The sequence below is a fragment of the Macaca fascicularis genome, chromosome 3 (genome assembly GCF_037993035.2).
Source record: "Macaca fascicularis isolate 582-1 chromosome 3, T2T-MFA8v1.1".
NCBI lineage: Eukaryota > Metazoa > Chordata > Mammalia > Primates > Cercopithecidae > Macaca > Macaca fascicularis.
Window position 1 is genome coordinate 5,728,295 of NC_088377.1, and position 144,179 is coordinate 5,872,473.

At 45.9% G+C, this 144,179-nt stretch overlaps 1 protein-coding gene and 2 long non-coding RNA genes across 12 annotated transcripts; 2 read left to right on the forward strand and 1 right to left on the reverse strand.

The window, feature by feature from the left end:
• Positions 1-331: 331 nt before the first annotated feature.
• On the reverse strand, positions 332-115,738 carry BACE2 (beta-secretase 2). Of its 3 annotated transcripts, none has more exons than XM_005548654.5 (9): positions 115,283-115,738; positions 55,695-55,783; positions 44,275-44,491; positions 40,527-40,655; positions 38,954-39,088; positions 36,407-36,508; positions 31,663-31,812; positions 24,845-25,013; positions 332-7,527 (listed from the first exon to the last, which is right to left on the reverse strand). In XM_005548654.5, the coding sequence occupies exons 1-9, from the start codon at positions 115,592-115,594 to the stop codon at positions 7,274-7,276; spliced, it is 1,557 nt and encodes a 518-aa protein (XP_005548711.1). In that variant the 5' UTR covers positions 115,595-115,738; the 3' UTR covers positions 332-7,273. The 3 variants fall into 3 exon arrangements, with proteins under 3 accessions (XP_005548711.1, XP_073890085.1, XP_005548712.1); XM_074033984.1 differs by lacking the exon at positions 115,283-115,738 and adding an exon at positions 78,327-78,484; XM_005548655.5 differs by lacking the exon at positions 31,663-31,812.
• On the forward strand, positions 95,542-101,942 carry LOC123572421 (uncharacterized). 7 transcript variants are annotated; one of them, XR_010585362.1, is made up of 4 exons: positions 95,542-95,813; positions 95,985-96,233; positions 100,079-100,174; positions 101,747-101,942. It is a non-coding gene; the product is annotated as an uncharacterized lncRNA (long non-coding RNA). The 7 variants fall into 7 exon arrangements; XR_010585359.1 differs by having other exon boundaries at positions 95,542-95,879; positions 101,747-101,941; XR_010585361.1 differs by having other exon boundaries at positions 95,542-95,855; positions 95,965-96,233; positions 101,747-101,941.
• An 11,415-nt stretch (positions 115,739-127,153) lies between the features above and the next one.
• On the forward strand, positions 127,154-132,137 carry LOC135969804 (uncharacterized). 2 transcript variants are annotated; one of them, XR_010585209.2, is made up of 3 exons: positions 127,154-127,872; positions 128,570-128,780; positions 131,874-132,137. It is a non-coding gene; the product is annotated as an uncharacterized lncRNA (long non-coding RNA). The 2 variants fall into 2 exon arrangements; XR_012431980.1 differs by having other exon boundaries at positions 128,570-132,137.
• Positions 132,138-144,179: the final 12,042 nt, after the last annotated feature.

Sequence of the window (144,179 nt, forward strand, 5' to 3'; positions counted from 1 at the left end):
AACCTGGTCACCCTCAGTCCCCAGGACCGAGCTGAACCATCTGTCCCATCCTTAAGACCGCTGAAATGTGCTTACTGGGTTTCTTCTCTACAGGTATTTTCTCTCCACCTGTAGGGTTTCCAGATTCTAAAGCACTTTACCTTCCCCACCTTCAGCATGTTTTGCATCTTAATGATTGAGCCTGAACACTCCCTTCCATTCCATCTTATCCTTGACATTTCCCAGGAACCCACAATGAAAAAGTGGAGGTAATGGACCACCAGATATGACACCTATGGTGATTTCAGAAGTGTGATCCAAGAGAAGTATTTACAAAAAATTCCAAAAGCAATAGGTTGGGAGTATTATTTATTCAAATAAACAAAAATGTTTTATTTCCCTTTCAATGGCATATATCTTAAATTGGGATATACAAGTACAAAAATAAGATTATTTTAGAAAACTCCAGTTTTGAAGGGCACAACAATAGTTCAGACATTTGTCAGTAGCTATGAAGCCACTTTTAACATGGAATGAATATCCCTTTACTCCAACTCTTGGTCTTCTTACATCTTTAAATCACATCAGCGTGCTGGAAATAGAGCAAAATTCCCAAAGGGAAATATAAAATAATTTTAAGCATTTTCAGAAATACAAGTTACACTTAAGAAACATGTATTAAAGGATGTTAATCTGAGATAAACACAAAACAAACATTTTGCAAAGCACTACTTTTTGCATCTGTTTGAGGATACACAGTTTGCAGCTCTTCTGCCAGAAGCAAAATACTACCTCTAGCAGAGCAGAAAAGTCATCAACTTTAAGAAAAAATGAGTGGTCGCTTTCAGTGACTGAACATAACATGTCAAACTTTAAGAACTTTTAACAATGCAAATTAACAGCAATAGTAGAAAATACATCATTTTAGATTATAAAAATTCAGCTTTTATTAGCACATGACAAATCTCATTCATTCGCTGCCCTCTCATATGTGCTGAGTAACTGCTACACAGAATTTCAATCCTCACTGATATAAATGTGAGAGATTACATCTACAATTAGAAAAATGAGGGAAAAAAATCTCGTTTTATACCACTAGCAACAAAGAACACAAAATTGTACTAAATTTGTTAAGAAATGTTATTTTGTTATTTTGTGCAATTTTCATTATAGATTAATTAGCTTTTTTCACTCTTTTCCTCCATCTTAAAAAGATATAACCTTTTAATGTTTTCTTAACATTTCATTCAGGAACACTAACCTTAGAAATGCGAGGCTTGTGTAAAATTTTACTTCAATAGGTACAATGTAGCAAGCGAAACCATACTTCTATCAGGGAATTTGCAATGACCTCCACATAGAGCACTCAACAGAAAAACATTAAGTCCTGACTTTTGGAGACACTTCCCTCCTTATGATGTTCTTATCTGTCCATGCCTTGTGAATAAAAATGCATTTTTATTCCAACCCAAATGAAGAAAATCCTATGTAAAAACATCAATGTCAAAGGCTAGGTTGCCAAGGACGCTCGAGTTTTCCAGTCTTTTATTAATACCACTGAAGTGACAGCCGTGCCCAGCTCACTGAAATCTATATTACAAATCTATCATTTATAATTATAAATCTATATTGGCAAAATACTTCACTCAGATGGCTATGTGTGAGGCACACGTGTGTTCTATACAGTCTGGACTTTGTCTGGTTGGTCTTACACAAATAATTATCCATCTGTAAAGGGAACTGCCCACTTCTTGGGGCTGCCCTGATTCCCAGAGGAGAGACAGGTATTTTACCATCACATCCTTTCCCAAGATGCTGGCAGAGACACCAGGATGGCTGCTCTCACAATGGTGTCCAAGAAGTACCCGAGGCTCAACAGTGCACCCAAGCATCAGGGACCAGGTACCCGCATGTTGCTCTTGCTGTGGCTGGATTCGAATTTATCAGGAAGCTTTGTGATGTCTCTTGGCCCAGCCACCACCTACCGTGTGCTTTTTCAGCACACAAGTATGATATAAAAGTTACACAGTACAATTTAGAAGCACTGGAAGTCTGTGTGTAATAGCTGATGATAAGAAACCCAGAGGAAGCTCAGGGGCAGGGAAGAAAATACTGTATTTATTGGTGGGAGTTACATATCCTCAACACCTATGATAGATTTCAGCCACTGATGCAACTTGAGGTTTTGCTGGCAGCACTAAGCAGCGGGGCTTTGTTCTCATTTCCACATTCCACAGATGTGGCTAACAGCCTTCACCCACCCCTAGGGTGACACCAACAGCCCAGGGAGTCTGCTCACAACTGAGAGCCATAGTTTCTGCTCTCCAGCCTCACCTGGGGAGCTTACTGAAATGCAGATTCCCTGGTCCCTCCTGCACTGACCCTGAATGGGGCTGGGTGTGCTGCGGGACAACTTGGACCTTCCGGGGACGTGGAGCCCGGGGAGCAGGGCTCCCATGCTAACAGCAGTGAGACAGGAGGGAGCTCCTTTTCTGGAAGTCTCTGACAGAAGACATTCTGGAGAAAGAAGCTGTCAGACGTTCGGAATGCACGGGCTGAGCTGCCTCAGCAGAGCTGGCGGAAACGGTGAGGGCCCAGTTGCTGTGCCTCTCAATGACACAATCAGGGTAACTGCTGCCAGGAGCCTTCCAGATGCTCAGACCTCAAAGAGCACTTTACCAGCCCCCTTTGGCCTCAGTCGCTTGACCCTCCCCTATGAACTTCCTGGTGTATGACCTTGAACCTGCCTGTGTCCTGCTTGGGCCTTGAGGCATCTCTAGTTTTATTAGGACAGATGTGTTTTACGTATGGCTGCCAAGCAAGTTTCTCTTGGCCTAATTGTTCCTCTGACAAATAATCAATCCTGAGAAGTTCCTTTAGAAAATACCTAAAAAGCAGACTGTGCCAAAAACGGGGGTGAAATGAGGCGCCCAGGGCATCCTGGGAGGTTCTTGGCTGGTGCGGACCTCTGTGCCCCACTGCCCACTGAGGGGTGGGACCTCTCTTCTGGCTCCTTCTTGCCCCGCCCTCTTTTCAGATTCTGGAACTTCCCAGGTCCCAGCCATCCTGTACTCTCCAACTGTTGAATGAACCAGTCCTTGCTCCATGTGGGCAACACCCGGGTCACCCAGCCAGTCTCTCCCTCTGTCAAAGCTGTCACTGACACATGACTCCCGCTTGAATATTCCTGAGGTTTGGAATTGGTGGATCTGCAAAATAAATCACATCTCCAGTGAATTCAGCCACTTTAATGGGAAGGGAAATCTGAGGATGGCTGGAATGAAACTGCATTTTCTTTCTTTTGAGACGGAGTTGCGCTCTGTTGCCCAGGCTGAAGTGCAGTGGCACCATCTTGGCTCACTACAACCTCCGCCCCCCTGGTTCAAGCAATTCTCCTGCCTCAGCCTCCTGAGTAGCTGGGATTACAGACATGCACCACCACAGTTGGCTAATTTTTTGTATTTTTAGTAGACATAGGGTTTCACCATGTTGTCCAGGCTGGTCTCAAACTCCTGACCTCAGGTGATCCACCTGCCTAGGCCTCCCAAAGTGCTGGGATTACAGGCGTGAGCTACTGTGCTCGGCCTAAACTGCATTTTCTAAAAAAGTATGTTCTGCTTATTTTGTTAGCATACTTTTAATTATATTCTTATTCTTTCTACCCCTCTCAAAATGTATTTTTCCAGCTTGCTGTTTAATTGGTAAACTGCTGTAAAGTTCAAATGTGAAATTCTTAAAACTCCCTAGAGATATACACAATAACTTCTATGGCGTGGAGTTTTCTTGGCTTTCAGAAAATCTAATAGCTTTCTTGGCAAAAACCCCTAATTTTACACTTTATGGTGTTGGGTTGTTTTTCAAAACAACAACAACAACAAAAACTTAGTGGCAAGCTTTTCCTCCAAACAGTTTTCTAATCAAGTCTAATAAGTTTGTGCAAGAGAAAACACGTGGGGATTCCATTCAATTATTTGATTTCCACTAATCAGAATAAAGTCTGTAAAACTCAATTACTGTTGTTTGTGGAACAGACTGTTGGACAGCGATTTATTCCCAATGATATCGAGTGGCATTAGGCCAGAACTTAGAACTGAACCACACGTGGCAGCTCCACCAAGCAGGGACAGGGAAAGAGGAATTTAACAAGTTTGCACCCGGCATATTAAATAATTAAATCCCTCTTCACATCTTAAATAAAATGATGGAATCCCCAATTCACAATTGCTTTTCAAAATCTATTATCCAAAGCACTGTGGAGTCATTAATCGTGTCTTCCTGGGGACTACTTTCACAATTTTGAACAGTAACTGCCCCCAAATTTATCTCCAACCTAAACCTGTATTTCACCATGAATCGGGTAAGGTCCTTCCAAGTGTTCAGAAGTGGAACCTGTTGTAGAAAAACATTCCCCACGGTCACACACAGGGCATCCGTTTCCTGAGTGCTAGGTACTTGGTTTTGGTTCAGGAGAAATACAAAGTAGTGTACAGTATATGCTGGGAGAGCTGACACCAATCACTTGTGGCTCTTTTAAATTCCCAAGAATAAAAATAGAATTGGTTCCCATCTCGTTTCTTGCTATTTTTAATAAATGGTTTCAGTTACTGAAGGCAGGATTTCATTTCAGACTTCCAAAGAAGTTATCAAGAAAATAAAGCAGCATCTTAAAATAATATTGTCTATATAGAAGTATCCATTTCCCATCAGACTTGACAAGGTTTCTGATAACAACCTAATGCTAAGTTGCACCTTTTCAGGCAAGGACTGTCTTCCAGAATTTTCCACAGTGTATTACAAGGTAAAAATGACACCCTCAAAGGGTTGCTAATTCCTTTCCTGTTCCAAGCAAACCTCCTTGAAGGCTTGCCAAGCTAAGCATCAATTTGCATAACCGGAGGAGGTGGGTGTCACTAACAGGGTTTTGACTGGAAGTCCGATTCTCAGCAGCAAGGCATGCCAGAAAAATGTCCCACATTCAATTGTCTATCTCATTCTTGTTGCTAAAGTTATGCTTTTGTAATTTCAGTATTTTCATCAAAATGTCACATCCAATGACATGCGATATGAAAAGATAAAGAAATTTGACCTGAAATGCACAGCATGACGGCAAACTGCATTCACCTCCTCCACCTGGAAACCTGACTTGTTGCTTTCCTGTATTCTGAGAACTATGCCTGTTCATCTGCTGCAGTAGGAAGCTCCCCGCCTCTGAAACCTAACACAGTACAACAAAACAGAAGATGTCTGTATGAAGAAATAAGCAGGAAAACTAATCAGGGCATACCTGCGATTCCCTCCTTTTATTTCAAGGGTTTGAATTTTTCACAGCAAAGGGAAGGCACAATCTCGGGGTGTTGGCTTCACTCCTGTGCAAAGTGGCCCACAAAACAGCAACCACAGAAAAAGCCAATGGGATGAGAATTGGACTTCCAGACATCTCTCCCTGTGAAATGCATTCTGAGATTATGAGTTCTCAACAAGCTGAGAGCAGACGTGACAACGGGCCCTGGTACAAGAGCCCCCTCCTCCCATTCCATGCCGTCATATTCCTTCCAAGCTGCAACTCAAATCTTCTCTAGTGAGAACAGCACAGAAGTTTCTTCTGGCTGCTGGAGAGTCTTCCAGGACACCATGACAAGCCGACGTGGTCTCCACGTCTCTTTGGCAGAGTCATATATTTCTCAGTATGGTGGTGACCCGGGGACCCAGGGAGCAGAGCAGATGGCTGAAACATCCACACGTAGCCTACTGTGAATACAACCGACACTTCTGCAGAAGGGGATACTTAGCACTTTTGGTGGAATTCTGTAATACAGCCAACCCACCCCAAAAGAAATGCAAAGGGAACACTGAACTTGGCACACAATCAGGAGAGAGGGGATACTGTCTTTTAACTCTTCTCCTAATGACATCAGGTCATATAAGGCTAGGTCGAGGAAACAGCTTCCACTTTTCTTTGGCAAAGGCCTCAATAAGTGACGGAAAGTAGGGACTGCCCCCAAATAAGGTACCACTGCACACCTGTTACCAAAGATTCAACACCCCCAAAGGAAGAAGCACAGAGGTCAACTGCTAAATGATTTAAGCTGATTGGATGGGTATGCTTGAGCCTACCCAGTTCTGCAAAGGGAAACACACGGCTTCGAAGCACGGGGATAAGTAGACGTTCCCTCGTGTCTTCTGCACATCTTGCATCTTCCTTCCCCGACAGCTGGTCAGAAATATGGGCATCAGGCCATTTCCCTGTTTCCCAACAGGGTAATAGCCAACCTACTTCCAGAGAAGATTTGGAAAAAGAGACAACTAAGCTAGTGAAATAGAATAGTTTTTTCTCATCAAAACATGATTTATTAATTTTAAGCAAGAGTAAGCATATGTGATAGTGGCCAGCTTGGTGACAGAACTCTTCCTGATCGATGCACAGTTCAGCACCTGTCGGGTCTTGGCTGTTGGGATGATAATTCTTTTGGGTGAGGGAAACAGCCGTGGTCAAGGCTGCCTGCATCCCCACCCAGGCACAGGACCCTGGGCAAAGTCTCAAAAGAGGTAGTGTTTTCACTTTCGCACCAACAATACAACACAGGTATTGGGTACAAAAGAGGAGATTTCCTTCCCCTCTACCTCAATGGGCAAAAGGCCTTCCATCTTCAGAAGAGGCTGGTGAGGACCATTGGTTGATGACCTCCTAGTGAATTCTGGCTCCCATTCAGAGCACAAACCCAGAAGAGGGGCCTGTGGCTGTGTTTCCAGATCTGAAGGGTACAGCATGGTTATATCCCCAGGCCCCAGGCTGCTTCTCCTGCCATCATACTGCAAACCTTCTTGTACCACTTTGACCCAGGTTGAGGTCTGGCGCAAAATACCCTCAAAGGTGATTAATACAAAAAGCTTCCTGTAAGCTAAGAGGGGTTATCAACTATATGCACTTATTTTTCCAGAGATTGAAGAGAGAAGACAACTAGCCAAGGCTTGGTTTTGTGTTGGTGGCACATGTAGACAGTTTGGTATAACCAACCCCATAGAGCCTGCAGCCCAATCCACTCTGTTTTGGTTTAGAATGAAGTTTTTTTTTTTGTTTTTTTTTTTAATTATTTTTCTTGGATGTAGGGAAGATTTGAAAGCTTGAAAATCAAGAATCAAAAGACAGTGAATCTGAAAGGCATCTGGGAGCAGAACTGAGATTGAAGACGGGCGGGCACGGGAGGAAGTGCCGCTGTCGATCCAGACTGCTGCCCTTGAAATGTGATTTTCTTAATCGCTGAGTTCATGGTTGCTTGAGGTCAGGCCTGGCTCTTCATTTCCAGCGATGTCTGACCAGAGAGGACTCATCATTGACGACCTCAGGGTCACGGGGGCGACGCTGACACCGGAACGGCAGCAGCAGCAGGACAATTAAGACAAGGAGGATGGCTCCACAGACGCTCATGAGCGCATAGGACACGATCCACAAAATGGGTTCGCTCAAAGACTGAGCGGGGACACAGTTACTGGCTATGTCCTCTGTTGAGAAAGGCCCGGAAACTTCAGACACTGCAGCACCTGCAATTTCTGGGGAGACAGAAAGGGAAAATCCACAGCTGTGAAACGAGCAGTCCACCTCTCACACTGGACTCACACAGAACCCCCTGTTTGATTAAACCAGAGTCAAAATTGCACTGAGGTCCCAGAGGCTTAGACAGCTCAGGAAGCACTGAGGGGGTCACGGCTCAGCGCGCCTTCGGGGGTCCAGTCCTTGCACACTGGAACGACGGCATGTTTCCAGGTGTGTGGGTACTGAGCCTAGGTGTAGAGGGGAACTGCAGCAGGGCACATATGGGAGCACCCTGTGCTTCATGGAAGGCCGGTGAGGCTGCCGTGCTATGCAGGTGAGAGTGCAGGTCAGCGCCTGGTCGTGGCAGCAGCTTGGGTTGTGCTTCTGCTCAGTGCAGATGAAAAGAGAGGAGAAAGAGTAGGAGAGTCCACCGCAGAAAGCTCAGTTGGACCTGCCTGTGTCATGGGGAATTTTCCCTGGTGGAGTCAACCTGAGTTCACTCTCTACCATGGATTCTACAACAGATAGGGACTTCATATCAGCCTGACTCATAGCCTTAGTGGGCTGTGAGACTTCCCTGGGTCAGGCTGGCTCGAGAAACCCTCCCTGCCCCACTCTTATCCTGGGTCTCATCGCCAGCCAGGAGCAGCAAGAGAACGCAACACCTAATTCATGACATCAGTGGTGACAAAGAGAAACAGTTAAAATTCACCCAGTGACTTCTGCCAGAGACTCTTGAATAACTTCAAACCAAGAAGAAAGTTGAGATGATTTCTTAAAGTCGGTTTGTGGATTATCAGTAGACTTCCTTTCCCTACACTAGGCTTCTCTGCCCCTTTCAGGAATATGGGATCTTAAGCTTTACTTGCAATATGGAAAAGAAATACGCCTCTTTACCCATTTTACCTACATTTAATCACAGAAATGAATATTTTGGCACCAGAAAATAACACTGCTAAGCATTTAATTTTTCTATAACTAAAGCCTCAAGATCTTCAGAGCTGCCAAATAATACCCTTTTTGATTGAGGAAAGAAAAAGTCAAAATAACAATGGGATGATGACCTGAAAAGAATGGTTTTAAAATCAGAGAAAAAACAGGCTTGATTACTTTGCAAAGTGACGGCATTTTCTTGCTAATGTGGATTCTGTCATAATGTGGCTTTTCTAAGTGCACTGAAAAAGAAAAGCAATGAACAAGAGCCTGCCAACACCTGAGAACAGAGGGATGCACCCTGCAGTCAATCTACACTCCCATTTCCTGGTTTGTAGATAATGATCTTCTTGCTGTCTTTCCATGGTGGAAGAGACAAGGGAGCTCTCTTGGACTGTCTTTAATAAGGGGCAGTAATTCCATTTACAAAGCAAAGCTCTGCCTTCATGACCTAATCACCTTCCAAAGGCCCCAACGCCAAATATCATCACCTTGGAGATTAGGTTTCAACATAAGAATTTTGGCAGGACATAAACATTTATTCTAGAGCACTAATTATGCAAAGAAGCAGGAAAACACAGTTCATAATAGGGAGCAAAATCAATCAATTGGAACTTAGTAAGAAATGGCATAGATGATAGAATGAACAGGCAGGATATCAAGATATTTGTTATAACTGTATTCTACTCAGGATGCCAGAGAAAATGTTAAACATGTTAAATAGAGACAAAGAAGATATTAAAGATCTAAATCAAGTTTTTAGAGACAAAAATTGTAATATGTGAGATGAAAACTATACTGGATGGTTGTAAGAGCAGATTATACACTGCAGAAAAACAGACTAATGAATTAAATAAAAAACCATAACAATAGAAACCATCCAAAATGTAGCACAGAGGAAAAAAAACTTAAAAAAAAGAGAGAGCACATCAGTAAACTGTGGACAACATCAAGCTGCTAACTCATATAATCAGAGTACTCAAAAGGAAGAAGGGATTGTGAGGCAAAAAAATTTGAAAAAACAAACCAAAAATTTTTGAAATTTGATGAAACTATAAACCCACAGATCCAAGAAGCCCAAAGGACCCCAAACACAAGAAACATGACATAGATTATAATAGTGAACTGCTGAAAACCAGTGATAAAGAGAAAATTTCTTAAAAGCAAGGAGAGAGAAAAAAGAAATATGTACAAATGAATAAAAATAAGGATTATAGATGATTTCATGTTGGAAGCAATGCAAACTAGAAGACAACAGAGTAACATCTTTAAAATACTGGGGGTAGGAAAAGCCCTGCCAACCTAGAACTCCATACCCAGCAAAACTATCTGAAAAATGAAGAAGAAATAAAAATGTTTTCAGTCATATACAAGCTGAGAGAACTCATCACAGATTTTCACTGAAGAAAGTTCTTCAAGCAAAAGAAAAAGGACATCAGAAGGAAACTTGAATCTACACAAAAGAATGATGAACATCAGAAATGGGAACTATATAGTAGTTACAAAATCTTTACCTTTAATTTCAAATATTTAAAAAGATAATTAACTAATTAAAGCAAAAATTATAACAATGTGCTGGGTGGCTTATCATATAGGCATAGGTAAAATGTATGACAATAGCACAAAGGACCAAAGGGCAGAAATGGAAGTCTATTGTTGTAAGGCTCTTAGACTATATGAAGTGGTAGACTGTGGTCAGTTAAAAAATTTACACTACATATCCTAAAGCAACCACTAAAATTTCACAATATAGAGTTATAGCCAATAAACTAGCCAAGGAGATATAAAGAAATAGAAAATAATCCAAAAGAAGGCAGCATAAAAGGAAAAAAGAGAAAAAATGGAACAAATGAGACAAAAAGAAAAATAGTTTTCTTTCTTGTGTTACTGGTTAAACACAGACATATCAATCATACATTAAATATAAATAGTCTAAATCAGCATTTGGCAAACTTTTTCCATAAAGGGTCAGACAGTAAATATGTTAAGCTTTTTAGGTTAGCTTCTTTTTGATTTTTTTCAACCCTTTAAAAATTTAAAAACTATTCTTACCTCACAAGTCATACAGAAACAAGCTACATGCTGGATTCAGCCTATAGACAGTTGTTTGTTGATCTCTGGCTTAAACACCACAACTAAAAAACAGAGACTGCTAAATTAGATAAAAAGCAAGATTCAAGTATATTCTCCGTACAGGAAACTCGCTTTTAATGGAAAGATCCAAAATGTTAAAACTAAACAGATGGAAAAAAAACTATCATATTAATGCTTATCAAAAGAAATCCAGAGTGGCTATATTATTAGACAGAATAGATACAGATAAAAAAATTACCAGAGATAAATATAGTAGTTTCATAATGATAAACTGTTCCCTTCATAAATAGGACATACAAATCCTAATGTTTTTGTACCTAATAACAGTGTTTCAAAATACATAAAACAAGATTGATGAAAAGGAAGAGAGAAATAGACAAATCCACAAATACAGTCAGAGATTCCACAATCCCTTTCTCAATAATACAGCAAGTAGACAGAAAATAAGTAACGATATAGAATACCTAAACAACACTATCAACTAACTTGATCTAACTCTTACAAAATAATCCACCCATAATAGTAGAAGAATATACATTGTTTTCAAGAGCACAAGAAATATTTACTGTGACAGACTATATTCTGGATGATGAAACAAGTTTCAATAAATTTCAAAAGATTCAATTCATAAAAACTCGATTCCCTGCCCGCACTGAGGTTAAATTAGAAGTCAGTAACAGAAAGCTTCTGGAAAAATCCCTAATTATTTGGAACTAAATAACACTTTTGTGGCCCTGTGTGGTGGTGGCTCATGCCTGTAATCCCAGCACTTTAGGCGACTGTGGTAGGAGGATCACTTGAGGCCAGGAGATGGGGGCTGCAGTGAACTGTGCTCCCACTTCTGTACTCCAGTCTGGTGACAGAGCGAGACCCCATCTCTATTTATATATATATATATATATATATATATATATATTTAATAACATTTCTAAAAGTACAAAACTTCTAGAAAGAAACACAGGAGGAAATCTTTGTGTCCTGGGGTTAGGTGAAAAATTTCTTAGCTATAATACCTAAAAGCACAATTTGTAAAAGGAAAAAAATGGATTTTATCAAAATTAAGTAAGAACTTCTCTTTAATAGAAAATATTAACAGACTAAAAAGACTTGGCAAAATATTTGCAAGCCAAATTTCTGATAAAGGATTTGTATTTTTTTTTTTTGAGACGGAGTCTCGCTCTGTTGCCCAGGCTGGAGTGCAGTGGCGCGATCTCGGCTCACTGTAAGCTCTGCCTCCTGGGTTCACGCCATTGTCCTGCCTCAGCCTCCCAAGTAGCTGGGACTACAGGCGCCTGCCACCACACCTGGCTAATTTTTTGTATTTTTAGTAGAGATGGGGTTTCACTGTGGTCTTGATCTCGACCTTGTGATCCGCCTGCCTCAGCCTCCCAAAGTGCTGAGATTACAGGCGTGAACCACCGCATCTGGCCCAGACTTGTATTCTTAATATATAAATAACTCTGAGGACTCAATGAGAAAACAAACAACCCTATACAAAAATGGGCAAGAACATTTGAAAAGACACTTCATTTAAAAAGATGCATGAATGGCAAAAAAGATGTTCAGGATCATTAGTCATTAGGGAAATGCAAATTAAAACCACAATGAGACCACTAAGTATTAATACCTATTAAAATGAAAATACTGGCCATACCAAATGTTGGTGAGGATGTTTAACAACAGGAACTTTCATACGCTGCTGGCAGAGATGTGACATAATACAGCCAACTTTGAAAATGAGTTTGGCAGCTTTTTAAGAAGTGAAACACACGTGTTATATAACTCAACCATTCCATTCCTAGGTGTTTATCCAGGAGAAATAAGCAATATATATGTCCAAGGACTTGCATGCTACTGTTGATAGCAGCTTTATTTATGATTGCCAAAAAAAACCCAAAACTTGGCAACAATCCAAAAGTTTATCAACAGGTGTATGGGGATAAAGAAATTGTAATGCCTAATTGACCTGCAATAAAAATGAACTATTGAACATGAAACATTCTAGATGAACCTAAAAATAATTTTATTGTGTGAAAGCAGTCAGACAAAATGGAATACATACTGTATGATTTCATTTATATAAAATCTAACAAATGCGAACTAGTCTACAGTGACAGAAGGCAGGTCAGTGGTTTCTTGGGAATGGCACGGGGTCCGTAGGACCTGGGAGGCAGGGAAAACAGCTCAATGCATATGATCACTACCTTGTTTGTGGTGATGGTTTCAAAGGTAAGCACATATGTCACACTTATCAAACTATATCCTTTCAACATAAACTGTTTATTTTACACCAATTATATCCCAACAAAGCTGTTTTAAAAAGTCAAAAGAATAAGATAATCAAAGCATGTCAAAGAATAACATATCTGATATAATCTCATTGAGATTAGAAAAAAAAATACCAAGGCCGGGCACGGTGGCTCATGCCTGTAATCCCAGTACTTTGGGAGGCCGAGGCAGGTAGATCACCTGAGGTCAGGAGTTCAAGATCAGCCTATGGAGAAACCCCATCTCTACTAAAAATACAAAATTAGCCAGGCGTGGTGACACATGCCTGTAATCCTAGCTACTCAGGAGGCTGAGGCAGGAGAATCGCTTGAACCTGGGAGGCAGAGATTGCGGTAAACTGAGATTGCGCCATTGCAATTCAGCCTGAGCAACAAGAGCAAAGCTCCGTCTCAAAAAAAAAGGAGAAGAGAAGAGGAGAAAAACCAAACCAACCTCAGTCACGCTGACTACATGGACATTGATTACTTTAGTACTGTTCTTCCAGTCGAATGCCTGAGTTCATACCCATTTTTTCATATGTGCTGTGTGTGGTGTGTATAATAAAAATTCAAAAACCCCCAATAAAATTAATTTTCTTCAATGCACGTGTATTACTCTTTATTTTTTTGAGATAGGGCCTGGCTGTGTTGCCCAGGCTGGAATGCAGTGGCTATTTATAGGCATGATAGTAGCACACTGCAGCCTCAAACTCCTGAGCTCAAGCCATCCTCCCACCACCTCAGCCTCCCAAGTAGACATGTATCACTTTTATAATTAGAAGTCATGGATTTTGTTTTTAAGTTTTTGAAAAACAGCACCCGTTTAAGATGGTCAGACATAAGGCATTATCTGGGAACAACTGTATTCGCATATTTGCTAGCTAGCTGCTCAGAATTAAAGGAAAGCTGAATTAAAATTCCTTCTGGGGGCTTTTTCCAGGAATGCCATTCACTGCATGGTCTGTACATTGATTCCTTATATAATTCTATGGTTTTAAAGCAGATTCTAACATTTTACACTGGATTGATTTATGAGAGGCCATTGCATGCACTGGGTGAGAGCATGACCCTGCGGCCAGGCTCTGGGGTTCCAGTCCTAGCTCCCACATACAAGCTGTGTGATCTGGGACAAGTTATTCAACTTATTTGCCCCCGTTTTGTCATCTATAAAATGAAGGTAATAACAGCCCCTACAAGTCAGTCTTGTAAGAACAATCAAGTTAATAGATGTTAAGCACTTAGTACAGTCCTGGGCTAAGATCAGTGCTACATAAATGTCCGCTGTTACTAAAATTGTTATTTTTAATTTTTTCATCAATGTCTCGGGTTACAATTTTAATTGTGTATTTTCTCTCAAAGGTCAGGATCTGGTTGATAATGAGTGCCGGTGGAAGATCTATAATTTTACCAAGGATAAAAATTAAAATGGTCAGGTCTTTTTCCCTATAGCATATAAAATAATGAGAACTGTCCCGCCACACTGATTATCTGGTACTGAGATGCTTTCTGAGTGGCATGGTTTACTTAGAAGAACATTCTGGAGTTTCAGGACAGAGGTTCTGGACTCAGGGCCAGATTTTTTTTTTTTCCTGCAACCACGTGAAAGCTATATCTGGGGCCCTCAGTGTTCTCTTCTGTAAAATGAGGAAACACAGCTGCCTGATCTATACCTTTGAGGACCCCTGGCTTTGGTATCTGTTGATTGTAGTCTAAGTAGATGGCAGAGGAGTGTCTCTGAAACTCTGCTCTTAACAGCTAGCTTTCCTATTTTTAAACATGAGCATGTACCAGATGATCCACTTTCAACCTGCAGCAAGAAAAATTCACAGTGAAATGGCTGCCATAATCCATCATGTGCCTGAAGTTGTACAAGCTGAGATCTATACAGCTCTTGGGTGCTAAATGTCTCAATCTATAAAAAGAGATGGGTGGTATTTCATAAGCTTTGGATACATTAAAATAACAGAGAGTTGTCAATTTTAACACTCTATTATTTTCGTAGCCGTAGGACACTTGGCCCAGCAACACAGAGGCGGTTGAAAGTGCTCCAGTCCCTAGTATCTGTGTCAGATATGAGATGATGGCCAGAGCCATAACACACCCTGACCTCCAGCCAATCTGACTGCAGTAATGATTCTCAGCAGGGGTGGGAGTGGGCTGAGGAGAGGCAGGGGCAGCATAAGAGAAGCATCTGGGGAACTTTTTCCAAACTACCTATCACCTTCCCACCCACCACCAACCTGCTATGCCCTGGCTGGAAAAGGCCTGAGGATGTCGACCAGATGTATTTTGAAAAAGCTCCTCAAGAGATTCTAATCAAGCAGCTCCCACTCACTGCTCCCCCAATCCCAACCCTTAGGTTAAGTGTCATCTGACAACCACAAATGACCATGAAAACCAAGATTTAAAAAAAAAAAAAAAACACTGCGAGAGAAGGGCAGCTCCCAAAGATTTGGGGTCCTCAAACAGTGGCTGGTGTGAAGGTAGAACCTCTTCCGGTTGCAATACAGAGAAATGAGGATAAAATATAACTTTTTAACTCTATAGCTGAGCCCAAAAGTAAGAGACATTCCTCAACCATAAATGGGCCCTAGGGCTGGGGTTCCCATGAATAGGAGGGGCGAGAGACTTGACCCTGGGTACCAAGGAGGTGGGCACTGGGGTCAAGATGCCTGTGCAAGCCTTGCCCATTGGTAAAGGAGCTGGGAAATTCTACCAACAAGGAAACCTGGCTCAGCTCACGGGCTAAGAGGTTGGGGGAGGAGGGCAAGAAACTCTCCCATGAGAAATGGAGCCCCTAAACCTCCACCTCAAACATGGCTGGCATCTAAATTCGCAAACCTGGTATACAAATCCTAAGGTTCTCATGGTCTGAGGAAACTCAACAGAAACAAATGCAAAATTGCTTTACAGCAACACTTCACAGCCCAAGGCACACTGAACTCTCTTGGAAGAAAAAGTGTGTTCCCTCTAAATAGAAGCTTACAACAAAAAATTGCAAAGCAAATGAGAAAAAAGCCCCTATGAGAGAGCAGCCAGCAGACACAAAAACAAGATGAACTCCCCATCAGTGATGGAAAAATAGAACAATGTGCACAAGATTATACCATAGCTATGTTTAAAGTGACTAAAAACCCATTAAAATACATTTTTTTTTTTTTTTTTTTTTTTTTTTACTAAACAGGATGGTTCAAAAGTTCATAAAAGAAAAGAAAAATTAAGAAAGGAGAGTTGGAAAGTTCTGAAAAAGAATAATGAAAAGGAACTAATACTGTAAGATATATCAATGGAAGAGTACAGAAAATCCAGAAATAGATATACATCTCCCAAATATTTACTAGAATTTGGTATGCAGTAATTTTAGGATTTAAAGTAAAAAAAAAAAAAAGAGATAAATTATTTGATAAATGTTAGAACAATGGAGTAGTCATCCTAGAGGACAGAAGTTTAATCCACACATTCTATGCCAAGTTAAATCAAACATAAAAGCACTTGAATAAGTCACAGAGCACTTTTAGTGAAGAAAACCATTTAAAAGGGAACGGTAGTCCCAAGACCCTTAAAGCAAAATAGCAAACTATTTAAATATACAAAGTAAACATTTTTTACACTAAAACATGTCATAAGCAAAGTTTTAAAAATTTACAATTGAGACAGAAATTATAGGTTCTTTTTCCTCCAAGCATATCGTTAATTACTCCATTACATAAAGAGTTCCTACAAATTAATACAAAAAAAGAATCCAACAGAAAACAATAGGCAAAGATATGAGTGGGTAGTTCATAGAAAAGGACAAATAATGACCTTAGTCATTGAAAAGAAACTCAATCTCACTCATAGAAAGTGACACAAATTAAAACTACACTGAGATCATTTTTCATCTGTCAGATGACCAAAATTTCCAAGTTTGGTAACACCAGGTTGGTGGGCTGACTGGAGAAACAGGTCATCATCTACATTACAAGAGAAGGTATGGCCAGGTACCAACGAGTAGAAGCTCTACGGAAGGTAACAAAGTGATATTCATTAAAATTATAAATATTTATAGCCTTTAATTCTGCAATTCTAATTTAACCTAGATGTATACTTCCATATATGCGAATGATATGTATAAATGATGTTCACTGCAGTATTATTTGTAACAACAAAGGACTTAACCTAAATGCCTATCAATAATGAACTGGTTAAATAAATTAGGCACACCCATATAATAGACTATGAGGTATGATTACCTCTGAGGGAGAGGGACTATGTACTATATTGTACCTTCTGAATATTACCTAGCCTTTTAAATTAAATAAAAACTAAAACGAAGATAAAGGAAATCCAAGCCACAATAAAACTGTTACAAAACACTATAGAAAAGTTAACTGGCATATTTGTTTATTTGTTTATTTGTTTATTTAGAGTCAGCCTGTCTCCCAGGCTGGAGTGCAGTGGCGTGATCATGGCTCTCTGCAGCCTTGACCTCCTGAGCTCAAGTGATCTTCCTGCCTCAGCCTCTTGTGTAGCTGGAACCATAGGTATGCTCCACCATGCTTGGCTAACCTTTTCATTTTTTGTACACAGGGTCTTACTTTGTTGTTGATATGGTTTGGCTCTGTGTCCCCATCCAAATCTCATGTTGAATTGGGATCCCAGGTGTTGGAGGTAGGGCCTGGTGGGAGGTGACTGGATCATGGGGGTGGTTTCTAATGGTTTAACACCACCCCCCAGTATTGTCTCATGATAGAGTTCTCTCAAGATATGGTTGTGTACCATCCCCTTCTCTCTCTCTCTCTCTCTCTCTCCACCCCCTGCTCTGGCCATGTGAAGACTGTGCCTGCTTCCCTTTCTTCTTCTGCCACAATTGTAAGTTTCTTGAGGCCTCCCAAGAAGCAGAAGTCTGCACAGCCTGCAGAACCATGAGCTGGTTAAACCTCTTTTCTTAATCAATTACCCAGTCCCAGGTATGTCTTTATAGCAGCGTGGGAATGAACTAACACAGTTGCCCAGGCTGGTCTTGAACTTCCGGACTCAAGTGATCCTCCTGCCTCGGCCTCCTAAAGTTCTGGGATTACAGGTATGAGCGCTATGGTATATTTGGAAAAGTATGAGATGTAATTTCTAGAAATGAAAAATATAGTCATTGAAATGAAAAACTGAAAAGAAAAAAAAGACCCCCAAAACCAAAGACAATTAAAGAATCCAAAAATAATAAAAATAATAAAAAGTATTAAAAAATCTCACTGAATAGGTTAAATAGTAGATTGAACATAGCTGAACAGAGAATTAGGCCAATATAAAACGTATCTGAAGAAATTACACAGAATGCAGCAAAGATAGAAAGGAAAACATAAATGAAGGGTCAAGTGACCTGAAATAAATAATGAGAAATCTCATTACTTGATATGATAGATCCAGAAGAAGAGACTAGAAAGAATGTGCAGGAAGCAATAGTGGAAGAGGTAACAGCTGCGAATTCTCTAAGATTGATGACAAAAGACATGAGTTGTCAGATTCAGAGAAGGTAAAGGGTATAGCACGATGGGAAAACATGCTATACCTAGACACATCATGGTGAAACTTCAGAACACTATTCAGAACACTAGAAATTTAAAACAAAAGCAGTCTTACCAGTAACTAAGGAGAAGCAACAGATTACCCTTAAAGGTACAACAATTAAGACCAACTAGGGTCTTTTCTTCAGCAATCATCATGGCCAGAGGACAATGAAACTGAATCTTCAAAACACTAAGGGAACATGGGCAATCTAGAATTCCATGTGTAGCTAAATTGTGATGCAGAATTGAGGCAAAATAAAATTTACCTTTCATAGTTTTTAATAAAAGACGTCCAAAAGCACATTCTTCAGCAGAAAGAAAATTGCTGTGCGGTGTTCCACTGAATGGCAAGTCAACAATTGTTTACCTGTTTTCCTTTGGTTGACTTTTGGGATATTTCTATTTTGATAAAAGTGATGGTTTTATGTATTTATGTAACTACTAAAGTTTGCATTACTTTAGTTATTTTATGTGTAAAGCTGTTGTGAACTGTCTAGTTACGTCTCAGTACACTTACACATTCATTTCTCCTTTGCGTACACCTAAGAGTGACAACTGCTGGATTATAGAGTAGGCATATGCTTAATGTTGAACGTTGATTATACAGTAGGCATATGTTTAATGTGGAAATGGTCAAAAAGCTTTTCTATTCATACTGAATACTTTTCAGAAACTGGGAATCCCTAAATTTAGGATTGAGAAGGAAATTCCACAAACCTATCCTATGCATAATGCTCCATGGTACAAAATGAGAAATATTTCCTTTAAATTAAGAAAAAAGACAAAAATGTCCATTATCACCATTTGAATTCAATATTGTCTCAGAGGGCATCACAAAGAATATAAATAAAAGATATGAAGATTACAAGTGATTTAAAATATATTATTTGCAGATCATGTGGCTGTTTTAATAGAAAATCCTAATGACTCTAAAAACCATTTCTAAAAAGGAGAACTTAGCAATGTGGCTGGATATAAGATTAATACATAAAAACTGCATACCCATATTCCCAACAGCCCACAAGAAAATGCAATGTAAAATAATCTCACTTGTGGTAAGAACTAAGAGGTACATAGGAATAAGCCTATGTGTGAATCTTTCTGGACAAAATTACAAAACACTGCAGTAGGACATAAAAGAAGACCTAAACAAATGAAAAGATAGGGTACATTCATAGGGGAAACTTGATATGGTAAAGATTTGTTTCCTCTCAAGTTAATTCTATAAGTTCAATGCAGTTCTAATAGAAATCCCAACAGCGTTTTTCAGGGGTCTCGACAAGCTGAATAAAACGGCAAAAGTAGCCAAGAGAACTCCAAAGAAGAATAAGAAGGGTCAAGTCCCTGCCAGATATTGTCCTATAACTAAAAAAATAATAATAAAACTATATAGCTTAGCCCAGGGATAGACAACTTGACCAGTGGAATGGAACAGAATGCTCAGAAGTAGGCTCAGGCATAAATGGGGACTTGGTACATGATAAAGATGCTATTAAAATTCATTAGATACCTTGCAAAAAACATTTAACTGAAGTCTAATTAAGACTCTAGACTTAAGTTCAAGGAAATATGAAGTAAAATCAATGCAGTGTATCATTAGGAAACAGATAAAACTGAATATGATACATTCCATAAGAGAACTGGCCTTCCGAAACAAAATAAAAAGCAAAACAGCTAATGAAAACATTTTGGGGATGCCTGCGGAAATCTGCATGTGGCCAACACAGTCATGATATTTAGCAAATACTATTAATTTTTTAGGTGTGATTATGGTATTGTGGTTATATAGGAGGATGTCTTTATTTTTAAGATGCATAATGAAATATTTAGGGATGAAAGTCATGATATCTGCAACTTATTTGCAAATGGTTCAGCAAAAGCTACATACTCACCTATGCACACATCCTGATATATGGCAAAATGTTAAAAGTTACTAAATCTAGATGGTTGGTATGCAGAACAGCATGATATTGTTTTTAGTCTTTTCTGTATATAATTTTTTTCATAAAAAATTGGAAAAATCAGAGGGGAAAACATTATATATTCAATAAGGATGCTGAGAAAATGGAATGTCCTTATAAAAATTAATTTCCTAATTCACATTTTGGAAGAAAATAAGAAAAAAGTATGCAATATATTTAGAAGAAAAAAATCCCTATTTTGTTGGATTAAGGAAGTATTTCTTAAATAAGGCACATGGCATAATTCATGAGAGAAATACTGGTAAATTTGATTTCACTAAATTAAAGACACATATAAATAAAAGGCACCAAAACAAAGTAAAAAGAAAAGTCAGGGAGACTAGTTAGTATAACTCAGAAAAATTAATATCTCAGAAATATAAGGAACTCACGTCTATCAGTAAAAAATATGGGCAGAAAAATGTGTGCACTCTATTAGAAAAATTCACCCTCAAAGAAGCTCAAACATCCCAAAACATATCCAAAGTTGTGTGATCTTGAAAATAATCAACTAAAATGTGACACTATTGCACATACATGGATTAGCAAAACACAAAGACAAAACAAATACAGTAATGCTTTTAAGGAATGGAAATTCTCATATAATGCTGATGTTCCAGCTACTTTAAAGAAAAATTTGACCGCAGCCAATAACACTGAAGAATTACATATTAAATCATTTAGAAATTCCGTGTCTAGATGATCTCATTCACCTACACAAAGATGTTCACTGCAGTACTGTTTATAATTGCCAATACATAAATAATCCAAATGTTAATTAAGATAAAAATGGGTAATCTGGGTACATCCATAAACTGAGATACTATGCAGTCAAAACAAATAACCTAGAAGTCATATCAATATGGAAAATCTATAAAATATAATGTCAAACAAAAGTCAAGTTGACAAAGAATACACACTACCACAGCATTCCTATAAATTTAAAAAAAACCAAACCAAACAAACAAATCAACCAACCTAGGCTTTGTGATAAGTATATGGTAGGACGTTTCCAAGATGACTGCGAATGACCCCTGCCTCCTTGCATTTACCTGCGTCGTCCCCTCCCACATCATATCAGGGTCATTCTGTGTGACCAACAGAGTAGGGTAGAAGTGAGAACATGCTGCTTCCAAGATTAGGTGATGAAAACCTGGGGTTTCTATCCTGGGTGCTCTGTCATGCTCTCTTGGATCACTTGCTCAGGGTTGACCAGAGGACATCAGGCAGTCCTGGGGTGAGGTACAAATGGTGAGGGAAGCGTGGCTCCTGCCACCACGACAGCAAGCTTGGAAATAGCTCCTACAATGGACTTCAGACAGCTGCAGCCTCATAAGCAGTGGTGGGCCAGAGACACCTAGCTAAGCCCCTCATCAATTCCTGGCCCTCAGAAACTCCACAAGATGGCCAGGCATGGTGGCTGACGCCTGTAATCCCAGTACTTTGAGACGCCAAGGTGGGAGGATCGCTTGAGCCCAAGGGTTCAAGACCAGCCTGGGGAACATGCCGAAACCCCGTCTCTACAGAAAATACCAAAAATGTTCTGGGCATGGTGCCTGGACTACACATGCCTGTAGTCCCAGGTACTTGGGAGGCTGAGGTGGGAGGATTGCTTGAGCCTGGGAGAAGGCTGCACTGAGCCAAGATCATGCCACTGCACTCCAGCCTGGTAACAGAGTGAGACCCTGTCTTTTAAAAACAAAACAAAAAACAAAGCCAGGCTGGGTGTGGTGGCACATGCTTGTAAACCTAGCACTTTGGGAGGCCATGGCAGGGCAGTCGATCACTTGAGCCTGGGAGTTGGAGACCAGCCTGGTCAACATGGCAAAACCCCCTCTACAGAAAACACAAAAAATTATCTGGGGCAGTGGTGCACACCTGTAGTCCCAGCTACTCAGGAGGTTAAGGTCAGAGGATCACCTGAACCACGGAGGTTGAGGCTAAAGTGAGCCCTGATCATGCCATTGCACTATACTCTAGCCTGAGTGACAGAGCAAGACCCTGTCAAAAAAAAAAAAAAAAAAAAAAAAAAAAAAAAAAAAAAGAAAAGAAAAGAAAGAAACTGCAGAATGTGATAGAGAGTTGTGACATTGGGGCTAAGTTGTTACATAGCAACAGCTAATTAATACAAGGTGTTCATGCCCATCTAGTAAAATTATAAGTATATAGTAATTCAGATAAGAATATACACTAATCTCAGGATAATGAGTAATGCTGGGGAAGGGAGTGGGCTGAGACTTTAGCTATACTTGGTTTTTTATGTCTAAGACAAATTTTAAAGAAAATATGACAAAATATTAAATCTAGATATTCCATAAATGCACATAGTATATGATTTTCTGTAACTTAAGGTTTTTTTGTTACTTAGACATTCCATAATGAAAAATAAACACTTAAAAAAAGAAAGGCAGTATAGCTATTCCATTTATTAGGGTTCTGTCAAGCACGGTCCGGGGCCTTTAATTGCAGCCCTGAGGAAAGTAATTACTTTAATGGCTAAACAATCCACATGGAAGAGGAGACATATATAAGCGTATTTTCCCACGGCTGGTAGAATCTAACATTTAAGTACCAAAACGTCAAATACATTTTTTTAAAAGGAAGAAAAAGTGTATATGAGAGCATCTAGCAAATAACTCACAGTGAAATTCAGGGAAAAAAGTTGCCCTGCCTAGAGACTCCTAATATTACACCCTTTCCAACAGTAATTCACTTAGTAAACAAATGGTTATTAGACTCTGCAGTATTAAGTGGACACTCTAACAGCTGTTGCCATAGTAGCCTTTACTTTAATGATATTTAACGAGAGAACAGAAATTGTGGGCAAAATTGCTTAAGTTCTTAGATTCCCTTGGTTAAAAAGAAGTAGAATAGTCACAGTTAGGAAATTCAGTGATATTTCAGTCCCGCTTGCTGCCACAGAGAAAGGTCTCACTCAATGATAACTGAACAGGCTGAAAGAGTTACTGCACACGCAAAACGTAAACATTTACTCATAGCAAAGATAAAAAACATGACAATGGGAAGGGTTCCAAGTCTGCTCACAAATGCAAAGTGAGATACATCGGCGTGGATATTTATGAAGACATGTCACAATGTGTCATATACATACACTGGTTGGGATGATTTTATTTATACAGAATATGAATTGGCCTAATAGTCCATGTGCAATCTTTCCTTTTAATATTTCTATTATCTCAATTGTTACTTTACTTTTCTGAAACGCCACTCTGCTAAAGCCAGTTAATGAAGCATCCCTTATCTGCTTTATTTACCAGGAGTCCTGTTTTAAGACCATGTTTTAGGTATTAAAAAATAGTAACTGAAATCTCTCCTGACCAGAATAATTCAGCTGTGATCACTTGGCATTTGGCCTGTGCACCTCATCCCGGCAGCTCTACACCTGGATTGAGATCAGAGTGAAGGTCTGAGTTGAGGCTCCCAGGATGGCCCAGCACTCTCACCTGTCCTTCAACAGTATCTCATATCCATCAAATTCCTACAAAACCCCCTTTCCCTCAACCGCACGGTAATCTTGTATTTCTGTATCGATTCCCAAGTTTTCTTCTATTCTACCTCCTTGTCATTGATTCTTGTTTGACCTCACACTTAATTTTTCTCTCCTTTCACATATCACCAGCACAACTTTGGAATTCCATTCTGCTCCTGACTTCAAATCCAATGTACCAATTTATTTATTTATTTATTTATTTATTTCCAGTCCCTTGACATCTTATTTTGAAAGGCTGCAATTCTCCTGGCCACTTTTCTGATTCAGGCTCTTCCTCCACTTGTCTCCAGCAATTCAATCTCATGCCCACTTCTGTGATTTGCCTCTGCCTCGCAGGCTTGGACTGTCAGTCAGAAATACCTAATCCTCCCATTAAGCTGTGTGCGGTGTGAGCACTCCGTTTCAAGCAAACTGTGAAATCTGAAGACATTTTCAAGCTTATGGGGTTTATCTATCCTCTTGACTTTCTCGTGCTCTCCTGGTTTCTCTGAAGACCTGCCAACCCTCCAGCTAGACTGCAGAGTCATGCTGCGGGCCGCCCTCACACATCTTTCAAAGGAATCCCACGACAAACAGGGGCTCCTTGGTCTCATTATGTTAGGATTTCAAGAAATCGCAGTGATAGGTGTTCATTTCCTATTTCAAAATAAGGACAGCTTTAAGGACAAATTAATGTACACAGCTTATATGTGAAATTTCGTCCTTACTCATTTTGCTTTAACTGTCGAAAAATTGCAATTCAACTCCAAAGCTCCATGGCGTATTTTTACTCCTAGTGACTATCAGGACTCACACTCAGTAAGCATTTCCCATGTGCCAAGCACTGAAGTTTCACATGGATGATGTCACCTAATTCTCTCAGCAATCCCATGATCCATTTTATTGAGAAGATTTTGATCACTGGTGATAGGAATGAGTGAAACAATTCAATGGTAATTGATTTGCCATCAAGAACTGCTTCCAAGTCAGGACATTTACATAAAGGATCTTGTTGGGGATCCCTGTTCACTGCTAGAATCGCTCACCTGCACAGGGGCTCGCTGCGAAGCCCACCCTCTTCCGGGCTCTGTCGAAGATGACGTAGAAGCCCTCCATCACCGTGGCACCGATCACCAGCGCATTTGTGGAAGGGGAAATGCCGAATCGGTAACATTCATAATTCAGGCCGGCCCCCATCATGGGCTGAATGTAAAGCTGTTTGTCGGAGAGGAGAGAGCAAACAAGAAAAAGCACAAATCAGGCAACATCACAAAACTGCTGAGGTCACACTCATGCTCAGGACCCTCCCAGGTGCTGGGGGAAGTCACGGGGAAAGAAAGATGATCTCATTCCTGCCATCCAGGAGGAGAGAAGATCAAAAGCATGGTGATCAATATTATTGATCAGTGACAAAGCAGGTGACCCGTATGCATCCCCTGGAGTTCCACACAGGTGCACACGCCCAGAAGACGTCTGTCTGTCTGCTGACAAAAATCGTCAAACTCTGTAAAATATTTTGAAGGGATTTATTCTGAGCCAAGTGTGGATGACCATGGCCCCCCATGAGACAGCCTCAGCAGGTCCTGAAAACATGTGCCCAAGGTGGTTGGTTTTATACAATTTTGAGACACATGAGACATCAAACACTTTTAAGATGTACATTGGTTTGGTTCAGAAAGGCAGGACAAGTCAAAGTGGAGCTTCCAGGTTAGAGGTAAATTTAAAAATTTTCTGGTTGATAATTGGTTAAGTTTATCTAACCTAGGATCAATAGAAAGGAAATGTTTGGACTAAGAGAAAGGATGGTGGAGACCAAAGTTTTATTGTGCAGAGGAAGCTTTCAGCTAATAGGCTGTGAAGAGAAGAGGTTGTGCAATGTGTCTTACAGAATTTAAAAGGGTGCCTTCATATACCCCATGAAATACTATGCAGCCATAAAAAAGGATGAGTTCATGTCCTTTGCAGGGACATGGATGAAGCTGAAAACCATCGTTCTCAGCAAACTAACACAGGAACAGAAAACCAAACACCACATGTTCTCACTCACAAGTGGGAGTTGAACAATGAGAACACATGGACATATGGTGGGGAACATCACACACTGGGGCCTGTTAGGGGGTGGGGGACTAGGGGAGGGATAACATTAGGAGAAATACCTAATGTAGGTGGCGGGTTGATGGGTACAACAAACCACCATGCCACATGTATACCTATGTAACAAACGTGCACATTCTGCATATGTACCCCAGAACTTAAAGTATTTATGTATTAAAAAAAATAAAGGTTGCCTGACTCTTAGTTGATTATCTTCTGGATCTGGAAAGAATAAAAAAAGGGAAAAGGGGAGTCTCTGTAGAACGTAGATTTTTCTCACAAGAGACAACTCTGCAGGGCAATTTCAAAATATGAAATGGAAATCTATTTGGGGTTAAAATATTTTTATTTCTTTCCTTATTCTTTATGTGATGTCATGCCAGAGCCAGGCTAGAAAGCAGGCCATGTTATACAAGGTTAAATAAAACCCCTCTGGCAAGACTTTATGGTTTGTAGGGTGAACTCCCCAGGCCCCTTAGGTAGGAATTTGGGCAAGAGAATTTAAAAAAAAGTCAGAGTTTAGTCCTCATGTCCATCTGGCCATCTGGCTATCTGCCCAGAGGTTATCTGCTGAGGACTTCACATGGCTCAGATGCTGCCCTCTGCACCAGCACTATGGTGGTGAAGGACACACAGTCCCACCAGGCACTAACCACAGTGTCGGAAGTGCCGCCATAGACCCCTCTATGGGTACTGCTGACCGCTAATCACTTCCTCTGTGTGGAAACTTTCTTCACTTATACTCTAAGGGGCCACATTCTTCTTCTCCCTAACTCCCTGGCTGCTCCTTCTCAGGCACCTGTATTGGATTTCCCTCACCTTCCTCCCCTGCAAGCATCAGAGCACTCTCAGGTTCTGGCCTCCTCTCAATCTTCCCTCTTTGGGTGACCCATCTGGCCCTACCCCATGGCCCTAGGTCACCCCGTGATCTAGCCTGAGACTCCCAACTACTCCTCTCCAGCCCAGACCTGGGCCACCATTGCCACACGCTTGTGTCTGCCTGCCTGTCCACCTCTCAATCGGCATCTCCTGTGTAACCTGAACACTGGCTGTTCCCCCCAAATCAGACCTCTCCCACAGTTCTCTGTCTCAGTAAATTCATGATTCATCCAGTTACTCAGGCCCTAAAGTGCTGGGCCAGTCCTTTTCTCTCTTACCCTACCTGGAGACTGTAACTAGACTCCTGTGAGCCTTCCCGTGAAACTGAAGCGGAATCTAATCACTCCCTCGCCCGACTCAGGCCAAGTCCTCACTGTCCTCGTCCTTCGGGATCCACTGCAATCTCTCCTAGCTGGCCCAGAGCCCATCATGCACCCCTCGGGCAGAGAGTTTTAAAAGTAGGCAGGCTGACGGAGACAGGACGATTTCCTCAGTGAAAAGAGGAAGGAGTAATCAACACCAGAGAGAAGACAGCATCTGTGGGTCACAAGTTCTGCCGTTCAGGAGGGCCAGTTCCCACAGGTGCTGTGCAGTGTTAAATGTAGTCGAGTCGGCCACTGATATCCCTGGAGCCAAGAGTATACGGGGAAATGGGTCAAACCTTAACACAATCAGTGAGCAAATCAGTATCCTATCAGCAGTAACAATTTCTTGGCTTTTGAATAGCAAATAATTCAAATGCAGGCAATTAGAGAGTATAGCAGCTGAGTATGACAAAATGCCACTTGTTTGGAGAAAAGCAAGAGTGCAAAATGAGTAAGCAAATGAACCTTCCTGTGAGTAATGATTAGCCTTAAAGGGCAGAGGTAGGAAGAAAGACTTGGAGGAAAAAGGCAGACACACTAATACACAAGAGTCCTGGGCCTTCTGGCTGTAGAGGGTTTGAGGGACTGCGAGGGGTGATTTTGGAGGGAGCAGAAAAGACTGAGAAGAGACCAGCAGGGAGGGGCTGCCATGTGACCACTCTGAAGAGCAGGTCAAGTAGGGACAAAGCACAAGCTATGAAGAAACCTCAGAGCTCCCCTGTGGGCTGGCGGCTGCTGTTTTTTTTAACAGGCCACATAGGATTCAGCCCATGGGCTGTTGGAAAATAGTGTTGAGTATGGACAAAGTTTAAAGTAATTGCTTTGGACTTGACTCTTTTCTGCAGGGGCAATCGTTTGCCCACTTATCAGGGCTCGTGTTTGAGAGGTCCCAGGTAAGGCCCCATCCTAAACCTCTGAGGACAAGAACGCTGTCGGTTTCCCTTGGTGTTAGAAAGGCTGCTGGGCAGAGCCTTTCTGCTGGGAAACGTGGAGCGTGTGGGGTCTCACCAGGTGATCTTTCCCAGCTTCCTATGGGAGTCCCCTCCCAGAAAGCGAATGGAAAGCAAGTGGAACATGATGCTGAGTAAGAAAATCAGGAAAACAGCGGGCAAAGTGGATTTTTAAAAATAAAAAATGGGAACATGTCGAAGTCAACCAAAAAATATCTACCATTATAAGTGAAAGCAATAATGAATTCTTAGGCAGAGATGTGCAAATGAGATGAAATGCTCCCAAACCTCTCTCATTCTGCTCCTGAGCTTGCCCAGTGCTGGGTCCTAAAAGCTATTGAGGAAGTCAAGCAACCCTTCCCAGCTGTGACCCGCCTGGACTGAGAGGTTTCCCCCAAATGCCTGCCTTCTCCTCCTGCTTCTTATGAGTACTTGGTGCCTGATATTTATTTAGCAGCACACACCTGGGTCCTCAAGCTGGGTTTTGACATTATTACACACCACACTGATGAAATAATGTCCACATTTTGTCGCTGTACCAGCCAAAATGTAATCATCAAGATAACATGATTTTTTTTTTTTTTTTGAGATGGAGTCTCATGCTGTCATCCAGGCTGGAGTGCAGTGGCACGATCTCAGTTCACTGCAACCTCTGCCTCCCAGGTTCAAGCGATTCTCCTGCCTCAGCCTCCCAGGTAGCTGAGTCCACATCACCAAGCCCAATTAATTTTTTGTATTTTTAGTAGAGATGGGGTTTCACCGTGTTTCCCAGGCTAGTCTCAAACTCCTGACCTTGTGATTCACCCTCCTCGGCCTCCCAACGTGCTGGGATTACAGGCGTGAGCCATGGCGCCGGGCCAAGAGCACGTGATATTAAAGATGCTGAAAACATAGCATTGTAGCATCACTTAGTGCAGTGCCATTCACCCAAGGATACTGCATTCTTCTGAAAATGTCTTTGGTAGGTATTATTGTTTCTCCTTTATAGTTAAAGAGACACAGGCAGGGCTAAATGCTTTGCTCAAAGTTACGGCGTGAGGGAAGGGCAGTGCTGAGCGTGTAACTCAAACCTCTCCTGAGAGCGTGGTGTCTCCTGTTGGCCTGAATTTCTCCTGAACTTTCAATCCTTTCCCCAAGATCTCTCCTTTTCCGGAAAGCACATCCCTACAATGTAAAGATGAAAATGGGAAAAGGCAGTAGTATCATTTACTTTTTTTCTCCTGAAATTACGCCTCCTTCCTTGTCCCTGCAGTCCAACTCCCTTTATCTCAAAGTCATCAAATTGCAACAAAGACACATTGATGTGTCCATTCCACAAACAGTTCTGATGCACTTTCCCTCCACTGCCTGGTGGAGTTGGGGAAGGAAGGACGATCTTTTACACCCCACAGTTCTCATCTTCAAGGAATTTATAATTAATTGAAAACGAAATAGAAGTTAAGAAAAGAGAAGTCAAATGAAAAAGGCAACGGCATAAAACGTACCCTAAAGATAAGATTCCACGCCAGATGAGCAGACCAGAAAATATGCGTGCTGAGTGGGAGGTGCAACCTCACAAATGGGTTATTCTGCTCGGCATAGTTTCAACAAAAGCTGGGTTGTTTGAGTTGAGTCTTAAAGGATGGTAAGAATCTGGATATACGGGTGGAGTACGGAAAGGAGGGCATTTCAGGCAGGGGGGTTGGTGGAACAGAGCTTAGGAGAGAGGCCTTGAGGGTCAGTGGCCACCCGGCAGAGGGTCGGGGTACAGCAAAAACACTGGGGAACTAGGAGGGGTCTGGTGGGAGGCCATGGACAGCGATGCCAGGAGCGAGCCCTGAGCATTTAAATTGTGGGGACGCACTGCTTACTCATAGCAGGGGAGACTCGGGTGAAAGTGGTGGTCTAGGAAGATTAATCTGATGACAGTTTCAAAAAGAAGAGAGGGTCGGGGCTTGGGAGCACAGCAGTACTCTGTAGGTTACAGAGGTGCTGGTGAGAGCCACACGCGTGAGGGCTCAGTAACGGAGGGGAGGAGGAAGAGGTGAGAAATGGAACTGAGGAAGACAGACGTGGTCCATTTCATTAGACGTGTAGGATAAACAGGGAGTCAGTGGGTACTGGGAGTGTAGGAAAAAAATGACGTCTTCATCTTGGACATTCCAGGTTTTTTTTCTTTTTTTTTTGAGATGGAGTCTCGCTCTGTCGCCCAGGCTGGAGTGCAGTGGTGTGGTCTCAGCTCACTGCAAGCTCCGCCTCCTGGGTTTACGCCATTCTCCTGCCTCAGCCTCCTGAGTAGCTGGGACTACAGGCGCCCGCCACCTCGCCCTGCTAGTTTTTTGTACTTTTTAGTAGAGATGGGGTTTCACTGTGTTAGCCAGGATGGTCTCAATTTCCTGACCTCATGATCTGCCCGTCTCAGCCTCCCAAAGTGCTGGGATTACAGGCTTGAGCCACTGCGCCCGGCCCTTTTTTTTTTTTAATCATTATTATTTTGTCATCACTGTCACTCTTCCAGAAAGAATGAAAATATGAAATTGATGATCAAAAGAAAGAGCATAAAAGATTTAGAGCTCACATGTTTTTTAAACTAAAGGTTTGGGTATCAAATTACCATGATATTTGGATTCTCTTGGCTACACTGGAAACAGTTCTATAACAATTTTATTTTTAAATGTAAAGTTTTTGTTTGTTGTTGTTTTTAAGATGGAGTCTCACTCTGTCACCAGGCTGGAGTGCAGTGGTGTGATCTTGGCTCACTGAAACCTCCGCCTCCCAGGTTCAAGCGATTCTCCTGCCTCAGCCTCCCGAGTAGCTGGGATTACAGGCATGCACCATCATGCCCGGCTAATTTTTGTATTTTTAGTAGAGACGGAGTTTTGCCGTGTTGGCCAGGCTGGTCTCAAACTCCTGACCTCAGGTGATTTGCCTGCCTCGGCCTCCCAAAGTGCTGGGATTACAGGCATGAGCCACCATACCCAGCCTAGTTTTATTCTTTATACGTAAACAGGAAAAATATATAAGGGTGATGTGGTAGGTGTGATGAAAATGTCTCCAGGTCTTCCCTTTTCCTTGTAGCCACACCCTTGGCAATGTGGCTCCGTGGCTCCTCCCAGTGCGAGGGGCGTCTCTTCCCCCATCCTCGGAATCTGGGCTGGCCTTGGGCTTGTTTGGGTAGCACCATGGAAGAGACGATGGTCAGTCTTGGCTGATACTTCAGGAGCCCCTGTGTGGTTCTTTTCTGTCTCCCAGGTCCCTGTTACCACATGTGACTCAGGCGCTAGATGGAGAGAAACGCATGACTCCGTTCCTCCATCCACCTCACCACCAGATATGTGAGTGAGACCATCCTACACCAGCCTGGGCAGAGGCCAATCGGGGCCCAGCCAACCACCAGCTGAGCAGAGACACGTGAGTGAGCCCAGCCAAGGGACACCGCCCTGCCTGGACTCAGGGACAGTAATGTGTGGCTGTCTTTTGTAGCATCATTGTGGTGACAGAGATCTAATACAGGTGTGACATCTAATACACGTGTCATGCATGGAGTGCTTTCACTTTTGCGTAATAAAAGAGCGAAGCACAAATCCAAGTTTGTACCTGAGGCAGGATTGTGATACGGAATGACCTGCTGGAGTTCTCGTCTCTCAGGTAGATGGAGATTTTAGGGAAGTAAGACCAAGGTGTTTCCGAATTCGTCCAGCACGCCAGCTGGGACCCAGTCCAGAAGCCATCAGAGAATTCTGGAATCTAGACAAAACAAGATCACATGAGAAACCATGACTAGTCTGGCACGTCAACAGGAAACAGCTCCAGGCTCTCCTAGCCACCTCGCCAGATGCCCACAGGGATAAACAATGTTTAATTTGGACAGAACAGCAGGGACATTAGTCTCCTGGAAGAGTGACGGTGATGACAAAATAATAATGATTAAAATTGTCAAGACACACAAAGTACCTACTAGTGCTAGTATTAGGCACCCTTATAAGCCCTTTGCAGCAATAATTACTTCAATTCTCAACCAGTGTGATAGCATTATCCTCGAAACTTTACAGATGAGGCAACCAAAGCACTAGAGGTGAAGTAACTTGCCCAAGGTCACATAGCAGAGGGCAGAGGCCCTTTAGAAGACAGAAATCCTAATTGTGGCCCCCAAGGCCTTTCTGCTTATCACTTGCCCTCTGAATTCCATAAGCCCAGCAAGTTGCCTCCTGGTGCAGAGCCTAGTGTGGGCTCTCTGCTCTTTTGGGACATTTTTCTCCTCCTCCAGATCTCAGGTCAGATACCGCTTCATCCAGGAAGCCTTCCCTGGCTTCCTCTTGTAACACGAGAACACCACCATGCCCCTCTCCTTCCTGGCCTTTCTCCTTGTGGCAGTTAACAATTTACACTGATTGGCGTGATACACTTCGGTCTCCTGCACTAGAATCCAAGTCTTCTCAGGACAGAGATCTGCGGCCCGCCCCTGCTGCAGCCCTAACACCTTGCACACAGAAGAGACCTGGGAAATATTTGGGGGAAAAAAAATAAATGGCACCCAGGGACAAAAAGGTGGCTGGCAACACAGGACATCCACCTGCGCCTCTCACCAGGGAACTGGAAGGAAGGTAGCATCTGCCCATATCCACTAGTTGCTGAGTTGGCAAGTTAACGACACCTGCGTGACTTCACAGGCAGGATCCTGAGCAGTCCGCCCTGGGCCTGCCGGCTGCTGAGGAAAGACTGTGTCTGACGTGCCTATTGTAGCACATCCAGGGCAGGGTCCCGTGTGGGGCAGAGCAGGAGGAGGCCATGGCTGGAAGGAAGAAAGGCGAGAGCTGGACTGGAGGGCCAAGCAGGCGCTGGGAGGTGTGAGGTAGGGGTGCTGCAGAAGATGCTGCCGTGGAACCCACCTGCTGGACACGGCTGCTGCTGCAGACAGACAGGAATGGAAGGTGAGGAGGGGAGGGAACCAGGGGCGCCACTGTGAAGGAATACCATGACCGCATTTCATCTGCAGAGGGCTGAGCTCTGTGGCACATTGATGTGGTTCATGTGTCCAAGTGTACATGTGAGGCTCATGAGTCCTGAGTTCCCTGAGCTCCAGGGGATGGGCCTGGGCTAGACACACCTTCCAGAGGCACTGACAGGTGAGCAGGAGGTATTGATGAGGCTAAGGATGGGATCACATAGGAGGATGTACAGCAAGAACAGGGGTCTCAGGCCAGAAAAAGAGGTTCCACGAGGAGGGGCACAGGGACAGGGCGAGTCCAAGGAGGAGGGAGAAGGGTCTTCTAGAAGCCAAAGGGATAGTTAGAACAGAAGATGGGAAAATGGGACAGAACATCGCCAAGACCAGAACTGAAAAAACACACGGGTGCCCCTGGATGCATCTGCTGATGCCCACACACTGAATATCGGGGGTGGCACGTGCTACGTAACCATGCACACTGCAGACACCTGCCCTCCTCACCAGGGCATGCAGGTGGGGAGAAAGCTCTCTGTGGTTGGCTCCTCCATCCCACGTTCTCCACTCAGACCATTTGTGAATGATCTGTGTAATTTCTTTTTTTTTTTTTTTTTTTTTTGAGACGGAGTCTCACGCTGTTGCCCAGGCTGGAGTGCAGTGGCGCGATCTCGGCTCACTGCAAGCTCCGCCTCCTGGGTTCACGCCATTCTCCTGCCTCAGCCTCCTGAGTAGCTAGGACTACAGGCACCCGCCACCGCGCCCGGCTAATTTTTTGTATTTTTAGTAGAGACGGGGTTTCACTGTGGTCTCGATCTCCTGACCTTGTGATCCGCCCGCCTCGGCCTCCCAAAGTGGATCTGTGTAATTTCTAATGCTGGCATTAATGTATCTTTGCTTTGTAAAAAAGCGGAGTCTACTAAAGATGCACGTCACAGGGAGAGCCCCTTCTCAGACACGCTCATGAGAGGTGGGATGGTCATTTTGCTGGATTCGGCGAAGAGCTTCGGTGGCCAGGTCTGCAGCAGGGCATGGGGCACAGAGCTCAGATGACAGTGCCATGGCCAGCTCCAACAGCAGGTGGACAATGAGGCTCCAAGGGGCCCAGTAACTGGCCTGGGTAGCTCACCTCAGATTTGGATGTGGGACTTACTGTCCCCAGAGCCATTGTCCTTAACCAAAAGTCTGGCAGCCTCCCCGGGGGTGAAGCCACGTGTCCTTGGGGGCCAGTTTCGACCCTCAGATCACACAGTTTTAAAGTCAGAAGTCATCTTAAAGTGGGTATTATTTTGCGTCTGGATTTCCTCCTTGGAGAAGCACTGGGCCTGAGCCACGTGGGCACTGCAGCAGGGTCCGAACAAGCCCAGGTCTCCATGCCTCTGCATGGGCTGCACCTTGCACAATACTCCCCGCTCCAGGTTCATTTCTAAATACAGAACTCCAAACCCTTAATTTCTAGAATCCCATCTGAACAATCCATGCCAGGAGACAGAGCTCCACACTTCTATTGTCTTTCACTCTCTGAAGCCAGCCCTCCCCTTAACCAGAAGGAAACTCAAGCCAAGAGGGTTGGCTTACCCGGACCTGGCAGATAAGAAAAATAAACACAACTTTGGTCCAGAGACAGTAAGACAGACACACAATGCACCCTTGTTATGCTTTCCCTGCCCAAGACAAACAACCTTCCCATGTTTCTCCCTCCTGACGCAGGGACCGAATGAAATCAGAGGATAATTTTAGACAAGGCAAACAAATGTTGTCTCCTTCCTTCCACCTCGTGGTTTTCGGCTCAGCACATGCCACAATGAGCTTGGGAGTGTGAGCGCCCCGCAGCCCCGCCACCCCGCCTCTCACGGCATAGGCTTGCTGGATTTTCACACTGCGCTTCAAACACGTCCTTGGGATGGTGGTCAGACTTTTCCATTCAGGATATGAAGTTGGAAGGTACTCACGTTAATCCTGCTGAGGGCATTTTTACTATTTAAGAAATGAGGGTATCACTCCTTATTTTAAGTAGGGTCTGATTTTCAGCAAGCGTTCTAAAGTTAAGGCACTAAAAATGTTACCTGCCACTTTCGCTGATTCAGCAGATAGTGGGAAAGATGGAGACTCTGCCGTGGCTTCAGCTGCAGCTGTGCCAGGCGGCTGGTCGCCCTGAGACCTGCTGCTTCAAAAAGGGCCCATGTCCTTTCCTGCTTATTCCCCCTGTGTCGTTTCATCAGCGAGCCGCTCTTCCCGAAGCAGTCACAGGTGTTTGAAGTCTGGGTTCAGGACAACCCAAAGCCCCTCCTGCTTGTCATGTTTCTGCTATGAGCTGTAACAAGGCAACCACCATACGTGCTCCTATCGGCCACTCTTTGAACTCAGTCATCACAGCAGAGTAGCAGGACAATCAGCCCCACGCCAGGGCCGCAGTGTTTGTGCAGGAAACACTTTCTGACGATCTCACAAGGAAGGCCCTGAGTGGACAGATGCTATGAGAACACTCAGGAAGCCAAAAGTCACATTCATCTCTCATCTAAACAAATAGCAGCAGAGCTGTGGTTGCATGTTAAATGGAAGCTCCAAGTGTCTACTCAACACCAAGCATTTGACCCAAACCTCACAACCACCCCTCAGTCGAGAATACGGAGGCTCTCAGAGGGCACAAAACCCCTCCCCAGACATCCAGCTAGAAGTGGCAAAAACTAGACTAAATTTAATTCTATTTCATCCCCAAAGCTGTGCTGTATCCAATGTTTATTGCCCTGAACTGACTGGAAAGTTGGGGTCACACCAGGAATACCATCAGCCAGGTCCCAAAAAGGCATGTTGTCCACAATAGTAATTTTAATTGTATTTCAGAGCATGGCCATAAACTAATGATTAGATTGGCTGATTGATCTTTGTCTTCCATGAAAAAACGATATTCTTCTACACAAACAGAAGTTAAGATAACCAGTGCGGGGATGAAGGCCAAAAAGGAGTAAAATTTTTGGTTTATATGTTTTGTTTTAAAGGCTATAAATGTAACAGTTATATTACCAAGTATTGTTTTCACAGATTAAAAAAATACTATACCAACAGAACTATTATTTGAAATACTAGAGGGCACTGCACATTCAGATCCAAGTCCTCTGAGGTTCACGAAGGTATTATTTGCTAACATCAAAGAAGCGGATTGTGAAATTAACAAGTAATAGTTGAAACAAAACCCTTCAAAATATAAAGATTTTAAACACATATAAAATATATTTACATATTACACCTATATGATTACATATAAAATATGCAAATACACAATATGAAAATTTGAAACGCATGGTGCAATAGTTCAGAGACACTCAGAACACTCAGTGCTGCTCAGCAGGTGATTGTAACTCAGCGACTCGGGGACCCGTGAGTGTCCCGAGGACTCACCAGAGATGCGCGGGCCACAGCTTCCACCACTGCATCGAACACCTTCTGGGGCAGGCGCAGCAGCGTGGTACCACTGTCCACGATGGCCTTGTCCGCGTTATACTTGAACCAGGAGAGAAAGGGGAAGGTGCATGAGTGACGGTGGCGCTCCCCGCCCCGCGTGGCTCCAGCCACCATCACCGTCTGTCTGTTACACACAAATCCAGGCAGCCACGCCACTCGTCAAGGACTGTAGTTCATTCATATTCTCAGAACTGGGGAACCAGGTGTCTCCAGCCCAACATGCTCACTTCGGAGACAAGGAAATGGGCCCAGGAAAGGGAGGGGATGTGGTCCAAATTAGCAAATCAATAGCCCTCCTTGGGATGGCTTTTGGGGAGCTCTTTCCTTACTCAGAGCTGCCCAACTTCCTTCACTGAGGACCCCCACTCCTGCCCCAGGGCAGAGGGAAGACCTATTTGTCTTTTGAGGCTGAAATATATTAAAAGCCACTTGTATAAACAGTACACAAATCAACTCTCTATGACCTCACTAATGAAGAGAAGAAGGGGGGACAATTTTTCAACAGACATCCCATATTTGCATTGGTAACAACCAGAGCCCAGAGCCACACTGTATCATAGACTGAGACACACATAGGCACTGCCAGCCCTGTCCCCACCTGCAACATTCTTCATGTGGCAGAGGGAAGAGAATGGAGGCCAGTGGCCAACACCAGATGAGCCACCCCAACCTCTACAGGCACAGCTGCATGGGCAAGTCTACCCAGGGATGGAATGAGTCCTGGGCAACTTGATCCTCCTGCCTTAAGGCAAATCCATGAGTCACACAACCAATACACCACTCGGGTCAAAAGGAAATAAGGGAGGAGGGGTTCAGAATTTTAAGAAAATGAAATATAACAATGTATTAGTATTCTTCACAAATATTAAATTATTTTCAGTGTAAAAACAATTTAAAATATAGCTTAGCTTATTCATAACATTTTCATGTTTTTAATAGGTAAGTAAAGTGAATATTTAAAAGTCCTGTAGCAAACTGAAATGTTGCACTAAGATGTCCTGGGTTTTGTTGTTTGTTCTTTAGGGGGGTGGGTGCATATGGGGTGGGCAGGAAAGAACCTAGAATCTAAGAATCGCATCTCCAAATATAGGCTTTTCCTCTCTAATACACATACACACACACACACACACACACAGGTTTTGTCTTTTGTTTTACATTCGGACATTTGATTCTACCACTAGGTTCTTAGCTGACAAATAAGTGCCTCTTGTCAATAAACACAGATTTGCAATGGAAGGGACAATCATTTTTATAATCTTTAGTTTCTCAGAGGTGTCAGGCCTCTGAGCCCAAGCTACGCCATTGCCATCGTATCCCCTGTGACCTGCATGTATATGTCCAGATGGCCCGAAGCAAGTGAAGAATCACAAAAGAAGTAAAAATGGCAGTTCCTGCCTTAACTGATGACATTCCACCACAAAAGAAGTGAAAATGGCCTGTTCCTGCCTTAACTGATGACGTTACCTCGTGAAATTCCTTCTCCTGGCACATCCTGGCTCAACAGCTCCCCCACTGAGCACCTTGTGACCACCACCCAGGCCAGCCAGAGAAAAACCCCCTTTGATAGTAATTTTCCACTACCTACCCAAATCTTATAAAATGGCCCCACCCCTATCTCCCTTCACTGACTCTCTTTTCAGACTCAGCCCGCCTGCACCCTGGTGAAATAAAAGCCTTGTTGCTCACACAAAGCCTGTTTGGTGGTCTCTTCACACGGACGTGCGTGACAAGAGGTACCTGCATATATGAGAATCGATGTTGGCATGTGACGGGTAATATGAACAGAAGTGCTAACAGGTTAGAATGTAATGAAATGCCCATGGTTTTTATAAAGCATTCTAAAAGTGCTATAGAAGACTGAGGCTCTCGTAAGTCATAATCATAATGTCATAATGTGTTACGAACAAGCCAAAACGCAGTGAGAGGGCATGAACATGGATCCTAAGAGGTTTGGTGTCAGAGCTCTGCATGTGGCCACTTTAGCACTACCGAGCCACACACATCTTTACAGCATGACTGTTTTTTAGGGAGAATTGGGTACTCCGGGGGCCAGGCTAGCTGTGAATGGAGGATAAAAAGCTGATGATCATTTTTTGTTTCATTTTGCTTATTTTTCGTCCTTCCCTGTCCTACACTGACGAAAAATCTGCTTATTTCAACCTCTTAAACTGAGCTTAGGGACCATCAGTCCAAGATGAATGTATGGTGGAAGGTGTAGCTCAGATAGTCCTCTTCACTCACCATTTAATGCTAATTTTGTCCTATGAAGCTAAGTGATTGGGAGGATGCAATATTTGTGGTGGGGAGGGAGGACAATTAATTGATTTCAACTTACTGTACAGCAAGGCCCTGCATCTTTTCATGTAATTAGCCTTTATCTTACAAGGTAATGTACCTTCTATTGGCATCTACGGGTTCCAGCTGGCATATTTAAGTGACCCAGGCACACACAGAAAGACACAACAGAGACCATAGCATGAATACCTCTCTGCAGTCCAGATTAAGGCTTTGGCCTCCAATTTCCAGTTTCAGAATTTCTATCTGGTAGTACCACTCCTCCTTAATAGGGGTATACCAGATGTCTCCTTTATACAAACTTGGTTCAATTCCACCCAGGACCTGGGACAGAAAATATTTACAGGTATAAGAGAAAAAATACACAGACATATCAACAGGTTACACAGAGAAGCATGCACTTGTAAAGAGAAACTTGACTGCAATGAGGGCTTCTACTTTGTGATGATGTCATGAAACAAGTATCAATGCTTAAAAAATAAACAAGAAGCTGGACGCGGTGGCTCATGCCTGTAATCCCAGCACTTTGGGAGGCTGAGGCGGGCAGATCATGAAGTCAGGAGTTCGAGAACAGCCTGGCTGGCATGGTGAAACCCCGTCTCTACTAAAATTACAAAAATTAGCTGGGCGTGGTAGCGGGCACCTGTAGTCCCAGCTACTCAGGAGGCTGAGGCAGGAGAATCGCTTGAACCAGGAGGCGGAGCTTGCAGTGAGCTGAGATCGCGCCACTGCACTCCAGCCTAGGCACTACAGCAAGACTCCATCTCAAAAACAGTAATAATAATAAAATAAATAAATAAATAAAATAAAATAAACATGGAATGTTATGGGTCCATGTCTGCAAAAGTCAGATGGTATTAGGCCCTCGTCTAATCAAGATGCTTTGGGGGTTTCTTTTATCCAAAGAAAGTATACACAAGTTTAGCTTTACAATATTGAGATTTTTCCTTCAAAGAAATGCAATAAGACAGTTAACCACACTGACTGACAATTATTTAGTTTCTTGCAGGTCAGACAACAGAAGAACAAGCGCTTCCCTGATCAAAACTTCATTTTGCAAAATCATAAAACATTTCCTCATAAATCCTATGCTATCCTCTGCCTGGAAATGGTAGCAAATGAAAGTAGCTGAGGACCAGGGACGCAGAGCCTGCCCCTCATAGTCAGACAGCAATGGGACTGGCAGCACCCCCTTCTAGTGCATTCTTCCTGTCTCCTACTACTTTTGACGTCTGGGTGCAGGGCGCTGGAGGAAAGCTCAGGCTCCAGCACCTCCGTAGTGCTGACGGCCTTGGTTCTGTTTCAGTAGCAAACACTTGTGCTGTGGTACGCGTGTGCCTGTGTATGTGTTGAGAGAGAGAGAGAGAGAGAAAGGATCTACGAGGGTCCCTGTTTCCCTGCCAAATTTATGAACTCTCCTTTGCCCCCCTACCCAAAGTCAGGTCCACTCACCACACCCCCCACCGCTCCTCACTTGCCCCTCCCCCACCCACAGAAAGCAGTGCCCTTCCAAGGATGGTAAAGAAAAGTTTTAAAGGAATCTGGAGAAGCAATGAGAATCATCCTTCCAGATGGCAGGATGACATAAAGGATTGTCTAATTTTAGCCATTTTTAAAAAGATCGACAACAAGGATGATGAAAGTTTTACAGTACCGACGCACACCTACATGCCTAATATTTCTGCTCAGGTGTTTAATAAAACAGAAAAAAGAGCCCATCCATCTGTGATTTTTCGCCCCTTTAAGACTGAAAGATACCCACAAGACTACCTCCGTTGGTCCCAGATCCAGCAACGGGCAACCCGGCTCCACACATCTGCATGGAGAAAACGTTGGGGATGTTTGCTTGTGTCACCAGGGAGTCAAAGAAGGTCTCCAGGGAACTTGATGGCTGCGGGAGGGCGACAGAGAGGGACACCTGCTTAGGACTCACAGTGTAGACATGGGTCACCCAATGTAGATGCCACGCACCACAGACAACATTCCTGGTGTTTATTCCTGGTGTTTTTCATGGTTCAACAATACACCAGCTTGTGATCGGGTCTAGGAATTCAGAAAGCCCCAACAGAGCTTCCCACTGGTTGGTATTTTTCCTTTGGGTACGGCTCTGTTGTACAAATAAGATCGTATTTCTGGAAGCCATTCGACGCAGGCACATCTATCATCATGACTGCCTTGTGAGGGGGTGTGAGAAGCCGTGGAACTGGGTTACCGTGGCAGGTGGTGGATCCTAATCTTAGGCATTTGAGAGTAAGGAGAGAAGAGTTTCTCTAGGAGCTGCCATGGCTGCAGACATTTTTGTTCGCCTGTCAGCCGCAGCTGTCCACCATGCAAATGAGAGGTGGTTGACCAGGGAGCACAGTATCTCCCGGACCCCAGAGCCTGGGGAGAGGCTTAGCTCTGCCAGATGAACTCTGGCGGGAAAGAAGCAGGAAAGGCATAAATCTATACTCCAGAAGCATAAAAGGCTTCTTATTCCCTGAGGCCAGATTTCAGAAGCCCTCATGTGCTCTGTGTCTCCCTCACATCCAGCAAGACATACAGAGGATGCCCTCATTTCTCCAGAGAGACTCAAAGGGAAGTGGGGAGGTCTGCAAACAGCTGTGAGGTGTGGGTGTGCCAGGGCTGCTGGCGGTCATGGAGGAAGTCAGTGATAGACCCGAGTTTAGATTTTGGCTTTGACAACTGGGAGACACTGGAGTTGGTGACCCTGAGTTGTTAGTTTTTGATGAAAACGTAATTAACTATAGTAGCGCAGATGCTATAGGCATCCCCTGGGTGCCTATGGTCATTCACAGGAATGATTATTTACTATCTGTGAAAATTAAAACTGTGATTCCAGAGGGAGTGAGAGGGGGACTCCACCATGGAACAGACACAGATCTTCCCATTGGTTTAATCCATTTGTGTTTGACCTCCTACTTGTTTCATCTCAGCTTCTGCAGAATTCCGAGGCAGAATCCAGCACAATTTCCACATGCAATCTCTGTCAGAACACTTGTGGGTGTTTGAGTCAACCAGTGAGACAAAATCACCTCTTGGGATAACAGGGTGGGCCTGGGGGTGCCCCCAGCTGGTGTTCTACCTACCTTCTCGAGAGGCAGTAAAGCAAAGCAAACATGAAGGGGAGACCGGCTCTGCCACTTGCCAGCCAAGTGACTTGTTCCTTTGCTTCCTTCCCTGTGAAACGGGGATAAGGGCAGCTACCTGGAGCCGCTCTGGGGCTTAAATGGGCCAATACTTACAAAGCACTTAGAACTGCACCTGGCACACAGTGAAGGAGCTGCAATCATTGTGTCAAGTCCTTCACTAGGGCTGTGCCTTGGGATTCCCCTAGGAACTTAAAAGCATCCAGGTGCCCACAACTAACCCTGAGAGAACCTGATTCAGTGGGGCCCAGGAAGCTGCAGTTTTAGAAGCCCCGTAGGTGTTCCTGATACAGCCTTGACAGGAAGCCCCTGGAATGGACCAGGAGCCACCTCACAACCTGAGCACTGCAGAGTGCTCAGCGCACCTGCCTCAGAGACGCCTGGGGCAGTCCGCCCAGCGCACCCTGCAGGCCCTGTTCCCAGCCACACTCTGCTTCCTATGAGTCCTATTGTTTCTCCTCAAACCCTGGAAATGGGAAGCCAATTGTCAGTAATCTTGGAATTTCACAAATGAAAAGATAAAATGTCTCACAGTGAGTCGGGAGGTCTGAGCAAACCCCGAAGGGGTCTGTTCTCACTGAAGCTTTACATATTATTAATTCCAGGCAATTTAGGTTTCCTCTATCATCTTCGGAACAATTCACATAAAACCAGTCATACACATCTTTCATTTCCAAACAGTCACATACAGATAAAACATTTTGAAAATGTGTTTAGGAATGCAAGTTTCCATCCATCCACAATTCCCTATGATACAGAGGACAAAAGGGTTCATGAGCCAGCCCTGGCTCTGCAGACAGTGAGAAGCTCCATGTTCTGACTTCAAAGGGGCAACAGCTCACTGACCCTCAATCCCCACATCTTGAAAATGAGGAGAATAAGGCCAGGCGCGGTGGCTCATGCCATAATCCCAACACCTTGAGAGGCTGACGTGAATGGATCACTTGAGCCCAGGAGTTTGAGACCAGCCTGGCCAACATAGTGAAACCTCGTCTCTACCAAAAATACAAAAGGCGTTAGCCAGGCATGGTGGCGTGTGCCTGCGGTCCCAGCTACTTGGGAGGCTGAGGTGCAAGAATCACTTGAACCCGGGAGCCAGAGGTTGCAGTGAGCTGAGATTACACTGCTGCACTCCAGCCTGGGAAATAGAGTGAGACTCTCAAAAAAATAAAAAAAGTAAAAAGAAAAAGAAAAAAATAAAACGGGGAGAATATGACCTTACAAAGTATGCCTCACAGGGGAGTCATGAGCACTGAGTGACCCACATCTTATCTTGGATCTTCTCAGCCTAGGGCCTAATAGGCTCTCAGTAATTGTGATTCTGTCTCCTTGTGGGGGCCAAGGGTTATAAAATTCCTCTTGCTCTCCCCACCCCATCCCCATCTGCTCATAAACTTGAGCTGGAACTATGGGAAGATTATCCTCCCGGGACAGTGGGGGCGTGTTGCTCTAGCAGTCACTTCTGTTTCCTTCCACATGTAGCTCTGGTTCCAAGCCTAATGCTAAGCAAGGTGAGGCCAGGCCGTGGTGCCCAGTTACGGGGCCAGGAGAGCTGGTCTCCTTCTGCGGTTCTCGATGCATGCAAACCCGTGTGGACTCCGGGAGCCCAGCACACACCCCCGGTGTCTACTCCCGCCTGCCTTCGGCAATGCCTCCAGGTGGAAATTCCCCGGCCTGCCTCCCTCCTCCTGCATACAGACATTATTTCCTTTGGGTAGGCCCCAAGTACAAATATTTGGGGAACATCCAATTCTGTCTTTCCCCATTTGGGGAGGCTCTGGTGATGGCGAGAGCAGGGCTCCACAATTCCTCCGGGGCTCCCCACCACTGGGAAGGGCTGGCTATCCCCAGGGCATGCCTTCAGGCTGCCCATATTCCCTGCTGGGTGTTGGGAGTCTCCTTGGAGGTGTCCCCTGCAGAGCCAGGAAAACAGGCCACATCCCAGTCTGGCTGAGGGCACCATCCCCTGCCTGCGTTCCAGGGCTGCCCGCAGGCTCCTGCTTCACGCAAACGTATGAATTTAATAAATGTGTTTTCTTTTAATCCTACCTTAGTAAAACCTCCTAAACACACATCACGATCTACATGATTCAAATTCTGTTAACATTTTAAACTATAAAACGAAAATAAAACAAAAAGTTAATGCTATTAGTCTGTCTTACAGGAAGGTTCCAAGAATCATGCTGTTTACCTTCAATTTAAAAAATGCTTGGAAATATAATGGTGTGAATACTGGTCTGTTTCCACCACATGGTTCTCACTGTCTCCAAGGATAGCTCAAGACTCGTGTGTCAGCCCTTTAATGATTTTCAGAATCTCATCCTATTATTTGATTTCCTTAAATCCATGGATTAGCCTTACCTTGGCAAGTGTGGCATAAGCTAGGCCAAGTATTCCATTCCATTTAATCCCAGGCAAAAAGAAATTCTCTGATTCAAAAATAGTGGCAATGTTGACAAGAAAAGAACTATTGAAGCCTTTGGGGATGGTGACGAGGTCTTCCCCAACGAAGCCCGTCCAGCTTCCTTGTGTGTACTTCACAGTGACGTCAAAGCCCTTGGAGCGGTATGTGCTAGACCTGGAGAAAGAAAAGAAAAGCCTATTGTATTCATTTTATTTTATTATTATTTTATTTATTTATTTATTTATTTATTTATTTATTTATTTATGAGATGGAGTCTTGCTGTGTCCTCCAGGCTGAAGTGCAGTGGTGCGATCTCTGCTCACTGCAACCTCCGCCTCCCGGGTTCAAGCGATTCTCCTGCCTCAGCCTCCTGAGTAGCTGGGAATACAGGCACATATCACCATGCCCAGCTAATTTTTGTAATTTTAGTAGAGACGGGGTTTCACCCTGTTGGCCAGGATGGTCTCGATCTCTTGACCTTGTGATCTGCCTGCCTTGGCCTCCCAAAGTGCTAGATTACAGGTGGGGGCCACTACGCCTGGCTAAGCCCATTGTATTCTCTTACGTATCCATGTTCCCGAGCCACAAAGATAAGGTTGCCATGTCCAAGACAGCTATCCTAAACACAGAAAGTCTACTGTAAGCCTGTAAGCCATTCTTCATCATGAACAGCATCAATGTTCACAAAGCGACAGCTTCCCCCAAAAACATAATCGCTAATATTTGGTAGCAGTGTTGTCCATGTTATGTGGAAGGGTCGCACTGGTGTAAACATGTGGCTTTTGAGTTTAATTTTTCCCTATACCCAAGTTAAACCCTATAAGTCAGGTGCTTTGCTTGGCCACTGTAGCCTTTGAAGGACACAACCCAATCTGGGCACCTGCCTGGCCCTCCGGCTTTGCAGGGCTGCTGCACTGCTGCTCTGTGACATGGGTAGGTGCTGGCACCCTGGAGGGAGGCTCCACCAGCCTGCGCCAGCAGCGGCTGGGTTTCATGTTCACATATACAACTCATGTGACAAATAATGACCAAGTCCTACCTGCTGAAACCCACATCTTTCATGTCACAGGTCCTTCTCAAGGTTCTCCCCCAATGTCCCAAAGCTGATTATACTCACACCAAAATATGGGCAGTGACGCTAATGGCATGCCAGAACATGAATCACTGTGACATGACCCTGAGCCTGACACTCACGTGGCCCTGGGGGTGAGAGCTACTGACGCAGAACAACACTCACAAGATCAGAGAAAAGTCCTGCCTGCTCAGTTTAGGCTGCAGTGAGGGGAGACAATGCATGCGGGAATGGTGGTTACGGGGAATGAGAGCCACCCGGGGAACAAAGCAGGCAAGGGGACCTCAAGTGACCCAGCAGTCGGAGAGAACTCTTGGATTCGGCCATGTTTGCATGAGACCTGAATGAAGACAGTGAGACCTGGGGCTCTCTGGGGGCAGCGCATTGTGGAGATAGGACAGCAGGTGTCGAGGCCCTGGGGTGTCCCACCCTGCAAGGTCATTCCTACGCCCATTTGAGTTTGAAAACTGCTGGAATATAGGACGGAACCTGAGAAACATCTCTAGGCAAATGTCTGTGAACTCAAACCACGCTCCTCCTAAGAAAATGATCACCATCCTAAGCTAAATATCAAATCACCCTGAAGCGATCCTGCTCACCTGCAGGCTTGATTTCACTCTGTTTTAATAATCAGTCTGCGAACATTAACACATGTTAATAAGTCTTTGTCGTGGGATTACATGAACTAGCGCAGTCTTGCTTAAGGTCAGTAAAGAAGTTCGGAGATGACATGATCATTCATTCATTCATTCATTCATTCATTCATTTATTATTTCTTTTAAAGATAAGGTCTTGCTCTGTCATCCAGGCTGGAGTGCCATAGCACAATCATGGCTCACTGCAGCCTTGAACTCCTGGACTCAGGAGATCCTCCCGCCTCTGCCTACTGAGTAACTGGCACTAGAGGTGCACACCAACAAGCCCGGCTAATATTTTTCTTTCTTTTTTTGCAGAGACGAGGTCTCATTATGTTGCCCAAGTTGGTCTCAAACTCCTGGGCTCAAGCAATCCTCCTGCCTTAGCCTCCCAAAGTGCTGGGATTCCAGGCATGAGCCACCATATCTGGCCTTTAATTCATTAATTCATTCTTGGTATATCTAATAAGTGTTAAAAATATTAACTATCTTTAATTCAGTAACTGCACTTCTGAGACTCTGACCCTAAGGAGACACCCAGGAAGCAGACAGAGGTTCATGTGCCAAGATGGTCGTGATGTTTTATGCATAACAGCAAACAGCTGGAAACCATCCAAATGCTCAGTAACAAGGAAACAGTTCAGTAAATTACAGCATATCCATATGATGCACTATTATGTGCCAAAGAAAAAAATGTTTCTTTTTCTAAGAAATTTTAAATGATGTAGAGAAAAAGTTAAAAGAAAAATACGTCAAAGAGACAGAATCTCCTTCAAAACTATTTATTACACTCAAATATTAACAGTGGCTAGCTGAGGTGGCAGGATTGGGGGTGGGGGGACTCCTATTCTTGTGGTTAGGTACCTCCACATTTTTTGCATATATAAGTTTTATAATCAGGAAAAATGTGATTTTACGAAGGTCTAGCAAACAGATTTTGGGGAAACAGCTGATTGTAACTTCAAAATGGGGTACAGAATCTAAAGATGGTTGGATTTTAACATTTGCCTACTGTCTTGGTTCACTCCACCATGATCATAAAGTAGAAGAGGCATTCAGTGAATGTTTTCTGTGCGCAAATCTCCCAACAATGGGCAGGCACAGAAACAGAAAAGTGACCACAAAGGGACCTTAGAGCACTAAGGGATCCATCAGAAATTACCCAGGTAACGTGCAGTCAGGTCTTTGAAAAAGGGTATCTGAAGATTGGTGGAATGCCAAGCTTTAGTGCCAATATAAATTCAGATGTGCCTGCCACATGAGGGGATGCACACGTTTATGTTGAATAGCAATAAAAATACTAAATTATTCAGTCCATTTTGACAATTTGGGTTCATTCCTCAAGTTCAGAAATACACTATCTTGAAATGCTTGGAGAATACGATCTAGTACAGAGGTTGGCAATTTTTTTCCATAAAGAAACAAATAATAGATGTTTTAGGTTTGTAGGCCATAGGATCTCTGTGATAACTACCCAGCTCTCAAACGTAATGTGGAAGCGGCCACAATGTGTAAGTAAACTTGCATGGCTGTGTTCTGATAAAACTTTATTTCCTAAAACAGGCAGCAGGTCATATTTGGCTCATGGGCTAGCCTTTGCCAACCCCTGGTGTATTAGTCCGTTTTTAGACTGCTGATAAACGCATACCCAAGACTGGGTGGGTAATTTATAAAGGAAAAGAAGTTAAATGGGCTCACAATTCTATGTGGCTGGGGAGTCCTCACAATCATGGTAGAAGGTGAAAGGCACGTCTTACATGGCGAAGGGAAGAGAGAAATGAAAGCCAACTGAAAGGGGTTTCCCCTTATCAAACCATCAGATCTTGTGAGACTTATTCACTACCATGAGACAGCGTATGGGCAAAGACCACCCCCTTGATTCAATTATCTCCCACGGGGTCCTTCCCACAATACATGATAATTATGGGAGCTACAATTCAAGATGAGATTTGAGTGGGGTCACAGCCAAACCATACCTCCCGGCATGGTAGAATAACTGTTTGTTGTTGTTGTTGTTGTTGTTGAGATGGAGTCTCACTATGGCACCCAGGCTGGAGTGCAATGGTGCCATCTTGGCTCACTGCAACCTCCGCCCCCTGGATTCAAGCAATTCTCCTGCCCCAGCCTCCCTAATAGCTGGGATTACAGGCACATGCCACTATGCCCAACTAATTTTTGTATTTTTAGTAGATATAAGGTTTCACCATGTTGGTCAGGCTGGTCTCAAACTCCTGAACTCAGGTGATCCACCTGCTTCAGCCTCCCACAGTGCTGGGATTACAGGTGTGAGGCACCTTGCCTGGCCCTGGTAGAGTAATTGTATCTTTCCTAAACAGTTTAAAGTGCTATGACTTCCTTTTGAAAAATTTAGTTTTACTCTGTCCAGGCTATAGAAAACTCCATAGAATTTGTAGTGTTAGTAAGAACCTGAACCAGCCGGCATATCTATTTAGTGTATCTTCTCTGGTTTCCTGCCCAGGCTGCTGGTCCCCTTAGAGGGAGTACTCTGGATATTTTGGTGTCATTTCCAGAGAGACAAGAGGCAGCTGGAGTTATACTGCCTGGGTTCAAATATGAGTTCAATACTTTATTAGCTGTGTGACCCAGGGCCAAGTTATTTACTCTCTTTATGCCTCAGTTTCCTCAACTAAAAAATGGCGATAATATAATACCATCCCTCATGAAGTTAATTACACAGATTAAAAGAGTTAATACTGTAAAGCATGTAGAACAAAAGCTTGGAACACAGGAGATATGCCACAAAATAGCTGCTATTATTATAATTATCTAATCATTTGCTACCTTTCTTCAGTCTATGAGTTATTATTAGAAAATTCAAGTCTGTTAGGCCATGTTTGCATTGCTATAAAGGAACACTTAAGGCTGAATAATTCATAAAGAAAAGAGGTATGATTTTAGCTTATGGTTCTGCAGGCTGTGCACAAAGCATGGTGCTGGCATCTGCTTCTGGTGAGGCCTCAGGAAGCTTCCACTCAAGGTAGAGGGCAAAGGCAGACACAGTACATCACATGGTGAGAGCTGGGGCAAGAGAGAGAGGAGGAGGTGCGCGGCTCCTTTAAACAACCAGCTCTCATGTGAACTAAAGGAGCGAGAACTCACTCATTGCCTTGATGAGGGCAACAAGTCATTCATGAGGCATCTGCCCCCTTGACCCAAACGCCTCCCCTGAGGCCCCAGGTCCAACACTGAGAATCATATTTCAACATGAGATTTGCACCCAAAGCAAATCATCAGGATTTTCTGTTTGTTTGTTTGTTTCTGGAAAAAGCTCCTATAGAGCTACTCTTACTGAATCTAATGCTGCCTCATTCTAAAGTCCAAACACCCCATGGAAAGGAGCCAATGTGTGTGGGGTGACTTGGCTAAGGAGGTCAAGGAGAGGTGGTGACGCTTCAAGCTCTTGTGCAACCGGTGTCTAAAAGGCAAGAGTTCCTCTCTGCCCTGCACTAGCTCTGTCCAACAGAACCTCCTGTGACGACAGAAATATTCTGTCTACGCTGCCCAATAAGCTGGCCGCTTGTGACTAATGAACACTTGAAATGTGATTATAGTGCAACTGAAAGACTTAACTTCTATTTTATTTAACATTCATTAAAATAGCCACATGTGACTTGTGTCTAGCCTTGTAGAAAGCACAGTCCAAGATAATGTTAAAAAAAAAAAAAGGTAATTCTCGGTTCATATTCATATTCTCTGGGTTCCTTGAACTAAACCTCTGAGTAAAACCCCACAGAAGAATCATAAGTGACTCTAGGGGTTATTAGTAGCACAGAGTTTCCAGCACTTTAAATAAAAAATACGTCTTCATCTTCATTTTCTAGCACCCCACCTCTTGGGACTAAAATACTTTGGCTCTCAATTGCTCTGCACAATAATTAAATGCATGGAGCAAGAAACCTGGATGGGCTTCTCCTTGGCAATGTCCATTCCGGGTGCTCAGAAACAGCAATCAATCAGGGATGTGGGAGGTCAGGAAAAAGCCCGCTCACAGTAAAATAAACACTTTGAACCAAACTCAGAAGATGTTCTACCTCTGATAAGAGTGCTCAGGGAATGCAGGATTAGAAAGTGAAATCAACTGAACTGAGGGGAAAAGAGCTGCAGAACATTTTACTATTTCAAAAGAAACCTGCTGTTGTTTGCAGAGAACACGAAAAGAGAAGGTGGATGTGGAGAATTCTAGAGTTCAATCCTTGGGTCAGTTCTGGTTCTCCTAAGCCACTTGACCCAGGAAATGCTGAGTCTCCTAAAGAACTCTGCTCAGGACCTCCCTGGGGCTCTCAGGGTCAGAAATCTACCAGTGGGCTTACTGTCCTGGCCCAGGTTACCAGATGCCCCTCTTAATCTTCTGTGATTCTGGAAGTCACCAGACCTGAATGCATGAGACCCTGAGGTTCAGGGTCAGCTCAGCCTGCTCAGCCTGGTGTTTCATCAACATCCTCAATAATGTTAAATGCTCACAGGCTCCAAAATGGCAAGTGCCCTTCTATCAGGCAAATGATGGACATGCTTGAGAAATGATCTCAATAATCAGGTAAAAATATCTATCCTCATTCAACGGAAAGCCATTTGATCTGTATCCAGTTTAGCCTTCTAAAAGAAGTCCCTAATTCCACTTACAAGCATTAGTTGAGGAAAATACATTGGTCTCTTGCTCTGTGAGCTTCACCCCGGATATAGTACAGACAGAAGTAAGGAGACATTTTAATGGAAATATACTTAATTTCCTGAATAGATTCATGGAGGGTCAAGGGATGAGTATACTGGATCACTCTTCAAGCCAGCTAGCTGGAGGTGAGATTTTATTGGCTAAAAAAGATGTACATTTAAAAAATGCATGATCTTTTCTTTTCTTCTTTTTTGCTCTATAGTAACTCACTGGAACATTCACCACCATGAAAAGATGGATTCTGATAAAGATGAGCTCACAAATGACTAATGGTAGCCTGACATCTCATTCCATAAATCAAAGAGATCTTGTCAAAGAACCCCACGCCAAAACTCCAATTACTGTAACATGTTTCAGGAAGCATTAGACCTGAATATCCAAAGACAGGACGTGAATCAGAGGCGGACAAACCCAACCAGAACCTTATTATAACTAAGAGAGATCAGAAGCACAAGCAAATACAGACACATCACAGGGCAGAGAGCTGCAGCTCAGAAAAGAAACCTTTGTCAAAAATTGAGAAGGCAAAAGGACGGTCTCTTGGCTCCCATCAAATACAATGGTTGAAAGTATAACTTAGGCCAACTCTAAAGTTAGATGAAAACATTAGACAAATTAATTATACATAACTGACATTGAAAGAAAATATTCATGTCTTTCAATCATAAAGCATATCAACCATAATAAAACATGTAAAAAGCAGATAAAAGGAAACAAGGTTAATATCAATCTAAGAAAGTATTTAACTTGCGAAGCAAGCATGGTAGCAGGGATGTAGTTGAGGGAATAGAACTCACCTCAAACTCAGAAGTGAGATGCATCATCTCTGATTCAGCCAAGAAGAAACCTTACAGTTCTGTTGAAGAATGGTCTCTTGAAAAGAAAGGCGGTACCAGGGTAGAGACCCAAAAGGTGAGCGATGTGTTATACGTAATAAGTCAGTCTCTGCAGTACTCGCGAATAAGGAAGGTACGCTGAATTTGAATGGTGGGGCCGGGCGCGGTGGCTCAAGCCTGTAATCCCAGCACTTTGGGAGGCCGAGACGGGTGGATCACGAGGTCAGGAGATCGAGACCATCCTGGCTAACACGGTGAAACCCCATCTCTACTAAAAAATACAAAAAACTAGCCGGGCGAGGTGGCGGGCGCCTGTAGTCCCAGCTACTCAGGAGGCTGAGGCAGGAGAATGGCGTAAACCCGGGAGGTGGAGCTTGCAGTGAGCTGAGATCCGGCCACTGCACCCCAGCCTGGGCGACAGAGCGAGACTCCGTCTCAAAAAAAAAAAATAAATAAATGAATTTGAATGGTGGAAGTGGCAATGGGGTGAAACCGACCATTGAGGGGCTTTCCCTAGACACTGGTATGTTCTGTTATTTCTCTTTTTATTTACCCACAAAAGGAGAAACAGATCAGGACCTTGAGTGGTCAGAATGGTGGCAAGGAATCCTGAATTATCTTGTGAGATTAGCAGGAGGGAAGGCTTAGTCATCAAAGGAGTTCTGGATGATCCCAGGAGTTTTCACATTCATCAAACGCATACGGACTACAGACGCCCAAAGGATGAAAAACAGGAACCATCTGCCATTTGAATGCAAACCTGGTGATGGGTACAAAATCCACCTGAATACACCAAACAGGGCTAGCAGGTAAGTAAGACAGATGTGTCCCATGGTAGCCGGAAAGAGAAGCACAGCTCAACCAAACACTGAACACAGTTGAAGGGAGCCGAGAAAGATGCTGGGCTGTCTACGGTTGATGAAATATTGCACATAGTCTTCATGATGTGGAGTATTATTTACCCTTGAAGGTTTCAACAATTGCATCTGCATAGCGAAAGGATGTGTGGATTGAGAAGCATACTTTGACCTTGATGGACTCTGGCTATGAGCAGCTGCCACAGAACTGCTATTTACCTGCCATGAAAAAAGTAGCCATCCATAGGGCTTGACTTGCATGGTTCCCTTTAAATCTGGAAAGTAATTATCCATATCACCCTAACCTTGACTTTACTGTGCTTTACTGTTTTCTACTGTATCTTGCATCTACAGATGATGAGAGAAAAACCTATCCTAAGGGGAAAAGAACTGCTAAATGAGAAAATGCAAGCTCCACGTGTGTTGGTTCTGCCCCTATGTGCTGAGCCCCAGTCAGGGGGAAATGTGGAAAACGTGCCACACAGACTAGAGCCCTGCAGTGGAAACAATACAGGGCTGGGACCATCAGGGACCATTCAGATAAGTGGTTCTCAGAGAGGAAGGTCCTGTCCCCTAGGGTAAGTTTTGGAAACTCTAGGGGTGTATTTGATAAGCATGCTGGTTATCCTGGAATGTGAAGGATGGTCATGCAAAATGAAGCATTGTTCCCATCCCACACCACTTTCCAAAGTTGCTCTGGGCATCTGCATGGGTGAAATCTGCTGGATCATCTGAGCACAGAATGCACCTCCCATTCATATGTGCACAAAACCTTTTCTACATAGGTTTAGTATATATTGCATATTCGCTACTATGGAAATCCAGGGAAGCTGATTCTCTTTCTGTTCGTTTTACTTGGAACTTTCCTAAGATTATTTTCCATTTTGGAAAATCATATCAGCAACTGATAGAGTTTGGATATCTGTCCCCTCCAATTCTCATGTTGAAATTTGATCCCCAGTATAGGAAGTGGGGCCTGGTGGAAAGTGTTTAGGTGCTGAGGTCAGATCTCTCAAGAATGGCTTTGTGCCTTGCCCATAATAATGACTGAGGTCTCACTCTGTTAGTTCCAGGGAGGGCTGATTGATTGTTAAAAAAAAAGCCTGGCACGTCCTTCCCCTACCCTTGCTTCCTCTCTCCCATGTGATCTCTGCACACTGGCTCTGCTTCGCTTTCCACCATGACTAGAAGCAGCATGAGATCCTGACGCCATGCTTCCTGTACAGCCTGCAGAACCATGAGGCAAATAAACCTTTGTTCTTTGTAAATTACCCAGCCTTGGGTATTCTTTTATAGTAGTGCAACAGACTAAGACAGCAAACTGAGCAGCTTGGGGTGGGTGAGTCTAAGTCAGCCTGCCTTGATCAGTCTACACTGGGTGTACATGTCCACAGTGATGTTAACTCACCTCCAGCACCCACCTATTGCATGATCTCCTAGCACCACGGAGCCAGGGTGTTCATGCATTGAGGTTCTGATTACCTGGTTATACATTACTTCCCTTGTATTCCCCCCACATTACGTCAGGGCACTTTGAGCTGTGTGTGTAGATAAGTCATATGACTTTTGCAGTCACTTCAGGGAATGACAAAGCACTTGTTATAAAAAGCGGGTGTTGGCTGAAGGTTTGGGGACTGCTGGTCTCAATGATTGAATTTGGGCAAGTCCCCTGTCTCCCCGACCTCCTGTACTGCAGAAATCAAAATGAGAGGTTTGGACCAACTCCAAGTCCTGTTCCATGATGAAGTAGTCCAGAATGAACAGTTGGAGGTGAGGGCTGTTTGGGGACTGAGGACTTGGATGAATCACAGATCTGAGTGGGAAGGGGCAGCACAAGCCATCGTAAACCAAGCGTCTGCTGCACACACAGAGAGAACCACCACCACTACTTCTACACACGTTTGTGGTTATAGCAACAGCTGGGCACATACTGATCACAGGCAGGTGTTATATCCGGGAATATCAATGAAGGAAGCTTACCAACACATGAAGCCATAAACCAAGCTATCAGTTCCTTGAGGGAGGGGCCAGCCACATTTTTCTGAAGCCTCACAGAGCACTGGCCACCATAGCCCTCTCCCCAGCATGCAGCTGTAGCCATACGGGTAGGAGGCCCCGTCATTTATGGCACCAAAGTGGAGCCCAGGATGTGGCGTAGGTAGAATAGATATACAGGGTTTCCTCTATGCTTTCTTTCATACACGGCAAATCATCTCGCTTTATTAAATTGCCTGGCATTTTCAGAAGACTTCAGCTATTCTTCCTCCTCCTTTTGTCCCCAACTAGAGCTGGCCTTTATTCCCTGGAACAAAGCACTAAGGATAAGGAAAGTGAGAAAGGGAAGTCAGGAAAAGAATTTACAGTAGGGAAACCCAATATGACAGTTACCGAGACCCTCGATGATTCATGACCCTAAAAAACGAACCAGCACGTCAGCTTACCTGTTCTGTCTGTTGAGTTTAAATTTCAGGATCGTAAAAATAGTTGTGACATCAAAACATGCACAGCATTTGAGCAGCTTCCAGTTCAGAGGGCGGTGACTCTAGACCCCATGGGCTCCTGCAGAGCTGAAGGCTGCCACAGGCCACTGGGGGCCTCCCCAAACCCCACCCAGGGCTGCTCTGAAGCCTGCATGGACAGAACTTGTTCTATTCCAGAGACCTCCATCTGGCTCCACTTTTTTTTCTCAACTCCACCCCATAATTGTTCATGTGCAGCCTCAGTCTTGGCCCTTAATACTTTGTGCTCACAAAACTCACTCTTCCAAATGAGTGTTGCAAACCAACCCACAGAAACGGCTTCCAGGAACCACACCTTAACCCCTACTGAACTATGTGAAGGGGGGTTTCCGTGTATCCCTTCAGCCGAGGAAGCGACCCCACACCCTTGGCCAGAGTGGCCTCACAGACCCCCAAGACCTGTCCCCTGCTCCAGCCCACCTCCACTGCAGAACTAAAGCTGCTGCAATAACCACCAAAGGGCCACAAGCTCCCTGTGACTTGGATAACTACAGGAGTTGTGTTTGACTTGGATTTTTAGAAAACGAATCTCACGTAAATGCGTGAAGGCTATCAGGAGACCCCTGCTGTGAATTTGAGGATGGAATGAACATGCACATATGCATACACATGTCCACATGTATGTACACGCACATGTACATACACATCCGTATCAGTATCCCCCTTAAAATGAAACAGCTTTCTGGCTGTTATGCTCCGCTGCATTTTGAAGCATGTGGATCATGCAGTACCCCAGCCCAGCACACCAGCCAAGGGGCCAGCACTTACCTCTCTGTGTCAAAGTACGTGTCTATGTAGGAGTGCGGGGCTCCCGCAACGGCAAAGTTACTGCTTCCAGTGTCAACGAGAATCTGTAGCTTTTATGTTTCAAGGAGAGAAAGAAAAAAAGAAAGCATCAAGTTATTTTAATAAGGCAATACTCTTGAATAATTTTTTTAAAACTAAGTACCAAGAATAATTCATCAGTTGGAACAAAAAAAAGTATACTGATGAGGGGAATACAAAAAGCTATTATAAAATTGAAATCTGAACAAAGTCCATGAAGAAGCTTGCACTGGAGAGGGGAAAATGGTCTTGTCTCAGATACACACTGAGCCTTCAAAGAGAATGGATTCTGTTAAATAACTGGGTTTTCTTTTTAGGCCGTTGGTGCTTGAAACCAAGGCTGAGCTCCTTCTTATCTCCGGGCTTTTGGCCAGGTTTAGCCCTCCACTGGGCTCACCCTCCCCTTGCTATTCCAAATCTCACCTGGAAACCCCGATCCAACATGGCCTCCCCTCCCCAGGATGCCTCCCAGCCTCCTCATGGCAGGTGGTGGCCCCTCACCTCCCTGCACGGAACCTGGGAACACCTGTCACAAGCATCGTTTTTTAGGTTATTTGAGATATAGTTTGTGTATAATAAAAATGCAAGATCTTAAATGTTCGCCTGGTGAGTTCTGGCATGTGTCCCAAACCAAGATGCAGAAATTTCTATTCACCTCAAAAGGTCCCTTTATGCCCCTTTCCCTTCTGGTCCCCAGAAGCAACCACTTTCTGGCTTTTGTGACCGTGGACTGGTTTCATCAGTTCTTGAACATTCTATAAATGTCATGATGCGGGTTTCTGTGTGTTTGTTTTTTAGCATGGTTTCTTAAGTGCAGCTTGTCTCTGAGACATCCTCATGTTGCATCAGCCCTTTGTTTTTCTTCACTGTGCAGGGACACACGATAATTTGCCTCTGCTTTTGATGTGCCCTTGAGTTGTGTCCAGTTTGAGGCTACTATGAATAAGACAGCTATGGACACACTGTATAGGTCTTTTTGCAGACATATATTTTCATTTCTCTTGGGTAAATACTAGGAGTGAAACTTTTTGGATCATAGACTAGATACTTTTTTTTTTTTTTTTTTTTTTTGAGACAGAGTCTCACTCTGTCGCCCAGGCTGGAGTACAGTAGCACCATCTTGGCTCACTGCAAGCTCCGCCTCCCAGGTTCACACCATTCTCCTGCCTCAGTCTCCTGAGTAGCTGGGACTACAGGCGCCCGCCACCACGCCCGGCTAGTTTTTTGTATTTTTAGTAGAGACGGAGTTTCACCGTGTTAGCCAAGATGGTCTCGATCTCCTGACCTCGTGATCTGCCTGCCTCGACCTCCCAAAGTGCAGGGATTACAGGCATGAGCCACCGCGCCCGGCTGACTAGACACATTTTTAACGTTTTAAAGAAAACTGCTGAACAGGTCTGCAATGTGGGTCTACCAGGTTATATTCCCATGAGCGATGGATCCATGGGCCATTTGGTGTATTTACTCTGTATCCGCCCCCAAATTTGGTGGTGTTGGTCTTTTCAATGTGAACCATACTAATGGGTGTGGAATGGTACCTCACCGTGGTTTTAATCTGCAGTCCCCTAGCGACCAATGCTATTGGGCTGTTGCCCTGTATCCCGTTGCCTCACTCATCTTCCCCAGTGAACCATGTCTCAGGGCAGGTGTGTATGTTACTCATCATTTTATGCCCAGCATCTATCCCAAGTCCAGATACATGCCCAATTGTTACAGAATGAACACACCTTTTAGAAATAAACACAGGCCACAGAGATATAGCCCAAAAGGTTGAAAAACAAGTTTAAAAAGCTATGGACTAAAGAAATCAAAATAGGCCAGGTGCGGTGGCTCGCCTGTAATCTCAGCACTATGGGAGGCCGAGGCGGGCGGATCACGAGGTCAGGAGACCGAGACCATCCTGGCTAAATAGTGAAACCCCATCTCTATTCAAAATACAAAAAATTAGCCAAACGTGGTGGCACATGCCTGTAGTCCCAGCTACTCGGGAGGCTGAGGCAGGAGAATTGCTTGAACCCAGGAAGGAGAATTGCTTGAACCCAGGAGGCGGAGCTTGCAGTGAGCCTAGATCGCACCACCTCATTCCAGCCTGGGTGACAGAATGATACTCTATCTCAAAAAAAAAAAAAAAAAAAAAAAGAAAAGAAAAGAAAAGAAAAGGCAAAATAGGCAAGTTTTTGCCTAAGATTATCTTAGCAACAATTATAGAATAATTTTGCCAAGGACCTCAGTTTAGCTGGGTCCAGCGTTTGCCTCTGAGATGACCTGTCGGCAGGATCTGATTCAGTCTCGCTCCCTCTTCCCGGAAACATTCTTCACTCTGGATCCTGGGCCCCACACTTTTCTGACTTCCTCCTTCCCTGACTCCTCACATTAGTTTCACTGTTGGGTGCTTCTCATCTCCCCGACCTGCTGAACTTTCCCAGGGCTCAGCTCAGGAATCACTTCTGGGATCCATCCACTCACACCCTTGGTGTTCCCACTGAGTCTCGAGGCTTCAAATGCCATCCGCGTGTCGACGATCCCCAGGCTTACAGCTCAGCCCAGGCCTGCGCATGCGCTCTGGGTTCTACCTATTCAACACCTCCCCCTGGCTGGCTAATAGTCATCTTTTATGGGTTGAGATGTGTTTTCCAAACTGTGAATGTGCCTTTATTTGGAAAAAAGGTCTTCACAGAGGTAATCAAGTGAAGGTGAGGACCACGGGGGTGAGCTCTAATCCAGTATCACAGGCGTCCTTCTGGGCAGAGGAAAATGCACGGAAAGCAGACACACAGGGGGGTGCCAAGTGACAGCAGAGATAGGGATGGGAGTGACACAAGAACACCAAGGACTGAGGACCATGGCCAGGGGCTGGAAGAGGAACGGATGGCTCCACCTGGAGTTTCAGAGGATGCATGGCCCCACCAACACCTTGATTTCAGATTTCTTGCCTCTAGAACTGTGAAATAATACAATCCTGGGCCTTTTTTTTTTTTTTTTTTTTCAGACAGTGTCTCACTCTGTCGCCCAGGCTGGAGTACAGTGGCACAACCATGACTCACTACAGCCTCAAACTCCTGGGTTCAAGGGATCCTCTCACCTCAGCCTCCAAAGTAGCTGGGACCACAGGCGTGTACCACCATGCCTGGCTAATTTATTTTTATTTTTTGTAGAAGGGGTCTCACTATGTTGCCCAGGCTAGTCTTGAACTCCTAGGCTCAAGTGATCCTCTCGTCGTGGCCTCCCAAAGCGCTGGGATTACAGGCATGAGCCACTGCACCTGGCCCATTTGTGTTGTTTTAAGCTCTCAGTTTGTGTACTTAGTTACAGCAGGTCCAGGAAACATCTTGAGATGGGACATCATCTCAGGCCTGGCATAGACCGAACTGAGCTCCGGCTGCCCCTACCCCTGCTCTTCTGATGGACTTGGCCATCCTGGTCGACGGCAGCTCCATCAGGTCTGGCCAGGCCACGCCAGAGGTGATCCCTAGGGCTTCCTTCCCCTCACGCCCCACATCCAGCCACCAGGAGTTCCTGAGGACTCTGCCTTCAGGTTCTGGCCCACACCTGCCCACCCCTCACCTCCTCCAAGGAGACTGGGGGTCCACACCACTGTCATCCCCTCCTTGTCCTCGTCGGTGTCCCTGCTTCCTTCCTAGGCCTACTTCCAACCAGCAGCCACCACAGTCCTATTACAGTTACGTCAGAGGGAGCCAGCCCTCCACCTCCCTCGGCTCTCATGTCACCCAGAGCAACAGGCAAAGTCCTCACATGGTCTGCCGAGTCACTCGCCACACCCTGACCTCATTCCTCCAAGACACGCTGACCACCAGGCCACTCCATGAATGCCCCAGACGTGCCCCAAAGGGAGGGCCTTCCCCCTGGCCACCCTGCTGGGGTGGGGGCTGCTCCCCAGGATAGCCAGGTTCACGTGGCACAGCCCATTGCTCCCTTCCAGGCTTCCTTCAACACCACCTTCTCCGCGAAGTTGACCCTGGCCGGCCCTTTGGGAGAACTGCTGTTCCTAGTCTCCTGCCGATCTGTGCATTCCCATTCCCTTTCCCCGGCATAACACCACGCCTCTCACATAACAGTGATGGCAGACACTGAACACGGCCTGCAGTGGGCTGGGTAATGCTGTCAGCACTTCCTATATCCATTAGTTTCTTTCAACCTCATAACAGCACTCCAAGGGCAGCACGGTCATCACTCCATGTCACAGATGGAAACACTGAGGTGCAGAGAGGCTGACCTCCCCAACTCTACAAGGGCAAGTGGCAGAGCTGAGGCTGGAACCCAGAGTCAGACTCCGAGCGCATGCTTGTAACCAACTCAGCCACCGCCTGGGCCCCACGAGCAATCATACCATTCACAGGGTCCCGGCAGCTCCTGCTGCCTCCCTCTGGCAGGGATTTTTGCTGTTTGCTGCTCTGTCTGCCATGCATGCCTCCAACAGGGCCAGGCACACAGAAGACACTCACACATTTGTGGAATCAACAACGAAATTATTCTCAAAGGTGAAATCAAAGACACTCATTTTGCCCTTGGTACAAAGGTAACAGATTCCAAAAAAATAAACAAGCAAGGATAATGCAGTCTGTGCACACACACCAGCCGTGTGTAGGTTCCGCACACACAGTTTTCGAGCTGTTGGCAAAAACAAAGTCAGGCTCCTACTTCCCTAATCTACTAAGTACCATGCCCCTTCCCCTGCAGGAGGCCGTGGAAATAGTGGAGAGAAATGAACGACGATCCTGGGCATCTGCCAGGGGCAGTGCTATAACTTGTGGTGACGTCCCTGTTTTCTCAAATGAAAATCTACTTTGTGACTTTAGAGAATTCCCTCCCGAACAATGAAGATCATGTTCACAAAAACTTTGTAGGAATGGTAGAGAAAAAGATTTGGGGGATGAAGGTTTGAAGTGAATCTAAAACAATGGCAAAGGCACTCTGCTTTTTTTTTTTTTTAATATACTTTTTTTTTTGAGAGGGAGTCTCACTGTGTTGCCCAGGCTGGTCTTGAACTCCTGACCTCAAGTGATCCACCCACCTTGGCCTCCCAAAATGCTGGGATTACAGGCATGAGCCACCACACCCAGCCAGCAAAGGCACTCTAACTAATGAGATTATAAACGTCACTTTAAACATCTTAGTTTTAGTAAACGAATGCTCTATTCTCAATTTCTATTTACAAATACACAGATCCTAGAAAACATGTAAGATCTTGCTCCTTTACAGAGGTGTTTTGGTAGATTTCAGATAGAATGTAATCTCACATATACAAAAATATATTTACATATATATTATTCTATATAATTTATTATCTGGTTCTCCATCCAAATATTAGATGCTCAACACCCCCAAGTTTCAAAGCCACAATTTGGATTAGATTTAATCCTAATTTCTCATAAACATACAAAAGGGCATGAAAGATTGTGAAATACGTATTTGATTCCATCCCCATTTCCTGGCATACAACTCCTAAAATCTCTGGGATCTCCAAAGTGATGTGTTTTTGTATGCTGTGAGTTGACTGATGGCTGGCAGCCCCTAGGTAGCTTCGGGATGGGGGCTGGTCACCGGAAAGAGCAAGGCAGGATTAGAGGACTGGGACTTTCAGCCCCGCCCCCAACCTTCAGGAGCGGGAAGGAGCTGAAGGTTAAGCTGATCACCAATGGCCAATGGCTTAATCAATCATGTCTACATAATGAAGCTTCCACAAAACCCCAAAAGAACACAGTTCCTTAAATTTCCAGACAGCTAAGCTTCCTGGAGGGTGGCGTGTACAGGGATGGCACGGAAGTTCTGAAACCGTCCCCCTACACCTCACCCTACACATCTCTTCATCTCTCTCTTCTGTAATGCCCTTTATAATAAACCGGTGTACGTGTTTTCCTGAGTTCTGTGAGCAAATCTAGCAAATTAATCAAACCAAGGATAGGGTCCTGGAAATCTTCCGTTTGTAGCCGATCGATCAGAAGCACAGACAATGACCCGGAGCTCGCGACTAGCATGGAAGTTGGGGGCAGTCTTGGGGGACTGGGCCCTCACTCTGGGGTCCGACGCCATCCCCAGGCAGACAGTGTAGGAACTGAGCTAAATTAGAGGACACGCAGCTGGTGTCTGTTGCAGAACTGATCGATTGTTTGTGTGTGGAGAAATCCCCACACACTTGGTCCCGGAAGTCTTCTGAGTTGATCACTGCGGTGTCAGAGCAGAGGGAAGTGTGCGATTTTTCCACTTAGAGGACGCCAAACAAATCTGCATTTACATGGATTTTACAGGAGATAAATTGTTGGAGGCTGAGTAATTCTTGTATGTATCAAATTGTCGGTAACAGGTCAAAGTAAGTGAAGGAGATCCGTCTCTAGGTCAGTCTGGTTGAACCGGATATTCCTGAAGGGTGGGGTTCTCTCTCTTTCTGCTCTTAAATACTAAACACAAAGCTATCAGTAACTCACCACAACCTGACTCTCAAAGGGGGCAGGCATGTCAGAATCCCTGCACCATCTTTTAAACATTCCCCCAAACTGAATTATTTTAAGAGATGAATTTATCATTTTGCATCCAGTTATATACCTTTTTCCTCATCCTATCTCTTCCTATGTGACACTGTCTGCTATAATGTTTCTTCTTTTATTCTTTTCATCTTTACTATACAGATTTCTGGTATTTAGTAATTGTTCTGGTGATCTGCAAGCTTTACGTCTATTTTTAAATTATTTCAGTCATTTTCTTTATAACTTTATGTGATATCTCTTAACCTCTTCTCTTGATTTAGCAACTTAGAATGGTATTTGTGGGATCCCCACTCCGCACACTTCTAAAAAACACAAGATGTGACCAGGCGCGGTGGCTCAGGACTATAATCCCAGCACTTTCGGAGGCCGAGGCGGGCAGATCATGAGGTCAGGAGATAGAGACCAACCTGGCTAACACAGTGAAACCTCATCTCTACTGAAAATACAAAAATTAGCCAGGCGTGGTAGTGCGCATCTGTAATCCCAGCTACTTGGGAGGCTGAGGCAGGAGAGTCGCTTGAAGCTGGGAGGTGGAGGTTGCAGTGAGCCGAGATGGCACCACTGTACTCGAGCCTAGCAAGAGAGCAAGACTCCATCTCAAAAAAAATCAAGAGGTTTGGAAAGGACACGGGGTGCTCTAGGAGAGGGAGCAATGAGAAGAAGTGCTGGATTATAACATTATTTTTACTTTCATGATAAGCTTTTCTGTAATTTTACATAATGCATGACCATCTTTCTTTTTTACCTACCTGCCAATATTTTTTATCTATTGTCTGTCAGAATTTCCTTCCATGAAGGAAGATGAGTTGGTGAATGTACCTGTGTCACCAGGAATCTCAGTCCCACCAACCTCTCCATAGGTTACACTGTTGTTTATATATTTTCAAGATTTGTTTTTGATACCCATATTTCCCACAGTTGCTTAGTCATTCTATAAGGCAAGAGGTTCTCTCCTTCCTACCAGTCCTCCTGTACCTGACTTCACCCAGCTCTCCAATGGCTAGGTTTTGTTCAGCCTCCCATGGGCCCCATCCAAAGTTGGACACCATCTTCCCCAAGGGCTTTCACGCATGTGAGCACCTCTCCATGGCCTTTATACTTGAAGAATGATCTGCCTGGGTTTTATGCATTTGGGTCACATTTTTTTTTCCTTAACACTTTATACACACACACACACACACACACACACACACACACACACACATATATTTTTTCTCTAGTGTCTTTCAAAAGTGAGTATTTGTGGAGAAAACTAAAGCATGTCTTATTTTTCCTCATTCACGTGACTTTTTCTCCTTGGATACTGAAGAATTCTTTCCATAGTCACAAAGTTCTATAGTTTTATTGTTTATATTAGAACCATCATTCTATAGTTTTACTGACACATCTTAACGTTGGTTGGTCTGATTCAAGTTTCCTGCAAAATGGGACTCACTTTTACATTAATTTCCTACGGCTGCCTTAACAAACAGCCACGAACTGGTTGGCATGAGATAATATACATTTATTTTCTTGCAGTTGTGGAGGCCAGAAGTCCAAAATCCAGGTGTGGGCAGGGCTGCACTTCTCACAGAAGCTCCAGGGGAGGGCCCTTCTTGTCTCTCCCAGCTTCTGGTAGGGGCTGGCAGCCCTCAGGCTGTGTCACGGAGGCATGTCCCCAGGCTTCCTGCTCACTTGCTGCTGGCCGGGTCTCTACTTGCTCTGTCCATCTTCAAGGCATGCCAGCCTCCAGGCCTCCTCGCTGCCTGCAGAGCTGGCTCTGTGACATCTTCTTTGCAGCTAGCTTAGGATTATCACAAGAGCAAAAGCCACTTCTATGGCTGATGTGAAAAGAGCAAGGCCTGGGACCTAAACTATCACTGGGAGGGGGCTCCAAAGTACGACGTGTCCAGCACCCAGGCTGGAAAGCACCAAGGCTCAACCAGCAGATACCTCACCAAAGCTGCCATGAGCTGCCATAGGGAAGGCACATGGCCCTGAGTCTTCACCACTGTCTCCGTGTTGGGGATTTAAATGTTTGCTGGAGGTGAGATGAACTTTGAAGTTGCTTGGCTAAAAGGGGGTAAACAGGGAAAGGAGAGGGGTAAAGAGGTAAAGGAGAGACAGAAAAAAACACAAAAAATAATTCCTTTACAAGGCAAAGCAGAGAATATTAGGCCTTGAGAAGAGGACAGTGTGGATGTTAGGCAAGAAACATCAATCGCCCTAAAAAAATAACTAATTGTACAACAGTAGGAAATACGTTTTCTTGGCCATTAAAAGTCACAGATAAGAACAGCTATAGATTGGGCCGGGCACAGTGGCTCACACCTGTAATCCCAGCACTTTGGGAGGTCAAGGCGGGCAGATCACGAGATCAGAGTTTGAGACCAGCCTGACCAACATGGTGAAACCCCGTCTCTACTAAAAATACAAAAATTAGCCTGGTGTGGTGGCACGCGCCTGTAATCCCAGCTACTCAGGAGGCTGAGGCAGGAGAATTGCTTGAACCCGAGAGGCAGAGCTTGCAGTGAGCTGAGATCATGCCACTGCACTGCAGCCTGGGCGACAGAGCGAGACTCCATCTCAAAGAAAAAAAAAAAAAAGAACAGCTACAGATTTCTGAACAAGATCAGCCTTCCTCCCTGTGCCCATTGTCCATCGTGGAAGCCGTTTCATAACTGTTTCTGGGTCTCGCTGGTAACTCTGCACTCAGCAGCCCAGGAGACCCAACACCCGGCCAGCCAGGCTGGCAATGCACATCCATGCTGACAGCGACCGCATAACTAGACAGAGCCAAGACAGGAACAAGACGTGCCCTCCACACAGCAGCCCTAGTGACAGGGGGAGACATTTCACCCTGCTTCCCTCCACCTGAAGTTCCTCCGCAACCTCTGCATCGTCTCGTGACCGGAGCTCTTTCTCACATGCCCAGACCTGGTCCTGCCTCTCAGGGATGTCACTCCCCTCTGCAGAGGCAGGGAACACAAATGCAGAGAAAGTCAGACCAACGTGCAGACTGCATTCTTTCACACAGGTGATTTCTTCTCATTGCCCAGGCATTCAGCACAACCATATCTTTCGTGGCAGTTCCAGCAAAAGCTGGTTTTCAAGAAGGTTCAACTCAGAGTCATGGCTCGGCAAAGCTGGTCACCACTATGGTAGTTCCTAGAGTATATGATCTGATAGAAATGACCCCAAATAAACAAGGCAGCCACAAAGTCAGGCAAGCGATGAGTCTCCAGGGGACAGTAAACGCTCTGGACTGTGTATCACATCATGTGTCTGAGCGGCCCACAGAAGCCGACACCGTTTTCTGCGTGGTGACACTGGAAATGGATCTTTCTCGTGTTGAATTCTAGCCAAGACCATTACCCACTTTTGCAAGTAGCCTCAACCACAGAGATAAAAAACAGTAATGCCACCTGCTCTATAAATTTCACACGAGGCACTCTGAAACAATGGAAAATTCAAACACTCAGGCTGTGGGTTCCTTCCAGGTTCCTCACCTCACGCCACATGCCAGCAATTTAATCTGCCCCTTCCTTTATTCTAGGAATTTCCAAAATTATTTCCTGCCTCTTCGGGTTCAACCTCACGTGCACGTATGCATGTGTTCACACACACACACCAGCCTAGCCCTGGGCCGTGTCCCTCCAGCTACATAAAAGGTCATTGAAAATATATATTCTCAAATTCAGGGAATGTTCTGAACTTCCAAACAAAGCATAACTTAAAAAGACTCAAAAGCTCATACGATAGACAGATCCCCGCTTTACCACTGAGGAAAACAGGAATGCCTTGGAGATGTGAAATGGCCCAGGGAGATCCTGACGTCCCCACCCCGTTCCCTGCTTCCTTCCTGATACGAGGGAGCCTCCCATAGAACTCACATTCCGTTTTTCCAGAACACAATCACAACTAAGAAAAACCTGTTTTCCAGCAGAAGCTGGAGTCTTCTACCCTGATAATTATTGGCTTTTAACTACTCCCACCCTGCCGCCAACATCAGCGGCCTTGAGGGCCTTTGCAGGGCAGATGCAGGTCCTTGCTGTGCTGAGCCTGGGGCGGGGGGTGAGAGCAGCAAAGATGATGGTGCCTGTGTCCTGGCTCCTGCGGAGTACAGAGTCCAGTAGGGAGAACGGCCTGTCCACCAGGACCTGCCCTTAAAAACCGTCTGTGTTCCAAGCTGCCAGAGACCTAAGGAGGTGGAACTGCAGGAACTGAGTAGCTAATTTCTTCTCGCCTTCTTAAAAATGGCAAAACCCAAAACACACTCCGTCCAGCTACTGTTCCTTCTCCCTTCACAGTCAAGCATCCAGCAGTGGGCCACTTCCCATCTCAATTCCTCTCTCCCTTTCTCTCCTCCACCTGCAGAGATGGAGCTTCTGCCTCAGCTCTCCACGGTCGGCCAAGCTCACCAATGACCTCCATGCTCCAGGCCCACGGTCACCTCCGAGCTCTCCCCTGACCTGTCCAGCCTGCAGGCAGTGCTGGCCGCAAGTGACCAGTCCCGCAGTGAAGCTTTGGAAATGTGCCCTCCTGGTTTGCCCCCTCAGTCCTTCCTTCTGATCTCTGCCCTCCCCATTCCTCTTCCTCTAACTTTACATGGTGTTCCCAAGGCTTCTGTGCCCCTGTGCTGGGCACATCACTGTCACACAGGAGTCTGTCTTCTCCAGATAAAGCCCCCAGCACAGTGTGCCCTCCATGAGAGCTGACAGTAGGCTTTTAACTACCCCAACCCTGCCACCAACATCAGCGGCCTCAAGGGCCTTTGCAGGGCAAATGCGGGTTCTTGATGTACTGAACCCGGGGCAGGGGGTGAGAGTAGCAAAGATGATGGTGCCTGTGTCCTGGCCCCTGCGGAGTGCAGAGTTCAGTAAGGAGAATGGCCTGTCCACCAGGACCTGCCCTTAAATGGCTCATTTCTTTGTCACCAGTACCTCAGACAGTGCCTGGGAGCACAGTAGGTGCTCACTAAACAGTTGTTGAATGAATAAATGAAAGTCAAGGTTAGAGAGACATTCATGCAGTGAAGAGCAAGTGGGAGAAACACACATTCCAGGCAAAAGGAAGGTGGCTTGTTCATTTCTAAAACAAATCTCTTGAGCACCTACCAATTATACAGAAAATCTGAGAGTAAAAGAGTTTAGATGATCTATTCCAGAAGATGTGTGAAAATTCTATGCCCCCACAATGGAAACTGTTCGTCTTTGGCATAGACTTCCTTGACAATATGCCCCAGTTCCAGCAACCCCACCCAAAACTGCATAATCAGATTTTACAAAATAATGATAAAACAGGGATGACCATTACGCACACGTCACAGGGGGTGGGAACTAGACATGTCCTGAATGTGAACAAACATCTTCCTGCTATGTCACAAGCCCTTTGAGAACAATTCTACCCTCCCGTCAAACAAATTCTGTCCACACTTCACTGAGCAGAACGACTGAATGCACACAGGGCTTGGAGTCCAATCTCCCTCCACCACTCATGTGCCGGTGCCTGGGTGGGTTCCTCTCCCCAGGCCTCTCTGCACCCTCCTCTAGGAAAGGGGGCGATGACCATTCTCGTGGGGTGCTTGTGAGAAGTAAATGCTGTGACACATGCTTCTCACAGTGCTGGCTCACGGCGAGTGAGCAAATAAACACTAGCGCCAGTTCCACGTGCAGTTTTAGCCAGCAAGGTGGGAAAACTGAGTAAACTGAGTTTAGCTCCTAGTGACCAGGGACACACAGTCCACAGCATCCTGTGGCACTAAAACCTCTGGACAAGGAAAATGGCTGATTCTGGAGCAATTTGATTCTAAAGGATTCTTCCTGAAGAATCCTTTAGAACTGTTCTTGGAAACAGTCAAAACTTTCTCCCCATGCCAGGCCCTGCCCGGACAAAGCTTACTTTTCTTTTTTCGAGATGGAGTCTCACTCTGTCTACAGGCTGGAGTGCAGTAGCGCGATCTCAGCTCACTGCAACCTCCACCTCCCAGGTTCATGCCATTCTCCTGCCTCAGCCTCCCGAGTAGTTGGGACTACAGGCACCCACCACTATGCCTGGCTAGTTTTTTTGTATTTTAGTAGAGACGGGGTTTCACCATGTTGGTCAGGCTGCTCTCTAACTCCTGACCTCATGATCTGCCCACCTCAGCCTCCCAAAATGCTGCGATTACAGGTGTGAACCATTGCGCCCGGCCAGCTTACTCATTTTTTAAAATGGCATGATTTGTGAGGTTTTATATTCCTTATTTTGTTTTGATGCAAGTAGAAGCCACCTGTCACCCTTTCTGCCTGTTGGCTGAGAGTAAATGATAAACCGTACACAGGCGGTTACCTTTGAGATCCAGGCTAAGTCCTGCATTCCCCAGAAGGCCTCCCAGCTGCAGCTCTGATTTACTCCTCTCAGACAGCTCATGCCCTGATTTTTGGTGTCCAGGGTTGTCTCGTGACTTTTATTGTTCTCTAATTTCTTCCCAGTTGCCTATCTTTCCTCTCAATGAGCTTGTAAATTCCTTAAGAACAAAGGTCTTCTTCTTAGTCTCTTTTTGAGGGTCCCCACAGTGCCTACAACTAATAGGAGTTCACTAATCACTTGTTCCTCAAGATGCGGATGCACGTCCATGAGCCCTACCTAGGAGCAGAGAGAAAGCCAATTAGGTCAACAAATCTGCCAAGAAGTTGGAAGTAGCTGGAGAAAGTTCAACAGGCCAAACTCCTAAATCATGTGTGCAAAGAATTAATTTAGATTTTCTAGACGTGGCTAGGGCAGGCTAAACTTAGTCAACTTCCCAGCTGCTATATAAATAACCACAAACTTGTCTCTTAAATGTCCAAGTATAAGCAAAGCTAGAAGCAAGAAGACAGCAGAGATTGCTGGTGGCCTACCCGTATTCCTTGGGCACTAACTTCAGCTTTTGTAACCTCAGGAGTGAGATTATCTAGTGTCCAAGTTAGGTCTGATGTGCCAGAGAGTGAATGCCCCTGGGAGCAGTCCTCGACCAAAAATAAACAGCTGGTGGGTTCAAACCCTTGCTCCCCTACTCCCCAGGCAAACAATTTGGAGTAGTCTCTGTGCCATCCCCCAGAAGCCCTTGGTGGGTTGAGCCCCAGATGTGCACTGCAATAGCCCACTCTGAGTGCACCCTGTACTGACCTCCTTCTCCCTTCCTACCTCACTTCCCTGCCCCCTACCAGTGTCTCAGGGTAGGGAGAGTGAGAGAAGTTTACTCACACAGTCCTCACCTTATGCTCTGCTGTGGTCTGAATGTCTGTGCCCTGACCCCTAACTTTGTATGATGAACCCTTATTCCCAATGTACTGATATTAGGAGGCAAGGCCTTTGGGAGGCAATTAGATCATGAGGGTGGGACCCTAAGAGAGAGGATTAGTGCCCTTACAGAAGTACCTGAGAGTGCACTCTCATCCCTTTTGCCATGTAAGGAGACAGAGAGAAGGCACTGTTTCTATGAAGCACGAAGCCCTCACTAGACCTGAATCTGCCAGTGTCTGGGTCTTGGACTTCCAGCTTCCAAAACTGTAAGAAATAAATATCTGCCATCAATAAGCCACCAAGTCTAAGTTATTTTGTTATAGCAGTCCAAATGGACTAAGAGAAGCTTTCTAAAGGCCAAATATCCTTCAACTCAGAGACTATGAAATAAACAAGAAAACAGTGGTCGAGAAAGCCAAAGAGCCTCCTGGGCTAGAAGCCATGGTCTAGTCACCAATCTGCCGCCTGGATGAAACCTAAACAGACTGTGGACGTCTCCCACTGTCCCTTCTTAATCTCCGGTTGATGCATCGGGCAATAACCCTACAGAAAGCCATTTGCTAATTGTTGCAATAAGGTAAAATGTTGCATTAAAGGGAAAAACTGGGTGATTCATCTAGTTAGTGATTAGTAGCCTGAGATTTCTCAGATATTACTCTCTCTTTTTCAGCAGGTTAACAGATAGGAAAATTAGCAGATAATTTGAATAATGGCTCATTTAACACAACGATTCCTAATTATATTAGCAGCCCATCTGCTGAAGTCTGCCGGCAAGCCGAACCCACAGCAGCAGTGGCCTCTGCAGCCCAGCCACGCGGGGCTGTTTGCCTACAGTTATTACATATGATTGTAGGCACTGATTCTGTTAATCAGGCTCTTTCAGTGCTTCAGTTCTAGAAATGAATCTCATTTACTTAAACACATCTTGTTGAAGAAAGCAAAAATAATTGCCATGCGCCATTTCTCCACAATCTAAAATTAAGGTTGTTTTTATGAAGGAGGGAGGGGGAAATCATTTTCAAAGAGCACCACTTAACACAAACAGATGTTACAGAACTTAGCTAAGAGGAGCTTGATTATACAATTTATTCCGGCTGTGTGTGCACGTGTGAGAGTGTGAGCCATTTCACTATTGCTGCACAGGCTCCTACTAGAAAGACACATGTTGAGAGACACGTGGATACTCTTGAGAAAACCACAACTGCCAAGTGGATGGTGGCAGGCGGGGAGGAGGGGAGTGGGGGGGATGGGCTTGGCTGCCTGATTCTGGAATGTGGTGGTTTTCCACCAAATGCTTAGCATTTAGCAGTGTTCACTTAAAAAAAATCTCAACACAATATTTATACATTTGGGAAGGTGAAAAGAATACCTTCTTATAAAGGTGCAAGGCAGCCATCCTCCAGTCTGGGAAGCGTGCCTTTGTGCAAGACCAGAGATAGACACTTTGAAGGAGGAGGGGTTGGGGAAGGAGCTCTATGCTGAATAGGTTGGCTAAATATACATATGCAGCAGGTTACAGGAGGAACTATGAATATTCATGAAGGTGGTCCTGATGCATGCATATTGAACATCCATGTTACATGCCTCCTGTGTTCATTCTGGGGTGGAGTCTTAACATTTAAATGTATCACAATGAGGCCCTAAGTGTCAAAAATGTCTTTTCGGGACTGGAAGGCACTGAAGTGAGCAGCCTCTGCAAACCAGCAAGAGCCAGTCCACAGTCAGGGGTCTCTTATCTGGAGGAGGTTCCTGAAGTCAGTCTCCTGCCCAATCAGAGCTGTGGCCATGGCTGTGGAACGGGGTCAGTCAGCCTCTGTGGGTGGATGAGCTGCAGTCATTTGAATCTTGCTTATCTCGGGGCTGGTGTGTGTTTAGCTGCTGGAGAAAGAGAAGACGCTGTGGCATGAGAACAGAATCCGTTCTCCAAGTGTAGAGTACGCAGCTCAACCCTTGCCTGGCGTGGCCTGAGGTGCTGCTTATAAGTTGGTATCTTGTTGCCACAAACAGTCTGTTCTATTCTCTATTTTAACATTAGTACTGGTCAGTTGTTGTGCCTAAACCATAAAAGGGAGAAAGTGTAACACGGTGTATCTGATCTCCTGTCCCATCATGGCTGAAAACTAAGTTTGTAAGGGTTTTTTGCGGGGGGTCTCCTTGGCAAAAAGAAGGTCTGTTCAGTTGGTGGGGGGCTTAGGAGTTTACTTTTAGTTGACAGCAGGTTGATACCAACTGTGGAGGTTGAAGTTGAGGGAGCAGTATTTAGGGTGTAGGAGGCCTGTTTTAAGAACCTAAGAGAAGGCCGGGAGCCGTGGCTCATGCCTGTAATCCCAAAACTTTGGGAGGCCGAGGTGGGCGGATCACGAGGTCAGGAGATCGAGACCATCCTGGCTAACACGGTGAAACCCCGTCTCCACTAAAAACACAAAACATTAGCCAGGCGAGGTGGCGGCGCCTGTAGTCCCAGATACTCCAGAGGCTGAGGCAGGAGAGTGGCGTGAACCTGGGAGGCGGAGCTTGCAGTGAGCCGATATGGTACCACTGCACTCCAGCCTGGGCGACAGAACAAGACTCCGTCTAAAAAAAATCAACAACAAAAAAGAACCTAAGAGATCACTCAAATCCAGGTCCCCAATTCCTAATTCTTCTGGACCTGGGAGCTGTCACTACCTCTGCAGCTGAAACCTCGTTCCTGGGGTGATGAGGTGGTTAGCCGGGAGGGGGACCTCCCTGACTTTTGAAATTTTCCAAATAGCACACATCCCTTATGAAGAGTGTAAAGGACATATTTCTACAGAGGGGAGAGGTTTCATCCCAAACCCACAGTCAACGCCCTTAAAGATATTGGGAACTACGTCCTTTCATAACATTCACAGGATGCGAGTTTCACGTTCATTTCCTAGCCATGGTCCCAGGATACACCTGCGTCTTCTCCACACAGGAAAGAATAGTGACTTCCGGGTGTGCTGGACTGATTCTAACCCCAGCTTAACCTCTTGTTGGCGGCAGAATCTGAGGTTTGCCACCCTCTCTGAGCCTCAGTCCCCTTGTCTGTACACTGGGCTAATAAAGAGTGTTGCTCTGAGCCTCGCACCTTGTCCTGCCTCTAGAAAAGTGCCTGGCACAGTGGTGTTTGAACTTAAAGAGGGGTAGTGCGGCTTTCTCTCGTTACAGGGCTGTTTCTCAAATACATCACTCTGCAGAACAAGGCAGGCATCAAATTATCTGCCAGACTGGCATTCCTTATCTCTGCATTGCTGCTAGTCTGGACACAGACCAGCAGTGGCCTGCACAATCTCCGGGACCCAGCGGTGTGTTAAACAGTCCTTCCATGGTGCACATGGGCTGCGACCCAGGGTGGACGTAACCGCACGATAGAATGTTTGGGAGCAGCCTGAGTGTCAGCACCACCTGTACGTGGCTGCAAGAGGCAACGTTCCAGTTGAGAATGCTCCAATCCAAGGGCCTCCTAGGCTGTCGTGAGGATGCCTGCTTTTTAATCCCGCCCTGGCAGGTGGTTGCTTTGCCCCTGGCTGCCCAGCTCTCCTGATCCAGGTGCTGCCTCCACTGAGCTCCTGCCTTCCCTCCCCCTAGGGGTTGTTTTTCTCCCTCTGGTTGCCACCTTGGTGTACAACTCACATCTTTCAGTGATGGGTGACCCAGGCAGAGATGGAGAGCAGAGGGCAGAGCGGAGTGGCAGGAATTAAAACAAAACACCCCCATCCTTAGCAGCCCCTGAGCCCGCAAACCCTCACCCTGTACTCCTGCCGTCCTGCCCCCATCTCCCACTGCATCAGAATCAGAAGCCTTCTGGACATGGGAGAGGCACTGAAACCCGCAGAGGTAGTGGCAGCTCCTCCCTCGGGTGAACGCCTTATCATCTCCGAACAAACGGGGACCACATAGACCTCGCCCTGGGAACAGCCTGGGCACCTCTGAAGTCCTCTCTCCTCTCTTCCCAGCCCGGCTCGGGTGAGTGGAGGGGAGCAATGAGGATGGACTTCCCTGCTGATAGGATTTCACGCCCTCTCCCTCCCCCAGAAGGCACAGGCACCCCCAGTCACAGGGGCTTTAAATACTGTTTTCGCCCCTGCAGAAGACACCGTGAGGTCCCGCGTGCACTGCCCACATCCCCTTCTGGTGGAGGCCAAGGTGTGGGGAGAGCAGTCACTTGGAAGAGAAAGAGAAGTTAATCCTGTTGGCCACCACCCTTAGAGGTGTGTCTGCGGGTTTTCTCACTCTTGGTCACATTGTTACATGTGGGTGGTGACTTGGTTTGTTCCACTTAACGTCCTAAGGCTCTGTTCCTCCTTAGGTGGCTGTGGATGGGAAATGACTTTTACCTGCATCCCTCTCCCTTCCTAAGGCTCTAGTGGTATGAGCTTGGTCCTTGGCTGCCTGGCCAGTGATAGGCAGAACCAAGGCCAGAATCAGGCAATGTCACCACTGTAATCGGGGCCACAGAGCAGCATGCCTGAAGACAGGGTGTCCCAGCTGAGAGCACTGGCTGCTTGCCAAGAGACTGCATATGACTCGGTTGCCTTCAGGGATCACCACTGTCCAGGGTCCGATTCTCGCTCTGCCTCTTGGATGCAGAAACCAAACGTGGACTGAAAGGGGAGCAGCCGTAAGCAGCCTCACTCCAACCAAGCTTCCGCAGATGTGGGCTGGAGGCCAGAGAGCCTGTGTTCCTTTGCAACAGGGGATATTCAGTGACAGGTGAGCTGGATGTTTTCTTCTGCTCCAACGGCCCTTCTGAATACAGTGTGCACCAGGAGGGAGATCAGTGGGGCGGGGTTGAGGAGGCAGAGAGAGAACAAGGGGTGCTTTCTCTATAGAGGATGCCACTGTCCCACTCTCTCCCTGGGACTGGAGTTTCCCTGGAAGCCTCTGAGGTTACACAATCTGTCTTCCAGCAGGATGCAATCCCACTGACTAAGGAATGAAGACATATTTAAACAGTCATGTGTGAGCGCATTCACTGATGCCAATAAAAACAATGATCCTTTCCCCATGCAAGAGAAAATTCACACTCAACCACTTTTAAGAAAACAAACTATTAAAAAGGACAAAGAGCTTTGACCTTCATACTTTGATGATAGCTGGGGAGGGGGATAAGTAGAATAACATTTCTATTAACAGGGTTAGTTAGCTTTTTCCGTTCCCAAGTGACAACTAAAGCCACCCCCAAAGAACCCCCAAGAACCCATTACGCATTTCCGAAAATTTTAGGACATGTCATTTTACCTAAAAATTAGCTCTTTCTGCACATTTTCTAAAGGAGTGTAATCAAATTCTTATCAAAGGTGTAATGTCTTAGTTCTCAAGATGTTTCTGGAGTTTCACTAAATGTTCTCTTTTGCTCAAGAGTTGATGACAGCAGTTGAAGAGCCACTTCAAACCTGAACTTACAGAAAAGGAACACCGTTAACTTTACCCTGGTTGCCAACATCCAAATTTTGTCACAATTTCAAATAAATGTAAAAAAAGAAAGAGATAAGGCACATACACCTGCTGCAGCATCAGGCAAGACTTTCAAGTTACTGCAATTATAAGATGGTTACTCCTTGCAATTATTCTAGATGTTAACATTCATTTTTTTCTAACATGTGGTAAATACACATAACTTAAAATTGACCATCTCAGCCCTTTTTAAAGGTGAAGTTCAATGGCATTAAGTACATTCACATTGTTGTGTAACCATCATCACCACCCACGTGAGGAACTCACTTCATTTTACACAACTGAAACCATTACCCATTAAACGACTCCTCACTCCCCATTCCTGCAGACACCACCCTTAATGTTTCTGTCTCCATGAATCAGCCTTCTCCAGGGACCTCACATAAATGGAATCATCCAGTGCTTGTCCTTTTGTAACAGTCTTGTATCGCATAGCATAAGGTCTTCAAGGTTCATCCATGTTATAGCATGTGCCAGAACTGTCTTCCTTTTTAAGGCTGAATAATATTTCATTGTATGTTGTTAGGAACTGGTTGTTTGTGTCCCCTGCCTTTTATTGCAATCCTAATCCCCAAGGTGGTGCTATTAGGAAGTGGGGCCTTTGGGAGGTGATTAGGTCATGAGGATGGAACCTCATGGATGGGATTAGTGCCCTTATAAAAAGGATGGAGGAGCTCTCTCACCCTCTTTCTGCCATCTGAAGATGCAATGAAAAGCAGGCAGTCTGCAGCCCAGAAGGCGGCCCTCGTTGGACCCTGACCATGCTGGCACATGGATCTTGGGTTTCCAGTCTCCAGAACTAAGAGAAATACATTTACATTATTTATAAGCCACTTAGTCTAGGGTACTTTGTTAGGGCAGCCCAAACTAAAACATATGTATAGACCAGAATTTTGTTTATCCGTTCATCTGTCCACAGACACTTGTGTTGTTTCCACCTTTTGCTATTGTGAATGATGCCGCTATGAACACAGGTGTGCGAATATCTCTTCAAGACCCTGCTTTCAGTTCTTTGGGGGAGATTCATTTTTTCAATAAATATTTATTTCGAATAAATATTAAGTGAGCAGCTACTATGTGCCTGGGTCATAGAGATGAAGAATATACAGCATTCCCCATTGAATTCATGACCCGATGTTAAGACGGAAGACCAGCCTTCTCTTTCATAACAGTTTTCAATTCCTGTGGAATTGGCTTTTGGACTGGTGAGGGATGAAGTACAAGCAACTACAGACAATTCATGTGAGATTTCCCACATGAATTTCATTCCCACAAAATTTCATTTCTCCTCAGCCACTCAACACGCTTAAAAATTAGCCCTTCTATTTATTATAATATTTTTCAAGGCAACAGCATAAGTATACTATATAAGACACAACAGAAGTAGGAAGGTAAATTTTCTAATGGGGAAATGAATTTTGTCAATCGCAAAATCTGTTATTTTCAATCACACGCAAAGATAATGGAATAATAACCATATTGTATTTAAAACTGACCTGCTGAATGGCCTTGCAATTCTACCACATTTTAGAAAAATGAATCTTCATATCTAGAATAATTGCAAGGAGTAACCATCTTATAATTGGGGTAACTCAAATTTATCTCATCTATGAAAATACATTATAAAATATTGATTAAAGGGCTTTGAAAGCAGAAAATGTGATTTAATTTCTAAGTGTTGAAAAGGTGCAAACACTTCTTAGAAACAATGACAATTATATGTGAGTATGCTAATGACAATGACTGATAATCTACAAATCCTAGTACTCACCTGAACGTGGAATGCTATGCCCTAGCTTTACAATGAAATCTTCTTAGAATCTAAAATTTCATCTTTGTTTTACATTAATCTTTTTGCATGGGATCTGATCAGCCCAAACTTGGAATGTGCAACATAGAAAATCTATTGTGTTCAATTTGCTACCCTTTGCTAATTTCAGGCCAGCCATTTAAGAAACAGGCTATTTGTATGTGGCTCATATAAGGCTTTGATGTTTTTTTCCATGTTAAACCCACAAGAAAAAAAAAAGTATTTTAATAGGCATATGGTGATCAAAGATATCATTCTCTTCTAAAAAGACTTTCTTAAAGCCTTCCAAGGGAATTTCTCACAAGAAAGCATTAAATCTCTATTGACTGACCTCTACATTTTTATGGTGACCAGATATTTTGAAAGAATGCTAACCCAGAAGAGAAATGACAGATGCATACCTCCTTGGCTTCTATTGCCAGCAAAATACAGATGTTTTCTTTAATTATGGTACAGAAAAGTCATAAAGAAATCTTTCAGAACATTCTAGAGACAGGAAAAATGAAGAAGACTTGGAGAAAAAACTGCAACATATTAACCTTGGCAAAGTCTTCAACATACGTGTGAGAGCCCTTGAATGTGAGTGTGAAATATGTTTGCTGGAGCAGCAGTGGAGACAGGTACTATCCACGGTCCTAGCTCCAGCCCCTCTCCATGGGCACAGGACCACCCCACTCAGTGCCCACTCAGGACAGCATGCCCCTCTCTTCTGCATCATCTGTTTTTCCCCCATCTCCCAGGATCACTCCCCCTTATTACACATGGGACATTATATCTCCCATCTTGAGAAAGAAAATGCAAACTCTTGGCCGGGCGCAGTAGCTCATGCCTGTAATCCCTGCATTTTGGGAGACCGAGGTGGCCAGATCACCTGAGGTCAGGAGTTCAAGGCCAGCCTGGCCAACATATTGAAAGCCCCTCTCTACAAAAAAAAAAAAAAAAAAAAAAAAAAATTCAAAAGTTAGCCAGGCACAGTGGCAGGCGCCTATAATTCCAGCTACTCGGGAGGCTGAGGCAAGAGAATTGCTCAAACCCGGGAGGCAGAGGCTGCAGTCCAAGATCATGCAACTGTACTCCAGCCTGGGCGACAGAGCAAGACTCCATTTCAAAAAAAGAAAAAGAAAATGCAAACTCTTCACCCCACATTGTCCTCCAACCACAGCCCTCTCTCTCTGTTCTCCTCCACAGGAAATCCCCTTGAAAGAGCTGAATGAGCTCACAGGCTCCAGATCCTCTCCTCCCTTTCTCCCTTGGGGCCACCACCCCCCCGCCCCCCACAAAAAAAACAGCTCTTCTCTCTGTAGCAATGTCCTCTCCAGCCACAGCTGACCTGCTGAGGTGGGCAGATCACAGGGTCAGGAGATTGAGACCATCTTGACTAACACGGTGAAACCCTGTCTCTATAAAAATACAAAACTCTTTTCTTCCCTGCCCCGTGTCGGTCTCCCGGTATCCTGCCTCACCAGACTCCTCCTCCTTGGGGCCCTTTACTGACTCTTCCTCACCTCCCCCACCTCTAAGTTTTGGGGTGTCCCGGAGCCTGTGCTGAGACCTCACCTCCTCTCCCTAGGCTCAGTCCATGGGAGCATGTGTACCATCAGGGCTATGAATGCCACCTCTGCATAGCACACTCTCAAATCCAGGTGTCTCTGGGCCCAGCGGCACGATCAGCTGCTGCAGGTGCTCTGCCCATGGGTGTTAGGAACGGCATCTCCATTTGGCGTTTCCAAAACCACACTCCTCATTCACCCTCGCAGCCAGGCAACTCTCATCAACAGCACTCCCCCTCCTTCCTCAAGCCTTCCTCCCCACAGCTCACCTTCCATGCTCCACCCCACAGGCTGCCTTGGGTTCCTCCAGCACGGGAGCACAGCTCCTCCTCAGGGCCGTCGTGCTGGCTCTTCCTTCTGCCTGGACACCCTTCTCCATGCACCTTGCTCTCCCACCCCTCTTTTTTCAGGTCTCTGCTCCAGAGCTCCCTCATTGGAGATGCCTTCCCTGGCCATGATAATTATGAATTTGTGACACTTCCCTACCGCTGACACTCCTTTGCCAGTGTTCTAATGTTCTTCATAGCATCTATCCCCCTCCTTTCATAGTCTCTATCACCCTGCCTACAACATGTTGTCCTGCCTGTCCCTTTCATGAAAGAGTAAGCTCCAAGAAGGCAGGATTTTTGGTGACTGTTGCACCTACTGGATGCTTGGTGCCTAGAACAGGACCAGGCAAGTATCACGTGTCCATGAAATACCGATTTGTCAAATGCTTGCAGTCATATGCGGATTACAGTAACTTCTCCACCAAAACAATAAACAAACTCAGTCACTGCACTAGATTTTATTAAGAAACATGAAAATCTTCAGGGTCATCATTTTGTCCTGGCTGATCACTGGAATCACCTCAGACACTTAAAAATATATATACATCTCCAGCCCAGAGAATGCTGCCTGGAATCTATATGTTTAACCAGGTCCCCAGGTAACTGCTGACCAGCCAGGTCTGGGGAGCACCAATTGGTCCCATCTCCCAGTGACTGCACTGCTGTCTATTAGCACACAGAGGTGACTGAGTTTCTGCTGGGTTTCTCAGTGATGGGAAGTGCATTACCTTAGGACCTAGCTTGTTACAATTTTTTTTTTTTGAGTCGGAGTCTCGCTCTGTCGCCCAGGCTGGAGTGCGGTGGCATGATTTTGGCTCACTGCAAGCTCTGCCTCCTGGGTTCACGCCATTCTCCTGCCTCAGCTTCCCAAGTAGCTGGGACTACAGGTGCCCGCCACCACGCTCGGCTAATTTTTTGTATTTTTATAGAGACAGGGTTTCACTGTGTTAGCCAAGATGGTCTCAATCTCCTGACTTTGTGATCCACCTGCCTCGGCCTCCCAGAGTGCTGGGATTACTAGGCGTGAGCCATCGCACCTGGCCGCTTGTTACAGTTTTAGGGCATATTTTTCACCACATTCTCCCTTTCTCAGTTTAATTGCACAGTATTTGTTGAGGACCTGACCAGGGCCAGGAGCGATGGCCTATCCTGAAATAAACAGCTAGTGAAAGGGACTTGGTGCCTGTCCCCAGGAAACTTCCAGTTGGCTATTTCCCATCCCCTACTGCTTGCCAGCAGACCCCAGCCTGTCCTCTGCAATAACGCCCTCTTCTACCTGGCTGGCAGCTTGCTGAGTGTAGAGTGTTTCCTGCCTAGGACCCATGGCATCCCTCTTCTGCGGTGGAGGTGGGTGGGCTGTACACCCCCTTGAAATCCTCCAAGCATTGGTCGTGTGATATGATTTCCTGCTCCTTCCTCATCATGGTAGCATCTCAAAAACTCATCTAGAGTCAATATCCAGCCCTCACACCACCTTCAACAATCCCCTAATCAAACATCTAACCATCAATTTCTGCACATGGCAACTAAGCATTAACCATAACAAATAACAAACAACTCACTACGGTCATGCCTGATCATTTAGCACAAAGACTTTTGAAAATAATTTATACTGAAAACTGTCTTACATGATTTCACAATGTCCTAAAGCAGAAATTATATAAAAACCAATATCAGACAAAGATGGGATATGCACTTAATATTTTTTAGCATCCCAATATGCTCTGTTCATCTAACACCAGGCCTCCAGTGGCTAGCATTCAACCAAAGTTTTGCAACAACCAAATTTTAATTTTTATCATTGACAATGACCCTAAAACATGCTGGGTTTGCTAGTTTGGGAAATACTGATTACTGCTTAAAACCCTCATCAATTAACGTCAAACATTTTCTCCTTCCACTGTCAACACAGATTTTCTTTGGAAAAGGGCCTAAGTGCAAACTTTGAAAAAACCCATTTCACCACATAATTTCCTGAATTTAGATTTACACACAAAAGGGTCTTGCAGCTCCTTGGGAGGATGTTTGTATGTTCCTAACTAGCTGCACGTTGCACCTCTCGGCTCTTGGACCTAAGAGGGATTTGAGTTGACTGCTCCATCTTAAATCTTCTCTCCCCCGAGGAGCCTGCCAGGTTTTGAAGATCAATGAACTTCCCAGACGGAGGCGAGACAGTAAGAGTCACAGCTGAAAGCCTCATAGGTTTTAAGTGCTGGGTTTTGTATCAAACATTCCAATCCTTTTTGCTTCGAGTGCTCAGAAGGCAGGCAGTTCGATGGTCTCAGCCCTTGGATAACTGGCTATAAAGGAAGCCATAACTTTCAGGTTCACCTGAATGTCACAACTTGGCCCCAAGTGGATGTGTCTTGATTTGTGAAAAACAAACTCAACTCTATTTAATGCATTTCTCTTAAAACCACCTCTACTATGATCAGAGCTGTAGGGCTGCTGGGACACTGTGGATACTAAGTATGTATCTGTTATATTAATATGCATTTCCCAAAGAACAAAAAACTTCCTATGATAAACATTGTGCATGGTCCAGAGGATAAGGCAGGTAGGGTATGACAGCAGAGAGGCAACTGTGTCCCTGAACGCCCTCCTTGTCTCCTCATTCCTGCCCACATAAAATGGTCTGGTGAGCAATGCCCAACTAAGAAGGCTGGGACCAGGATACCTGAGCAGTGGAAGCTGCAGGAGGCTGTGAATGCGGACAGTGGCTGAGCTGGCCTGGCTGTGCATGCCTGAACCCAGTAGGGGCCTAGGACAGAAGTGGGTTTGTGAGTCAGCGCAGGCTGCCAGAACAAAGCACCGCAGACTGGGCAGCTTAAACAACAGACACATATCTTCTCATGGTTCTGGAGGACAGAAGTCTCAGATCAAGGTGTGGGCAGGTGGCCTCCCCCTTGGCTTGCAGATGACCGTCCTCTTGCTCCTCTTGCTGCTGCTTCACATGGCGGTCCCTCTGCGCACATCCCTGGTGTGTCTCTGCATGTCCTATATGAGGACACTTGTCAGACAGGATCAGGGCCCACTCTCATTCGTGACCTCTTGTAAGGCCCCAGCTACAAAAACAGTCATATTTTGAAATAGTGGAGGTTTGGACTTCAAACATATAAATTTGAGGGACACAATTCAGTCCATCACAGGGGGCCGGGCTAGCACAGCGCAGGGAAGAGGCCCTGAGACCTGCAGAACATGGGGTTTCAATCCAGGACCTCATGGGTGCACCTAATCCAACATCCATAGTAATAGAAGATAGCAATGAAGATAGCGGAGTCCACATTCGCTTGACTTCTAAGTTTCTACAGCCCAGTCCATTCTCTACAAACCGAGGTCAACTAAAATCTGAATTTAAATGATCAAAATATCTGGACAGACTCATAAGCTAAACAAAGTTTCATTCTGAAATAATGATCACCAGCTGTATTTATCAGAGTCCAACCAGAAAGAGAATTCTACTCCAGTGCTCCCCAGAAGAGGTTTTGATGGAAGGGCTATTCGTGGAGGTGTTAGCAGGGCATAAGAGACCCGCAACAATGGCAGCCATCCCCGCCCCTGGCCTGAGGGGGTAGGGCGCACACCACTTTGTCTGCCAGTGAGAGCAGGGCTTGGAGAGGCCCCGCTTTCAGAGGCTGGAGGTAAGGAGGGAATCAAAGCCTGGCTAGAACAAGTAGGAAAGGTGAGTGGGATCCATGTACTGGCTTTTCTCTTGCCCTTCTGAGCTGAATTAGAAGCCAAAAGAAAAGGAAGCCTGAACCACTCTTGGAAGCTGGCCTCCCTGGCACAGGACAGAAGGAAGCTGCCCCAGGAAAATGCCCTACTCCTTGGGCAACCACAGGGGGAGGACATTGGGTGGTGCCACTTTCACTGGGGCACCCAGACAAGACACTTCCAGTCCAGGTGCTGGGCAGAACCCCATTGCCACCCCCAGCAGCATCCTCAGCACCTTGCGGACCCCTGAGTAGCTGCCAGCAGAGCTCAGTTCTTCCTCCTTGCTAGCCTTCCCCTCCTCCCTGGAGCCCCCTCCAGAAGGAGGCAGGGAGGGAGGGTAGGAAGGCACAGGTGGAGGAAGATGAGGAAGGGACTCCGGCAGCCAGCTCCTCCCGGCACCACAAGAAGGAAAGAGGAGAAGATGCTGGGCAGCACCTTGACCTCTGAGAGGGTTCCTGTTGAAAAAGAAGGTGGTGAACCATCATTCTGAGCAAACTATCGCAAGGACAGAAAACCAAACATGGCATGTTCTCGTAGGTGGAAGTTGAACAATGAGAACACTTGAGCATAGGGTGGGGAACATCACATACCGAGGCCTGTTGTGGGGTCGGGGGCTGGGGTGACGGATAGCATTAGGAGATATATCTAATGTAAATGACGAGTTATAATGGGTGCAGCACACCAACATGGCACATGTATACATATGTAACAAACCTGCACGTTGTGCACATGTACCCTAGAACTTAAAGTATCATAGATAGATAGATAGATAGATAGATAGATAGATAGATAGATAGATAGATAGATAGATAGATAGAGAGCACACAGAGAGCCACCAACAAATCACCCAAGTTGCCTAGAAGGATGATGGTTATTTGGTTGAACCTCCAGAAGGCATCTGTTTTTGCTAGCAGTACTCATTAAAACTAAAAACAAACAAAACAAAACAAAACAAAACAAAACAAAGGCGGCGGTGCTAAAACTCGAGTGGGTGTGTTCACACCAGCTAGCTGGAAACAGGAGTCAAATACACCACCTGCAGAGTAGAGATTGCATGGAGATCCCTGTTGGAAGCTGATATTTATGCTTTAAAAAGATTGTTCAATTCTATCTGGAACTGCTTTGGTAGAGGAGCTTATTGAAGCAGGCAGCCAGAAAGCCCTGTCAGGAACAGACAGGTGAATGCCTCCTTCCTGAGCATCTGTGATGTTCTAGGATCTAGCCTGAGTACCCAGATACACTGTGACTCAACTCAGAAACAGGCCATTTCTCTTGAATCAGACTGGCCCCATCATTCCCTGCAAGGCTTCAGAATTCTCAGTGACAAGTGACTTTGAGAATTTGGGGATAAACCAGCCCATCAAAAAAGATATATTTTGGGGGCTGGGCACAGTGGCTCACGCCTGTAATCTCAGCACTTTGGGAAGCCAAGGTGGGCGGATCACTTCAGGCCGGGAGCTAGAGACCATCTTGGCCAACATGACAAAACCCTGCCTCTACTAACAATACAAAAATCAGCCGGGTGTGGTGGCACATGCCTGTATTCCCAGCTACTCGGGAGGCTGAGGCATGAGAATTGCTTGAACCCAGGAGGCAGAGGCTGCAGTGAGCCGAGATTGCACCACTGCACTCCAGCCTGGGCCACAGAGTGAGACTCTGTCTTCAAAATAAAAATAAATATTTCTGAGTATTTAACTTCTGTGTGTGTATATATCTACCCCTTATGCATATCCTCCCTTTGTACATCACATACATTTTGAAATTTATAAAACACACAAGAGGCAGCTTAGTACACTGGTTCAGGCACACAGTGGGAGATCAGCCAACCTGCTTTCAAATCCTGGCTCTGCCCTCATGAATGGTGTCACCTCAGCCATATAGCTGATCTGTGCTTCAGTTTCCTCATCTGTAAAATGGAAATTAGGAATAGTCAACTTTCAAACTTTCCTAATGTCAATCAGTAACACTAGCAAACTAACCGGAAAGTACTGCTTATCTTTTTTTTTTTTTTTTTTTTAACACAAGCAAGATTTTTACATAGATAGAAAATTCTGTTTTCAAGTTAAGGGTTCAAAAGTGGTTATTTTTTAATTTTTTTTTTTTTTTGAGACAGAGTCTCGCCCAGGCTGGAGTGCAGTGGCGTAATCTCGGCTCACTGCAACCTCTGCCTCCTGGGTTTAAGCGATTCTCCTGCCTCAGCCTCCCAAGTAGCTGGGACTACAGGCACATGTCACCACGCCCAGCTAGTTTTTTGTATTTGTAGTAGTGTCAGGATTTTACTGTGTTAGCCAGGATGGTCTCAATCTCCTGACCTCATGATCCACCCGCCACGGCCTCCCAAAGTGCTGGGATTACAGGCTTGAGCCACCGCGCCTGGCCACAAGTGTTTTTATAGGTAGCAAACTTAAATCCATTTGGTAGTAGAAATCAAATAATGATGTAAACATTTACAGATATCATCCTCAACAGACTTCTCCATAACAGGAGATTCTACGCTTCTCACTTAGCATTAAAATATCATCTTAAAGGGACCTGCTCTGTGTTTATTTTTTTCAATATCTACTAAGTACCATACCACTGCCAGCCACTTGCTATCACCATAAATGTCAGCAAATCTGGAACTGTGACTTACTGAGAAAAACATGTAACTAATCTTTAGAGACCATGTTTCTATTTTCTTTAAAAAAAAAAAAACAAACAAACAAAAACCGTAACTGGCTGGGCATGATATCTCACGCCTGTAATCACAATACTTTGGGAGGCAAAGCTGGAAGGATCACTTGAGCTCTGGAGTTTGAGCCCAGCTTGGGCAACACAGTGAGACCCCATCACTACAAAAAATTAAAAATGAGCTGGGCATGGTGGTGTGCACCTGTGGTCCTAGCTACTCGGGAGGCTGAGGTGGGAGGATGGCTTGGGTCTGAGAGGCTGAGGCTGCAGTGAGCAGTGACTGTACCATGGCACTCAGCCTGGGTGACAGAGTGAGACTCTGTCTCATAAAATAATATAAAAGACAAACCAGACTGATGCCAATCAAATCCTGGAAACTGAAGCCACCAGCAGGGTGCGAGCAAAAGAACATTGAGGGAGCACCAGCTGTGCTCACTGAGCTTCAGAATCAGCGATCCCTAGGCCCCAGACCTCCACAGTGTGTCACCATCAGTGAAGACCAGGACACTTGGAGGGTGGACCAAACGAGGTTACCTGTGTTTATCACAACTTACTAAAGCCAAATTATTTATTGCTTTAGGCAAAACAAATTCAGACATTCTAATTTCTTCCTGCATCCTCTAACTTTGGGGACCTTTGTGTTTTGCAGTTTCCTGGGAGAGATACGTCCACGTGCCATATGCCACCTTCTTAGGTGAACAGTGGTAGACATCCGTCCTCTTTTCTCTACCTTGCTTTTCTCACTTGCAGTATTTAAAGATATTCTCAATCATTTATATCATGTTCGATGGTGTATATTTACCATAGTTTAATCAACGAGTCCCCTTTCAAAGCACATGTGGGTTATTTCTAATCATGTGCTATGGCAGTTGTGCCATGGTGAACAGCCTTGTGAATTGCTTTTCATATTTTTCCCCAGTGGAATGTTTGCATAGACTTTCAGAAGTGGATTTTTTCTTTCTTTCTTTTTTTTTTTTTTTGAGACAGAGTCTCACTCAGTCACCCAGGCTGGAGGCTGGAGTGCAGTGGTACAATCTGGGCTCACTGCAACCTCCGCCTCCCAGGTTCAAGTGATTCTCATGACTCAGCCTCCCAAGCAGCTGGGACTACTGGCGTCTACCACCATGCCTGGTTAATTTTTGTATTTTTTTGTTTGTTGTTTTTGTTTTTTAGTAGAGACAGGGTTTCACCATGTTGGCCAGGCTGGTCTCAAACTCCTGACCTCAAGTGATCCGCCCGCCTAGGCCACCCAAAGTACTGGGATTACAGGCATGAGCCAGTGCGCCCAGCCCAGAAGTGGATTTCTGAGTCAAAGAATAAAAGTATGTAATTTTGCTAGCCATTTCCAAATTCCTCTCCATAGAAATTACATAATGGAATAACATTTTAATAGAACCCTCTCTTGCCATACAACTGCTTTCTAACAAGCCATGTAAGTTATACTTCTCCACCCTTGAATGGAATATTGGACAAAGTCTACATTTTCCAAATAGCTTTGTGGTCATACATTTGATTTTAGGCATCTTGAGTCCAGTCCTATCTCATATCAAAGCTTCCATCTGGCATCCAACGTGACGGGCCTGATTTAGGCTTGGCGGTCTATAGTCAGGGAAGAGAGGTGTTGTGGTTGGATTTACTGCTGTTTCCCCACCTTGCTCATGACTGTGCCTCTGACTTCACCAGGATTGAAACATGGAGAATGGAGGTGTGAGGGGCAGGAAGTTTTGTATTTGACTGCACAGTTGGTTCACTCTAGGAGTGGCTGACTTCACTAAAATTGAAATAGAGAATGGAGGTGTAAGGGACGGGAAGTTTTGTATTTGACTGCACAGCCGGTTCACTCTGGGCATGGCTGGTGTCCACGTGCCAACCCTTCCCCTTCTGGGTACTTCAAGCGTTCTTCTGAGCCACTGCCTGGACATAGCCCACCTGCAGCTTCCTGATATAGATAAAACCTCAGGTAGCCAGCCGGGGACTTATCACTCCCTCCTTAGTCTCTACCACCTGACAGTCTAACCCAGACGTCAGCAAGCTTTTTCTGTATAGGCCAGACAGTAAATACTGTAGGCTTTGATGAGACAGTATCTGTGTCAACCACTCACCTCTGCCATTGCAGTGTGAAAGCAGCCTCAGGAAATATGAAACAAACCAGCATGGTTGTGTTCCAATAAAACTTTATTTATAAAAACAGGCAGCTGGCCAGATCTGGCCCACAGGCCTTCCTCTGCCTACCTCTGGTCAACCCCATATTAACTCCCTTTGGTGCTCTTCTCATGGTGAAGGGCTTGACCCATTCCTGATGACCAGAGTCGAGATCCCTTTAACTGGGTCCACTTATTCCCTTTTGGAAATAAGTGCCCTGCCTGCCAATAACATCACCAAAGACAACAGTAAACAGAGTTTCAGATGTGTCCTGCCATGCTTTGCTGGCTTTAAAGATAGGAAAAGAATGGGAAATTGCCTTAAGCTACTTTATTATTATTAAACTATTTTTTTTCCTCAAAAAGTATGAGGGTGAAACATTTGGAATATATTTTTGGCTACAAGTAAAGAGAAAATTACAGATTTAGGATGGCTCAAATATGTAAAGGAAGCCTCTAGTGATATCAGACCAATATCTCAAAAACATCAGCATCGGCATCACTGCTGTTCCCTGACCTCTCTCCCAAAGTCAGAAGTCAGCTATCTCTGTTAAGGGCCTTGTATTTTCATTAAAGTCAGAAAACGGGGGAAGTATTATCTTGGCCACACTTGACAGTTTTATCAGGAAAATATAAGCTTTCCCTAGAGTCCCCCAGGAAACTTCCATTTAGGATTCACTGTCTGCAGCTGTGTCCTTTGTTGCAAAAGCAGCTACAGCGAAAAGCTTCAGGCCAGAGGAAAGCGAGCTGAGAAGGTGTTTTATTCAGTCATCCAGCTGATATGGTCAGGTTACATGGAATCGTTTTCCTTGCCATGTTTCAAAAACTAGATATGATAAGGTCAGGTGGGCATAGCTACCACAATGGACAGCAGAGGCAAAGCTGCAATCAGAATAATCTGACTCGTGTAGAGCTCTGGCATTGGTTAATTAATCATGGTGTTCCTAGAAGTGAAATTGATAGGAAGCCGACTGCATTCCTACTTAATTTATACAAGCAGAAAACTTCTAGGTCAAATGGACAAAAGACTAATTTGAATTATAAAAACAGAGAATCATGGCCCTTCAATCAATTTCCAGACTTGAGCCAGTTTACAGACCCAGAACCCTTTGAATGAAGGGGAGGTCGGGTCCCCTTGAGGAAGGATCCCACTACATTACCGACAATTTATGCAGTGAATCTTTCTCCCATCCTTCCCCAAGGAGACCTCCAGCCTTTTATCAGAGTAACTGTGCCCTGGGGAAAGGAAGATGATCAGACATTTCAGGGACTAGACACTGGCTCTGAGCTGATGTTAATTCCAGGGGACCCAAAATGTCACTGTGGTCCTCCAGTAAAGTAGGGGTTTATGGAAGTCAGGAATTAATGGAGTTTTAGCTCAGGTCCAACTTACAGCGGTCTGGTGGGTCCCCGGACTCATCCTGTGGTCATTTTCCCAGTGCCAGAATGCAGAACTGGCACAGATATACTTAGCAGCAGGCAGAACCCCCACACTGGCTCCCTGACTGGTAGGGTGAGGGCTATTATGGTGAGAAAGGCCAAATGGAAGCCATTAGAGCTGCCTCTACCTAGAAAAAGAGTAAATCAAAAACAATGTCACATCCCTGGAGGGGCTGCAGAGATTAGTGCCACCATCAAGGACCTGAAGGATACAGGGGTGGTAATTCCCACCACATCCCCATTCAACTCTCCCATTTGGCCTGTGCAGAAGACACATGGATCTTGGAGAATGACAGTGGATTACTGTAAGCTTAACCAAGTGGTGACTCCAATTGTAGCTGCTGTACTAGATATGGTTTCATTGCTTGGGCAAATTAACACATCTCCTGGTACCTGGTAGGCAGCCATTGACCTGGCAAATGCCTTTCTCTTCATTCCTGTCCTTAAGGCCCAGCAGAAGCAATTTGCCTTCTGCTGGCAAGGCCAGCAATACATCTTTACTGTCCTACCTCAGGGGTATATCAACTCTCCAGCTTTGTGTCATAATCTTATTCGGAGAGACCTTGATCTCTTTTCGTTTCCATGAGATATCACACTGGTCCATTACGTTGATGACATGGTGCTGATTGGATCCAGTGATCAGGAAGTAGCAAACACATTGGACTTGTTGGTGAGACATTTATGTACCAGAGGATGGGAGATAAACCTTCTACCTCAGCATAATTTCTAGGGATCCAGTGATATGGGGCTTGTCAAGATAGTCCTTCTACGGTGAAGGATAAGTTGCTGCATTTGGTCCCTCCTACAACCAAGAAAGAGGTACAATGCCTAGTGGGCCTATTTGGATTTTGAAGGCAACACATTCCTCATTTGGGTGTATTGCTCCAGCCCATTTATCAAGTGACCTGAAAAACTGCCAGTTTTGAGTGGGATCCAGAACAGGAGAAGGATCTGCAACAGGTCCAGGCTGCCGTGCAAGCTGCTCTGCCACTTGGGCCATATGACTCAGCAGATCCAATGGTGCTTCAGGTGTCAGGGGCAGATAGGGATGCTGACTGGAGCCTTTGGCAGGCCTCCATAGGTGAATAACAGTGGAGGCCTCTAGAATATTGGAGCAAGGCCCTGTCATCTTCTGCAGATAACTACTCTCCTTTTGAGACACAGCTCTTGGCCTGTTACTGGGCTTTGGTGGAAACTGAATGTCTGACTATGGGACATCAAGTCACCACGTGACCTGAACTGCCTATCATGAACTGGGTGCTTTCTGACCCATCTAGCTATAAAGTGGGTCATGCACAGCAGCACTCCATCATCAAATGGAAGTGGTAAATAGGCGATCGGGCTCGAGCAGATCCTGAAGGCACAAGTACATTACATGAGGAAGTGGTTCAAATGCCCATGGTCTCCACTCCTGCCACCCTGCCTTCTCTCCCTCAGCCTGTACTGATGGCCTCACGGGGAGTTCCCTATGATCTGTTGACAGAGGAAGAGAAGACTAGGGCTTGGTTCACAGATGGTTCTGCATGATATGCAGGCACCACCCGAAAATGGACAGCTGCAGCACTACAGCCCCTTTCTAGAGCATCCATGAAGGACAGCGGTGAAGGGAAATCTTCCCAGTGGGCAGAACTTCAAGCAGTGCACCTGGTGTGCACTTTGCATGGAAGGAGAAATGGCCAGATGTGCAATTATATACTGATTCATGGGCCGTAGCCAATGGTTTGGCTGGATCATCAGGGACTTGGAAGAAGCATGATTGGAAAATTGGTGACAAAGAAATTTGGGGAAGAGGCATGTGGAAGGACCTCTCTGAGTGGTCAAAAATTGTGAAGATATTTGTATCCCATGTGAGTGCTCACCAACGGGTGACCTCAGCAGAGAAGAATTTTAATGATCAAGTGAACAGGATGACCCATTCTGTGGACACCACTCAGCCTCTTTCCCCAGCCACCCCTGTCATTGCCTAATGGGTCCATGAACAAAGTGGCCATGGTGGCAGGGATGGAGGTTACACATGGGCTCAGCAACATGGACTTCTACTCACCAAGGCTGACCTGGCTACGGCCACTGCTGAGTGCCCAGTTTGCCAGCAACAGAGACCAACACTGAGTCCTTGATATGGGACCATTTCTAGGGATGATCAGCCAGCTACCTGGAGGCAGGTTGATTATATTGGATCCCTTCCATCATGGAAAGGGCAGAGGTTTGTTCCCACTGGAATAGACACTTACTCCGGATATGGGTTTGCCTATCCTGCACGCAATGGTTCTGCCAAGACTACCATCTGTGGGTTCATGGAATACCTTATGCACCATCATGGTATTCCACACAGCATTGCCTCTGACCAAGGCACTCATTTTATGGCTAAAGAAGTGTGGCAGTGAGCTCATGCTTGTGGAATTCACTGGTCTTACCATGTTCTCCCCATCATCCTGAAGCAGCTGGATTGACAGAATGTTGGAATGGCCTTTTGAAGTAACGATTACAATGCCAACTAGGTGACAATACTTTGCATGGCTGGGACAAAGTTCTCCAGAAGGCCGTGTATGCTCTGAATCAGCGTCCAATATATGGTCCTGTTTCTCCCGTAGCCAGGATTCACGGGTCCAGGAATCAAGGTGTGGAAGTGGAAGTGGCACCACTCACCATCACCCCTAGTGATTAAGTAGCAAAACTTTTGCTTCCTGTTCCCACAACATTACGTTCTGCTGGCCTAGAGGTCTTAGTTCCAGAGGGAGGAACACTGCCACCAGGAGACACAACAACGATCCCATTAAACTGGAAGTTCAGATTCCCATCCGGACACTTTGGGCTCCTCCTACCTTGAAGTCAACAAGCTAAGAAGGGACTTACAGTGTTGGCTGGGGTGACTGACATGGACTGTCAAGATGAAATCAGTCTACTGCTCCACAATGGAGGTAAGGAAGAGTATGCATGGAATACAGGAGATCCATTAGGGCATCTCTTAGTATTACCATGCCCTGTGATTAAGGCCAATGGGAAACTACAACAGCCCAATCCAGGCAGGACTACAAATGGCCCAGATCCTTCAGGAATGAAGGTTTGAGTCACTCCACCAGGAAAAAAACCACGACCTGCTGAGGTGTTTCCTGAAGGCAAAGGGAATACAGAATGGGTAGTAGAAGAAGGCAGTCATCAATACCGGCTACAACCACGTGACCAGCTGCAGAAACAAGGACTGTAATTGTCATGAGTATTTTTTCCTTGTTTTGTTAAAAACATGTTTGTGCATGTTTATACTTGTACTAAGAAAATATCTTCATTTTATTTCCTTTTTCCTTTAGCATGTGACATAAGATTTATAGACTTCAAATCAGCATTTAAGTATTGTTAACCTTATGTAATAGTATTTGGGTTGGGGACTGGTGTGTTTCAGGTTGTACAAAGAATAGCCGTATTATGTTAGGCATAATTATGACCTCATTATTGTCTTTATTTGAAGATTATGTATGATCTCAGGAGATGTGCATGGGTTCAAGTTGACAAGGGCGGACTTGTGACGGTTAATACTGAGTGTCAACTTGACTGGATTGAAGGATACAAAGTATTGATCCTGGGTGTGTCTGTCAGGGTGTTCTCAAAAGAGATTAACATTTGAGGCAGTGGGCTGGGGAAGGCAGACCCACCCTTAATCTGGAGGGCACCATCTAATCAGCTGCCAGGGAATATAAAGCAGAAGAAAAACGTGAAAAGGAGAGACTGGCCTAGCCTCCCAGCCTACGTCTTTCTCCCATGCTGGACACTTCCTGCCCTTGAACATTGGACTCCAAATTCTTCAGTTTTGAGACACAGACTGGCTCTCCTTGCTCCTCAAGTTTGCAGACAGCCTATTGTGGGACCTTGTGATTGTGTAAGTTAATCCTTAAAAAACTCCCCTTTATCTATATCTATGTCTATATCTCTATCTCTGTCTTTATCTCCTATTAGTTCTGTTCCTTTAGAGAACCCTGACTAATAAAACAATGAAAATATTTTCTATACCTTGTTCTCCATACAGTCCTTAACTTCCAATCAAATTTTAATGCTTCTCTTTTAAATACAGACAGCCAGCCAATAATCATGATAGTTGAGGAAAGTCTCTAGCATGAGACACAAAGACCATGACAAACACACCGAAAAAAGGAACTTGGAGGAGACGGATAAAAAGCAGGAAGCAGAAAGCAAATGTTAAGCAAAATCATAATTTTCTCAGAGAAATATGAGAAGATGTACAACTTTGAAACAAGAATAAGGTGAAAACAAACAACAACAACAACAACAAAAAGAGAAGCATTCAGAGAAAAAGAAAGTGATCCTGACAACTAAAATATGGGTGGCAGAAATGAAAATGGAGAGGAGAACCAAAAAGACTGACAAGGGAACCAGAGAGACCAGACTAGAAGGTGCAGCATCTGAACAATGGGAGGTCCAATAAGAGAGAATAGGCAATTACTAGACAACTTCTCAGAAGTGAACGTTATGAGTTTCTAGACTGAAAAGATTCACCAAGTACCCAGCATTTTTTTTTTAAAGACCCAGACTAAGACACATCAACAAGAAATTTCCAAATACCACATAGAGAATATTTCACATGTTTCCGGAGGGAAAGAAAACAGTTCATATACAGAGAATCAGGAATTACAATTGCATCAGACTTATCAACAGCATCCAGGTAGAAGATAATGTAAAAATACCTTCAAAACTCTTAAGGGACACAAGAAGATGCTGTTTGGCCACAGGAGCAAGACTGCTGGCCTCCAATCAGTCCTCTGGGCAGGCCTCTGAGGCAATTACAGGGCTAAGGAACCAAGTAACCAGTGTGGCATTGGCTGTGCTAAAACCCAATGGCCCCAGGAAGAACCCTGTTGATGCTGGCTTGGAGCATGAGGCTTAAGGTTGAGGTTGAGGTTGAACAGGCCCCTGTGTAGAGGCTAAAGCAACTCCATCCTTGGATGCCCACCACCGTGTTGACTTCTGATTGACCCCAGTTCCTGGAAGGCTTCTAAGGTTTCTGTTATCTATTGTTCCTTATGTAAGAGAAACTACTTATTGGTAAATCCTGCCCTTAGCTCAGACAATCCTGCCCTTAGGCAGATTCACATAGGATTCTTGCCTTTTCCTATGACTGCCCTAGACATTCCTTCCCTACAGTATGTAAGCCCTGGGTCTGGGGGGTGATGGGTGGGAATCCACCATCTCGTCTCGCCACCACTTGAGACACAGGCATGGCTCCCATTCATAAGTCCCTATTAAATATTTCTCTCTGAGAAACTGGATTTGGCCTCTTCCTCGGCCACTCGGCTTCCTTGGACTCTGGGGTGGTTTGCATAGGCCTGCCAACCATGAACACCCTGCCTTTCCCTAGGCCTGAACACAAATATTGAGAGTTTTCAATTCTTTACTTAGCCTCATGGTTCATAAACCCAGGCAATGAGGCATATGTCCACGGAGACAGAGATGAGCAGGCCCCAAGTGAAGCACCAGCTCAGACATGGAGGGGAAGACATGGGTTCTGCTGGGCACAGAGTGATTCCGCCCTCTATCAATACGGCCCACAGGTGCCTGCAGCCCGACCTTCCTGAATGGCACTGCCTTCTCTCCTATTTGGGTGCAAAGAGCAAGAAGAAGGGATCATAGAAGTTGCCCCTGGACTACAGGGTTAAGCCAAAATGTACATCTATTGACTAATGGAAGGATAATAACAATATTACATACTTTTAAAATGTGTGTGTACTTAAGAACTGATGTTATACAGAATATAACCGAACTATTACATAGTAAATTCTTATGTATACAAAAGCTGTGGGAGCTATACTTTGGTAAACTTTCTGACGGATTACATCTAAGTGGTAGTGGGTCAGGAATTTAACATTTGCTTGCAACTTTGCTGTGCTGCCAGTCAAGGATACAAAGCCCAACCATTCTAAAGGGTTTGCAAGCTCTTACATTCAGAGCACTCAATTCTCAAAGGTGGTTTTGTGGTTGTTTATAACCTCAGACACAATCACCCTTTGCCCCCCCACCCATTTTCTCTTGCTCAGTATCTACACACATCACATCTTCACCTTCCAGTAAAAGTTCAAAGTACTACACAGCAATGACAGACACACTCCAAACTCACAGACGCTTTCATGAGTTAAGATTCTAGAGCCTGTTAGCAGGTTAGGATTTTAAAGAACAGTTTTAAAACTCTGTTTTGTGATGCCAGGGGCAAAATAATGCTCTCAAATACAGTGGTAGAACATATTCAATCTTTCATTCCTCAAATATCATCCTAACTTGTGCCAGTCATGGTTCTAGCATACAGTGGCTGTTCTAGGCACACAGTAGCTGCAGCAAACTGCTGGCCACACCCTTCCTGGGCACTTGACTCTATAGCCTCTAAATGCAAGCACCTATGACTCTCTGCAAATGATTTCTTTGGCCAGCTATTGAGCCAGAAATCCTGAAGAGTAGACCCCCTGGGAGCTGCCCTCTGCCCATGGTTGGCAGGAGGGGGTGATAAGGCCCACCTGCCTTGCCCCCTAGTCAGCACAGCTGAGTCTATCTGATGTCACCTCTCAGAGTTCCTCAGGGGGCAGTGGGCCTCAGTGGCCCACATTTATAACCTCCTCCATGACACACTCTTACCTGCAACTCCTGGTGAGGCAAGAGGTGGGACTTGATTCCAGAGGCAGGGCTTGGACATAGGACCAAACTGAGAACTAGCTAAAACAGGTCAGGGCAGATGCAGCTTTCCATAGGACACACCCACCAGCATGCCATGTCAGTTTACCGTTTCCATGGCAACACCCAGACCTTTCCATGGCAATGACCGAATGGTCCTAAAGTTACCACCCTCATCCTAGAAGTATCTGCATAAACCACCCATTGATTTGCATATAGTTAAAGGTAGGTATAAATATGACTGCAGAACTGCCTCTGAGCTGCTACTCAAGGCACACAGCCTATGGAGCAGCCCTGATCTGCAAGGAGCATCTCTGGCGCTGTTGTACACAGCTGCCTCCATGAAAGCTGCTGCCTAACACCACCAGCTCACCCTTGAATTTTTGGGCAAATCCAAGAACCCTCCCAGCCTGAGCCCCAATTTTGGGGCTTGTCTGTCCTGCATCATCTGGCAACCAGCAAAGGGACAAGGACAGCAGAGACGGTGGCAATTGGCAGAGAGGCGAGACAGTGGAGACAGAGAGGCAGCAATTGGTGAGAGACAAGAGACAGCCGTTGGCAAGACAGCAAGAGAAGGTGAAACAGTCTGTGATTGAGGATGTAAGAGCCGTAACACTGAGGCAGTAACAACAAAGAGCTGCCAACACTACCGAGCTATAACCCTAACCAGTGCCTCTTTTCACAGCCATCATCTTTCCCTGGCAGATGGTGAAACTGAGTGGACAGCCACGTGTCCATAGTGCAGCTGCCTCGTGTGGGACCCACCGCTCCAACCAGCAGGCTTGGTGGGTTACTGGTCCCTGTGCCAGCCCCCTACACAGAAGCTGAGCACCCCCAAGCTGGGGAACCTGGAGAGACCTGAACCCGGGTCCCACGTGGAAGACCGGTTGGCGCCATTTTGTCTTCTGTTGGATGGGTGGGTGTCCCCTTTGCAACCTCCACCAATAATATCAGGTAAGCTAGGAAATAAAAGCCTTTGGCTAAGTGGTCAGTTCCCCACCGTTTAGGTACCTTGAAGCACATCCTTGCCACCCCTTTACCTGGTTCTTTCTCCTCTGACTCCATTTTATTGCTCCACTTCGCTTTCATTTTCAGTCCTAATATGTATGTCTTGTTTGGAGTCTTATGTTTGCTTTTGACTTTCTGTTAACTGTATTTGGGCAATCATTTAAGGCAGGAAACTCGGTTGTGAGAGGTCCCCTGTTGTGTTGACTCTGGGATACCAGAGTCACGTTGTTCTATGTTTTATAACCTGGTCTTGGGTTCACCAGGTTGGCCGCCCCCTGGGTGCCCCAGGGTTTTTGGCACTGCTGTGCACTGCTGCTTTGGTGAGGGCATCCTCGTTGGCTGAAACACAGGCATTTTGGGTTCTCAGCATCGGTGTTATAGGCCACCCTCCAGATGCTCTGGGATTTTTAGCACTGACATTTCCTCTAGGATTGTGGGTTATACCCCTTTCACTAGGCCAATACTGATCTTGTCTTTTTCCACCCTGAAGTTAGGAGTATTATTTTCCTAATAGCCAGTTGCAGGCTCCTTCCCGTGTACTGTCTTATAACTCCCTTGCTTAAGCTGCTCTTGGTCAAAGGAATTGGGAGCTCCCAGGCTCCTGGCCTGGCAGTCAGCCACCTACAGTGGTAGACAAGTGGCCAGTCCAATAGTTTTTTCAGTGTCTCCACTACTGGATAGGTTCTCCAGCAAGTCAGAGCCTCTCAGGTCTCCCCTTGGGCAACGCTGTTTACCCCTTTCCCTTCCTCCATTTGTTTAGCCCCCCTCTCCACCCAACTCTGGATCTCTATGGAATTGAGGCTCAACATTCGACTGCCCATTTGCAGCTCATAATCCATTTTCATAACACCTTGCTATCTATATTTACACCTTTAAAGAACACGGGAATTTAAGAGGGAAAAGTAACTAGGCTTTTGCTAAACTTAGGCTACTTAAAACCCTCTGTAGAGATCCTTACTAGGCATGGGGACAACAAGGAGCATCCCAAGGGACTCGCCACTAGGGTGTCTTTTAAGCTATTGGAGCAAATTCAAATTTGGCTTAAAGAAAAAGAAACTCATTTCGTATTGCAACACCATTTGGGTTAAATACAAGTTAGATGACGAATATATCTGGCCTAAACATGGTTCTATATATTATAATGATATTTTAAGATTAGGCTTATTTTGTAAAAGAGAAGGAAAATGGGAAGAAATCCCTTATGTACAGACTTTCATGGCTCTATACTGGATCACATTACTCCCAGGCATTAGAATGCCATGCATAAGGGAGCCCCAGCTCGCTGCTCCCCATAGAAAGTTTACAAGCCTCCCCAGAGTCTCTTCAGTCCCCCATTCCTGAGTGGGGGTTCTCACCAATTCTATGAAAGATTGCACCCCAATATCATCAGGCACCTTTCCCCCTTATCCAACTAGCCCTAGCCTATACCATCCGCTGCCCAAGAAAATGAGCCCAACCAGTACACCAGGAGTGCGGCCCCATATCAGCCCCTAAAGTCAAGCCTGTGTCCGCTGTGGGAAGTAGCTGATGGAAATGAGGGAACGCTCAAAGAGTACATATGCCATTTTCTGTGTCTAATTGGACGTTATAAAAGGAAAGAATTGGCCAGTTTTCAGATAATCCAGAAAAGCTTATACAAGAGTTTGTTACGTTGACCATGTTCTTTAAATTGCCATGACTTACAAATATTGTCATCCGCTTGCTGTGCTGTGTGGGAAAAAAAAAGGAGAGGAAAAAGTGTGTGGTTAAGCCAGTCAATTATGACAAGGTGAAAGAAATAACTCAGGGAAAAGATGAAAATCCTGCTCAGTTTCAGGGTCATTTCGTTGAAGCACTCAGGAAATATACTAATGCAGACCCAGACACTCCAAAAGGGCAAGTTCTCCTGGGTACACATTTTATCATTTAATCTTCTCCTGACATTAGGAGGAATCTACAAAAAGCAACAATAGGACCTTCAAGTCCTACGAGACAATGCTTAAACATAGCCTTTAAAGTTTACAACAATACGGACAGGGCAAAACGGGAGTAAAAAGAAATAGCCAACAAGTACAATTGTTAACAGTGACTTTAAGCCCCCTTCCCCCTCAGGGTTACTCATCTTGAGAAAATGTTACAAAATTGGCATCTGGGATGCCTGGACAAGAGCCCCTGACTTGGCGACCCCTAGGCCAGACTCACTGTGCATACTATAAGCAAAAGGGCCCCTGGCAATGAGAATGTCCTAACTGCTCTGGTGAGGGAGAACAATAACAACAAAAAGCTTCCATCAATACTAGAGCTAACCTTCTTCTACTAGCCCCAGTGAGCTGTTTACTGTCCCAGAGGACAGCTTTCCACAGTGGCAGATAAGCAGCTGCCTGAACATTTTTCCTTGGTATTTCCACTGCCGGGTGTGTGCTCCAGTGGCTTGGGAACTCCAGAATCTCCTTTTGAGCAATGCAGTTTGCTCCCTCCCCTTTTCAGTTGATGCTATGGGATTCCCTGTCCTGCCTCTTCCTGTTTTCCATACCTATCAGGACAAACAAAATTTGGCCAGGTAGATGGGTCCCAGTTCTGTAAACAACTCGAACCCAGTTGTCTTGTATAGGTTGTTTTATTTAATACGTTTCTGGGTATATGTACATGTATTGTGATATGTGTTGTGTTTAGCGTGCTATCAAATTGGCTTCTAGATAAAAGAACTCTCATTCAACAAATAAGACTAGTGAAAGCTTATTAGTTTGAAGAGAATCTTGTATCTTCTAAAATTTAACTTTAGGATTTTTACCTAGGTAAGTCACTGATGTTCATAGGCTTCAAAATGGTTAAAATGGCTTTAAATGGTGACTAGCTTTGCATGGTATCTTGCTTCTCGGTGATCTACATAAAACAGTTAAAAGTGAAATAATTAAATACACATAAATGGGATATGCTTAATGTGTGGTTTAAAATCAAAAAGGTAGAATGGTTCTCATCTATAGAATGACAATATCTAGTGCGAAGTTCACAATTTCTTCCTTCCTAGGTTTAAATAAAATGTGCTGAAGAAATGTATTCTTTATCGAGAAAATTTTTTTTGTCTAATCCAGAAGTTATTAAATGGGAGGTTCAAAACACAAGTGAACCAGTGAGTAGAAAAGAGAGATGTAAAGAACATTATGAATAGAAAATGTATTTTTTGTTTGTTTTGCAAGGAAGGACATAAAGAAAGAGTAATTTTATATGTGGAGAAATCTTGTAAATTCCTATCCTAGAGTAAAATAACGGGTTATTTAAGAAAGAGGTAGTATAGAACATGTTAGGAAATTCAACCACGTTGTAGATGGTCTGTGTAAGTCATCTGCACAGTGTGGATGAATGTGGAGGTGGGCGGGCACTCACTGGCCCTTGAAGTCTTTTTGAGCAGTATGGAAGCCAAGAACTAGAAGCTAGGAAATGGGGTTGTAAAACTGATTTGTCTATGGATTTTATGTGTTGAGCTGCTGTGGTCTTGGCTTGTAGTAATTACCTATATGAACATTCCACCTCCCCTTTAGAATTTAGGACAGGTTCAAAAGGTCCTCCAATATAAAAATAAAATACTGTCCTTCTCCACAAAGGAAAAGATAGCTCTCCTGTTCAACCAGGAGATTAGTCTTGCTAAAACCTTAAAGACAAGGTAAAGACAAGGATCCCCCAAGAATCAATTACAACCAAAATGGAAGGGCCCTTATCAGGTATTGTTAAGTACCCCCACTGCTGTTAAACTTCAGGGGACACCTACTTGGGCACACAGATCCAGGATTAAACCTGTTTCTTATGAGTCACAGGCACAAAGGAAGGACACTGCAACCACAACCAATATCAGTAAAGCTTTGGAAGACCTCTGCTACCTATTTAAAATAATCAACACTCAGCCAGAAGAGGTAATGTAATGCTGTAGATGGGAATAGGAGCGTTAATCTTGCACTTCTTCCGGACTGTAGTACTTCTTTTCTATGGCTTTAACCAGCCACCTCCTGCTGGGAAACATCTCCTGTGGGCTTGTTGGATATAGAGGCCACTCTAAGACCCAATCAGATACCATGATGCCACTGTTAATTCTGTTTGCTCTTCTAATTAACTTAAGCCAGTGTGTATGTGGAGGGGGAGGGTGGACACAATTCTACAGTAAATATTTCAAAAATTGTAGTATCATAGAATCATCTTTACAGTTGCTAGATTTGTCATCAACACCCCCAGGATAGAGAGTTTCATCTTCTGACCTACCTGGAAAATCTCAGGACCATGTCCCCAGACTTCCTAATTAACCATAGCAATCCCAAAATACCCAAACCCCTACTTGTGAAGTGGAACTCTCCCCCACTTAGTGGATCCCACCTGAACTCTGCTGTTTCCCTGCCCTGACCACTATTATCTGAATCCGGGAAGTTCGGTATATCTCCAGTGCACTCATAACTCTAACTTCTGCATCCACTCTTGCATTAATGACACAAAAGTGGAAGCGTCTCTGCGGTGCTCTGATCCAACTCCAGTTGCCAAGTTTCCAAGACCACAGGGAGGTAAATGAGATGCCATTTGTAAGTGAAAAGACCATATATGGTACCTTCCCCTGGGTAGGAACACACAAAGGAAAACAACTGCCTGATCTGGGAAGGTGATAGTATTACCCTCTTCTAGAAAACAAAGATTGTTCAACCACCACCACGAGAACAGGCGGAAAATATCTCTATAGACTCAACCTGGCAACAAAGCGTAAACATCACACTCGGCAGGGCTTCTGTTGGTGCCCCAGCTGGGCTCATTTTTGTTTGTGACCATGAATGGGAAGAAGTCACGCCCTATAACCACTCCAACTCCCTAAGGAGTCACTTCTTCTTTAAGGAATAGCTTTCCCTTGTATCTAAAAAACTTGGAACTGACATGAATGAATGTTAGCCACTCTTGCCCCTCCAGGGGTCACAATCTGTAACCCCTGGGACCCAAGAATACCAGAAATAAGTGAGCAATACAATTAATTCTGGCAGGAATCAGGGCGCCAATAGGACTAGCAGCACCCTGGGGTGGCTTTGCCTACCATGAGTTAACGCTAAAGAACTTGGCTCAAATCCTAGAACCCTTAGCCACCAACGGAGGTCAGGCATTAAAGAGAATTCAAGAGTTCCTTAGACCTGGCAAATGTAGTTGTCAATAACAGACTAGCATTGGATAATTTACTAGATGAACAAGGTAGAGTCTTGTGCAGTTATTAATAAAACCTGCTGCACATATGTTTACTCTGGACAGGTTGAGGTTAACATTCAAAAGCTCTATAAGCAAGCTAGCTAGTTACACAGAAATAATCAGGGCACTGACCCCAACTATATCTGGTCAACCATCAAAAGTGCCTTCCCAAGTCTCACCTATTTTTCGCCTCTTCTAGGACCTTTGACAACTGTCTTGTTACAATTTTTTGGTCCTTGCTTCTTTAACCTCTTAGTAAAGTTTGTGTATTCTAGATTACCACAGTTCCAGAGACAATGCTGGCACAAGACTTCCAGCCCATCCTGTCCACTGACACGGAGAATGAAATCGTCCTGCCTCTGGGCCCCTTAGTTCAGGTATCCAGAGATTTTTACTCCTCCACTGCTAGGCAGGGCCTACGTCCATAAACTCAGCAGGAAGTAGTTACAGAAAACAGATCTCCGCCCTTCAGCAGCCCCCTTAAGATTAAGGAGGAGTATCTAATCTCTGAAGGGGGAATGAGGTAGGAGGTGGGACTCAACTCTGGAAGCGGGGCTCAGGCACTCAGACCAAACTGAGCATTAGCTAAAACAGGTCCAGGGCAGATGCCAGTTTCCACAGGACACACCCACCTGTTCCAAGTCAGTTCACCATGGCTCTGGCAACACCCAGAAGTTACCACCCTCACCCTGGAAATGTCTGCATTAACTGCCCCTTAATTTGCATATAATTAAAAGTGGGTACAAACAGGACTGCAGAACTGCCTCTGAGCTGCTATCCTGGGCACACAGCCTATGGCGCAGCCCTGCTCTGCAAGGAGCAGCACCTCTGTTGCTGCTGTGCGCGACTGGCCACTTCAATAAAAGTTGCTAACACCACTGGCTTGACCTTGAGTTCTGTTCTGGGCAAAGCCAAGAACCCTCCTGGGCTATGCCTGAATCTTAGGGCTCGCCTGTCTTGCATCACTGGGATCATCTCCCAGTAAGCTAGCCACACTTACATCCATGCCTCAGGGCCATTTCCAGAGAAACCAGCCCAGGACACTGTTGAATAACACAATAGTCTCTGGGGCCTTCTCCACCCCACCCCACACCGGGCATTGTCAGCTTGATTCTCCTTTTTAATTGCCTGTAAGCAGGTAGCATAATGTTTTCACATTCTTTGTAAGGCCTTTGTTCTACTGAAATCTAAACTCAGAGCACAATTTTAAACTAGATGAAAGAAGAGCTGCGCTTGAAGCACTGCAAACACTTCCCTACCACACATGTGCACTCGCCCTGACACCCTCAATCCCCCTGACACCCTCACTCCTCATCCTGACACCCACACTCCCTGTGACACCCTCACTCCTCACCCTGACACCCTCAATCCCCGACACCCTCACTCCTCAACCCGACACCCTTGCTCCTCACCCTGACACCCTCACTCCCCCGACACTCTCACTCCCCGACACCCTCACTCCCCGACACCCTCACTCCCTGGGACACCTTCACTCCTCACCCTGACACCCTCACTCCCCGACACCCTCACTCCTCACTCTGACACTCTCACTCCCCCAGACACCCTCACTCCTCACCCTGATACCCTCACTCCCCTGACACCCTCACACCTCATCCTGACACCCTCACTCCCCGACACCCTCACTCCCTGACACCCTCACTCCCCCGACACCCTCATCCTCATCCTGACACCCTCACTCCCCCGACACCCTCACTCCCCCGACACCCTCACTCCCCGGGACACCCTCACTCCCCCGATACCCTCACTCCTCACCCTGATACCCTCACTCCCCCGGACACCTTCACTCCTCACCCTGACACTCTCACTCCCCGACACCCTCACTCCCCGACACCCTCACTCCCCCTGACACCCTCAATCCCCCGGACACCCTCACTCCTCACCCTGATACCCTCACTCCCCTGACACCCTCACACCTCACCCTGACACCCTCACTCCCCCTGACACCCTCACTCCCTGACACCCTCACTCCGCCGACACCCTCATCCTCATCCTGACACCCTCACTCCCCCGACACCCTCACTCCTCACCCTGATACCCTCACTCCCCCGGACACCTTCACTCCTCACCCTGACACTCACTCCCCGACACCCTCACTCCCCCTGACACCCTCACTCCTCACCCTGACACCCTCAATCCCCCGGACACCTTCACTCCTCACCCTGACACTCTCACTCCCCGACACCCTCACTCCCCCTGACACCCTCACTCCTCACCCTGACACCCTCACTCCTCACCCTGACACTCTCACTCCCCCGGACACCCTCACTTCCCCCAATACCCTCACTCCCCCAACACCCTCTCTCCTCACCCTGACACCCTCACTCCCCCAACACCCTCCCTCCTCACCCTGACACCCTCACACCCCTGACACCCTCACACCTCACCCTGACACCTTCACTCCCCGACACCCTCACTGCTCCCACTGACACCCTCACTACTCCCCCTGACACCCTCACTTCCCCAGACACTCTCACTCCCCGACAATCTCATTCCCCCTAATACCCTCACTCGTCACCCTGACACCCTCACTCCACCTGACACTCTCACACCTCACTCTGACACCTTCACTCCCCCTAACACCCTCACTCACCCTGACACCCTCACTCCTCACCCCAACACCCTCACTTCCCCAGACACCCTCACTCCCCGACACCCTCACACCCCACTGACACCTTCACTCCCCTATACCCTCACTGCTCCCACTGACACCCTCACTCCTCACCCTGACACCCTCACTGCTCCCCCTGACACCCTCACTCCCCCTGACAATCTCACTCCCCCTAATACCCTAACTCCTCACCCTGACACCTTCACTCCCCCAACACCCTCACTCACCCTGACACCCTCACTCCTCACCCTGACACCCTCACTCCTCACTGTGAACACCCTCACTCCCCCCGACACCCTCCCCCCTCACCCTGACACCCTCACACCCCTGACACCCTCACTCCTCACTCTGGACATCCTCACTCCTCACCCTGACACCCTTACTCCTCCTGACACCCTTACTCCTCCTGACACCCTCCCTCCTCACCCTGACACCTTCACTACCCCTGACACCCTCACTCCTCACCCTGACACCCTCACTCCCCCTGACACCCTGACCCTGGACACCCTCACTCCTCACCCTGACACCCTCACTCCTCACCCTGGACACCCTTACTCCTCACCCTGACACCATCACTCACCCTGACACCTTCAGTCCTCACCCTGACACCCTCACTCACCCTGGACACCCTCACTCCCTCCGACACCCTCCCTTACCCTGGACTCCCTCACTCCCTCCGACACCCTCCCTCACCCTCCCTCACCCTGGACTCCCTCACTCCCTCCGACACCCTCCCTCACCCTGGACTCCCTCACTCCCTCTGACATCCTCTCTCACCCTGGACACCCTCAAGTCACCTGCCTGGCTGCAGGCTGGAACACGCTTTCCCTAACTTCTCAAGGCTCAATCCTTCTCCTCATGCCAATCTCAGTTCAAACTGCACCTCCTCAGAGAGTTCGTCCCCAACCCCCCTTATAAAGCAGGATTCTTTTACCCATACCCCTTCCCACATTGCACTGTCTCACAGCACTCCTCTAAAAGTCTGTTTACTTCTTTAACAATCTATCTTCCTTACAAGAAGAGAGGTTCTGTAAAAGCCAAGACTATCTTTGTCTAGCTGACTGTTGCATACCAGGGCTTAGACCAAGGCCCTGACATGTAGTAGGTGCTTAATAAATATGTTTTGAGGCAAGGTCTTGCTCTGTTGCACAGGCTGGAGTGCAGTGGCACAATCATAATTCATTGCAGCCTTGAACTCCTGAGCTCCAGTGATCCTCCTGCCTCAGCCTCCTGAGTAGCTGGGACTACAGGCATGCACCACAAAGCCTGGCTAATTAAAAAAAAAAAGAATTGTATAAATGGGGACTTGCTATGTTGCCTAGGCTGATCTTGAACCCCTGTCCTCAAGCAATCCTCCCACCTTGGCCTTCCAAAGTGCTGGGATTACAGGCATGAAGCCACCACACCCAGCCAATGTGCTGAAAAAAGAAAGAAAAACATGCTCATCCTTTGAGTCGGGTTCAAATTTTTTCTCCTCTTTAATCCCTAGTCGCTCCAGTTATAAGTGATTTTTAACTCTTCTCACACTTTAATGCATCTGGCAAGAAGATCCACGTGGTGTTAGAAACAAGACAGGACCTTAAGGATGGGGGGAATCAGCAGGTGTCAGCGTGCCCTGTGTGCTCAGGGCAGCTGTTTCCACTGGACATTCCCCCTTTGCCTCTCTGGGCAGTGACTCCCAGGCCAGTCGACCTGCTGTGTGGAGTAACCAGGATTTCTCAGTCTTGGCATGGTTGCCATTTTGGACCAGATTGTTACTTCTTGTGGGCGCTGCCCTGTGCAGCAAAGAATGCTGAACAGCACTTCCAGTCTCCACCCACAGGATGCCAGTAGCACCCTCTAAGTTGTGAGAACTCAAAATGTCTCCAGAGGATGCCAGATGTCCCCCGGGTGGGGGGGGCACCATCACCCCGCTTTGAGATCCATGGAGCCAGGTCTGTTTGCCACCATGGGGTAAAGCTCCACTCCCACCCGCCTTAGGAGGGCTAGGAGGCAGCGTCGTGGGGCCACAGAAGGCCTGGCTTTGCAATCAGAGGACAGGATGCACATTCCTTCAAGACACAGACTCAGATTGTTAGGCATCTAGTTCTCGGGGTTTCTGTTGTTGTTGCTGTTCCGTTTTGTCTGTCTTCCCTCCTTTGTTTACTAGCAGCCGGGAATTTGCCACTTTTTCTAAACGAAGATTTATGGAACACTTACCACGCGGCCGACGCTGTGCAAGGCTAAGGTTCTAATACATCTCAGCTCACTTAACTCTCTCAACACTATAAATGCACACTGTTTTATCTTGACCCTTTATTGGGAAGGCGATAGAGAGGTAGGAGGGCAAACACCTTGTGTCCCAAGGGTGTTACTGGTGGAATAACATCGCCCCCCACACCCTAGTTTCTAATTTGCTGTAGGCTGCGACGCTGTGGGGCAAGGCTCAGAGTCCTGTTGAAATTAGGAATAAGTGTGCTGTGAGGGAAGGGCTGCCTTATTTTAGAACACAGATTTTCCGAATATCTATTTTGACAGGTTCGATCCTCTCCTCCCCTTCCTGCCTTCCTTCTGCCGATTTTCAATGTCTTGATGGTGTCCCACCTAAGTGGCCTTTACAGATGTGAGCTGTGAGGCACTGGGGATGCAGGCAGATGTCCTCCAGCCCAAGACTGCCTAATTTAATGGGATTTCTGCATTCTGGAACAAGCCTCCATTTTCCCCAAGCAGGATTACTCCAGAGAGCAAAACACAGCCCAATAGTATCACATTTCCTTTCTGCTTTAGCAAAAATAACCACTGTCTCATTCAAGGGAAAAGGCCGCCAAACAAATTTGTTACGGGAACCATTTGTAACAACTTCTACTTTGCACTGCCTTGGAGCAAGCACACTTTGTACAGAAGGGTTTGCAGTTACGTGGGCAGCAAGGTAACCACTGATCATTACAGGAAGCTTCAGAAACTGGGACCAGTGTAGGAGAATGGGGTATCTGTCCAAACTAAGAATAAAAAGAATGACACTTGTATTTTGTATGTCTTTTTCACTTTGTCTTTCTCATAATTTATTTTTCTTGATATTTGCACCTTGCAGCCCTGTGATAGACTGGAAATCTCAAAAACACACGTTCAGCACCAAGATTTTGAGCAGTACCACCTCAGAATGAGATCCCTAGAGAAAACTGATGTTTTCCACTTGCCCAACACAAGCAGCTTTTGGAACACAATCTGTTTGACATGGAGATTTTCTAGATGGGCAAAGAGAAGGAAACAACCTAGGAACAGTATTTAGGAAGATGAAAGAACACAGCCTTTCTGCACAGGAAACCGCTGAGCAGAGAACCTGGCCTCTGCAGTGGGCTCCAAATAGAGTCCAATGGCTGGGGCCAGCCTGGCTGCTTAGAGACTCAAGGGATACAATAAAATGCAGATTCTCAGGTCCTAGTGCAGAGAGTCTCACCCAGTAAGTCTGGACTGCATATGGGAATCTGTATTTCTAGGCTCTTCTGCAAGGCATTCCTGGTCTTTCCAGGAACCATAGGCAGCTGGTTTGGGGAAAGAAGCAACGACTCCAAGTGTGACCTGTGAGCTGGCAGGGCCACCCTCAGCTCTGCTCCCAGCCACTGAATCAAATTCTGCATTTTAACAGAACCCCAGGTGATGCACCGACACAAAGCTGAAGCAGATTGGTCTAGGGGCAAAAAATTAGAGCTATGGAGATTCTCTCAAATGAAATAGATGATACCATTGACCGTTAGAGCTTCTAGAAGGAATCTCAGGTCACTTGTTCCAATTCCCTGATTTACAGATGAGGAAACAGGCTCAGACAGGTCAAATGACTTCTCTCCAATACCCAACATTTGGCAAGTAGCAGATCTGGGACTAGTACCCAAAGCACCTAGCTCTCCAATCACTGCACAAACCACACAATTCTGTCTACTTGCCAGTGGCTTTTCTCATTCGAAAAAAGCTTAGGAATTTCCCCAGGAAGCAGCACAATTTAATGGGAAAGGCTCTGGATGCCTCTCCAGGGCTTCTGGAATCCATGCCCACCTCCACCAAGAAGCCGCTTTCCTGCCAGCTACAGGTGCTCACCTGAAAAGTAAGCCAGACCATACTAACCCTGGCATTGCTGGTACCTGGAAAACTTTCTGATTCAATGCTTTCCACCTCCTACTACCCCTCGCCACCCCCATGGCGTGAAATCCTGAGGGGCTGCTTTAGAAGTTATTGTCTTTGGCTGCTGGCGGGGGTTTGCACAGCTGGCACACTGCACCAGTCTCCTGCCTGCTGCCAACGAGGTCACTTCCCAAGCACTGGCTTTGGAGAAGCTGGGACTCTGCAGTGGGAAAATGACGCTGCCCTTAGCAGGACAGGTGTAAATTCTCCCCCTGCCACTTTCAGCCTAGTGTGAAACGGATGGAGTATGCATTCCCACTTCCCTTTATGGTTCCCTGGAATGATGGAGCTGCCTCGGGCATCGCCACATTACTCTTTAGACAGTCTCTTTGTCTTCCTGCAATGGCAGCACTGAGGCTGTGTATTTCTAAGTGCAGGTATGTAATTGCCATATAATAAAAATCTGAAAACATCCCACCCGGGACCTGTGCTGGACAGCAAGCATTAGCACAAAACAAACCCACTCATTTCACTTCCCTTATGGGGTTAATGTCAACACTCCCAGAGTATTCTTTCTTCTTTTGAGAATTCTAAGAGCAAAAAAGTGACCACTTTTTTATTGAGCAGCAATAGTCAAATATCAAAATAGTACACCTAGGCCAAGAGAGGATGAAGGGGAGCCAGGCCAGGAAAGTCACCCAGAAGAGGTGACACTCTCTTCCTCAGGTTCCATCAGAAACATGTTTACACCCAGGGAAGTTATAGAAGGGATGCCAGGCTGCCCACCTGCCTCACAGGTATGCCCTGTTGTCCGGGTAGTATCTGTTACCTTAACATACAATGAGCCCCAGTGTCTCACCAAGGCCGGGCAAACAGGGTGACCTGGAGGAGGGATCCGTGACACACAGCAAGGGACCCAAGGACAGGCAGAGGCCCACAGTCAGTCATAGAAGCCTCAGGTCACCCGGAGAGGGGCCTCGCTCACCAGCAGGCAGGACCACCACCCCATTCCTGCTATACCCAGTGGGGGGGTGGGGCAAGAGTCAGTAGCCCACTAACCCCCCACCTCTGCTCCAGCATAGGCAGACCCTGAATTCAGGGACCAAAGGCTTGACCTACTCTAGTCTATGAATGAGATGTTACATAAATCCCAAGGCATGTTGTCAGATACCAGGAGAAGGAGAAAAACACCACCTTTAAATTCCTCCTCCTCCACCCCTGGGAGCGATGCAGCTACGTACCACCACCACCAAAGAATAGCCACTTGGCCAGGCGTGGTGGCTCAGGCCTGTAATCCCAGAACTTTGGGAGGCGAGGTGGGCGGATCACGAGGTCAAGAGATCAAGACCATTCTGGCCAACATGGTGAAACCCCATCTCTACTAAAAGCACAAAAATTAGCAGGGTGTGGTGGTGTGCGCCTGTAGTCCCAGCTACTTAGGAGGCTGAGGCAGGAGAATCGCTTGAACCCAGGAGGCGGAGGTTGTAGTGAGCTGAGATCGCGCCACTGCACTCCAGCCTGGCGGCAGAGCGAGACTCGGTCTCAACAACAACAACAAAAAAAAGCCGCTCATCACAACAGCTAGCTTTATCCTTTTGGGATCATTCCAGGAGGAAAAGGGAAAAATGGGCAGCCAAGAGGAGGTGGAGCCAACTTACCTACAACAAGGAGATCACACAAGGAGATCAGGGATAAGTATGACGGGAAGTATGGGGGGAAGCGCCTATTTCACATTAAATATATCCTGATTGATAAGGGGGTTGCCTTACAACGTCGTTAAAACACAAAATACTCAAGCTTTCTACATCCAGCAACGTGTTTATTACTAATAGGTATTTAAATATCATTGATCTAATCTTGCACACATTGGATTTCTCTCATATTATACATTAATTTCAGCAATTCTAGAATTAGTGCAACATGACATGGGACATTTTAAACTCTTTTTTTCGAGATGTATCTTGTTCTGACACCCAGGCTGGTGTGCACTGACATGATCTCAGCTCACTGCAACCTCTGCCTCCCGGGTTCAAGCAATTCTCCTGCCTCAGCCTCCCAAGTAGATGGGACTACAGGCATAAGTCACCACACTCGGCTAATTTTCATATTTTTAGTAGAGACGGGGTTTCACCATGTTGACCAGGCTGGTCTCAAACTCCTGACCTCAGGTGATCCGCCCGCCTCAGCCTTCCAAAGTGCTGGGATTACAGGCATGAGCCACCGTGCCCGGCCTGATGTTTTAAATTTTTAAGCAACTACTCTCCAGCAGGAAAAATAATACAGAAGTACAGAAGGGAAGCAGACACCCTCCCCTCTTCCTTCTCCCACCCTAAGCCCCAGGGCACTTTCTTGCCACAGGCTTCATATTAATACAGCACGAAAGTCATCATTTGTTTATTTCCTGTGATAAAAATTACACTTGAATCCCAAGTTGAAATTATTAACAATTAAAAGGTGAGGCAGAATCAAAGAAAAAAAAATCCATAGAATGAAAAACTTAGAATGAACTTGTTGTGGATTAAATCATGTTCCCCAAAAGATATGCTGAAGACGTAACTCCGGTACCTGTGAACTTGACCTTACTCAGAAAGTGGGTCTATGCAGATGTGATCAAGTAAAGATGAGGTCAGGTTAGAGGAGGGCAGGCCCTAATCTAATGACGGTCTCCTTATAAGAGAGGAATCTGGACACAGAAACTTACAAGGAGGGGAGAGATTGGAGTGATGCGGCCAAGGGCCTAAAAATGCCAGCAGCCATCAGACACTAAGAAGAGGGAAGGAAGGATCCTCCCCCAGAGCCGCCAGAGGGACAGTGTTTCTGCTGACACCTTGCTTTTTGAACTCTGGCCTGCAGAATTGTGAGAACAAGTTTCTATAGTTTTGAGACCAGGATATTAATGCAGAAATTAGAAGATTATCCACAGCTGAGGAAAGGGAAGCTGAGGGAGGTTACACACTTGCCCATGGTCACAGGTGTGACCCTACAGTGTTCAGGACCTGTAATCAGGCCAAGATGCTTCTTGTCAAACCACATCATCTCCAGAAGCATGAAAATGGTTCTTCTTAAATGTTCCTATAACTAAAACACTGCACCTAAGGAGGAACCGCAGTGAAGTGCAAAGACTTTGAGCTAGGCAGACCCAGATTGACAGCTCCGCCCTGCTTTGCCTTCACTAGTGTGGCCCTGGACAAATTACTCTGCCTCTCCAAGCCTCGGTTACCCCGTCTGAAAATTAAGTCACATTATTGTGCACATTTTCCAGGATGTTGCAAGGATGAAACGAGGTGAGCCACGCAAAGGGCTTCACATGCCCTTTGAGTGCCCGACACTCCATCAGCAAGAAATTAAGGTCAGCTCTTGATCTTATAAACTATTTCTCGGACTCCTGTCCCTCCTTATTGTTTCAAGCTGATTTCTTGGCTCACCTTTCCCAGTCCTCTGTAATACAGTCTTTGATGAATTCTTTCTCTAAAGCCCAGGAGCTGCCACTTCTCACTCGAAGGAGCTAGTGGTAAACTGGCTTTGACTTTCTTATTCTTTCATCCTCAGTAATTGTTTTTTCTCATTGTCTTTAATAGTTTACCATTTCAGGTGGCACCATCAGAGTTCTTCTTGCTGGGATTACCTTCTTGTTTTCAGCCTCAACTACAGTCAGCTTCATTTGGGGAGCCTGGATGGCTTCTTCTGAAGAACACAAACTCTTATTGCCATATGCTCGATCCATATTTTCAATGCAAGTCTTCCAAATAATTGTGTACGACGAGGCTGATAATCAAGTGAGCGCACCATGATTAAAATGAGATTCGTCAAAATAATTAGGTGGCCCTTTACATTCAAGTGTTCAGGTATGAGAATAGTTTTGCTGTCTGCTTTACCCATCTTAGTGGAGATGACAGAAAATCTTTCAGAAAAAAAAATCCCAAAGGCTTTTTTTGAAGCTACTACAAGGTATACGGCTGCACACCTTTTCCTGTCTTCAGCTGGAGTTACTGTGTTCGCATGAAAGTCTCTTTTTTAATAATGGAAATTGCTGTAATTATAATCACTTCAGAATAGTGTTATTATTATTAATAAGACCAAATTGCATGGTTCAAGCAGATGCTGGTTCAAAGAACTGTTCGAAAGTTCTACAGTTCGGAAGAACCCACATAATGGGATCAGCCACAAACCTGGCAGTCATCTCCATGCCAACGTGGCCTTTCCTGCCAGCACCCGGGCCTTGCCTTGCAGCTCTCACGCGGGCTTCTGGGCACATGCCTGTGACTCCTCACAGAGTCACTGGGCAAACAATGGACCTCCAGTTACTGATTAAAGCCTTCTGGGAACAAGCACACTTCCAACAGTTGACTTTCCCATAGAAGAGGGGAAGCTGGAGGGCTCTGGTTCCTGTTGAACCTCTCCTCTCAAGGCCTCTCCCATGCACACCTGGATCCAGCCCTTCATTCTGTTGCTCATTCAGCAGTACTGAAGGAAGGAGGAGATGGGGGAACAGCAGGCAGTTCCAGAGGGTCCAGTTGCAGTCACACATTAAGTTCCTAACACCTTGGGGTGTAAGTTCAGGGCTTTCTGGCTGGAAAGGGTAGTTTGAGGCCAAAACCAAAGAGATCAGGAGGCATGAAGGGAAGGAAGTCATTATCTGCCTGGTGGTTCAGAACTTGGCTTCTGAAGTTCAGTTCCCTGGCTTCCATTTTTGGCCCTCCCTCTTTCTTGTCCTGTTGCCCTGGAAAGTTGTTCAGTCTCTCCAAGCTTCAGTTTTCCCATCCCCAAATGCATATAAGAACCCCGAGGGGTGGTGGGTGGTGGGTGGGGATTCTGGGGAAAGCACACCTACAGCGCATAGCGCAGGGCTTGTCCCGTACCGAGCTTTCAGACATTGTCTATGACTATTACTTAATTCTTGAAAAATTCTTGGTTATTTATTGCTTGAATTTACAATTCCATTTTTCTCTCCACCTAAGCAATTTTTATTTTAGGCTTCAGAGAATCAGCAGAGAATAAATGCATGACTCCTGGCCATTAATAGAGCAGGAAAGCTCACTCCAGGTTCAGAAGTCACCTCACTGCTGTCCCCTCTAGCTGGCTGCTGACACCCTGCTGGTGGCCAGAGACATTTCAGGGCAACACAGGCTGGCACTGAATCCTAATGCAGTAGTCAGTAAAGCCTGAGTTTACCGTAGGCATTTGGAAAGATTTTGCTATAAAGCAGCTTATCGCTAAATCAAGCCAGGAGGGAGGTACAGGATATTTCATTCCCCATCACTTGTAAAAATTAAATCTGTCTCTGTAGAAGCAGCCCTCCCTGGAAACATGCTAATGGTTGAGAAGTAATCTTGAACCAACTACTGCCTGGGCTATAGTGAAGACAAGAGCCTAGGTACTCAATACATTTCTGTTAATTAAATTAATTAAACCTCATCATTTTAAAGTAAAGGTCATTGAATTAATTAACAGGCAAGCTATTATTTATAAAAGCTTTTTTATTTTTTTGATTGCCAAAGTTAAGTATTTTTTAGTCGTTCTTCAGGCTTCTTCCTTTCCCCTTTCCTCCGGAGGGCTTCTTTTATTATAGCCCTCAGACCACCCAAATTTACTTTTAGTAGAGAGAATTCCCTTGCATCAAAGCACACATCTCAAATGGGGAGTCTTTCAAGGCCTGTTCCAAAAGATTCTCTGTAGGTCACAGAAGAGGTTCTTCCTCAATAGCTTGTGATATTTACAAGGTTCTCAGCACCAGGCACGTGTTCCCACGTGTTGGCTGCACCAAGACCACATCTTAAGGGCCAAGTTAAGCTCCCTCAGCTGATGAGGATTCCCTTTCCCTCGCTCTAACCATCCACTCCTGGAGATGGCAAAGATCACTCACGTGGCTTCCCATGACTTAGATGAAAGGCAACTCGAATCAAAGTTTGAATACGCTTTTGAAGGTTTTTTTTTCCCCCTAAACTAATTAAACAACTACAGAAGTTATTCGGCAGTTTCCTTTTTTAAAAGAATTAGCATGGCATGTCTTTCCTCTTAAAGTCTTGAATAATTTAATGAGAATTATACAAAAGTCATGAGTATGTTCTATTTATGGCGGAATCATAGCTGAATTAAAACCCAAATGACAATGTTAAAAATAAAAATAAAGTATCCTCAAATAGTGCATTCAATTGAGCAAAGGACTTCAAATCCCACTTGGATTAGATAGTTTGAAAGTAGGAGGGGAGCAGAGCAATTGGGACTTTTTTTTTCTTTTTCTTTTTTTGATTACTGTGCTTGGGAACATTTGTTTCTTGCTACAAAAAGTGTTAGTAAATGAACATCAGAGTAAGAGAAAAAGAAAGCTGTTGTAATCGGGATACCACTTGGTCCCCGGACCTCACTCAGCCCATATTTTTTTCCGGTAGCTGGACTACATTTCACACTCTCCGCACACCCGCGTGTGCGTGCATCGCTCCGTGCAGAGGGGCAGGGCCGCCGGATAAGCGAGGACACAGCTGACAAACCAACTCGGAGAAAGGAAAGCGGGCGCAGGGGAGACGCTGCTCCTTCCTCAGAGCAGCAAGCAAGCCACTTCTGAACCGGCTTGCTTTTAGCTGAGCTCATGCATAAATCCTTTTTAAAGGGTACTGCGCCTTTGGAAGCCAGCCACGAGCCTCTTTAGCAATGAGACAGCATGGTGGGGGGCGGGGGACGGGAGAGTATGAACACGAGGTGATTTTCCCCATAATAGCCCGTCGCCCAAGGCCCACCGTTCCGTCTCCCGCTGGAAGTAGGTGTCGCCCGCAAGAAGGAAATCACGTTATTGGAGGCGGCAAGTTCCAGGTCTCCTCTCCCGCCCAGCCCCGCGGAGGGGGAGCTCACAAGTTCTGAAACACTCGCGCACACCCCTCCGTGCGCCCCGGGCGGGGGCCGCCGTCCTCCACGACTCAAGAGCGAGCGCCCCCGCTCCCCGGCCCACCCGAACCCCTCTGCGTTCCCCGCTCTTCTGTGCGGGGACAGCTGCTGCTTTGGGGGCGACGCTAAGCCGCGTGGAGGCGTCTCTGGACGGCCCCCTCCCCCCAACGAGCCCGAAAAGCCCGCGGCAGCAGCCGGGGGGCCCTACCTTCTGCGGGGGGGTCCCAATCAGCATCTCCAGGTAGTAGCCGCGGCCAGAGTCCCCCTGCAGGTTGTCCACCATGGCCAAGAAGTTGGCGGCGCCCGCGGCGGACTCCAGGGCAGGCTCCAGGGCGAGCGCCAGGCCGTCGGCGCGGCGCTCGGCGGGGGTCCCGGGTCCCGGGGTGGGCGCAACTACGCGGTTCGTGGCCGCGGCCACCCGGAGGGGCAGCGTGAAGGGCGCGGGGGCCAGCTCCGGGGCGGCGCGCAGGAGCCACTGGGCCAGCAGAGGCAGCAGCAGCGCCCGGGCCAGCGCGCCCATGCCCACAGCGGGGCCCGGGGGGCGCGCCCAGCCCAGCCCAGCCCGTCCCGTCCCGTCCGGCAGCCGCGGCTCAGCGACTCGGCGGACGCGCGGGGCTGTGGGCAGGGATGGGCGCGCACCGGGACCGGCGGCAGCGGGAAGGACGGGAGGAGGGCCCAGGGGAGGAGGCTCGCGGGAGGGGAGAAGGCGGAGGCCGGGGAGGCGGGCGCGGAGGCGCGGAGCCGCCCCAGCCCGCGCCTCCAAGTTGAGCAAGTTCTTCTCCGCTGCCCCCTCTGGCGGCCGCGGCTGCCCCGCAGCGGCCCAGCCCCTCCCCCGCGGACAAGGTCACAGCGGGGCTCGGGGGCCGCCGGGGTCCACCTGCGCCTGCCCTGCCCACCCTCGCTGGGCTCCGACCGCGCCTCTTCCCTGGGAAACTCGAGTCCCGAATTTCCTCGGAAAGCGCCCCAGCGGCCGCGGCCAACGGATGTGACGAGGCTCATCTGATACCAGGGGGGAAAGTTTCGAGAACCCTTAAAGGGGCAGCGAGGGCCTGAACTAGCGCCCCGGCCTGGCGCGCGTGAGGGTCCGCGGGGGTCTATTCGCCCTGCAGCTGCGGGGGGTGCTGGGGGTGACTCGGGGGTCAGCAAGGAGAGCTGTGGATCTGGAAGGAGCCTGGAGCCTCGCGCGCCTTTCCGAGCCTGCGCCTCCCCTCGCCAAGCGCCTCCGCCTCATTTCAGTCGCCTGGTCTGGCTGCTTTCGAGGCGTTTCCCGTGCGCTGCCCCTGAACCCCCGCCCCGAGTCCTGCCAGTTCCCCGGCCTCATCCCCCGGCGGCCCCCGAGTGGTTTTAAAGAGGTCTGAGTGGAGGCTGGGAGGGTGGAGGGTGGAAGGAGGCAGAGGAGGATGCGAGAGCTTTGGATAATTTTCCCTAAAAAATCGGGGGAGGTGGGGGGCGTGGCTGCTGCTGGCGGCTGGCCCCAGCCTCATTGCCCCTCCACTTACTCCCTCCGTTGCCCGCAGCTGGCTGCGAACCTGGGCTTCCTCCCAGCCACCTCCCCCCAACCCCCGCCCCCTCCGCCCCCTCCGCCCCCTCCGCCGCCCCCGCCGCCCCCGCCGCCGCGCCCCTGTCCCTAACGCAGGTCAGATGCTGCTGGAACCCGCTCTCTCCCCTGGCACCGGGCCCTCAGGCCATCTAGTAAGTTGCTGTCAGGATCCCAAATCAGGGCCACGAGTCCACCCTGCTGTGATTCCTGCCCTTCTCCCCCACCTCCCCTCCTATCCCCAGCCAGCTCTTCGCGAACTGTCTGATTAATGCTTGTTTAGCCATAGACACCAAGACGCAGAAATGCGTTCAGTAACGCAAAAAACGAGGGTTATTTTATTTTAGATACTAAAGGCAGGGGGGACAATTTTAAAAGTTAAAGTCCATCGATTTCTACAGAAACAAGGAATAGAAAATCCTCCTCCAGCTGAATTATGTTGGCTGTTTTAAAAAACAAACAAGCCCATCTTCAAACAGTGGGGAGTTAGAAGCCAAGCTTCTCCGAATCACTGCAATTTTCATCTACTTCTACTTAAGATTTGATTTTTATTCCTGTGTTCCCAATTTTAGAATCACGTCTAGCTCTGCAAGGGACCCTTATGTCAGAGATCTTCAACTGTATTGATTTTCAGATGACTTTAATCATAAATCACACTTCCCCAAACTGTATCTCAACTTTAACAAATCCCCAGCTCCAGGAAGAAAAGCATAACTGGATCCCGTGATGTAACTTAAATTGATATTCTCCATAAATCTGCATAGTTATTCCAGAGCCATTCTATTCATATATTCACGTTTCAGATTCAAGGTTGTAGAGGGAGTGTGATTTAAAAAAAAAAAGAAAAATTATTTATACTCCTTGGTGTCCAGTCTTGAGGGGTTCAAAAAGACATTCAGACAGCTCTGGGAAGAATATAATCTTTCTGAAAAGCACATAAAATGTATTAGGGCCATTGATAAAGAGGCCATGTGACATATAAGTTTAATACTAGAGACATTTGCTCTCGCTAATGATTAAAAGCCACAAGGGAAATTTTTTAAAAATCAAGTCTAATTAAGGTTTGTACTTGAAACTCCTGACTCAGTCTAGGGTGAGTATTCCTGAGCTTTTCATTTTAAGAGGGATGGTTGGGGTTTGTGGGGGAAAAGGATGCATGAAGATCCAGGGACAGAGGAGCACACGGGCTTCAATGGATGGCAGAGCTGTCTTGTCAGAGAATAATGCAAGCTGAAGGGACAGCATTGGGTGACTGTCTCCTTGGTTGTCTCTGTTTTCATGAATGGTCTTAGAGCACTTGATCCGTATGCAAGCCTATGGTGCTGGGTAGATTTGGGAGACAATAATTTTACTTTGCAGGTGTTGGAACTGAAATGATAAATGGCAGCCCTCTCACTGAATAGCATTGATTTTTAAACCATATCAACCTGTATCCACCTTAAAGCACTACCCCAAGAATCCCCTTCCCATTGTGTTGGTTGGTGACCCATGCAGGGCAGAGAAAGGAGAAGGTGAGACCCACCCTCCTGACCTCACCCCCAACATCAGTGGACATGGGATACTGCCCTGCTCTTCCTCACTCCACCAGAGCCTCCACCTCCTTCCCTTCTCCTTACAGCCTCTCAGCACCTTCGCTTTCAGCCACGGCCTTCCTGGGTCCACGCAGGAAAACAAAAGCCCTGCAATGAGATGGGCCCCCTCTCCTTGGAAAGAACAAACATCACCATTAAACATGACTCTGGACAGTGGAGGGTGAGGAAGGATCTCACTTTCCAACCCAAATGACTAATAGAGGATTCCTGGTAGGAAGGTGTGGTGGTCAGCCAGAAAGAGTCACTGTCCCATGTTCCACTGATGTTTGTTGTCTCTCACTGCCAACTCTGAGTTCCTTTTACACCTGCAATTGTGACCAAGCCTGTTAGATGAATCATAAGGCGTTTGTTTTCCTTGATCGTGGTCCTTGGCTTCCTCCAGGCATGCCTGTTTGCACGTAGTCCTTTTGATAGAAGGGAGTCCCTTGTCGTTGATTAACTTTATATCCTGGTCCCAAGGCTCCCCACTGATTAATGAACTTGTTTTTCTTTTAAAGAACAATGATTCTTAGGTTAAGCAGATCTCTTTGATGGCATCCAGAAGTTTGATCAGGCTGGGCCGAGGGACGCAAACAGCGTTGCTCATCGGGGATCTCACCTCCCATGTACTTACCTTACCCATAGAGGCCCCAGCTGTGGTCCTGAATTGATTCAGAAATTTCAGTATTCTGAATTCTGTATTTCTGAGGCCCTTTTAAAAAAATGATTCTTTGATATATCTACTGAAAAGTTCTGGAAACAGTGAGTATCCTTAGTATCAAATTAGGGTTACTAAATATCACTTCCCTCCCGAGAGAACCAGGGCTTTTTGGAGAAGGCTGATTTTATAAACTGAGTAATATAACCCTAGAATATCTCATCACACCAGAAAGCAAGGATGTTATCAAAGACTTCTGAGGTCCTGTCATAAGCTGGGGCAAAACAGACAATTTAAACATCATTAAAGGCAGTAACTGCAATGCCTCAAAACACTTCAATTATGTTGAAATCTATTTGCTCATAATGTTCTTTTTAAAAGTACATTGATTATCTTTGAAGAATGCTAAGAAGCCCAACTCATTATTTTTAAAAGCTGGCAAAGAAAGGAAAGGGATCAAGCATTTATTATCTTGACTTTCCTGTACAAACTATACCCCAGTATAAGCAAATAGTAGATGAAGGCAAGTTTCTCTTTGTAAAAGTATTGCAGCAAATAAATGAAGGGACAATGGAATTAGAATGTTGCCATTTTGCTTCCCTTAAAGAGTTAATGGTTCTGAACACCGAATGTACTTGGCTGATAATAGTAGAGAGAGAGGGAGAGAGAAACACCCTGACATTCTAAACCTTCTGATGGAAATCCACAATGATACCAACATGTTATCACCAAACAAAACAAAACAAAAACCTGAATCTGAACAAGCCTGTACATCACAGGTTAGCAATCTGCCTTCTTGGGGCCAAATCTGGCCAACTGCCCATTTTTATAAATAAAGTTTTATTGAAACACAGCCATACCCATTCATTTCAGTCATAGCAACAAAGACAGAATGGCCCACAATTCCTAAAATACTTGCTATTTAACCCTTTTCAGTGAAAGTCTGCCAACGCCTGCTATACAACAAAAGAATCCCAGTACCCCTATTAGTCTATTGCAATAGATGGACCTTATTCAGTCCTGATTTGAACAAAATGACAAAGTTGTTTATGAGACAACTAGAGAAATTTGAACACTGGTTGGATGATATTATGGAATTATTGTTAATATTTTAGGTGTGATAGTGGTATTGCATGTATGAGAGCGTATCTAGTGGAGACACATGCTGCCATATTTATGGATGAAATGAGACTTGTTTCAAAATAATGTGGGTTGGCAAGGATTTCAGGCAGTATTCACAGCTATTTAATACAAATAATGATTCTATTAGCAGGCATTATTCTTCTCATTTTACAGATGAGGAACTGAGGCACAGAATTGATAGTTGATTGGTGAGAGGTGGGAATGGTATTCAGAGCCCTGGGTCTGATTTCAGAGCCTGTACTCTTCATCATGGAGCCAGGACCACCCCTTTGATGTGAACTTTCTGGAGCTCATGGTCTGCCCCAGCTGGAGAGGGCTCCAGAATGCCACATGCACAGGCAGGACACATAAAGTGCAATAGGCCAGTAGAACCCTACAGGCTTCATCCATAACCAGGCACTTAACAGACATATGCTGAACCCTCCCTGTGCCAAGCTCCATGCTAGAGGCGGGCTCACATGGGCGAATAACACCCAGAAAGCCCCTTCCATCAGAAATTACAATTTGGCAGGAGACAGACTGACTGTAAATACGTTTCCTTTTTGGGAACACCACTCTAGCTTCTAGGTGGAGGAGAGTTGGGGGTGGTGAGGCTGGAGACAGGGAGACCGATTGGGAAGCTGCTGCAAGGATCCGTGAGGACAGTGGCGATGGGCGTGGGAGGGGGAGTTTAGCATTTAGTGCTTAGGAGATGAAGCCCTTGCAGCACAGGGAAGAAGCATCATAGGACTCTCATGTTATGGGAGCACTCAACACACAGCCATCTGCATCATAATCTCTTCTGTTTGCATGGTGCTGGTGCTGTTCAATTTTCAGAGCAATATCACAAATCCTGCCTCATTTTGCTCCTCAAGCAGTGGGAGGCAGGGATGGTAGGGATGAAAATTTTCCTTATAAAAGGAAATTGATGGACAGGAACATTGAGCTCCCACCATATCCTGGGACTCTTATTCTCCAGCACTCCCAGGTAGACATCATGCACCTGCATCACAGGAGGACGCAGAGACACAGAGTTGATGACTTGTCTAAAATCACAGTGAGGAAATGATGAACCCAGTCAGCTTCAGAAGCCTAATTTTTTTTTCCCTAACCCATGTTGCCTTCTTCAAATGACTGCTTAGATACATTTGGGAACAGAGGGAAGTAGGGATTCCCCTCGGACTTACTTTAAAGAACCTTTCCTCATGTATTTAAAATAGAGTCGCATTTACAGAAAGCTGTGCATGCTTTCAGGAGCATATCAGTTGGGTAAATAAGGCCCATTACTATGATATTACATCAGCAAGGTTCTACCTAGAGAGGTGGGTGGCTAAAATCATAGAGGTTTCCAAATGTCTGTTTACTGTCAGCCCTGCTGTTTTCATGAGCGTGGAGAGATACCCCATGGAAGGCTCAAAAGCTCTGAGCCCCAAGAGCTGGTGTCAACTTCTGATTCTGCTTAGACCATTGGCATGTTCCAGGCAATTTTCTGCCCCCTGAGCTCTGGTTTCCTTATTTCCATGTCTACTGGCCATCTCCCGGGGCATATTCTCATAGATTCAACATGAATGGCCCCTCCTGAAGTTGTGTGTCTGTAGGGCTTAGTTGACTCACTGTAGTAGGCTTCCTGTGAGGATGAAATCATATTCTACAGTCTCTCAATTCTGTTTGTTCCTAGTTTAACCACTCCAAAGCCAGGACGCAGATGCCACTGTAGCGTCTTATGTTCTCCATGCCACAGCCATGGCATAGGAGGGTCGACATATTGTTGTAATTCCTGGTGCCATGATGGGAAACCATCTCTCCTGACATTTTAGTTACCAAATGACTACAGATCATTTGAGAAGGTGTCTAACACCTTCCTGTTGACAGCTTCTGGTGATGGCAAGAGAGCCCCAGCATAAACGTTTGCGGGAAGGTGTCGGAGCTGGGGGGTGTTCTGGAGACCACAGGAAACTGCTTGTAGTGAGGAGGACAGTGTCCCCCAAGGATGCCTTTGCCCTAATCCCCAGAACCAAGAAATAAGTTACCTTACATGGCAAAAATAACTTTGAAGATGTGATTCAAGGAAGGGCTTTGAGATGGGGAGGTTCGTTTGGTTAATCCAGATGCTAGCCCAAGCTAATCAAGTGCATCCTTAAAATAAGAGAACCTTTCCAGCTGTGCCCAGAGGGTGCGATGACTGTGGAAGAATGGTGGGTCAGAGAGACGCAACACTGCTGGCTTTGTAGCAGCGGCGGGGGCCATGAGCCAGGGAACGCAGGCCGCTTGAGAAACTGGCAACAGCCAGGAAGCAGACTCCAGAAAGCCAAGCAATCTTGTGACCCCTTGACAGCCCAGTGAAGCCTGTAGCAGACCTCTGACCTGGAGAAGTAGAAGACAAGGTTTGCTTTGTTTTAAGCCACGAAGGTTGTGATAATTTGTGACTGCAGTGTATAGGAAACTCATATACTACTCTTACAAAATTCTCCACCACCTGACAGCAAAGAAGATGATATTGCATGGAAAAACATGGATATTGGTGATTCCAAGTCTGAACGTGATTCAGAAGAGTTAACCTGAGTGTGGAAAATGTTAGGAATGATTTAACAATTGATTTCACCTATATTTAATGTTTATATAAGAATGTCTAAACAGGGCCCAGCCTTCTTCATACATACAAGACAAAAATCCTAAATAATAATAAAGTATCACGGTTTAATGGTAGCATGCTTTTAGTAGTACAAGAAAGGATGGTTCTTTTGGTCGAGGCATGTATCTTAGTATCATTAGAATTGGTGAAACTGGGCAACACTTGGTACATAGCAGTCACGCAGCAAACACTGGTTTTCCTTTCCTGACAGTGTCATCTAGGGTTTTAAGCCTGTGACCCCCGTGGCTATGTGTATCTGTGACTTTTGGGGTGCCTATGTCGACTGCCTGCCTTCCTTCTTATGTCTTGGGTTTGGTTTGAATGCCCTCTGTTTCCCACTCTGTAACTGGACTATTCCACCTTTCCCAGCATACCAAGGACACTTTCCATTTCTTTTCTTTTTTTTTTTTTTTTTTTTTTTTTTTTTTTTTGAGACGGAGTCTCGCTCTGTCACCCAGGCTGGAGTGCAGTGGCGTGTTCTCGGCTCACTGCAACCTCTGCTTCCAGGTTCACGCCATTCTCCTGCCTCAGCCTCCTGAGTAGCTGGGACTACAGACACCCGCCACCGCGCCAGGCTAGTTTTTTTGTATTTTTAGTAGAGACGGTGTTTCACCGTGTTAGCTAGGATGGTCTCGATCTCCTGACCTCGTGATCCGCCGTCCTCGGCCTCCCAGAGTGCTGGGATCACAGGTGTGAGCCACTGCACCTGGCCCCTTTTCTTTCTTTTATGTTTATTGAGACATGGTTTACATAAGCAAATTTCACCTTTTTAGGTGTATAGTTCTTTAAGTGTTTATATATATAATACATGATATAGATTTCTATATATAATATGTATTTCTATATATATAATATATAATATATATTTCTATATCTATTAAAGTATCCCCCCGTACTTTTGGAGTACCAGTGGTTTTGGGTAACATGGATGAATTGTGCAGTGGTGAAGCCTAGGTGAGAGAATGGAATTGTCTTCAGAACATGCAGCATCCTTCTGGAGTTCGCAGTGGCTTTCAGATCATCGTGATTAATTGGTAGTAATGCCAATGCAAGCAGGAACGAGGAATCCTGGAGTGGCAAAACCTGAAGTGGGCTGCTGGCCACAGCAGACTGACTCCTTTGGCAACACAAGTGTTTCATGAATGTGTTGTGTTTATTTGGTCATTTTCTAAAAGTCTTCATCTCTCCCCTTCTGTGGTAAAAATCTGGAGGAAGACCAATTGAAGCTCAAGCCCGCAGAAGTGTGTGTTTTCGCAGGGACCATTTGGAGATTGGCCTTTGTGCAGATTTATGAGTTGATCAGAGGAAAAAAGTAAAACAGTGAAGGAGGGAGGGAAGGGGGAAAGTAAGGAAGAAAGGGCAAGAGAAAGTGCAAGTCAGACTGCAGGGCGCAGCTGGGCGTCTGTATGTTCACACGCTCCCCGGGAGATGCTTATGCTCAGCAGAGTTTCGGAACCCCTGGCTGGTCCTGTTTAAATTAGATCAATTTAATTAGACCAAGTGCTTCGGGGCATCTGGCCTGGCAGTGCCCTTAGCAGATAGCAGGAACCCCAAGAGAAGAGGGCAGTGCTGCAGTTACGATGCTGATGCTGTGATGTAAAAGGTGGGGGAAAGGGGCCCCAGGCGGCCATGAAATGCTGTCATGCTGGGTCTTGCACGTGCTTCTCTGGACTTTCCAGTGCCCTCTCAGAGAAAGCCCTAAGATCTCACCAGTGCAGAGGCCAGAAGTGGAGTTGGGGGTCAGGAAAGGTGGACCTGGGGCAGTTGTGGGAGAATTAATTAGAGAACCTCAATAATTCCGCCAGAGTGTCCCCCACAGAAGGTGACTATCCAGCCTTGGCCTGCAGATTGACCTTCCACAGCCACTTAGCTGGCTCACAGTGGCAGCTGCCACCCGGCACATTGGAGCTCAGCCTTTATCTCGCCTGCCTCCGTCCTACCTCTGCACCACACCCAAAGGGGAGTATGCCCGCTGCCCTTGCCCACAATTCCATTCCCTTCGCTGTCTCCCAAAGACTCCCACTAAACTACGGACAGAGAGAGCCCACACTAGCTGCCCAAATTCATCCACCTTAGCTGGCACATATCAATATGTGTAGATGGTAAAAAGACCCCAGCACATGGGATCCGCAGCTGAGGGAGGGCCACTGAGCTGAGAGGGCCCTGGAGAATCTAACAAATCATTCTACTGTTTCCCCCTCTCAGGGAAATTTTAGAAGCTATTCTATCAAGGAAATAAGAGATTTTACTTAAAAAAAAAAAAAAAAAAAGAGCAATAGGAGCTAAAAAAATAATCACTGGAGATAAAAGTATAATTTTTGAGAATAAAAGAAAAACTGAGTGGAAGCAGTAAATGGCAGAAGGGACTAAGCTAAAATCTGATGTGAAGTATTGGCTCAGTGTAATTTAAGGCATTGTCGCAGCCTCTGAACAAAAAAGCAAAGCGATGGAAATGATGAAAGGAACCAAAAGAGATCCAGGAGACTTTTCCTTCCATGGCACAGGAGTCCAAGAAAAGAGAACAGAAATGGTGCAGGTAAAACAAAGATCAAAGGAACAAGAAGTTTTCCTTGAACTGAAGACATCAGATCAACAATGCTTGCCAAATGCTTGGGGAGTTATTTTAAAAGACACTTAAGAATTCAAAAGATAAAGAGAAATTGTTTAAATGTGTGTTCGGCTGCATGAGACTCTGTAGAAGAGTAAATGGTAGCAAACAGTAGAGCAACAGATCCCAGGGAAAGTGACACACTCCAGAATTCTGTATCCAGCCCAACTATCTGTCTTGTGGGAGGAAGCAGAAACAGTATGGTTTACCTTCCATGTGCGATTACTGTGTTTTTACTCACAAAATACATCAATCCAATGGACAAAATGAATCAGAAGGAGGAATTTAAGAAAAAGAAGGTGAAGTATCTGAGAAACAATCATATAAGTGAAACAAATGAATCTGAACAATTGTGGATAACGTGACCAGAAAACAAGTACAGTCAGGCATTGCTTAATAATGGAATACATTCTGAGAAATATGTCATCAGGAGATTTCATCATTGTGTGAACAACATGGAATATACTCACACACACCTAGATGGCATAGCCTACCACACACCTAGGCCATATGGTATGGACTGTTGCTCCTACGCTATAAATCTGTACAACATGTGATTGTACTGAATACTGTAGACAATTGCAAAATAATGGTAAATACTTTTGTATCTAAACATATCTAAACATAGAAAAGATACAGTAAAAATACAATATAGAACATAAAAAATGGGACACCTGTTTACTATGGATGGAGCTTGCAGGACTGGACATTGCTCTGGGTGAGTGAGTAAGTGGTGTATGAATGTGAAGGCCTAGGACTTTACCATCCACTACTGTAGACATTATAAGCACTACACACTTAGGTTACACTAAATATATTTAAAAATTTTCTTCAATAATAAATTAATTTTAGTTGACTATAACTTATACTTTATACACTTTATTATTAACTTTGACTTTTATAATCATAACTTAAAATACAAACATACAGCTGTACAGAAATATTTTCTTTACATCCTAATTCTATAAACTTTTTTCCATTTTTAAAATTTTTTATTTTGTTTATTTACTTTGTAAATGGTTTCGTTAAAGACTAAGACACATACACACATTAGCCTAAGCCTACATGGGTCAGGATTCTCAGTGTCACTGTCTTCCACCTACACATCTTGTCCCACTGGAAGGTCTTCAGGGCAATAACGTCTCCTGTGATAACAACGCCTGCTTCCGGATACCTCCTGGAGGACCTGCACGAGGCTGTTTACAGTTAACTTTTTTTATAATTGGAAGGCGTACACTCACTCTAAAATAATGATTAGAAGTATAGCAAATCCATAAAACAGCAAAATGGTTGTTTATTATTATTACCAAGTATTACGTGCTATATATAATTGTATGTTCTATACTTTAATTTTATTTTATTTTATTTTATTTTATTTATTTTTTTTTTTTTTTGAGACGGAGTCTCGCTCTGCCGCCCAGGTTGGAGTACAGTGGCTGGATCTCAGCTCACTGCAAGCTCCGCCTCCCAGGTTTACGCCATTCTCCTGCCTCAGTCTCCCGAGTAGCTGGGACTACAGGCGCCCGCCACCTCGCCCGGCTAGTTTTTTGTATTTTTAGTAGAGACGAGGTTTCACCGTGTTAACCAGGATGGTCTCGATCTCCTGACCTCGTGATTCGCCCGTCTCGGCCTCCCAAAGTGCTGGAATTACAGGCTTGAGCCACCGCGCCCGGCCTTAATTTTATTTTTTTCTTCTTTAAGATGGAGTTTCACTTTGTCGCCCAGGCTATAGTGCAGTGGCATGATCTCGGCTCACTGCAAACTCCGCCTCCCAGGTTCAAGCAATTCTCCTGCCTCAGCCTCCTGAGTAGCTGGAATTACAGTTGCCCGCCACCATGCCCAGCCTAGATAGATAGATAGATAGATAGATAGATAGATAGATAGATAGATAGATAGATAGATAGATAGATAATTTTTTTTTTTAGTAGAGACAGGGTTTCACCGTGTTTTCCAGGCTGGTCTCAAACTCCTGACCTCAGGTGATCTGCCTACCTAGAGTGCTCCCAGATTGCTGGGATTACAGGCATGAGCCACTGTGCCCGGCCCTGTGTGTGCTATACCTTTATATGACTGGCATCACCACAGACACATGAGTAACACATTGAGCTATGACATTATGATGGCTATAATATCACTAGGTGATATAATTTTTTAGCATCAGTATAAACTTATGGAACCACAGTGGTATATGCAGGGGGATTGTGTTAACCAAAACGCCATTATGCAGCACATGACTGCAACACAAAATTGAATCTAAGTTATTGTTGGTAATATGATGAAAAAGCTTGATGCAATTATTAAGAAAGGAATCTTGAAATAAGATGTGATCTAAAATGACAAAACCACAAAACAACTGAGAATGAATACTTCAGATTATTTCAACTAACCTTTTTTTTTTCTTTTTTCTTTGGAGATGGAGTCTCGGTCTGTTGCTCAGGCTGGAGTGCAGTGGCACAATCTTGGCTTACTGCAACCTCCGCTTCTCGGGTTCAAGCCATTCTCCTGCCTCAGCCTCCTGAGTAGCTGGAATTACAAGTGCACGCTGCCAAGCCTGGCTAATTTTTTGTATTTTAGTAGAGACGGGGTTTCACCATGTTTCCCAGGCTGGTCTCGAACTCCGGAGCTCAGGCAGTACACCTACCTTGACCTCCCAAAGTGCTGGGATTACAGGTGAGAGCCACCATGCCCGGCTGTCAACTAACTCTTTGAGTTGGAGAAGTAGGGTAAGAATGAGAGGGGGAAAGGGGAAGGAAAAGAGAAAAAGAATCTGTCCTGGGTGTGGGTGGGGCTGGTGTGTGATGAAGTAGAGGTGGGGGGTGGGGAGTGGGAGAGGGCTTAACAGGGAGGGGGAAGGGAGGTCACCCCAAGGATTGCATTGTCACTCAGGATTCGCCAGCTGTGTGCTCCCCAGCACGCCATATCCACTCTTCACACCTTGGCTTCTTCCTCTGTTAAATGGGAGATAGAGCCCAGTTCATCAGATACTTGTGAAATTAAGTGGGAATACATGTCAATCACCTTATATAAAGCTGGCACGTTTTAAGCCCTAGTCACTAGGTATTATTTTAATTAATACTAATTACTATTCCTGATGGTGATGTAATATAGGTTCAGACATATTTTTAAACTCTTTTTACATAAACTTAAACCGGAGGAGGCTGGGGTGGTGTCCCTCTGTGCTGAGCCACACAAATGGAACCTGTCTTCCCAGGGCTGGGTTGGGTTGGGTTGGGTTTGGAGGGTGGAATTTGTTTGCTTTTTCTTCTGGAAGGTTAGGGCTCCTCCTCTTCCCTCCCTTTCAGGTGGGTGGAGGCTGATTCCAGGGTAGAGAAGAAAGCACTTGACAAGCCTTTATTATTCTCCCCAGAGCATAGAAGAGGATGTAGGCCTGTGTACACAATGCGATTGCAGCCATTCGTTTTTGAACTGCAGACATGGGACTGGAACCACACAACGACACTGTTCCTATTAGTTCCCTTGAGTCATCCATATCCTGCAAAGAGCCTCAATCCCTTGCGTGATGATGAGAAAAGGTCGAAAGGTCTCCTTCTACAGATCTGGGAGCCAGTTGCTTTCCTGTGGGTAACATTTTCTTTGGAGTCACTTGGGAGAGTCGGGGTGGGCACGCCAGGGTTTTATCAGGGTGGGGAATTGGGAGCTGGGACGCCCACCGTTCAGCCTTTGGAGCTTTCTGACAAGGGAAGGAACCTTGGTAGAAACTTCCCTCCTGCGGAAGTTTTTTTAAAGCCAGGTAATCACTGTTATCCTCATTACTGTTTACCAGCCACAAACCACTTAATCTCAAAATTCTTAAGGACTGTGGGTGTTATCCCCAACCTACAAGTGAGACCATCGACACCCAGGGAAGTGAAGGAATTTGCCCCTGCTGGGTGGAAACACTGGATTCCAGCCCTGGAGAAACAGATCCATGGTATAACATCAGGAAGAATTTGAGGGCAGCACGTTTCTTTTATGCTTTATCGCTATTTTTAGATTATTTTCATTTAAGAAAAGAACTTTTATTTGCGTTGAAAAAAATACTTGAATGTATCTGTACTTTATAGAGATGAACAGTAGAACAGTAACAATGTCCCATGAAATGGGAACAACCGTGCCTTATCTCTTCTTGAAGCCTAGTGGCTTTCTGTTTATGAATGTGGTGATTTGACTCATGAACTTGCCTTTCCTTCTGCTTGGGAATGTGATGGTCATAGTGTTTTCATTTTCCAAACTCTGTGAGGGACCTTCAGCTGGGGTATTTTGTACGCAAAGCTCAGAGGTAAACACATAAGGTCATATCCTCAAGTGTCAGCTGCCACCACATTGGACATCGAACTTGATGGAAACCAAGATGGGAATAAGCTTCCATAACCCAAGGAAGGACTTTGGGATGGGCGCGGTGGCTCACACCTATAATCCCAGCACTTTGAGAGGCCGAGGCAGGCGCATCACGAGGTCAAGATATCGAGACCATCCTGGCCAACATGGTGAAACCCTGTCTCTACTATAAACACAAAAATTAGCTGGGCATGGTGCCGTGCACCTCTAGTCCCAGCTACTCCGGAGGCTGAGGCAGGAGAATCGTTTGAACCCAGGAGGCAGAGGTTGTAGTGAGCCGAGATCGCACCACTGCACTCCAGCCTGGGCGACAGAGCAAGACTGTCTCAAAAAAAAAAAAAAAAAAAAAAAAGTTGGCTGCAAACTCCAGAATGGAATATTTTATATTAGTTCTTGAATAAAACTTGGAATAATCTTCAAACCCTAGTCCCCATCTGACCTGAACCCTTGGCAATATTTGATGCAGTGCTGACCACTCAAACTCCATTCTCTTGATTTCTGCAATGTCTTTCTCTTGATTTTTCTCTTTCCTCTGAATCCCTCCTTCTCAGGTTCTTTCATGGGTTCCTCCTCTTCTCCTCCACCTGTTAGTGCTGGAGATGCCAGGGTGCAGTCCCTGGTTCTCTCCTGCGCCCCGTCATTGTTGATCTCTGGGGATCTCTGGGGATCTCACCCACATTTCAATCATGACTCAAAGTATCTCATCTGTGTTAGTCCAGCTCAGACCTCTCCTGAATGCCCACCACTCTTTACCCTCTGCCTGTTTGATAGTCCACTGGGTTTCCTCACATCCATCTCAGATTCTACAGCATCCACATGGAATTCCTGCTCTGTCATCCCCTCTCATTCCTACCTGCCATCCTCCTCACCTCAGCCACATAGCCCATCTGTCCCTCTTGCTGTTCAGACCACAGTTTGGAGACACCCTTGACTCTTTTTCTCACACCACACATCCACCCATCAGGAGTCATGCTGGATCTACCTTCAACCTTTACCAGAAACTGACCAACTGTTCCTCAACTTTCCACGGCCACCTGGCCCCAGCTCCCATCCTCCCTCACCTGCTGCAACCTCCAGCAGTTCTCTGGCCTCTGCCCTTGTCCTCATGGTCTGTTCTCTGCCCAGCGGCTCCAGTGATCTTGTTAAAATATGGCACAGAGTGTCGCTCCTTTGTTTAAAAGCCTGCAATGGTTTTCATGGGACTGCATCTTACAGTGGTCCTTGAGGCCCTCTGTGGTCCACAAGCCCCCTTGCTCTCCCACTGCAACCTGTTCTGCTCCAGCCCCTCAGGCCTCCAGCCTCACTGTGACTCTGGGGAATGCTCACATGCCTCTACCCTTAAGGCCTCCTTGCAGTCAGTTACTTCTACCTGGAAGCTTACACGCTAGACAGCTCCAGGAGGAACACTCTCACACTTCCTCAAGTCCTTGCCCAGAGGGCACTTCCCGTTTCCAGTCACAGCCAGGCCCCTTCCCCCTACCTTGGCCCAGGCACTCCCTGACTCTTACTGTCCCCTGTAGTTTTGATTTTCTTCTTTCCTTTTTCCCTTCCTTCTTTCTACCTGCCTGTTTGCCTGCCTGCCTGCCTTTTTTCCTTTCCTTTCTTTCCCTTTCTTCTCTTCCTTTCCCCCTCCCTCTTTTCTTTCTTTCCTTTTTCTTTTCTTCCTTCCTTCCTTCCTTCCTTTCTTTCTTTCTCTTTCCTTTCTTCCCTCCTTCATCCCTTCTTTCTCTCCATTTCTCTCTCCCTCCCTCTCTTCCTCTTTCCCTTCTTCCTTCCTTCCACAGCTGTAATCATTTTATAACAAACCACACAAATGGATGACTCACTGTGTTTGCTGTGGACGTTCACGATCTCACTGTGCCCTGTCTCCCTGCATACCTCCCTCCCCAGCACATAAGCTCCATGAAGGCAGCAATCAATCTTTGCCTGTTTTGTTTACTGATGTATCTTGAATGCCCAAAACAGAAGTTGGCGTGTCACAAGTGCTCAACACCTATTTGTTGAATGAATGAAGGAATGAATGAAAGAAGGAGTCACAGGGATTCCAAAGGGACTGCCAGGGACCTCTTCTTTATTGGATTCCTAGCTTGTCCTACAGTTTGGGTGGCCCTTGCACATTCTCCTGGTGGCTGAAGTTCCTGCCACTCTGAACTGAGCTTAATGTGCTACTAGGGTCAACCCACACCCTGCTGGCCACTCTGAGTGCAACAGTGTCCATCTCAGGGGTGGGAGATACCATTGCTCCCCAGTTGTGCCAAGCCATCCATTAAGCCACTAAAACGGCAGGGCCTGAGCCCGGCACATGGACTGACTCTTCATTTCCTACTTGGCAGGAGGCACTTCAAGTACAGACCAAGAGAAAAGTCTACCAAGGAAAGGGAGACGAACAAGCTGAGGACACCGAAGAATCTTGTTTGGGATCTGCAGATAGCAAGAAGCATCTTTAATAAATAAGACTCCCATTAAAAATAACTTCATGGGTTTTAAAAAGTCATTTTCAAATGAACAGGCACTAAAACTTCTGATGTGGGACAGAAGACTGAAAATACAATTTTTTTCATTGTCTTTTTGTCACTAAATACATAGGATTTTGTGTAGCTCCTCTTTTATTTGTTCATGTAAACCCAGTTGATTCACGGGGTATTTTGTTTTTCTAAGGCATAATTCTTTTAAGTCCACTTATTTCTTCCTATGCCTACTGATATGGTCTGGCTGTGTCCCCACCCAAATCTCATCTGGAATTATAGTTCCCATAATCCCCACGACCGATATGGTCTGGCTGTGTCCCCACCCAAATCTCATCTGGAATTATAGTTCCCGTAATCCCCACGACCGATATGGTCTGGCTGTGTCCCCGCCCAAATCTCATCTGGAATTATAGTTCCCATAATCCCCACGACCGATATGGTCTGGCTGTGTCCCCACCCAAATCTCATCTGGAATTATAGTTCCCATAATCCCCACGTGTCATGGGAAGGACCAGGTAGAGAAAACTGAATCATGGGGGCAGTTTCCCCCATCCTGTTCTCACTCTCATGAGTGAGTTCTCACGAGAGCTGATGGTTTTATCAGGGACTTCCCCTTCTCTGAGCACCCATTCTTCTCTTTGCTGCGCCATGTGAAGAAGGAAGTGTTTGCTTCCCCTTCTAAGTTTCCTGAGGCCTCCCTAGTCCTGCATAACTGTGAGTCAATTAAGCCTCCTTCCTTTATAAATTACTCAGTCTCGGATATGTCCTTACAGCAGCATGAGAACAGACTAATACACCTACTTTTCATATTTAGTATTTTGTGCTACCATATCTATAAAAAATTGGGTTATTAATATACACAATTCTGAAAGTGCTGTTAGTATGAGCAGATCTCAATGTGGACATTCAGGTTAAATGATCTTCAATCGTCACTCCAGCCAGAGAGAACACAGGAAGATGCTGGGCTTAGGTCTTGACTTCCATATGCTTGTACATTCTGCCAGAAAAGAAAACAGAAAAGGAAAATGGAAATTGCATGTATATGGGGCCATGCCTGGTTTGGTGATCTTGGCTATCTTTTCTGCACATGGCCTCGCTAGCCTTCAATCTCAATCTCTCTCTCTCCCTTCTCTCTTCCCTTCTTTCTCTCCTTCTCTCCCTCCCTTTCTCTCCCCTTTCTTCCTTTTTATGTCCTTTGCATGTTCTCAGGCCCACTTTCACGTCTGTCTTCTATCAATGAGGATGACTGACTCTGGAACCCCAGGACCAAGCATCTCAGGCAAAGCAGAGAACTTACCCAGAGAGAGCAACATTTATTGTTGCTGACTAACATTTATTGAGCACTTACTGTATACAAATGCCAACGCCTTACCTTTACTAAGTCATCTAACTCTCCTATCAACCTCATTTTAACAGATAAAGAATCTGGGGTACAAAAGGGTTACATCACTAGCCAGAGACTAACTGGCAGTGGCAGGGGAAAGTAACTGACATGAGATGATTTTGTATTTGAGAGTATTTTGCAAAATGTAAAATCCTATACAAACTTAAGCATCAGAGCTCTGTTATTCGTGCATCTCTAGGGAATAGGAAGCTTAGATGATTTCAATACTTGAATAAAATATTTTACTGCATTCATAGCTTACAATATTAAAATAATGATATTGCAGGGTACGATGGATGAACAGTATCATCAGGGGCTTCAACAGCAACTCTTCGGAGCTCTTCTGGGTAGCAGATGTGACAGCTACAGCAGTCAGGTTCTCCTAACCCACAACAGCCCAAAGCTATCTTCATTGTGACCACCCGACAAATGAGGAAACGGGCTCTCAGGCTCAGTTACTCACGCAATGGCGTCCTCCATTCTTCCAGGCCCTGACTTGTGCTCCACAGATGCATTGTAAGTCGTCTTGGGCTTTTTTCCCAGCAGCTGCTCATATCAGGTTCCATTTCTCCTCCTGCTGGAGAAGCCTCACCAGGTCCTGGTGCACACAGGAGGGCTTCCCTGACCACCCCAGGCCCAGAGACCCCATTCTCCCCCATCACACACACACACACAGACACACTCAACCTCCACACACACAAGCACACATCACACACACATCATATACACTCCCTCACCACACAACACTACACACCACACATCACACTCTCAGACACACACATCGCACACCACACATCACACACCCAGACACACACATCATATACACTCCCTCACCATACCACACCACACACCACACACCACACATCACACACTCAGACACACACATCGCACACCACACACACATCATATACACTCCCTCACCATACCACACCACACACCACACATCACACACTCAGACACACACATCGCACACCACACACACATCATATACACTCCCTCACCACACCACACTAAACACCACACATCACACACTCAGACACACACATCATATACACTCCCTCACCATACCACACTAAACACCACACATCACACATCACACACTCAGACACACACATCATATACACTCCCTCACCATACCACACTAAACACCACACATCACACACCCAGACACACACATCATATACACTCCCTCACCACACCACACTAAACACCACACATCACACACCCAGACACACACATCATATACACTCCCTCACCACACCACACTAAACACCACACATCACACACCCAGACACACACATCATATACACTCCCTCACCATACCACACCACACAGCACACATCATACGCTCAGACACACACATCATATACACTCCCTTACCACACAACACTACACAGCACACATCACACTCTCAGACACACACATCGCACACCACACACATCATATACACTCCCTCACCACACCACACTGAACACAACACATCACACACTCAGGCACACACATCACACACCACACACACATATACTCCCTCACCACACACCACTACATATCACACATCACACACTCAGAAACACACACACACATTGCACACCACACACACATCATGTATACTCCCTCACCACGCGACACTACATACCACACATCACACACCCAGACACATACATCACACACCACACACACCATATACACTCCACCACACCACACTACACACCACACGTCACACACCCAGACACACACATTGCACACCACACACATATCGTATAGACTCCCTCACCACACCACACTACACACCACACATCACACACTCAGATACACATCGCACACTACACACACATTATATACACTCCCTCACCACACCACACTAAACACCATACATCACACACTCAGACGCACACATCACACACCACACACATACTCCCTCACCACACAACACTACACACCACACATCACACACCCAGAAACACACACACACATTGCACATCACACACACCATGTACACTCCCTCACCACACAACACTACACACCACACATCACACATCCAGACACACACATTGCATACCACACACACCATATACACTCCACCACACCACACTACACACCACACATCACACACTCACATCGCACACCACACACACATCATATATACTCCCTCACCACGCAACACTACATACCACACATCACACACGCAAACAGCACACAGGATACACATGCCACACACCACACACACATCACACACACCACACATATGGCACACACTTTGCACACCACACATGGCACACACATTGCACATGCAATGCTACACACACAATACACACTACATATCACACAAACACATCACATACTATCACATACAGACACATATACAGCACACCCATACACATCAGTATCTCTTGATGGCTCGTTAGCCATAAACCGCATTGCATCTGCTCTCACACCAGCCCCACTGTGCTCACGCAGGCTTTCACTTGGTCCTGCCCCAAGCACCTCCAGGACAGGTGCTGTGTCACGCTGCTACCCCTGAGGCGTATGACTGGTCGCCGGCTGTCCCAGTCTGCTCGTCAAGTTCTCCAGCCCCGACCTGTGCTCTAGAGGGCGGGTGACCGTCCAGTGCCATTGGACATTTTCTGAGACACAGACTATGGCTGGCTGCTTTTGGCTGGTGGTCCCGTGAAGTCAGCCAGAAGCAGAACCCCTGGACACTGATTCAGTTTCCCCAAGACTACTTGACTGAGGGAGGGCTCATCAACCCTGGCAGGTTTTTCTCAAACACTCCCTGTCCTCCTGGTCCTCACCCCACCACCCCACCTGCATCCTCTGCTCTCCATCTCCACCAGGAGGGAGGAGAAAACCAATCCCAGTGGTGCCCACATCTGGAATTATCTCCCTGGCGCTCAGGCCGACAGCTTTTCCAAGAACACTCGATGTGAGCACCTGTAGCCTTTGCTTCTCATTTCCTCCTAAGAGGAGCCACTGGGATGCCATGAAGGAAAGCATATGGAGGGCAATGGAGACTCACGGATTAATCCTTGGAATTCTGTCCCATGACATCCCATGCTCTGACCTTGTGGCACAAGGGCCTTTGGACGCCGCAGGTGGTCATAGAGGCTGACAGTGCATGCGCCCCATGTTGAGCCAGACTTCCTCTAAGCAGCTACAGTATCAGCTCATTGAATCTCCATGACAGCCCCATGTTGACCAGGCTTCTTCTAAGCAGCTACAGTATCAGCTCATTGAATCTCTATGACAGCCCCACGTTTACCTGGCTTCTTCTAAGCAGTTAGAGTATCAGTTCATTGAATCTTCACCACAGCCCCATGTTGAGTGGGGCTTCCTCTAAGCAGCTACAGTATCAGCTCACTGAATCTCTGTGACAGCCCCATGTTGACTGGGCTTCCTCTAAGCAGCTACAGTATCAGCTCATTGAATCTTTGCAACATCATGCAAGGCAGATCTAACAACTGTCACCCCTTACAGATGAGGAAACTGAGGCACAACTGGCTACTGGCAGAAACTGGTTAAATGCTCAATGAGTAGTTGTTGAATCTTAGAATGAAGGAGAAGCTCGTTCCGCTCTGCAGCAGCGGCAGGGAGGGGCTGCCCTGATCCACCCACACGGTCTTTGAGCATTTGGAGTCATGTTGGGAGAGTGAGGTTGCTTTTCACAGGGGACACTGCAGTGTCTCCCAGGGATGGTAACCTTTCTGAGAAGCAGCACCAGTTAGCTTGCAGAAGGGGGGACGTGACTGTTCTGCATGTCCCTCTCCACGTACCCCCACTTGGAGCAGCAGCAGCTCTGTCATTGAAGCTGCATGAAATGCCTTGTGTCTGAGGAAAATGAACAGTGTCTGTTTATCCAAGATGAATCTACCCTAGATAAGAATGTATCAACCTCAGACCACATTGTGTCTGCAAATATTTTTCTCCACTTCCCAATTGCTTAATGGACAAAGGGGGTTTGGGAGAGCTGGGGAGAGTTGGGCAGTTCTCACTGAGCACCAGCCCTTTTGCTTGAGCCTGTAGTTTTTGTCTACATGGCTGCAGAGACTGGCCAGGGTTTTGTCTGCCATCCACCTTCAGAACGGTGGAAACAGTTGAAAAGAACATTGAGGTGAAGCTTGGGCTGGTTTGTAACCAGGTATCATCTTAGAAACTCTCCTTGCCCGTTTCATGGCGAATGGTCACTTTTTCTAGGCCTCCTTTCTTGTGTGGGCAGGGGTCAGCATGCACGGGGCTCCTTTTTAGAATATTGGTGCAAATATCACATCAGTTTGCATAAGTTAAGTCTCCAACTGCTTTTTCCTCCTGTGAATCAAACTTGCTTTTTTCCTGGCTAGAATATTGCAAAAGCAAAACAAACAAACAAACAGAGAAAGATGTGGGTTGGTTCGCCTGCTTGTGCACATTTCTTTCAGTGGGGTCAATGAATCCCCCATTGTTTGCTCCTACAAGCCCCTTGTTGTGTCCATGGGTAGCCCTGTACCAGGTAATGAAAGGATTTCTCTTATGTTTCTGTTCTTTGTTTTCAAGGAACAACGGAGATATGGTGTTTTCAGACAAGGGAATAAATTCCCGGAAGCAAGTGGCCAAGGAATGAAAATCCTGGAGAACAAAGTGGAATAAACCCGTATTCAACGGTTCCTGTTGATTTTCTTTCCTCCCTAAACACTGACCTCCCGCAGTCTTCACCAGCAGGTGTGCCCATTTTCCTCCCTACACCACCAGAGCCTGTAGGTCCCTAACTTCCAGACCCTGCTCGGGGTTAAATAAGTTGGACACTAAACAGCCCGTGGGGGGTACCATGTCTAGCAAGTCCATGGGAATGAGAACCCTTGGATTGTGCAGTCCACACCCTGCACAACTGTAGGCTACTTTAACTCTGGGCTCAGAGCCATGTGAAAATGCCAGCTTTATTATGCTAATTAGACTAATGATCTGCTGACTTTTTGGAGTAAGAGGCTTTGACCTCCCTGCTCAGCACAACCAGAACGAGGGAGCTTTCAGAAGACAACAGCACCTTAGGGGGCCCCTAGCGGCCTCTTCTGCCCCCAAGCTGAGGAATATGTCCAAAAATTGCCAACTCAGGCTGGGGGTTGGGGGTTGTCAGCTGGGCCTGCAACCCTCGTAGGTGTCACCTGCTTCATTATCCTCTCCTGGCGGGGTGTTCTGGCCTCCGGAGCATCTGGATGGGTTCCAGGATATAAATGTGACACTGTCTTTGCATTAAACTAGTAGAGCTGAATCCCTTGAAAACACTCATAGCACGATGACAAGGTTTTGGCAGCTGCAGTCTTGAAGACCAGGAAGTGAGGTGGGTAAATACCTAGGATGTACAGCCTCATGGCTTGTCAGTGCCCCTAGAGCGGGAGCCTCAGCAGCTGGTTCCAGTTCCCGACTAGTGCTTGGCTGGGTGCTCCTGGGGGCTCGCCTTCCCTGCTCGGGTGCTCCTTGTCTTTTGAGGGAGGGAAACGGTATCCACTACGTGCAGCGAGGGTCTCTCTGAGTGCCACTCTGCCACTCTCTGCTGGGGTCCCTCCATGCTGTCTGTCCCTGTGGCTCCCCCAACCCCATGCCCATCTGCTCCCTTCTCTGCCATCGTCCTCCCTTTCACGGCAATTGTCCCGCTGTCCCTTCACAGCCTATCTCTCCCCTGAGCCTCTGGTGGTGTGATTCATCTCCCTCTGGTGGACTCAGGGCTGGCCATGCTGCTGCCTGCAGCTTGCACTAATCATAATAGCAGCCACAGCTAATACGTGAATTGCTTTTCAGAGTTCAAGGAGGCTTCCAGCCTCACGATGCCCTTGGATCCTTGCAATAGTCCCTTGAAAATGGTAGACTTTGGATGCTTTTATACATTTATGTAAAAATGTATTTTACATTTATAAATGGATGCATTTATTTGGTTTTAATAAACATATTACTTTCTCAGGAATCACATATTTTAAACAGACATTTTGTTGATCAATATACAATAAAGCTTTTTAAGAGTTTATATAATCTACACTAAATCTTTCACAAAAGCTAGGAGTAGAATATGAGTATAATAGCACTAATTACTCTAATTTTCTCTTTACCATAGGGCAAGAATAAATACCCTGCATTTTTATAGTGCTTTATACTTCACCAGAAAAAACCAAACCTACATTTAATTCCCAATATAATAGGCTCATCCAGCAATCTTTTGAGGTGAGGGAAACAAGACTTATTATCTCAAGTTTATGGGTGGAGGAAATAAAGGTTTATATAAGTGAAATAATTTGTTCAGAGTTGCAAATACCTGGTAGATAGCAGAGGTAGAGTTTGATGAAAGTTTCTGACTTTTAAAATGATACACCTCAATTTCTTTCTTAAAATTACGTTTTTTTTTGACATAGATACAAAAAGACAAGTGCCTACATATGGTCCTCCTCAAACGCTGCCATTCACCATCCAGTTTTCTCATGTCCTGCAGGAAAGGATCCCCCACCCCACCTCACCACACAACTTTTTGACTTTCATTTCTCACTCTTCTCTCCGGTTGCTTCCATGGAAGCAGATAGGCTGACAACAGTCTTGGGCAGCTCCAGTGTGCCTGGTGTGGCGCTGTGCACAGAGCTGAGTGGGTCTTGCAGGTGGCAGAATCTGGCCTCACCTCATGAGTAGGCAGGGAGGGCTTCCTGGACAATTTCTCATATTTGCAGAATAAATGAGGATGGGAGCTGGGCACGGTGGTTCGCACCTGTAATACCAGCACTTTGGGAGGCTGAGGTGGGTAGTTTGCTTGAGTCCAGGAGTTCAAGATCTATATAAATAATAATAATAATAATAAAGCCAGGCATGGTGGCACATGCCTGTAATCCCATCTACTCAGAAGGCTGAGGCAGGAGGGTCACCTGAGCCCCGGAGGTCAAGGCTACAGTGAGCCATGATTACACCAATGCACTCAGCCTGAGCAACACAGTGAGACTCAAAAAAAAAAAAGAAAGAAAAGAAAACAAAAAAACTCAGCTGTGGCTCATGCCTGTAATCTCAGCAATTTGTGAGCCTGAGGTGGGTGGATTGCTTGAGTTCAGGAGTTCGAGACCAGCCTGGACAACATAGTGAGACCCTGGCTCTATGAAAAATACAAAAAAGTAGCCAGGCTTGGTGGTACACACCTATAATCCCAGCTACTTGGGAGGCTGTGGTGGGAGGATCACCTGAGCCTAGGAGATTGAGGCTTCAATGAGTCAAGATGGCACTGCTGCACTCCAGCCTGGGTGACAGAGCAAACCCCTGTCTTGGAAAGGAAAGGAAAGGAAAGGGGAAGGGGAAGGGGAAGGGAAAAAATGAGAGTAGCCACATGAACCTGTCATTTAAATCTCACAGGGTAACCGAAGCAAATCATCAGTGCCTGTCCTTGAACTTGGTGAAACTGTCTCAGCCTCATGACCTGTGGTACTGGACAGAGACCACAATACCTTGTCTACCCGGAGTGCCTGGAGCACTGTCTGCAGTTAGCTCCTGGAGGCTTGTCCTCAGTAGGCTTAGGGCATGAGGAGCCCTGGAAAGCCCAGGAACCCATGAAGGGCCCTGGAGAAACAGCACCTGTGGCTGAGGGGTTCACAGGCCCGACAGGATCCACTCAGGTAGGAGCTAAAGGCAGAAGCGAGGAGGGGTGGATGTTGAAGCAGAGGTACACTTGGGATTGGGGAGCCAGTGAGAGGAAAGCAGAAAATGAGGGGACTCGGTGATGGGATGGGGTCATCTTATGATTCGTCCTTGCTGAAGTAGGAGTGCGTACTTTACCCCAGTTGCTACTGAGCTCACTTTGAGATCTAAGGAAGAGCTAGAAAGATCAGTTTTGTGACTGCTGTCCTTTCTTCTTGTCTGTACTTTGCTAACCTAGCTCTGAATGCTTTGGTGCAGGAAACATTTATGTCTCCATCCAGCCTGGACGAGTGAAGCTGCCAGGGTGCCTCTACTCCTCCGGCAGAAGGGGGCAGGTGGAGTCATGCTTCTCCTCGGGGCTTCCTTCGGAATAGTCTGTCCCACTGGGGCTTGATCAGCGTCCCAGTTTCCTGTATGCCTTCAATCTCCAAACTGTGTTCGGGAGCATTTTTTAATGTTTATTTTTAACTCAGATGCCCTCCCTTACTTATCTCACCATGCAGTAACTCCACAATCACAGTTGCTGGAGGAATTCACCTCCATGTCATCACGATCCCCCAGAAGCATTTGCTTCCCATTCTTGCCTTGAAAGATGTGAATCGTAAACACCGGTTTCTGTAGGCACCACTGATTTCCTGATTTAGTTTTGATCAACCTCTGGAGGAGGAAATGCATTCAGCATCATATGATACATGGTAGGTTGGCGCTATAGGAAGAACAAGGACTTGGAAGTCAAATAAGGCTTAGAGCAATCCTGTCTGGCTTTCGGACTTTGAGCAAAATTTCTTGGCTTCTTGGGACCTCAGTTTCCTCTTCTGTAAACTGGGCATGTCATCCTTCCCTCACAGATAAACAAGAGGAAATACACTGTCCCGCATAGGCATGGCACCCAGGGCTTGGCACTTGGGGGGCCATCCATGGGAGCCCACTTTCATGACCCCTCTTCCTACTGAGGGTTGTGGGGGAGCCCTGGGAGGCAGGTGCTGCTATCTGTTGAGCATCACCTTCTACCCCTGAGGGAACCCAGTGAGGCCCTTTGAGCTTCCAGGGGCAGGTGGCCGTATTCTATGTGATGGGTGCTTAGAAGTGCTTTCCCCAAGGCATGCACGTGCTCTTGGAGGCAATGGCACCTTGTGTGCTCCAGGATCCTGCAGAGGTTTACAAGGCACAGTGAGGGAGGCGCAGGGCTACGGCCCAGTGCAGTGCTCAGGTGCTCACTCCTTTCCCCCAGGGAACACCCCTTCTACCAGTTTCCAACATTGGGCTTCTAAAGAGAAAGGCATGGCCAAATTCCCCTGAAGGCTTGAAGAGCCCCTGACACTCCACTCAACACACCATTTTGCTTTCTCCTGGGAAAGGGGTGGAGTTCATAGTCCAGGAGTATCACTTTTATTCTCAGATCAGCTGCAGCAAAAGTCTGGATGCTCCATTCCCAGCCAGGAGAGATGGTGGGAGTCCTGCTTTAGTTGGAAATGAAGCTTCTTGCTTTGCAACACATATGAAAGAAGAGAAGCAGCAGCCCAGCTCCTTCGTTCCTCGAATGAGATAACGAAGTTGGGACTCATGCCTCACTTACACGTGCCTTACCTGTTGATTAAGAATTGTTGTGGGCTGGGCGAAGTGGCTCACGCCTGTAATCCCAGCACTTTGGGAGGCTTAGGCGGGTGGATTACAAGGTCTAGAGATGGAGACCATCCTGGCCGACATAGTGAAACCCCATCTCTACTAAAAATACCAAAATTAGCTGGGCGTGGTGGCGCATGCCGGTAATCCCAGCTACTAGGGAGGCTGAGGCAGGAGAATTGCTTGAACCCAGGAGGCGGAGGTTGCAGTGAGCCGAGATCACACCACTGCACTCCAGCCTAGAGTGAGACTCTGTCTCTCTCTCTCTCTCACACACACACACACACACACACACACACACACACACACACACACAAGAATCGTTACGGATTGAATCGTGTCCCCCCCAAATCCATGTTAAAGTCCTAATTCCTAGAATCTCCATATGTGACCTGATTTAAGGATAGGGTAATTGCAGATATAGTTAATTAAGATGAGATCATGCTCAGTAGAGTAGGCCCCTAATCAATTATGACTGGTGTCCTTAGGAAAAAGAAGAAATCTGGATATAGACACAGACGTACACACATGCACACATACGGAGAAAACTGTGTGAAGATGATGGCAGAGCCAGAAGGATGCCTCTACAAGACAACGGACACCAGAGATTGCCAGCAACCACCAGAAGCTGGGGGGGCCAGGAGCTGGTGCTCCCTCCAAGCCTCGGGAGGGACCAGCCCTGCCCACACCTTGATGCTGGACCTCCAGCTGAGAGAGTACATTCCTGCAGGAAGAACAAGGACTTGGAAGTCAAATAAGCTTAGAACAATTCTGCCTAACTGTGGGACTTTGAGTAAAATTTCTTGGCTTCTTGGGACCTCAGTTTGTAAATTGGGCGTGTCATCCCTCCCTCATAGATCAACAAGAGGAAATGCACTGTCCTGCACAAGCATGGCGCCCAAGGCTTGGCACTTGGGGGGCCACTCATGGGAGCCCACTCTCATGACCCCTCTTCCTCCTGGGGAGAGTAGGGGAACCATGGGAGGCAGGTCCTGCTATCTGTTGAGCAGCACCTTCCACCCCTGAGGGACCCCAATGAGGCTTTTTGATCACCAGCAACCACCAGAAGCTTGGAGGGCCGGGAGCTGATTCTCCCTGGAAGCCTCAGGAGGGACAGCCCTGCCCACACCTAGATGCTGGACCCCCAGCTGGGAGAGTACCTTCTTGTCATTTAAGCACCCCCAGCTTGTGGTACTTTGTTATGGCTGACCCAGGAAGTAAACACGACAATTGTATCTGGGGGTCAGCCCCAGCCCCTCATTTCTGTCCTGGGGAACGCATAATGATGTAAGAGCCCACACTGCCTCATAGCAGAGGCAACCTGGCCATTGTCTCGGCCACGTCACCAGGTGTCTGTGACACATTCCTGCACCTCTGACCCTGGCACCTGGATGGGGGTTTCTGGGCTGCTGGGACTGCAAGGATCCCCATAGGGCAGAGGTTGGGCACCCTATGGGTATCTGGGCATGGGTGAGAGGGAGAAACAAATGGTACAATCTCCAGCGGGCATTGGTCCTATACTTTCTGGCCAGCGAGGG

Bases quoted from the DNA above. Each gene is read 5' to 3' on its own strand.
- BACE2 (XM_005548654.5), bottom strand. From the start codon at position 115,594: ATGGGCGCGCTGGCCCGGGCGCTGCTGCTGCCTCTGCTGGCCCAGTGG. The intron at 40,656-44,274 runs GTAAGGCTAATC...GCCCTCCCGCAG, and splicing joins CTTATGCCACACTTGCCAAG to CCATCAAGTTCCCTGGAGAC. The intron at 7,528-24,844 runs GTGAGCGATTCT...CTGTCTCCCCAG, and splicing joins CGCAGCGAGCCCCTGTGCAG to AAATTGCAGGTGCTGCAGTG.